This window comes from Physella acuta, unplaced genomic scaffold (assembly GCF_028476545.2).
Source record: "Physella acuta isolate Inbredline_101_S28 unplaced genomic scaffold, ASM2847654v3 ptg000087l, whole genome shotgun sequence".
NCBI lineage: Eukaryota > Metazoa > Mollusca > Gastropoda > Physidae > Physella > Physella acuta.
In genome coordinates, this window is record NW_026731607.1 from 280849 (window position 1) to 425027 (window position 144179).

The following is a 144179-nucleotide window of genomic DNA, read 5'->3' on the forward strand; positions in this document are numbered from 1 at the left end:
GTTTTTCATGTTTATATATCCATACTTTATGATATAAATTTATAAATTTCAGAATATTACCTTATGCTGAAATTATTATTTCAGAGAAATCTTCTCCAAAAAACCAAAATGCAGAAAGTTGATTTGAAAATAGCAGAGGGAGTTTTCCAATGTTTTCAAACGAACACGGAAAATTTTAGCGACTTTACAGTCAGAGTTGGTGACACCAAGTTCAACTGTCACAAGTTTGTTCTTGGTTCTTGCTCTAGTTTTTTTGAGTCTCAATTGAGGAAAAATACGAGAGAGAAATCTGAGTCAAGCTGTACCATACAGGGCATTTCTCCACAGACATTTTGCTTAATACTGGATGTCGTGTATAAGGGAGAGAATGTCTTAAATAAAGGAAACATGCTTAGTTTGTGGCATGCTTCGAATCAGTTGCAGATTCAGTTCCTTACAGAGGCATGCGAACTTTTCATTAAACAAAATATCACAACACAAAACTACTGAGAAATTTATCAAACCGCAAATAGTTTGGAATCATCAGCAGTGCTTACAGAGGTTAGGAAAACAATGGTCAAGTCTTACTTTGATATAGTCTCTTCAGCCAGCTTCATGAAGTTATCTTTAGACGACTTGTTGGTGATTCTTCAAACTGACCAATTGGAAACTTGCGCAGACTTTGTTGTTAGTTCGATTTTGAAGTGGGCATATTCACCAGAAAATCTGAAGAAAAATTCTGCAACTGAGTTAACATTAGCCTATCAAGGTGATTATTATTATTCATACTCTCAAATGCAAAACATCGATGGATATGGTGTATATTATCAGGAAGTCCCCCAGCAACCTGTACCAGAGAAGCAACAAGAGGCTGAAATAGAAGAAGATCCAGAAAACGTAAAGTACCGCAGGTCTGTACTTGACCAGCTGCTCAGAGTTGCCCGCCTTAACGAGGTAAGCAATGAATGCCTAACCATGTTAATGAACAATGAAATAATAATTGAAAATAAAAGTGCCATCAAGATGGTAACCAACAAGCTTCAAGTAGGCTTGGGCAACGCTCTGATATAAATCCTTGCTATACTCAGGTGGATTTGTATGGTCAAGTTGACAATCAAACACAAATTGTTTGCAAACACTGTGGCAGATATAAAAATTCTTTTCGGTGGAGTTAAACTCCAAATCAGCGTGTATTTTTCTTGTCTTCTTGTGTGCCAATATATTATTATACACATTAAGCCTGTTTACATTTCAAAATAAATTTTCTAACTATCTTTAATGAAATTTCATGGCTCGTAACTGTAATAAAATAATTTTTGTTTCCAGAAATCTCGTAACTAAGTTTGGAAAATGATACTTCAATTAACAAAACTATCATCTCATTTTTAATGCACTTACTTGATGTTGTGTTTCTATATCTACGCGAATCAGTACATCTTTTAATTCTTTAAAGTGGTTTCTATGTGAGTGCTACATCTATTAAATGTATTTTAAGTGTAGTGTGTTATAATTTACTATTGAAAAAACATGAAATGGACGCAGAGGTTTAATTCGATAGTGTAAACAGAAGGGTCTCAACGGAATACCTGCATTCCAACTTAGCTGACCAGTCAATGAGAACTAAATATTTTATTACTGTCACAACTCTTATAGTCAAAAAATAAATGCGTTCGTTTAGTTAAATTTTTAACTTGAATGTTTTGGCCAAATATTGTTTGCCCGATACATTGGAAAACTGAGGAAATATTGGAATACTGAAAGTTCTTAAAGTTTAAGAAATAACTCTCTGTAGGTTAGTAAAATTGTAATTTTATAATATGTGGTCACTTTGAATGTTGTGTTTTGTGTTTCTCTTCGATGTAAACAGTTACAATTTACAAAAATATTAACTTTATTGTTAAACACTTAAATATTGAATAAAATGGAGAACATGTTAAATTATGCAATCTAAAATACATTTGCGCTTATTTCTTTTGAAATTTGCTAATTTGTTTTTAGTACTGTATTTTAATTTTTAAGAATACAAATTGATGCATTAAAAAAATTGTGATTAAAAACTCAATTCTACCAATCAATATGTTTTCTCTTTTTTTTTAAATTCCTTCGATGTATCTGAATATTACGTTATAGCTTTTTTTTGCTCTCTTGACGAACTTAACGACAGTTCTAATTTTTTTAATTTGAAGCAGGTAACACTGAAACACTAATTTCGATTATTGATGATTGTTTTTGTTGTGTATACATTTAATAAATGTGACAGGTATTTGGCACAATAGGTTTGTGTGAGGTTATAGTAAAAAGTAAAGAATCCATTTTAGATCTAGCGATCTATTGGGCTGATAGAGTTCATATTTTACTTGAAGGGAAGCTGTGGTGAGCACTATACCTAGCCGCCTTATACTCTCCCTAACATGAGTTTAGTAACCCATCAGAACTCGCCGACGTTCTACTAGCTTGTACCCGGATTCAAACTTGAGTCTTTTATGTTAGCAGGCAAGCACTCTACCGCTGTATGGTTAGAATGGTACCACGTTAAGCCTGTCATAAGAAAGGTTAATAGCCTTGTGCAGTTGTTTTGGTTAAGGGTAATGTCTCCATTGTATAGTTAACGAGGAGCAATCAATCCGGAGCTATGAACACATTTTGTATGGTGAACATGCTAGTATATTTAGCATTAATTCTAACGGTCACAATACCAAATTTTGAAAAATGCGAAAAAAAATATTCCTATTGTTTTTTTTTATGCTACAAAAAACTAGCCCAATGACTTTATTGAGTTAGCAAAAGAAGGATCAATGTTAGTTTTTGGTTTTGAGACCTCCACAAACGTTTTTTTTTTAAAGATTGCCCTCGTTGCCATGGCAAAGTTTTTTTTCGTTGATGCTAGCAGATATTTTCCTTTAAATACCGTAACATAGAAATACACAAATAATTAAATAAGGCGTATGAATTAAGAAGTTTTGTTTTTACATAAGCCTACTTAACATTTGCCAAGAGTAAAAAGCTGGTAAGAGTAATTAATCTATAATAAAATTTACATTTGAGATAAGCGGATGAAATAGGATTGTTTTCATATTCAGTTTAAGAAGACATTTTATTTTATTTTAAACTAGACATGCAAAATGTGATTGACCACTTCATGCAATATTTTATCTAACCCTATGTTTTTACAGTGTTGTTAATTTAGCCTCGCTTGGTTTACCCTGTGCTAATGCACGAGTGATACAATATCAGTGTTATACAAAATAAATACAAAATACAACATAAAAAACTTTTTGTGTTTAATAATACGTTTTATCTTAAATTGATAGGATCAACTAATCTAGCCAATTTGCACCAAACAAAAGATAAATTAATTACAAAAAACTAACCAGCGGCATAGGTTGGAATGCATATTTTATAAGTCGCTTCTTATATTCAGTTACATTGCAACTGACTGAAATAGAATTTCAAAATTGTTTCAAAATGTGATATACTTACTTGAGTAAAATTTGCTTACTAAAAGCGAATCACTAACACGGCTGTATATTGTGTGTCTTATATAACCAGAACAATAAGCTACATTTTTTTGACAGCTGGATGAATATACAAAACGAGCCGGCCCGCGGCATAACATACGCCGCTATTTAGTTGTTGTTTTTTCTACTTTTCAGTAATTCATATTTGTGAATTCGACAGTACCAACGCTGCCACTGAAAATATTTCTTTAAAACACTATAAGTAGCTCGTTAAGGACCATACCCCCCCTTCCTTCCACCCTCCTACGTTTAAAATCGTTGGCTCTGCTTGTAAACATTTAGAGTGAACACAGCTCACTAAAACCATGTAGGGGTGGGGAGGTAGGGAGCGCGTTTGCAGCTTGTTTTCTAGCGACTCCCAGAAGAGAATTATATATATAGATGTTTAACAGTTCACTTATACATAAGAAACGGCAATAATATTGCATATATATTCTTTGAAGTAAGTAAAGTTCCCTTTACAAACCTGACAGTCTATAGGGCAATTGAAGTAGAGTTCACTTGTTTCTGTGACCTTGGCATATGAAGAGATAGTGTGGTCAGCACTATGCCCAGCCGGCTTTAAGGTGAGTTAGAGTTGGGTGGCCTCAGGGACGGTCTACTGACTTGAACCCGGATTCGAACTCGAGACTTACGGCTTAGCAGTCCAGCTCTCTCCCGCTAGACCACTCCATCCCCTATATTTTCTTTGGACCACGTTCATTTTTTTTCTTGATATATTTTGAAAGGATTAAAATATCAAGAAATAAATCACAGGAAGTATCTTTACGACAGTCCCACGTTGACCACTGGGCCACGATATAGAAATAAAATGTACGATCTTCACACTACCATATTCACAATCAACACGCGTTTATACGCTGCCTTGAAACCATTCGTGACTTATGTGTGTCGTGATGTCAAGGAACCCACCCAATAGAAATATCAGGATACAGATGTGTGTTATATCGCTCGGGCGCACTTTATTTCTACGCCGTGCTGTCCAGCTCTCATATTTGATTTTTCGTCAGCTGCTAATTCAATCATTATCACTGGAAAAAATCTTATCATGTATCAAATGAGTCGGGCGTGTGTCTTGACTTTCGCCGAACCCTTGAGGCGGCTCACGGAAACACCCGAATACAGACAAAGAAACACTGATCTATCTAGAGCAGGGGTTCTCAACCCCGTGCCCGCGGGCGCCATGGCGCCCGCCGAACGATTCGTATGTGCCCGCCTCTCACTATTCGACAGAGACAGAATTTTTTTCATAAACATTATTGAAAGGTTGAAGGGGATGGAAATCGAAGCTTTAAGGGGGGGGGGGGGTGCAAATCGAAAGTTTGAGTGTTTGAGGGGGAGCGCAAATCGAAAGTTTGAGAGGGGGGGGGGTACAAATCGAAAGTTTTGTCCCCGGGTGACGGGAAGGGTCGCTACGCCTCTGGAAGGAGTTTGTCGATTTAAAATAGGTGGTGCCCGCCACCCTACCGATATTTTAGAATGTGCTCTAGAGTAAAAAAAGGTTGGGAACCCCTGATCTAGAGTCTAAATCATACGACCAAACATCGGAAATTTCCAATGATGCACATTTCAGCTTGGGTGCAGAAATAAGAGGATCGTATTTGTTTTCACTACAGACAAAAACAAAAATAACGATTCATCAACTTCTGTAATTAAAGTAACTTGCATTTTAAGCTTTATACACCAACGATGGTGCCGCAACCGACTGCCTCTTGGCGCAGTAAGTATTTAATACAATAAGATTTTCTGTAAACCGTGTAGATCTAAGTAGTTCAGGGATGAACGACACAAAATGTCTCCATAAAAACAACAACATTGATCAATGGCATCTGCATGATTGCAGTGAGTAACCAGTTGACCAGTTACCTCCGGCAGCTGTCTTGTTCGTTGTCTTACAAGAGCAGATAAAAAATGAAGAGGGCAATGAAGTAATCACTAATGTGTTTGGTCCCTTTGTGAACATGATATGTATGGTTATAACAAAGAAACGGCATGGCACATATAACAATACTGCGAGTCACGGTGGCAGTTGGGTGTAGACAGGCAAGGCAAAGACGTCATTGGATAGAGGACATAAAAAAAAAGGTTTGGGCTGTCACTTATAGAACAACTTAGAGCAGTAGAGGGCTGAAAAGTTGGCCGAGAATTATGAGAAAATCAACTGTTGTGTTGTAGCGACCCCATTGGTTAAATGACGATTGCTTTTTTTGGATTGGGGGTCATCCATAAATGACGTCACGCTTTTTTGGACGATTTTTACCTCCCCCCCTCCCCTCCGTCACTCGTCATCACAAAAAGCCAGACCCCCCAAAAATGACGTCACACCTCAACCTACAATCCCCCTCAAAATTGCAGTTGAATTTTTTTTAAACATCGATATTTTTCTAAAATCTTGTTTAAACTATTCCAATTTATTAAAACAGTTATCTAAAACGCGCAATAACGTCTAAAATTCGTTTTCTAACATTGCTTTTTTTAAATGCAAAAATGTGACGTCGCAACATCTGAACCTCCCCCTCATCACACATCCTCACAAAATTACCGACCCCCCTCCATCCTACGAGTGTGACGTCTTTTATGGATGGCCCCTTGATTGAACTAGGTTTAGGACTCTAGCAAGGGTTAAATTTGATCTACGGTTAGGGCTATGTTTTGGGTTAGCTTAGAAAACTAGGTTACTTTTCGGGGTGACAGGACAAAATATCTCAGACAAAATATCTCAGACAAAATATCTCACGGACAAATGATTTCAAGGACAAATGATCTCACGGACAAAAGATACCAGGACAAAACATATCAGCACAAATGATATTTTGTCTGAGATGTTTTGTCTGAGATCATTTGTCATGGAACCTTTTTTAGGGCTAGTATTTAAGTTACCTATAGAACTAGTGATTAATACCATGTAGGATAAGAATATTGACATTGTGTTTATTGATCTTTGGGGTTATAGTAAGATGGTAATAACTCGGTTTATCTTATATATCTCTAACTACAAATTGTGTTTAATGACCTAAACTTACTTTATCTTATCTCACCTGACCTTCCCATCATCGCTGTTAACAGTAAAAGTAAATAACTGAAATTTAACAGGGTAATCCCCTCTTTTTTTAAACAAACAAAATAAAAGTATTTACTAATACTAATTAAACTACTTTTGTTTCATGTGTTTACTGTTAATTACTTATTTATTTAAGTTTAATGTGTTTACTATTTAATTAATTATGCCTATAGCGCTGCTAGATAATCATTGCATTTACAGCAAACAATGAAGCGGGAGTGAATAGTAAGTGTAAGGGTTACTATGCAGGAAATTATTGTATTCTAATTTTTCACGCACGCACGCACGCACGCACGCACACACACACACATGCACGCACGCACGCACACGCGCACACACACACACATGCACGCACAAACAAACACACACACACACGCATGCATAGTTCAGGTCACTTACATTTATTTGTGATAAAATTACTGCTTAAAAATTTCGCTGCGACATGATAGTTTCAACACCACACAGGAGTTTACACATTTTACACACATATTCTCAACCTCTTTGTGATGTTTTGCCAATACAAACCAGTGAATGCAATGATGTCACATAACTCTATAGATTAAGCCAGGGGTTCCCAACCCCGTGCCCGCGCGCGCCATGGCGCCCGCCGAATGATTCGTATGTGCCCGCCTCTCACTATTCGACAGAGACAGAATTTTTTTCATAAACATTATTGAAAGGTTGAAGGGGATGGAAATCGGAAGTTTGAGGGGGGGGGGGGGGTGTGCAAAATCGAAAATTTGAGGGGGGGGGGGGGTGCAAATCGAAAGTTTTGTCCCCGGGTGACGGGAAGGGTCGCTACGAGTTTGTCGATTTAAAATAGGTGGTGCCCGCCACCTTCCGATATTTTAGAATGTGCTCTAGTGTAAAAAAAGGTTGGGAACCCCTGGATTAAGCTAGGCAACGGTTACACCAATTCCTACATTTCTACCATTTATAAGCGCTACCCGAAACGCAAATGTCCGGGCTACCACCAGTGTTTCTTCCAGACTTTTTTCTCCTCCGGGGAGGGTGGGGGGCACTTAATTTTATCGGGGGAGCGCACAACATTTTGCTGGGAAGGGGGGGGGGGGGTGACACTGGTAAAAGTATGTTTTCTATATAAATTCCATTTCGTTCTGGGGGGGGGGGGGGTGTAGACTTTCTTCGGGGGGAGGGGGTGGGGATGGGCTGCCATTTCGCGAAAGTGCTCTAGTAAAACCCATATTATATAAAATCAGGGTTTCACATCTTTCATACAATATACTCTGTATCATTTTCTTTATCTTTCCTTGTGGATTTCATTCCAGCGTCTATTCATCGATGCTAAACGTCATTTTTGATGTTACGCGTATTTCGAACCACTTCTGTTTTGTCATTACTTTCTCCAGTGGCAAAGATAAGGGATTTTAATCTGGCCAACGTGGGCGGCGTGGTCAAAATGTAGAGCGTTTAGCTGCTAGCCCGAAGGTTTCGAGTTCAGATCTTGTGTCTATAAGACGTCCATGGGTCCACCCAATTACGTTGGAGAAAGAAAATGCGACTTGGCGCAGTACTGACTACACCATCCCTTCATATGCGGTGGTCAAGAAACATTTAGTTCACTTCATCTGCCCGGTGGAAAGTTAGATCTAAAAAGGAATCTTTAATTTTTTAATGTGCACTTTTAACTTCAGTTCTATATATAAATATTTATATTTACTTTTAAAATTCCCTTTTTCTTTTAGGAAACCCATATCTACAACCCGTCATGTCTCCATCTGTTTTTGCCGAAAGCTTTGATGTCAAAACGGCCAAGGAAATTTTCAATTGTTTTCAAAACAACATGGAAAACTGCACAGATTTTACAGTCGACGTTGGTGGCAACAAGTTCAACTGTCACAAGTTTGTCCTAAGTTCCTGCTCTGGTTTCTTTGAGGCTCTCATGAGGACAGATATGAGAGAAAAATTTGAATCAAGTTGTAAGCTGCATGATATCTCTCCGGAAATATTTGGCCTGATACTGGATGTTATATATAACGCAAAGACTGTTTTAACAGAAGAAAACATGCTTGAAATGTGGCACGCGTCCGTTCAACTGCAGATCAAATTTTTAATATCGGCTTGTGAGAGCTTTGTGAAAGAAAATTTAACCTTGCACAACTATTGGAAAATTTACAAAGAAGCTAAACTGCTGGATGCTAATGAAGTTATAAAAAAAGTAAAACAGTTAATGGTGGCTAATTGTGAGAAAATTGTCAAATCTGACGTCTTAATGCAGCTTTCCTTAGAGGAATTAATGCCCATTTTAATGAACAATTCCTTCCCTGGGGCTGATTCTCTCGTAGGCTCGGTTTTAAAATGGACATGCGCAGACGACTCGTATCTTGATGACGTCACCCCATTTGACGAGATCGACCCAACACTTCGCCGATCATACCTCGGTCTCTTGCTTGCTTTAATTCCCCTCAAAAATACTACCGAAGCCTGTCTGACCAAACTTAAGAACAACAAACATGTCATAGAAAATACAGGTGCCATAACTCTTGTGAGCCTGGTTGCTATCCCGTGCGATAGTGCCACAAAAACGAAAACCACGAAAGTGAATTCCAATTTCACACAGCCGAGTGCATCTCAGCATCCTATCAAGTATGACGCCTCGGAAAGGATCGCTAATTCGAGGCCTTCACACTCGGCGCACGAAGTTCACGACAGAACGGACCAAAGCTCTGATTCAGAAAGTGACATGGGTAACCTTGATTGGGATATTCTTCTGTCTTCATTATGTACAGTTTTATTTTTTCTATTAAGCTTTGCTTGCATTCTATTTTTATTTCGGTATCAACTTTTATTCTAGTCAACAGCCGGATAACAGCGACGTTTCATGGAAACATTTGAGCAGTGCTAAATTAACCGAGCCAGTCTATGTCTAATTCCGTACCCACTTCTCCTTCCCCTAAACAATCATGTAAAACAATGAAACCGCTATTAAACTGGATTAATTAACAATCGACTAAATTACCCCTCTTATTGCATTAAATTGACTATTTAAAATCTAGCTCGATAACTCCGATTTTCCTTTAAAGAATTAAAAAAACAACAAAACCCATTGCATAATCGGAAATACATTTATTTATTTTAGAAAAAAATAATGAAAATTCAGAAATTATACATTGTTTCATTTAATTCAGTTCATTGCCTTATAGATTTTGATAATTTCATTCACATTTTTAAAGCCAGACAGTGAAATAAGCGGCCATGTTTTTAATCAGTCGTGTGAGGCTAAAAAGATTTATATTTATACTAGAATACCCGTCATCCGTTGGATAACTGTGGGTTTCGGGGGTCATCCATCAAAAAACATCACGTCTGTCACTCAGAGGCATAGCGACCCTTCCCGGCGCCCGGGGACAAAGTTTTCGATTTGAACCCCCCCCCCCTCAAACTTTTGATGTGCACCCCCCCCCACTCAAACTTTTGATTTGAACCCCCCTCAACCTATCAATTTATTTTTCCAAACCATTTTGGCGCCCCAACATATGTCCCCCCCCCCCTCCCCCCCTCGACCTCTCCACCCCCCCTTCCCCCCCCCCGCCTCCCCTCCCCACCCCCCGCCTCCCCTCCCCACCCCCCCGCCTCCCCTCCCCTACCGTCCCCCCCCCTCCTCGGGACGCTACTGCAGTGTCACTTATCGTCACAAAAAACAGACCCCACATTCAAATATATGTTTTTTATCTTTTAAAAACACCGAAAACACCGATTTCGGACTATCCCTTCATAAACTGACGTCACAGGTGACCTACTCAACTCTACTTCACCTGCCCAGTGTCCTGCCAAGTCTCAGACAACATGTTTTTATCGTTTAAAAAACAATTCCAGCCGAGCATGTATCTGACCACACTATCCTTTCATATGCTTAGGACAAAGAAACAGATGAACTCTACTTCACCTGCCCTGTATCTTGCCAAGTTCAGATAGGCAACGTTATCATTCACATCTAAAAAAAAAATTAAAAAAAAAATTTCATTGACATATTGGTCTAGAACCCGTGCCTCCTGCATGAGAGCTGACTACGCTACCATTTTAGCTATTTACTCGTGACGTCACAAGTGAATTTTTATACTATACTATGTGTCTCCTTATGCAACTTGATTTACGCGTATAGATTCTAGATCTAGATCTAAAAATAAGTCTAGTAGTACTAACTTTCAAATTAAATTTTATCTTAAATAAGCCAAACAAAGATTTATATAAAATAATTAAGGCCTGAAATAGATTCTAGATGTAGAATTTACATTGAATCTAGTGACCTACATCTAGGCTAGATCTAGATCTAGGCTAGATTCATAAATTTCCTTCGATAGCTGATCTTTAGATCTAGAGAAATTTATCGTAAAACTAAATGAAAAAGACAGTTGAAAATTGATATAAGTGTTGGAACGTAATAAATACAGCAAACGGACGTATTGTTAAAGTTATGACCGACAGAAAATTAGATTTAGAACGCGTTAAACTTTTGAATGGGAACACAATTTTCTTCAATAGACGCCGCCATTTTATTGTACTAAAGAGTAAACAAAAACCTGTGACGTCACTATTCCCACAAAGTTTAGTCAAGGTTTTAACATTTTAAAAAAAAATGGGTTATTCTGCGTAGGAATAAATCAATAAATTAATTAACGTCTTTAAATAAATTTGTGATCAACAGTCTGTCTGCATTAAAAAATTATTCTCTACCTGCATACCATTTTACAGCTTTCCAGATAGAGTCGAACATATCACAATTTTCGATCAGGCAAACAAATAAATATTCAAACATGTAAACAAAGTTGACTTTTAGTAGTATATAGATGTTCAGCACAGTACCATTTATGTAAAAGACATATACAATATATTTAAACAATGCTCTTGTCAGATTCCGATACAAGTTAATTAACACAGAAGGGAACAGATTTGTGCGTGACTTACATCTTCTAACCTCTGCTAGCAAAGATCTTCTCATTCAATGTGAATCTCTACACAGGAAAAAGTGTACATAAGTATGGCGAGTTAATCGTTGAACATTTTTTTGCCTTAGCCACCGGCATATATATATAAACAAGGGAGAGAAACGCTGCTTTACTTATACATACAATATGATGGTTACCTTATATAAGAACTTTTCTTTTATGGTAAATATTTTACACTACAAAACTTAACATGGAGATAATAAAAATGCAAGAATGCTCATAAAAAATGAAACCTTCTTTTTGTTCGTTCATACTTTTAGTTGTTTGATGTCCTTTTCAAAATTAAATCTGTGAAATTATAAATGTAATAAATATGTTGGAAATGGAATAAGAACGTTAACTCCAATCAATTAACCCAGTTCACATTACTACATTAGCGATCCATTAAGCAGATGAAGTAGAGCTCATGTTTTTTGACCTCCGTAAGGGATGGTGTGGTTAGCACTTTGCTCAACTGCATTTACTTTCCCTAACATGAGTTAGGTACCCATCAGAGCTGGGTGGACTCAGGGACGTTCTACTGACTTCGACCCGGATTTGTACTAGAGACTTTCGGGTTAGCAGCCTAGCTGCTTCTAATTAATTAAGACATTGTCCCTAAATGCTGACCAACTATCTCTTCATATTGTGCTGTGGTTACATAATAAGATAAACTCTACTTTACCTATCTCTTCATATTGTGCTGTGGTCAAAGAAACAGATACACTCTACTTCACCTATCTTTTCATATTGTGCTGAGGTCTCATACATAGGTCAACACTACTTCACCTATCCTTTTATATTGTGCCGTGGTAATAGAAACAGATAAACTCTACTTCACCTGTCCTTTTATATTGTGCTGAGATTACAGAAACAGATGAAATCTACTTCACCTATTTTTCATATTGTGCTGAGGTCTCATACATAGGTCAACACTACTTCACCTATCCTTTTATATTGTGCTGAGGACACAGAAACAGATGAACTCTACTTCACCTATCCTTTTATATTATGCTGAAGCCACATAAACAGATGAACACTACTTCACCTATCCTTTTATATTATGCTGAGGCGACAGAAACAGAAGAACTCTGCTTCACCTATCCTTTTATATTATCCTGAGGCCACAGAAACAGATGAATTCTACTTCACCTATCCTTTTATATTATGCTGAGGTCACATAAACAGATGAACACTACTTCACCTATCCTTTTGTATTATGCTGATGCCACAGAAAGAGATGAACTCTACTTCACCTATCCTTTTATATTATGCTGAGGCCACAGAAACAGATGAACTCTACTTCACCTATCCTTTTATATTATGCTGAGTCCACAGAAACAGATGAACTCTACTTCACCTATCCTTTTATATTATGCAGAGGTCACATAAACAGATGAACACTACTTCGCCTATACTTTTGTATTATGCTGAGGCCACAGAAACAGATGAACTCTACTTCACCTATCCTTTTATATTGTGCTGAGGTCACACAAACAGATGAACTCTACTTAATCTGCCTCCCGGAATGACACGTTGGAAAATAAACTTTAAATTAGTTAAAACAAAGCAAAAATAATACAATGTCTATTTTCATGTTGAAAATTTTCTTCCTTTCCCGTGTCATCGGGAATTCCCAAAACCGCGTCCATAATTTCAGTGCAATCGGAGATCACTTTGGTGCAATCGGAGATGAACGCGTTTGTTTTTAACCTTGACGACAAAGATAGAGGTAGTATATTCTTATATTTTCTTCAAATAATTTATCTTTACAACTTTACGTAACACTATTGGATCTGTAACATATCGCTACTCTTCACAATAAGTAATTGTTAATGTTTTTATTAAGAAGTTACGGAATTAGTGAGTGTTATTCAGCATGAAATGACTAAAACATTATTACTAGACCAATAGTAATAGCCAACGACATTCATCGTTGTTTGGTTGCTGAGTCGACCAGTTATTACAGACCTAGATCTAGATTTTAGATCTACAAACTATGTCTAGTCACAATGGACAAACAACGTGTTTTAATTGTACATTAGATCTTCTGACAGCTGCACATTAGTAAAAAAATATTACGCTTAAAGCTAGTTTACACATATATTAAAACATGTTATGTAATAGACATAGATCTAGTTCTAGGTCTAGTATGTGATACACATTTGAACTCAATGATCGTATGGGGTCCAGATCTATGATTCGCCCACACACCCATACGCAATGCACATGAAGGAAAAACTGCGAGATTACAAGAAGTAGGAACATATGCTACTAGATCTGATAATGATTCCCAACCTCGTCTACATACCATTGTAAAATTATCTATGATACATCATGACATGGCTAATCCAGTCTTTCTTTATTCTTTACATATTTTTAATTGTAATGTTGAAAGGGATTTACTCCATCACAATTTACTATTACGTGTCAACATGTTATGCGTGTTATGACCCGTTGACACGGATTGCGGGATAGTTGTTTGATTTGGAAGTTGTCTCTCCTAGATAGGATGCTGTCCAGAGCTATCGAGACTCAATTGCAAGGGAGTTAAAAATCCATTTTTAAATACTGCTTCAAAATTAATAAATTACTTACCAATATCTTCCCACGATTCAGGCCGCTAATTTATAATAGGGCAAATGTTTTTCAGTCTTTATTCTCCGGGATGGGGGGGGGGGGGAGTGGGGATGGTGTGGCACTTGAAATTTACGGGGAGGGGGGTGGGAGCAGACTAAATTTTACGGGAGGGGGCACTAGTAAAAGTATATATTTTCTATATAAATTCTATTTCATTCGGGGGAGGGGGAGGTAGGCTTTCCGATGCCTGAAAGAAACTTTGAGCAGGGCGATGGTAAAGTGTACTAGGAAACAATCGTACCGAAGGAATATTGCTGACCCAGGCGATATTAAATGCACCACTAAACTCATCAAAAGATCAATTGTCATCTGTGGAGACAAGAAAACAATATTTTACTCCCAGCAAGGAGGTTGAAGTTGAAGCTGTTCAGCAGTAGGTCACAGATCCGAATTCCCTCATTTTACATGTGGTGGTCTCCTACATTTCCCACGATTCAGGCCGCTAATTTATAATAGGGCAAGTGTTTCTTTCAGTCTTTATTCTCTGGGATGGGGGGGGGGTGAGTGGGGGGGATGGGGTGGCACTTGAAATTTACGGGGAGGGGGGGGGGGGTGGGAGCAGACTAAATTTTACGGGAGGGGGCACTAGTAAAAGTATATATTTTCTATATAAATTCTATTTCATCCGGGGGAGGGGGGTAGACTTTCCGATGCCTGAAAGAAACTTTGAACAGGGCGATGGTAAAGTGTACTAGGAAACAATCGTCCGAAAGAATATTGCTGACCCAGGCGATATTAAATGCACCACTAAACTCATCATATGAAAAGATCACATTTCATCTTTGAAGACAAGAAAACAATGTTTTATACCCAGCAAGGAGGTTGAACTTGAAGCTGTTCAGCAGAAGGTCACAGATCTGGATTCCCTCATTTTACATGTAGGGGTCTCCTTCATTAAAACGCGGGATAGGGTCGGAGTGGTCGAGTAGGTAAAGCTCATGGTTCATAACCGAAAAGTCTCGAGTTCAAACCATCGGGCAGATGAGGCTTGTTAACGGGGGACAGCGACTCTTCTAGGAGAGACAACTCAATAATCAAATAAATTCTGCTTTGTAATTTGCTTTTGGACAGACAAAGATTATGAATGCAAATCCAAAAAGAAAAGCAGTCTGAAATCGGAGTCAATGGCGCATAACCTGTTAACACTAAATACTTAATTGTGTTAAGTAGAATTAAGAACGAAGAAGCAGAAACGTGGGACAATAAAAAATCCAAGTGCAAACTTTGTCATCTCCAATATTTCACTCATGCCATTATATAATCCTGTGATACATCATTTCATGGACTATGTAGTCTTTCTAAATCACAATTTAAATTTAATATTTTTACACACGAGCAGAACAATTTCAATTTTTACTAGTGACAAATGTGTGTTGGGCGATAACCAATCAAAATTTATAATAAAGCGTGTGAGTTTACTCATGTGTTGCGAAAAGCGTTAGCTTGCTGTGCTGAATACTGTTCTTGATAAAAAGATTGTTCGTTTTTTTTTCTTTTCATTTACTTGTGCAGGTGTTTCCAATAAAATAAGTAAGTAAGTAAAGTTCCCTTTCAAACCTGACGGTCTATGGGGCAAGTGAAGTAGAGTTCACTTGTTTCTGCGACTTCGGCATATAAAGAGATAGTGTGGTCAGTACTATGCCCAGCCGCCTTTACTTACCATAACGTGAGTTAGGTACCCATCAGAGCTGGGTGGACTCAGGGACGGTCTACTGAATTGAACCCGGATTCGAACTCGAGAATTACGGGTTATGAGCAGTTCAGCTCTCTTCCGCTAGTCCACTCCAATAACATAGCAATGTCTATAATTTGACCTTTCTGTTTGCTCGACGTTAGTCGTTGACTAAGAAGGTAGATAACTTCGAAATTTTAGTCTTAAAATGTTAGTGTCCATTTGATTCCTACACATCTTTTCATAAGCCATGACTCATCAGTAAACACATCAGTGGGGAGAGCAAATATTATTGGTTTACTTTATTTTAATGGATTCTCATTATTTGACATTGTGTATCACTGGCAAATATAATTGGTTTACTTTATTTTAATGGATTCTCATTTTTTGATATTGTGTATGACTGGCAAATATCATTGGTTCACTTAACCTGAATGGATTCTCATTATTTGATATTGTGTATCCCTGGCAAATATCATTGGTTCACTTAACCTGAATGGATTCTCATTATTTGATATTGTATATTCCTGGCAAATATCATTGGTTCACTTAACCTGAATGGATTCTCATTATTTGATATTGTATATTCCTGGCAAATATCATTGGTTCACTTAACCTGAATAGATTCTCATTATTTGATATTGTATATTCCTGGCAAATATCATTGGTTCACTTAACTTGAATGGATTCTCATTATTTGATATTGTGTATCCCTGGCAAATATCATTGGTTCACTTAACCTGAATGGATTCTCATTATTCGACATTGTGTATCACTGGCGTTCTGGGTTGTGACTTTGTTTTCCGATCATCATTTCCCGTTAGTGCCCAAGACACAGAGGAAGTAGAGTTCATCTGCTTCAGAGACACGGCATATGAGCGGATAGTGTGGTCAGCACTATGCCCAGCCGCCTTTATCTCCCTAACGTGAGTTAAGTACCCATCAGAGCTGGGTAGACTCATGGACGTTCCACTGATTCGAACGCTGATCGAACTCGAGACTCTCGGGTTAGCAGTATATTTCTCTACCGCTAGGCCACGCCTTACCATATAAGCGATATAAGGTTATCCAAACATTTTTAATATTGTATTATGTTTCTACAATTTTCTAGTCCATGGAAAAATATACACAATATAGAGCTCCAATTTTATGCTTTGCTTTATGATATTTCTAGATGTTGCAGTACAATCTGTGCAGAACTCGACTTTTCTAAAAAATAGTATGCATTAGTTTAGTATAAATAGAAATGATACTTTGCAATTAATTGTGTAGTTTTATTTGGCGTTTATTTGGTAGTTTATATAATGGAAAGCTTTGTTTTTTTTAATCTTGAGGTAGTATTTTAGAATCATATAATAATTATAATTACACAAAGAAAATGATAAACATTTCTGCCGTTTGGTATGGGCTTAATTTATGAACTCAAGATTTCTGCTTTATAGCAGTATAGCTTTGATGTCTTTCGAAAACTTCAGTGTTCTTTTTGTTTCGGTTACGAATAGAGATTTTATATTTTATATTAACTTTTAAAAGTTTTTTTTTCTTTCAGAAAACCAACAGCTATATCCGCCATGTTTCCATCTGCGAGTGCCTCTCTAGATTATGATGATAGGTCCCTTGACGTCCCAATGGCCAAGGAGGTTTTTAAATGCTTGAGAAACAACATGGCTAACTGTACTGACTACACAGTCCATGTTGGCGGCACCAAGTTCAACTGTCACAAGTTTGTCTTAAGTTCCTGCTCTGGTTACTTTGACGCTCTTATAAAGACAGATGTAAGTGAAAAAAAATCGGAATCAAGCTGTACCATAGAGGGCATCGCGCCAGAAATATTTGGTCTGATACTTGATGTGATTTATAAAGGGAAGCATGTTTTAACAGAAGAAAACATGCTTGAACTGTGGCACGCGTCCTCTCAACTGCAGATGCAATTTTTAGTTTCGGCTTGCGAGAAATTCGTGAAAGAAAACATCACGTTGCAAAACTACTGGATAATTTATCAACAAGCTAAACTCTTGGACTCGTGTGTAATTATTAAAAAAGTCAGAAAGTTAATGGTGAATAATTTCCCGAGGATTGTCGAGTCGAAAGTTTTCATGCAACTTTCGTTGGACGACATAATACACTTGTTGACGAAGAATTCGTTCGAAAGAACCTCGCTTGTCGTGAACGCAGTTTTAAAATGGACTTGTTCAGATGACTCGTATCTTACGACTGAAGCAGATACAGATAGCAGAGGGCTGGGTACCAGTAAGGCAGATAGTGACGCTGTCAAAGAAAAATCTGGAAAGGATGATCTAAGAACAACTGACGGGATCAACCCCACACTTCGTCGATCATACCTCGGTCTCTTGCTGGCTTTAATTCCTCTCAAAGATGCGACGGAGTCATGCCTGATCAAACTTACGAACAACAAACACGTCATGGAAAATACAGGTGCCATAACTCTTGTAAGGCAGCTGGGTGCTAAAGCACTGGGTGGTAGAAAATCACCTGGTCTTTCAAAACGCTTCAAGTCAAATTCATACTCCGAGAATTCCAGTTCATCGGATGAAGCCAAAAGAATCAGAAAAAGAAGACTCAGAAAATACTGTAAAATACATTCACATTCGAGCAAATCAAGCGAGTCGGACGAGCCTTACTTAATGAACGATCCTTACTTAATGGACGATCCTCAGCCCACGATATTCGATCGATTTTTGTTTGCTCTTTATGTCGTCTTGGGCGTCTTGGCCTTCATCTTTGCAATCTTGGTCTTGCAATTGCTACTCTACTAGATTATACGTGACGACTTTGTCATCTCTAGGATGATTCGCCACTCCCTTGGCAAACGCAAATAATAAAAAAAAAAAAAACACTGCATGCAAATCGACCGAGCCATTTAAAAACTTACACCGCTATTACATTTATTATTTAGTATGTAACTTTTTACTGCTTTCAATGTCCTTTATAACATAGATACAAGATTTTTTTTTTGAAAACCATAATTTTGATTTTCAATGCTGTAATGAGTTATAAACAGGCTATGTAATTGAGTACTAATTTATAGACCACTTGTGACTAAACTATTTTAACGTTCGGTTACATTTATATAAAAAAGTACCAATCGATTTCAATGAAATGGAACATCTTTACCTGGAAAGACAAACATAGTGAGATTGTAGAACTAAGCCTTTTGCCATACAGTTGGTAATTAATTACGTTATTACGTAATTTGTAAAGCAATAATGTACACCTTTTTTTTTTTAAAACAATGAAGTTGAGCAGTTAGGCGTCATTTTCATAGAATTCTAACACTGACTTAAAGAATGTATAAAAACTTTGTTAAATATGGTATTCTTAGATATCTTTAAAAGACCAGTTAACGCAAGAAGAAAGCGAATGTATGTAACTGTGATACAGACCATCTGATGTATGCTTGCAAGGCCTAGGTAACATATAATGTTTACTTACACAGAAGTAAGGGTGTATGTGTACGTGTATCATAAAAAACCCGTGGTCAGGGATTACTACATAATGGTTAAAGAATATAAACTCATGAGAGTAATAATGAGTTATCTATTAATACTATATATATTTATATTTAATTCTTTAAGTAACATTTAATTCTATAAAATAACATACATGATTCATCCTATAAATACCATTTTAATTTCAAGATTTTTTTTTTAGATAAATGAGAGGATATGATAGTTTTTATAAATTTTTATACGGACGTTCTATTTATGATAGATTATTTACATTTTAAACATTGCATCATGCTAATAAAGATGTGAGACTTATCATGAAAAATTAACACAGTTTTTAATTTTGTGTTGTAAAATTCTGTGAAATGTTGTATGTTACAAATATATTGCAAGTATTATATACCTCAAATTTAACAAAAGTTCCGGTGAACACTTGTTGAGAAAGGCAGTACTAAAACACAATACTGGTAAATTTAACATATGCTAATGCATGAAATAAGTTGTTTAGAAATTCTATCGGCAAAGTTTTTGATCAGTGTTTCCAGACTTTATTTTCTCCGGGGGGTGGGGGGAGAGGGGGGGGGGGGCGGACACAATTTACGTATATAAGAAACAACGAAAATATCATAGATACATAAGCGGATTGTCAAACAAATCTAAAACTTATGTCGTTTTTTAAATTTAGCTGTGATTTTCAAAGCTTCAAAATTCCATACACAATAATTGACTAATTGGACATATATAAACAATGTTAAAATGTTTTGTGGAAAGCATTACACACACACACACACACATACACACACACACGCACGCACACGCACACACGCACGCACCCACACCCACACAAACACGCATGTACGCACACGCACACACACACACACACGCACACAAGCATGCATGCACATGCGAATTTCTGGTAAATTTACGCAAGTTAAATTATTGACGGAAAATTGTTTTCCATCTCCATGTTGTAATGAAATGATTAGTTGTAGATTTCCTAACAAAAAACGTTGCATGAAACTAACCTTTTTAGGCGCTAAAAGCCCATACAAAATTAAACATTTACAAATAAAAGATACATAATTAGTTGTAGGCCTAAATGTATTATTGCTTAAGCTATAGCCATGTAAAAATAATACATAAAAAGTACGAACATCTTTGTCCCAATGTAATTATTTTCCAAATAATTATCATTTTTTTGAAAATCGCTGAATATAGTATAAAAAACATTCAGTTATAATTTGATTGAATTGTTGCAAGAGTCAAAAAGCTCATTAGAGGCATAATATTCTCTGAATAAATGAAACAAAAGGCTGAAAATACTCCAGGATTTTGTTTGTTAAATAATCAACAATGTTTGATGCATAATTTTAATTTTTTTACACAAAACATACTGACAAGGCTATATGTTCCAACATTGGTAGGATCAGGATTTACGTTTTTTTAATAACAAAATTATTAAAATCATTTTTTAGCTTTTAAATAAATAAACAAAAAATATTTTTTACGCTTAAAACAACAAAAAACGCCGTGGGAGATATAGGCCTACAATACAAAATATAATTTCATATGTAACTAAATATTAAGCTTAAGGCAGAATACCTTTTCTACCAACATTTTGTTTGACGCTTCATCTGTTTTCTAGCAAGTTACTAACTTTAGAAAAAAATAATAACAAAATGTAACTGATCTAACACCGCGATAAAGTGGTTATTTATAAGCTAATCTGATTTTTTATTTACAATGTCAGACTAAAAATATCTTAAATTCCAACACACTGCTTACATATTATTTCATGCCATGACAATGTTAGTTTGTTAAGCAATGTACTTAAACGGTCTAATATTTGAAGATTAGTTTCGAATTTGTAGGATTTGATCTTCGTGTTTTCAAATGCTAACGTTAATGGACACCTTAGGCCTGAAGGAAGTTTTTGTGAAGACTTATTTAAAATTGGTGTCGTTTTAATTTTTAACTCTATGATCTTTCTGTTACAGTCGAGCTAGCATTGTGTCCAAACAATAACATAATTACCTCCTTATATTAGTAAATTTAAATAAAGAACTCTTTGAAGATGCAATTTAACAAAAAATAGAAATATTCAAATTCCAATTTATTTACTTACGAGCCGACCCGCGGCATATCATACGCCGCTATTTAATTGTTTTATTTTCTACTTTTCAGTAATTCATAATTTGTGAATTCGACAGTAGGCCTACCTATGCTGCCACTGAAAATATTTGCTTTAAAACACTATCAGTAGGTCGTTAAGGACGATACTACACCCACCCTCATTTCCCCCAACCCCAACCCCAACCACTACCCTACACCCCCCCCCCCCCCGTGAAAGCAGCCTCCTCTTAGTTACCTCCCCTAAGTTTAAAATCGTTTCTAACTAAATTATCTGCCCATAATAGCTGTCACTAAACCCGGCTCCACGAATGTAAACATTTAGCGTGAACCACAGCTCACCAGACCATGTAGGGGTGGGTTGGTAGGGAGCGCGCTCACAGCTTGTTTTCTAGCGTCTCCAAGAAGAGAATTATATATATATATATATATATATATATATATATATATATATATATATATATATATATATATATATATATATATAGATAGATATTATTGGTGAACGTACAGGGTGTGGTAGAATTGGGTAGGTGAAGAGAGGTTAGGTTCACCTAGGAAAGTGATAAGAAAGTTTTGGAAAGTTTAGGTGAATTTACGTATCTACAGTTTATGTTAGGTAATGTTAGATCAGACGCTCAATAAGGCGATGTAAGTTTTTTGAAGTGAGGTTGGACAAGACAGAGATAACCTTTGACCTTAAGACGATTAGCATAGTCTATGAAAACTCTAGAGATTGACAGTCTCTTCTAAGATCAGTGCACCATCGCATGTCTCCTGGTGTAGAGTTTCTTACACCCGTATTAAAGGTAAGTTATCTTGTGTCTACCCAGTTTCTTCCAGGCATCTGTTCGGGGGGGGGGGGGGCTTTGCCCCATCGAAAAAATTCTACCGCCTCCCCCCCCCCCCCCCGAACGAAATGAAATTTATATAATTTATACAGAAAAATAAAAATGTAACAGTGTCCGCCCCTCCGAATAAAGTCTACCGCCCCCCACCCCCTCCCCCCCCCGAAAATTTCAAGTGCCCCCCCGGAGAAAAAAGTCTGGAAGAAACACTGTGTCTACCTAGTGAGTTCAGTTTTGTTATTCCTATTCAGCTGTGTTTAGTTTGCTGTACTATACGGTAAATATTGGACCATTTTAGCAAAAGGATATGGTTTAGTTATTGTAGTTATGTTTGTTCGCTACACACCCCACAGCAAGCCAATATTTCTACTCTACACAATCATAATGAGCTGCGCTTGAAGAAGTTTGTAACAAGGTAATACCCTAGCGTCGGGAATTCCCAATGCGTCTAGGCTTGGTTTTGTAAGTGTTGGTGCGATCATAGTTGAACACAACTGTTGTTATTGCTGACGGCAAACTAAAAGGTAATGTTTTTTTTAGAATCTATAAAATTATATTAGTTAACCTTCTTAGATTTGTATTCTAAAGGTAGAACAGTAAAATATTTCCATTCGGCACAGTAAGATTTTAATTTAAATGCCTTTTACGGATATGGGTATACAGTAAACAGGTTGTGTATTTCATAACAAAATCTAACAAACGACCAATACACACTAGCTAACATTGGCTAACAAATACTAACAACATATTTGCTAAAAGAACTGCTGGAAATAGAAGCATAATGGCGAAAATCAGTGACGCTGTAAAGGGGATTTTGATAACAACGGCGCGAAAAGTTGCGAAAATTAAATATATATATTTATCAGCGATGTCGGTACACTATGAAAGGAAAGTAGATACATGAACCGAAAAACGACTCAGAGAAAAATGCCAAATTAAATTGAGACAAAACAGGCAAAATGATCGTTTACAAAACAGGCAAAATGATCGCTTACAAAACAGGCAAAATGATCGTTTACAAAACAGGCAAAATGATCATTGACAAAAGTGGCAAAATGACCGTTGACAAAACAGGCAAAATGATCGTTTACAAAACAGGCAAAATGATCATTGACAAAACAGGCAAAGTGATCGTTGACAAAACAGACAAAATGATCATTGACAAAACAGGCAAAATGATCGTTGATAAAACAGGCAAAATGATCGTTGACAAAACAGGCAAAATGATCATTGACAAAACAGGCAAAATGATCATTGACAAAACAGGCAAAATGATCGTTGACAAAACAGGCAAAATCAACAGTGACAAAACAGGAAAAATGATCGTTGACAAAACAGGCAAAATAATCATTGACAAAACAGGCAAAATGATCTTTGACAAAACAGGCAAAATTACCGTTGAAAAAACAGGCAAAATGATCGTTGACAAAACTGGCAAAATGACCGTTGACAAAACAGACAAAATGATCGTTGACAAAACAGGCAAAATGATCATTGACAAAACAGGCAAAATGATCATTGACAAAACAGGCAAAATGATAATTGACAAAACAGGCTAAATGACCTTTGACAAAACAGGCAAAATGACCTTTGACAAAACAGACAAAATGACCGTTGACAAAACAGGCAAAATAATCATTGACAAAACAGGCAAAATGATCTTTGACAAAACAGGCAAAATGGCCGTTGACAAAACAGGCAAAATGATCGTTAACAAAACTGGCAAAATGACCGTTGACAAAACAGGCAAAATGATCGTTGACAAAACAGACAAAATGACCGTTGACAAAACAGGCAAAATGATCGTTGACAAAACAGGCAAAATGACCGTTGACAAAACAGGCAAATTGACCGTTGACAAAACAGGCAAAATGATAGTTGACAAAACAGGCAAAATGACCGTTGACAAAACAGGCAAAATGATCGTTGACAAAACAGGCAAAATGACTGTTGACAAAACAGGCAAAATGATAGTTGAGAAAACAGGCAAAATGATAGTTGAGAAAACATGCAAATATGATAATTGACAAAACAGGCAAAATGACCGTTGATAAAACAGGCAAAATGATCATTGACAAAACAGGCAAAATGATCATTGACAAAACAGGCAAAATGATAATTGACAAAACAGGCAAAATGACCTTTGACAAAACAGACAAAATGACCGTTGACAAAACAGGCAAAATGATCGTTGACAAAACAGGCAAAATGACCGTTGACAAAACAGGCAAAATAATCATTGTCAAAACAGGCAAAATGACCTTTGACAAAACAGACAAAATGACCGTTGACAAAACAGGCAAAATGATCGTTGACAAAACAGGCAAAATGACCGTTGACAAAACAGGCAAAATGAATGTCGTAAAAGTAAAAGTACGCCTGAGTTAGTTCATCAGACCCAACAACAACAAATAATGAAAATACTAAGATAGATATGCGTTACATTTACGTCAAGGTGATTACTAAATACACATAGATACATATGCATTACATTTACGTTAAGGTGATTACCAAATACACTTAGATACATATGCATTACATTTACGTTAAGGTGATTACCAAATACACTTAGATACATATGCATTACATTTACGTTAAGGTGATTACCAAATACACTTAGATACATATGCATTACATTTACGTTAAGGTGATTACCAAATACACTTAGATACATATGCATTACATTTACGTCAAGGTGATTACCAAATACACATAGATACATATGCATTACATTTAAGTCAAGGTAATTAACAAAAATACAAAGATAAATATGCATTACATCTAAGTCAAAGTGATTATCTTAAATTAAAAGATACATATGCATTACATCTAAATCCGGGGAATCGCCAAAATACGCTCAGGACTTTATATTTGACTTCACTGAAGCGATCGAATAACCAAGCTCACAGTAGATGTATGTCTCAAGTAGCTGCGGATCTACACAACCTTATATGTGGTTTCAAAATATTACTGCGACTAGAAAAGCAAAAAAGACGGGATATCAAAACGTCGAGTAGATAATAATGATATTCTAGAAAAGAAATAATTCTAGTGTGCAACATAGCAAAACCTACGATCCAACTCCTAGAACAAAAATCTTTCTTTGTTGTCCACAATTCCTAAACACGAAACTCCAGCTTATATAATTACAGGTTTAATATAGACACAGCTATCATGCGAATAGTTTTGCTCATTTTTACTAAATATCACACATAGATAAGCTAATATAATATAGCTATCTATATAATTCTCTTCTTGGAACCGCTAGAAAAAACCAAGCTGTAAGCGCGCCTAGCAGTCCCCTCTCTTCCTCTCTAGGCATATCGTTACAACCCCCATCCCCACATGGTCTGGTGATCTGTGGTTCACGCTAAATGTTTACAATCGTAGAGCCGAGTTTAGTGACGGCTATTAGGGACAGATAATATAGTTTGAAACGATTTTAAACTTACGGGAGGTAACTAAGAGGAGGCTGCTATCACTGGTGGGGGGGGGGGGGGGGGGTTATCGTTCTTAACGACCTACTGATAGTGTTTTAAAGCAAATATTTTCAGTGGCAGCATTGGTACTGTCGGATTCACAAATTATGAATTACTGAAATGTAGAAATAAAACAACTAAATAGCGGCATATGATACGCCGCGGGTCGGCTCGTACTAATAGAAACTCTAATTCTAGTTAAATTTAAACGAAATGATAGACTCAAATACTTCTGCTTAAAGTATTACTTCTAAAAAAAATAAGTTTGCCTTTAAGTTCCTAAAATAAAATTTGTTTAATAAACCAAAATTCGCATTTTTTTTTCTTCTTCTTCGTCCTTGATTTTAGCGTTGGAAAAGATCCCCTCCAACACAATAATGTATACGTGTCAACTGGTTATGCGCCATTGATGCAATTGACTCCGATTTTAGCCTACTTTTCTTTATGGATTTTCTTCCATAGCCTTTGTCCAACCAAGAACAAAATACAAGGCAGCAGTTGTTTAATTTTGGAGTTGTCTCTCCTAGAAGAGTGGCTGTCCCCAGCTAACGAGCCTATTCTGCCCAAGGGTTCAAACTCGAGACATTTCGGTTAAGCAACCATGAGCGTTAACGCCTCCACCACGCCGATCTATCTTTACTACAATGAATATATTTAAATTCTTATTTAATTTTTCCCCCAGAAAACCACCATCTACAGCCATGAATTATTCCACCTGTGTGTCCCTATTTGACGGGGTCGACTTTCACGTAGCTAAGGAAGTTTTCCAATGTTTCCAAAACAACATGGGAAAATTCACAGACTTTACCGTCAACGTTGGCGACACCAAGTTCAACTGTCACAAGTTTGTCCTAAGTTCCTGCTCTGGTTTCTTTGAGGCTCTTATAACAGATATGAGAGAAAAATCTGAATCAAGCTGTACCATAGAGGGCATCTCGCCAGAAATATTTGGCCTTATACTAGAAGTCATCTATAAGGGGAAACATACTCTAAATGAAGGAAACATGTTTAAAATGTGGCACGCATCCAAACAACTGCAGATCAAATTTTTAGTTTCATTATGTGAAAACGTCGTGAAGGAGAGAGTAAATTTACAAAACTACTGGCAAATATTTACTGATGCTAAGCTGCTGGATTCATGTGACGTCATGGCTAGAGTAAAAGAATTTATGGTGATCATTTTTTCAAAGTTTGTAGAATCAAGCGTCTTCATTGAGCTTTCTTTGGACGATTTAAAATACATTTTAACTGACAATAATCGGTATGTTAAAACCGATTTAGTCGTGCAGGCCATTTTGAAATGGACATTTTCAAATGACTCTCTTCTCACAAATGAGCCAAATAAAGATATCACAGCGCCATGCACAGCTGAGGCGGAAAACGATCCTCGAGATGGAAATACAAACAATACTACAAAGGACACGGGTGACTTACCACTCCGAAGATCATACCTTGGTCAGTTACTTGCATTAGTCCCTCTCAAGGAAACAAGCAATGCCTGCCTGGCTAAGCTAATGAACAACCGATTCGTCATGGAGGATTTAGATGCCATAGCTCTTGTAAACAAGATCGCTGCTACAAGATTTGATGCCACAGAAAAAGAGAATGTGCATCAGGGCAAAAAAGTGATTTTTAAAGACTTGAAAGTGACTTCACTTTTATCACTATCAAGCTCTAGCGATGAATTAGACTCTATGACCAAAAACCAACTTAACTCTTGGTCTAGATCTAATACAAAAGAACAACCTCTAGGAAAAAAGGTCGCTGCCACAAGAATTGATAAAATGAAAAAAAAGAAGATTTTTCTTGACAAAAAAGGCAACAAAATAATGTTCAAAGACTTGAAAGTGCATCCCCTTTTAATACAATCCGACTCGGATGATGACGCTGACCCCATCACAAAAAGAAGACGGTACAACCCGCCGAAATCTTATGCAACGAGAAATGCACAGCCTCTAGTAGACAAGTTCGCTGCTACAAATTTTGGTGCCACGGAAACATTGTTTACACATCAAGACACATTTATGAATGCAAACAAAATCATTTCAAAAGACATAACATCGAATTTTTCTGATGTGTTTTGTCACGCGACAATAATATTACCCAGCTCTGCTTCTAAATCTGATAAAATGAAAAAAGACCAGTCCAGCTCAGCTGGTGGACTTGATCGAACCGCGGCTAGAAGAGTTACACCATTAGGCAGATATAGCAACTATAGATTTCTGTATTTCCTGCTCCTTGTATCTACTTGTACTTTTCTCTGTTTCTTTTTAATAACATTGATAATCTGTTAAATTATTCTATTAACATTCTTATGTATAACACATCTGTCTATTTATAACCATAAACAAGGGTTTATATGGCTTAAATCAATTGATCTGTGAAGAACTGCAAATCACAACTATAACATTCTTAATCACCAATCTCATTGTCTCGAAGCATTCATCATTTAAAAAAAAAGTATACTTAATTATTTCCTGTTTTTTTTAAAACTGCAACATTGATTTATGTTTAAGTTAACATATGCATTTTTGATGAGCACATGTAACCAGCGACAGGTCGGATATTTCAGGGTCTAAATTGAGCTGAGGTCTGTTTAAAATACTCACTTGACCTATGCATTTACGTCGATTCAGCTAATTCTCTTTTAGTTTCGTTGTATTTGTGAAACGTAAATGTGTAATAATCTACCAGTATAGGCTATTAAATACATTTAGTAGCAAGAATAGCCTTTCTTTTAATTGAGAATAGCCTTTGTTTGTTTAAAGCACCAGCACTGATTGAAATAAGCAATTATTTGGATAATGTACAAGTACGAGTTGATTAACAAAGTAGTGTGCACATTTTGACTGGGCTTTTTACCATCGAGTGTATTCTAGTATGGATCAGAAAATATCAGATATAATTTGTCAATGCTGAGAATGTATATACACATGAGGTCGATCCACAAAAAGTGGATGCTGTAACATTCAAAACTTGGTGCTCAAACATTTTATATTGTTTTATTATTACAAAAATTTATCTTATTACTTTATATAAACATAACATGAAGATTAAATAAAGGTGATCATTGTAACAAAGTTTTAAAATACTGTTTGATCTTTTAGTTGTGTTGTTAACATGCCGAAAATTTTCAAATCGTGAAGGGCATAGATTCATTTAATATAAACCACTGTATTAATTAGTCTATTGTGTTCATAGAAAATTAGTAGGTTTGAAGATATTTCCTTCTTAGATTTCTGACTTTTTGATAAAACTTTTTTAGCTTTTCTTATTTAAACGAGACTATAGCAGCCGTTTATTCCATTACAATTTGGGCGTGGTTTGTCATTGTCTATGTCATAATTAAACGGCCTAATCAGTAGCTACGGGTTCGGTCCAACGTTCATATGTAGAATCCATCTGGGACTCTGAAGCTCAGTATGGCCAGTTCTATGCACAGCCGACGTAGTTACCCCGAAACTTGAGTCAGATATCAATCCAAGTTGGCAGAACTCAAGTCAGACATACAGATTCTATACTGAGTTTCGATAACAAAACTTTAGTTTCATGTTTTCTAAAAAAAAACAAAAATAAAATAAAATAAATTAAATAGGTGTTTTCCTAATTTAATTCTTAAAACTTCAAAGTGTGTTCGTAATCAGCAACCGAAGTGTTTTTTTTTTGAGGCCTTATGAAATTACAATTCGTAACGCCACAAATAATTCTGTCAGGCTGACGAATTTCTAGCGACGGATACGCAAAGGTCACCTACTATTGCCAATAGAGTAACAGCAGTAGGTATATAGCATACGAAACATGCGCAAAATCTTAGTCTAAATTATTTTTATAAAAAAAAAAACTCGAAAAGTCTATATAACATGTTCAACGGAAAAAAAGTGTCTCATTACGCCTCAAGTTATTTAGGAATATTGTTATTGAAAGCTAAATTAAAAATTATTACTTTTTTTTTGGATAAACATTTTGTTTTGTTTGAGAATTGGATATTTGAGTTTCTGCTTTAAAATGTTCATTTAAAAAAAAACAACCTCAGAACTTAAGAGAGTTTTGTTATACTCAAATATATAGAGCTATAGTGTTTCGACCTTACGACAATTCGTCGTTCACTACCACAAGTATTGAGATGTGCAGTGTCTTGTACTATCAGTGAAATATTACGTGTCTATTGTTGTAGATTCACGGGTTCCTGCATTGCAACTGTGAAGTTTAATTCTTTTGTGGGGACCGAAGGAACTTGAAGTTTTTGAGAAAGGATAATGTCGTCAGTACTATGCCCAGCCGCCTTTACTTTGCCAAACGTAAGTTAGGTACCAATCAGAGCTGGGTGGTTTCAAGGGCGTACTACTGATTTGAACCCGGATTTGAATCTAAGACTTTGGGGCTAGAAGTCTAGCTTTCTACCACTAGGCCACGCCGTTACATATAGAACACTATACTCCTCACGATAGAGCAGTAGTGTTTTCCTAAATAGCAATAGTGTTTGACTTAACACTCTATAGCGATAGTGATTGAGTAAACCCTATTGAGTAGTAGTGTTTGACTCCACTCTATAGAGCAGTAGTGTTTAAATAAAACCTATAAAGCAGTAGTGTGACTCCACTCTATAGAGCAGTAGTGTTTGACTCCACTCTAAAGAGCAGTAGTGTTTGACTCCACTCTATAGAGCAGTAGTGTTTGACTCCACACTATAAAGCAGTAGTGTTTGACTCCACTCTATAGAGCAGTAGTGTTTGACTCCAATCTATAGAGCAGTAGTGTTTGACTCCACTCTATAGAGCAGTAGTGTTTGACTCCACTCTATAGAGCAGTAGTGTTTGACTCCACTCTATAGAGCAGTAGTGTTTGACTCCACTCTATAGAGCAGTAGTGTTTGACTCCACACTATAAAGCAGTAGTGTTTGACTCCACTCCATAGAGCAGTAGTGTTTGACTAAACCCTAAATAGCAGTGGTTTCAAAACAAATGCCACATATTGTTACATGATTGTCCTTAAGGAAGATGTGAAAGATTTAGCCATCTGTGTAAGTGTGGTTATATCTTAGTGTTTTATAATGCAAATGTTATCAACAAATCAGGTTTGAAGGTTGGTTTGTAATTCAGCACTTAACCGTTGGGCCACGCCTTCGCATGCTTACCATACAGTAAATAAATTGTACAAAGTTAGCAAAAAATGTTTGTCATTGAGTCATTGTAGACCCGTTTGTTACATGACAATGTGAGCACGTATTCGACGTTCTACACACTTTTAGCTGTGTTTTAATAAGAATGTCGTAATATAATAATACTCTATCATCGGGGATTCCCAAATTCGGCATTCGTTGTTTTAGTGCAATCGCAGTTGAACGTGACTATTTTGTTATCAATGGCGGCAAACTAAAAACTAATGTCACCTGTATACTTAATTTAAGGGGGCAGGTACACCCAGAATTATTGAAAAATCGTTTTTTTCGAATACTGTTGTATGGTGAATGTTATTTTATTCAGAATCCATTTCTCTATCCGTCTGTATGCATTAATTTGACCTGAGTGAAGTAGTTTTTTAGTTATTAGCTTCCGAAGTGGGTAGGGGTAGTCCGTCAGAATGTAAAAAAATGGGGAAAATGTCGGACGGCAAGCCTTTTACAACACTCGGAAACGAACGATATAATAATAAATATAAACAATAAACACTCCCTTTACTATTAGAATAATTAGCTACTCCCTATTTCAAAATAGATCTACTTCCTATTTAATATTTTTATTATTTTATACTTGGAATAATGACACATTTCGCGGTTGAGGTATTAAAATTTACTAAAACTAAACTAATATAGAAAGTGAGTTTTCTAAGTATAAAAGATTGTTATATGCAATCTACAGCTAGTGAAACTAGAAAAAGACATAGATTATGTTTATTTAAAATAAAACAGACTACCTTGCTGAGTAATAAAAATACATAAATAAAAATAAAAGTTTGTTTACATTTGGTAACCAGGTGGACACACCCACAAAGTCAAAACAAAAAATATAATATACATTGATGCAGACTCAAGATTCTACTAAATAGAATGATACATAGGAAAAGTACTTCTCAATGGTGATTCTGAATAAAACAAAACTAAATATTAAAGTCAACCATCTGGAAAATTATGTTGATAATGTGATAATAAATTAGTATAGACAGCAATTCTCTGAGAAACTATTTCATCACACTTGTGTGTCATTGATGTAACTGTTTCTTAGAAATGAAAGAAAGGGGCTAGCCAGTTCATGCATATTTAATTGTAATAATACAAAATGAAACAGATAATCTGGTTGTTTCTAAGCTTATCCTCTCAGCTGTTGGTTTTTTTTTTTAAATATTGTGAACAGATGAACTGCATTTGTGACGCAAAGCTGAGGCGCGGAAAGGTCAGATTAGTTTTTTGCCTTATAATGGACTTGCATAAAGTAAAAACACCAATGCCAATGGTCATACCATATAGAACACATTATTACCTCCTTACAGAAGTCATTGAAGCTATAAGACCAGTCTGCAGAAGTCCTTGCTAAGACATAGGAGGTAGCAAAGTGACTCAATAGCTACACCCAAACCCAGAATGAGTCACTCAGCAACATGATAGGGAAGTAATTCCAAAAGAAAAGGAATCATTCTGTAATAATTGGAGACTTCTATAGCAATGGCAGAAGCTATATTTAGTTATGGAACACTATTCTGATGGTTTGCTGAGGGTGATAGACAAACATCCAGGATAACTCTGTTGGAATTCTGCAAAACCGCAGATGTGTCGTATGTTACAAAAAAACAAAAAAACAGACATTTTGGGCTTTCAAGACTCTTTGTCAGGTCAGAAAGCACTAGGAATTAGGTGCTGAGGAGAAAGAATCTGAAAAACAGTGCTATCCTTACTAAGCTGGAGTGTATTGGCTGTTTTCATGGAAGAAAATCAACTTTTTTTAGTATACGAAAAGTTTGCGAAAAACGACATGTTTGCAAATTGTCTTCCAGTTATTTTCCACAATTATTGTTCGATTGTGATAAAACTTTGCACACACATTCCCTGATGTAGTGGCTATGGTATGAACCAAAATCTTTTACCTAGGTGTTATACTTTTTTAGATATGTAGGGCTATGTTCTGCTGTTTTCTCAAAATTTTAGCACATTTTTCAAATTTGTGTCATGGACAAACCATAATGGTTAGTAACATGAGACTGGTTCATACCATAGCCATACATGTCTTTTAGATGCATTGAAAGTGTTACAGCTGTGTACTTGATACTTTGGTTTAAATTAGTTCTACAGTTGGGGTCATTTTTTATATATCGCGGATGACTTACATTTTAAAATTATTTTTAAAAAAAATCTTTACTTCATAGATAAACTTATTTCCTTACATTTGCCATATAATAGATTATGTAAGCTATACTGGTACCAAATTTGGCAACTGTAAGTCTAATAGTTTTTTTTTGGTAAATTGTTTAGTAAGGTAACCATGTTCTGGGTGTATCTGCCCCCTTAACTTGTTTTTAAACTTTGTATAAAGAAGGTACAGGTATAAAATATTACAAATATTCACAGAAAAGAATAAATCATTTTGTTAATAGAATATGAGTAAAAAATGTGTGTCGGTTAAGCATGGACTTAAATGTTTATATCAATGGTATTCTAAAGTTCTAAAGCATTAAATTAATGATAATAGACCCAACACGGAATAGTATTGAATTTTTAAATGCTTATACAAGATAAAGCGGGTGTGATCTCCCGGAAAATGTCTTGTAAGGGCTAGAATTAGGGTTAGGTTAGGCTTAGACTGTGTCTATGATTCGGGTTTGGTTGCGTTTAGTTCTAGACTGACGTAAAGTACAGCAACTATTCCTAGGTTTGTGTCTTACTAATATATTAGCATTTAAAATAGACAATATACATACATAGACTATATACATATATATATATATATATATATATATATATACATATATATATATATATATATATATATATATATATATATATATATATATATATATATATATATATATATATATATATATATGTATATATATATATATATATATATATATATATATATATATATATATATATATATATATATGGTAATCTGTCGCTTTAGGTACGTAAAATCGGCCGAGGCTAGTAATGTGAAAAGAAAGTGCTTCATTAAACTTTAGTAATTATTTCACATTTTAAGGAAGATTTATGTTTTAAAAGTTACAAAAATGCTTCAAAGTTTCATTCATGTAGCTGTTTTTAAACAATTGTATTAAAACTTTTCAGTTAAAAATAAAGACTAGCGATGTTTTCATCAGATGCAATAAGGCTCGTTTACTTCAGCAGCCATCTCGTTTAAGTTTTTTTTTGGTAAACTTAAAGCGAGAGATTCAGGGGAAGCCACTCTAATTTACAAATGACCGCTTTTTATATAGCAAATCTTGCTCGCAAACACTGCTGTTCATTTCTGTCCTATATTGATATATTTAGCCATTGATTTTGGTATATTATTCAATTATCTATAATATTCGACACAAATATATAACAATATACTTTTATTAAAGCTTAAACGATGAGGCAACTTTTTCAGACATAAATAGCCTCGGCCGTTTTTACGTACCTAAAACAATAGATTTCCATGTATATATATATATATATATATATATATATATATATATATATATATATATATATATATATATATATATATATATATATATATATATATAATCTAGCTCTTAAAAATCTTGGCGTGATAATGCCTAATTGTTTCCTTCACATTTAAAATTCTTATTTTTTGTTTTCAGAATTCTAACATCCACAGTCGCCATGTTTAAATCGAAACAAATATCTGTTAATAGCGGCCTTGACTTTCGCGTAGTTAGACAAGTTTTCACGTGTTTGCGAGACAATAAGGACAATTTTACTGATTTTACAGTCAACATTGGCGACTTCCAGTTCAACTGTCACAAGTTTGTCCTAAGTTCCTGCTCTGGTTTCTTTGAGGCTCTCATGAGGACAGATATGAGAGAAAAATCTGAATCAAGTTGTACCATAGAAGGCATATCACCAGATATATTTGGATTCATACTGGATTTTATCTATGAAGGGAGAAATGTTCTAAATGACGATAATATCCTTGCCATATGGCATGCTTCAAACCAACTGCAGATAACATTTTTATTTTTATTATGTGAACACTTTGTCAAAGAGAGAGTAAATTTACAAAACTACAGTGATATACTTATAACTGCTCAACTGTTGGACTCTTTAGATGTTATAGATAGAGTTAGATTGTTTATGGTGAATAATTATCAGGAGATTTTAGAATCAGACGCCTTCGTTCAACTCTCTTTTGACGATTTTAAATACATTTTAAATCACTGTAAGTACCAGTATTATAGAACCGATTTTTTGGTGCAATCGGTTTTAAAATGGACATGTTCAGATGACGACTATCTCACAGATGAGCCGAAAAAATGTTCCAGCATGATTCACTCGCCAGAGACAGAAACTGATTCACTAAAATTAAAATGTAGAAAGGTGAACTCTACAACTGATGAAAGGGGGGATTTACCGTTTCGAAGATCATACCTTGGTCAATTACTTGCATTAATTTCTCTCCAGAGAGCAAACAACGAGTGTCTAGCCAAACTTATGAAGAATAAATTTGTCATGGAAAATGTATATGCCAGGACTATTGTCAACAAGATCGCTGCCACAAGTTTTGGTCCCATAAAATTACGTATCACAAAACTTGGTACCACAAAATCAGAAACGATTATTCAAGACGCCATATCAATTTCACATTCATCAGAATCAGGCTCCGAGGATGAATCCGATGAAACAACAGAAACAATATCTATATCAGATTCTGTAATCCCAGATTCCCTTCAGAGCCAAGCCAATGGTCATGATCAAAGTACGATCCACCGTTTTAGTGAATTCCGCGATTTTATTTCAGAAAGGTCTCAACATTTCCTAGACTTTATGATACCTTTAATAGTTTTGTATTCATGTTTATTAGTGTCGATTAACCTACTCATTGGGGACTTTATATAACATGTGCACATAACAACAACAAACACACCCTCATCTTAAAACAATCGATCTGTTACTACAAGCATATGGAAACCACCAGAGCTGCCATTCAATACAATTACATTCAATACCACCTGTCTCAATTACGCCAACGTTTTGATTTAACTACATTATCGATTTTGATTGAAGCACTGAACGTATGCATTCGTTTTTTGGTATTTTGGTATTTTGTTTAATCAGAGCTAGGTCGAGGATCAGTGTTAAATTTAACCCAAGGCCATTTAAAGCACACACACTTTTACGTAAATGACCAAAAAAACGTTTGAATTTCTTTATTTTAGCTATATTATACAAATTGTTTCGTTAAATTTCTTATAAAAAAACAACAACTAATTGTGTCGTATTCTGCTGTAATAGATTAACATCAAGTTTAGCCGCAAAATATTGTGTTTGTTTCTTTAGAAATGATTGCAATATGTAACTTAAAAATTCCATAAAAACGTTTGAATAAAAAGCTTTTATGTAATAATGCACTAATAACACTCTACTTATTAAATAATTATAAAGAAAAGCGTGGGCCACTGAATTATCTATTGGATGCTTTACTAATATTTTGGAAGAGACCCACGCTTTACTTTATGGTTATTCAAATAGTAGAGTATTATTATATATTTAAATAAAATGATTATTTTTCTACATTTAATTGCATAATTCAAACACACTATATACTTATGCAATGGCAATGTTAGTTTAGCTATGCAGTTGAAGACCCATCTTTAAAGATTACTTAACAATAGATTTGTATGAATTATTAAGCTTGTTCAGTGTGGTTTAGTCTGAGCGTTTTAAAATGCTGCCGTATGATCTGAAGATTCTGCCATCCGGTGTTATAGCCTTGTCGTGGTTTGGCTGCTTGTGTATCCTGACCACCCCCAGAGCTATACCAGCGGGAGTGTAAACTCCTGGTAGGTTCAACCAAGCTGGGAAGGTCTGCGCGAGTGGGGATCAGACCAAAGCTAACACCCTGGTCCTCCAGGTTGGGGGTTGAAACATAAAGCTAGCAACCTTATCTCATAAAAAAATATACCGCTACAGAAACTGCAAGTACAAAAATCCAACACCAACTTGGTCGAGGAAGTTCCTCTCTAGAAGAGCACATGATGCCTACTAGTGAAAGCCTAACGGAAGAAGAAGAGGCGAAAACAGCTGGGCTCACATGGGCACAGATTAGGGGAGCAGCCCAAAACCGAGTCCGCTGGAGATGTGTGGTTGGAGCCTTTTGCTCCCCAGGGGCCACAAAGGATTGATGATGATGATGATGATGATGATGTAAAGATTGGATTTTTTGTGATAACTTCCATTCTCATTGGGTTAGTTTTAATTTTAATCATTTTATGACGAGGAGTCGCACAACCGGAAAAGCAGTTGACAGAGGCAGGACTGTCATGGGGGACTCACAAGAAAATTGCGGTGACCGACACAAGTGGAGGGAGCTTTCTGTGGGGGACCCATGTGTCTTTGGCCAAAAAATAAGTTGATGATGAGTTTAAGATTGTTTTAGTTTACGGTGAATGCAATGGTTAGCTAACAGTGTATTCAAACAGGAACATATTTAGAACTTCATATAAAACATTGGGAAAAAAAACCCACTTAAAAACACATTTGTTTTTGTTCAAATAGGGATATGCCTATAAAATGTAAAACGATTTACTTTCCTTGTTGTGCACATGGAGGGTACGGATTTACACAACCGCTGGAGATGTATGGTTGCAGCCTTTTACTCCCCAGGGGCCACAAAGGATTGATGATGATGATGATGATGATGATGATGATGATAATGATGTAAAGATTGGATTTTTTGTGATAACTTCCATTCATTTTGAATTGGGTTAGTTTTAGTTTTAATCATTTTATGACGAGGAGTCGCAAAACCGGGAAAGCAGTTGACAAAGACAGGACTGTCATGGGGGACTCACAAGAAAATTGCGGTGACCGACACAAGTGGAGGGAGCTTTCTGTGGGGGACCCATGTGTCTTTGGCCAAAAAATAAGTTGATGATGAGTTTAAGATTGTTTTAGTTTACGGTGAATGCAATGGTTAGCTAACAGTGTATTCAAACAGGAACATATTTAGAACTTCATATAAAACATTGGGAAAAAAAAACCCCACAAACACATTTGTTTTTGTTCAAATAGGGATATGCCTATAAAATTTAAAACGATTTACTTTCCTTGTTGTGCACATGGAGGGTACGGATCTACACAACCTAACGTGATTTTAAAATATTACTGCAACTAGAAAAAAAAGTACATGAGACAAATTGGGATATCAAATAGATAGAACAGGTAAATAATGATATTCTTGAAAACAAATTCTAGTGTGCCACAGGCAAAACCAGCTATCCAACTGCTAGAAAAAAAATCATTGTTTGATTGACCACAATTATTGAAAACAAAAACTCTCAAAATACCCGAACCCCCCCCCCCCCCCATAAAATAAAATACAGCACTTAAAACTTCAGGTTTAATATAGACATAGCTACCTTGCGAATAGTTTTGCTCATTCTACTAAAGATCACACATAGATATGCTAATATAATACTAGTAAAGACTCTAATTCTTGTTAAAGTTAAAACATACGCTAAATCTTAGTCTACAATTTTGGATCCCAAAAATTCGAGACGTCTGTATAAGAAGTTCAAGGAAAAAAATTAGTCTGTTTACGCCTCTAGTTATTCAGGACAAGCGTTATTGAAAACTAAATTTAAAATTATTACCCTCTTTTTTTTGATAAACATTTTCCTTTGTTATAAGATTGGTCATTCGAGTTTCTCCTTTAAAATGTTCATTTTTTAAAACTCAAACCTTAAGAGTTTGTTGTTATACTCAACCATATAGAGCAATAGTGTTTCAACCATATGACGATTTGTATAGAGATGGGCAGTGTCTTGTAACATCAGTGAACTATTTCGTGTCTATTGTTGTAGATTTACGGGTTCCTGCATTGCAACTGTGAAGTTTAATTCCTTTTTGACGACCGAAGTTACTTGTATTTTGTTATTCTTTTCCCCCTGCAATATATTTTTGTACTATCATCTTCTATTTCCATTCGTGCCCAAGACACACGGTATAGATCAAGTAGAGTTCATCTATGCTCAGCCGACTTTGCTTTACTAAACGTGAGTTAGGTACCCAACAGAGCCAGGTGGTTTTAGGGACGTTCTCCTGACTTGAATCCGGATTTAAATCTGAGACATTGGGGTTAGAAGTCTAGCTCTCTACTACTAGGACACGCCGTTCCTTATAGAGCAGTAGTGTTTCCGTAAAGAGCAGTTGTGTTTTCCTAAATAGCAATAGTGTTCGACTAGGCACTCTATAGCGATAGTGATTGAGTAAACCCTACAGAGCAGTAGTGTTTGACTCCACTCTATAGAGCAGTAGTGTTTGACTCCACTCTATAGAGCAGTAGTTTTTGACTCCACTCTATAGAGCAGTAGTTTTTGACTCCACTCTATAGAACTGTAGTGTTTGACTCCACTATATAGAGCAGTAGTGTTTGACTCCACTCTATAGAGCAGTAGTTTTTGACTCCACTCTATAGAGCAGTAGTGTTTGACTCCAATATATAAAGCAATAGTGTTTGACTCCACTCTATAGATCAGTAGTGTTTGACTCCACTCCATAGAGCAGTAGTGTTTGACTCCACTGTTTAGAGCAGTAGTGTTTGACTCCACTCCATAGAGCAGTAGTGTTTGACTCCACTGTTTAGAGCAGTAGTGTTTCCACTCCATAGTGCAGTAGTGTTTCACTCCACTCCATAGAGCAGTAGTGTTTGACTCCACTCTAAAGAGCAGTAGTGTTTGACTAAACCCTAAATAGCAGGGGTTTCAAAACAAATGCCACCCTCCGTTTTATGATTGTCCTTAAGGAAGATGTGTAGGATTTATCCATCTGTGTAAGTGTGGTTATATCTTAGTGTTTTATAATGCAAATGTCATCAACAAATCAGGTTTGAAGGTTGGTTTGTAATTCAGGTCACAACCGCTGATCCACGCCTTCGCATTTTGCTTACCATACAGTAAATAAATTGTACAAAGTTAGCAAAAAATGTTGTCATTGAGTCATGGTAGATCTGTTTGTTACACGACTATGTGAGCACGTATTCGACGTTCTACACACTTTTAGCTGTGTTTTAATAAGGCCTTAATCTAATAATACTCTATCATCGGGGATTCCCATTTTCAGCGTTCTTTGTTTTAGTGTAATCACAGTTGAACGCGCCCTTTTTTGTTATCAATGGCGGCAAACTAAAAACTAATGTCACCTGTATACTTAATGTATCTTGTTTTTGAACTTTGTATAAAGAAGGTACAGGTATGAAATATTACAAATATTCACAGAAAAGAATAAATAAATCATTTTGTTAATAGAATATGAGTAAAAAATGTGTGTCGTTAAGCATGGACTTAAATTTTTTATATCAATGGTATTCTAAATTTTTTCATGAGAATGTCGTAGAAAAAATAATTGCGTACTAAATGAACTCAAAGTAGAAATAGCTGAAACCGTTTTCAAGTTATCTTGTGCCCAATTGAATAAAGTATCACTTTCTCTTATAATAAAGATTTCACAAATCCTTAGATATTTACGCATGATTTATTTTACAATGATTTACTTAAATTTGAAATTTCGTTCACTTAACTAAAACAGTTATGAAGTAATTAGCCATTGAGAAACCGGAGTTAGAGTAAGTACAACTTCCGATTACAAAAAGTCGTTCAAAGATTGATAGGAAACTATATACTATATTATATATATATATATATATATATATATATACTAGCCGTCCCGGCCAGGCCCTGCTCTGGCTTCTGTGAAAAACCTTTCTGTTAAAGACCATTACCTGTGTGTTTAGTAATCATCATAAACCCGGCATTGCCCACCCAAACCACAACCAACCAAAAACAACAAAACGCAAACATAACGCTAACACAATTACAAATACAAACGAAAACAAAAACTTAACAACAAACACAACCACACCCACAAACACCAATACAAACACAAAGAAAAAAACAAACAAAAAAGCAAACGAAAACAAAAACCTAACAACAAACCCAACCACAAACACCAATACCAACAAAAAAAAAATCAACGAAAAAAGCAAACGAAAACAAACCAAATCCAAACGCAAAACCAACCAAAAACACAAATACAAACCCAAACAAAAAAAAACACAAACAAAAACGAAAAAAGAAAGAACAAAAACGAACCAAATTAAAACGCAACCACTAACGCAAACCCACCTAAACACAAAGAAAACACTAACGCGAACATAAACGCCCGGGGCGGAATCACCTGTTTTAGCTTAATGAACGACTATAGTACCCCAACTTATTCACAGTCTTTTGCACTCACTTAAACGAACGCGCCTGTTTCAATTTAATAAACAATTTTAATACTCCAAGCTTATCCGTAAAATACCTACAACATTTGCACTTGATCAATCCCCGCTAATTATGTAATTATTTTTTTTCCCAACACCAAAACAAAGTAATTAAAAAGTAAATTATTTTCACGGAATGCAATGGTTTTTTATAAAGGGAAGTAATTGTGTTTTTCCTAATTTATCAAAGGGAAGTAAGTGCTATAGGACTAAATAAAGACATAATTAGAATTTTTGTAAAAGATGATATTTTTTTTAAAACTTGTGTTTAATGAACATGCCGACAATTATTACTATAATTTGAAAAATGAAAATTATTTCCCAACACTTTCAATGGTAATTTTTTAGCTCATAAATTTAGACAAATGCGCACGATAATTTTTCTAACACTTAAAATCGTACAATTCCAACGACATACAAATGCATTACATACAGAACTGAGCTTTATATATTAGATATATATATATATATATATATATATATATATATATATATATATATATATATATATTTGATATATATATATAATCTAGCTCTAAAAAAATCTTGGCGTGATAATGCCTAATTGTTTTCTGATTTAGTAGTCTTCACATTTAAAATTCTTATTTTTTGTTTTCAGAATTCTAACATCCACAGTCGCCATGTTTAATCCGAAACAAAATTCTGTACATAGCAACCTTGATTTTGTCGTAGTTACAGAAGTTTACAAGTGTTTGCGAGGCAATAAGGACAATTTTACTGACTTTACAGTCAACATTGGCGACTTCCAGTTCAACTGTCACAAATTTGTCTTAAGTTCCTGCTCTGGTTTCTTTGAGGCTCTCATGAGGACAGATATGAGAGAAAAATCTGAATCAAGTTGTACCATAGAGGGTATCTCACCAGAAATATTTGGACTCATACTGGATTTCATCTATGAAGGGAGAAATGTTCTAAATGACGATAATATCCTTGCCATATGGCATGCTTCAAACCAACTGCAGATAACATTTTTAGTTTTATTATGTGAACACTTTGTAAAAGAGAGAGTAAATTTACAAAACTACTGGGATATACTTTTAACTGCTCAGCTGTTGGACTCTTTAGATGTTATAAATAGAGTTAGACTGTTTATGGTGAAGAATGTTCAGAAGATTTTAGAATCAGACGCCTTCGTTCAACTCTCGTTTGACGATTTTAAATACATTTTAAACCACTGTAGGTACCAGTATTATAGAACCGATTTTTTCGTGCAATCTGTTTTAAAATGGACATGTTCAGATGACGACTATCTCACAGATGAGCCGAAGAAATGTTCCAGCATGATTCACTCGCCAGAGACAGGAACTGATTCACTAAAATTAAAATGTAGAAAGGTGAACTCTACAACTGATGAACGGGGGGATTTAACGTCCAGAAGATCATACCTTGGTCAATTACTTGCATTAATTTCTCTCCAGAGAACGAGCAACGAGTGCCTAGCCAAACTTATGAACAATAAATTTGTCATCCAAAATGTACAAGCCATGACTATTGTCAACAAGATCGCTGCCACACGATTTGGTCCCACAAAATTTGGTCCCACAAAATTTGGTCCCACTAAACTTGGTACCACAAAATTTGGTGCCACAAAATCAGAAACGATTATTCAACCTTCCACATCAATTTCACATTCATCAGAATCAAGCTCCGAGGATGAATCCGATGAAACCCCAGGAAGCACATCTATATCAGATTACAATTTTAATGTAATCAGAGATTTGTTTCAGAGCCTCACCAATAGTCATGATCAACCTACGATCCAACATTCTAATCGATCCAGTGATTTGTTTTCAGAAAATTGTCTAATTTTCGTTTTAAACATATGTATGGTAGTTTGCTTTGCATGTGCATTAGTGTTGCTTTATCTACTCATTTGTGAAATTATGTAACATGTCTGAACTATAAACACACCCTCATCTAAAAACAATCGATCTGTTACTACAAGCACAAGGTAATCACAAGTGCTGCCATTCAACACAATTACATTCAATACCACCTGTCTCAATTACGCCAACGTTTTGATTTAACTACATTATCGATTTTGATTGTAGCACTGAACGTATGCATACGTTGTTTGTATTTTGTTTAATTAGAGGTAGGCCGTTGTTCAGTGTAAATTTTATCTCGAGGCCATTTTGAAACACACACATTTTAACAGTGCCTTTACTTAAGTGGAAACAAAGCAACTTTTGATTTTATTTATTTTAGCTCTTTTATACAAATTGTTTCGATTAATTTCTTAAAAAAAAACAACAACTAATTGTGTCGTATTCTGCTGTACTAGATTAACATCAAGTTTAGCCGCAAATCATTGTGTTTGTTTCTTTAGAACTGATTGCAATTTGTAATTTCAAAATTGCATAATAAACGTTTTAATAAAAAGCGTTTATGTAATAATGCCCAAAAAAGTAGAAACGCAATGATTTTCTTTCAATATATAATAACACTTTACTAACTAAATGACTATAAAGAAAATCACGGGTCACGATATTATCTATTGGATACATTTACTACTGATTTGGAAGAGAGCACGCATTTCTTTATATTTATTCAAATAGTAGAGTATTTTTATATATTGAAAGAAAATAATTAATTTTCTACATTTAAGTGCTTTATTCAAGCAAACGGTATCCTTATATACCATGACAATGTTAGTTTAATTTTGCAGTTTAGAACCTTGAAGATTAATTAAAAACAGATTTGTGGGATTTATTAAGCTGGGTCCGTGTGGCTTAGTCTTAGACGGAGGGTGTAGTAGGTTAGGTTCAGATCGTTAAGGATAAACAAGTTTAGGTGAGTTATGTTTTGGTGAATTTAGGTACGTTAAGTTCAGGTAAGGTAACTTTATGTGATCAGAGATTAGTTAGGCGTTGTTAAATAAGGATAGGCTTAACAAGACTGAGATGCAAACTTTGACCTTACAATGATTTATCTTGGACCAGTAATCATCCTCTTTCTGTTTGTGTCCAAGACACATGGGACAGCAGAAGAAGAGTTTGTCTGTTTCAATGACCTCGACATACAAGGTGATATGGTGGTCAGCACTATGTATTTATTAGGTACCTATCAGAGATGGGTGGACTCAATGACGTCCTACTGTACCGGATTTGAAATCGAGATTTTCGAGTTAGCAGTCTCGCTCACTACTGCTAGGCCAAGCCTAAAGATGGGCATTGTCTTGTAAGATCAGTACACTATTGCGTTTCTCCAGGCGTAGAATTATGTATACCGGCATTGCAGATGCGAAGTTAAATTGTTTTGTAGCGACCCAAGTAAGTTAAATTGTTTAGGGGAGACCCAGTATAACTTAAATTGTTTAGTGGAGACCCAGTATAAGTTAAATTGTTTAGAGGAGACCCAAGTAAGATAACTTGTTTAGTGGAGACCCAGAATAAGTTAAATTGTTTAGTGGATACACAGTATAAGTTAAATTGTTAAGTAGCGACCCACGTAAGTTAAATTGTTCAAAGGAGACCCAGTATAAGTAAAATTGTTTAGTGGAGACCCAGTATAAGTTAAATTGTTTAGTGGAGACCCAAGTAAGTTAAGTTTTTTCCTTCTTATTCGACTGTAGACCTATTTAGTTTGACGTGCTATACTTTAAATAAATGTAACAAAACGGAGTGGTTCACTTTTGTAGATCTGCTTGTAACACGCAGGCATGCAAAATCTATACACCTAGATTTAAGCTTTAAGAACGTTTTAATCTAAGAATACCCTATAACCGGGAATTCCCACCGTTTTATGTTTTTGGTGCAATCATAATTGTTGGTGTCGGTAACAAACAACACTAAAATTGAAAGTCAGTTTAGACTCTATGTCTAGATACTTTAATTTATTTTCTGTACTTTGTATGAGAAAAGTAGAACTATTACTATTGCTCACAGAAAGAAACAAATATTTTTAAAATAGAATTTGACTAAAAAGCGTGTGTTGTACCTTATGAGCTTATACAATTTTATCTAGATCTACATTCTACATCCTTAATTTAATGGACCCCACGGTAAAAAGTCTCAAATGTCCTATTAAATATTTTAATAATCGGTTTAGGTTTTATTACAACAAATTTGGTTATAAAAATCGAGAAATTTTTTTCGTTTTAAACTAAATATTTGACGTATATGACTATTAAGAAATTTGGGTAACTAAACAAAATTATAAAAAGCCGAAATAATTTGCAACTTTATCATCAAGGATGCTTTAAATAGTACATTTCTGAATGTGTATTTTATTACAAAAACTATCAAACTCCCCACTATCCGCGAGCTAACACACTAACATATTTACAAGAAAACTGCGGAAAACATCAGTGAAATGCCGAAACTCAATAGCGCCGCATAGCAGTTGTATTAGTAATAAACCGGGAGTGATCTCCCCTAAAAATTTCTCGAATATTCTTGTAAAAAACAACAGGGGATGGGAACTCGGGATATAGTTATGATTTTTTATCCATTTAAATACTAAACTTTTTATAATAGAATAGAATCTCATAGAAAAAAGAATTGCCAAGCGAACGCCGAATAAAGATGTGTAAAATAGTGCGGAATATTATTAGTACTTTATAAATTCAAATGCGTTTTTTGAGAAATCGGAAATAGTGAAAATAACTAGGCCTACTTCTGGTGAACGGAAATTACTTCAAATTTGAAGAAGGCAGAAAATTAGATCTTGTACTTACTTGTGAAATTTCATTCATCTATCTGAAATAGTACTCAAGCTATAGGCTTTTAAAAAAATCAAAGTAGAAAAAGTTCCACATCCGGTTATCGGAAATTGCTCAAAAGTTGATACGGATCTACGATTTTGATATTATACTTATGTATGAAACCTAGCTGTAACGGTACTCAAGTTATCGTGTTTACACACACACACACACATACACACACACACACAGAGACATACGGACAAGATTGCAAAACTATGTGTTTCCGACTCAGGGAGGTGTAAAACGTCGAGATTTGTAAAAATCTCTATTTTTTTGCACGATTACAATACTTTCTCTATTGGGCTTGTAAGACTAAGTTGTTAAAGTAGCTTACCAAGTTCTTGCTCCGGTAGTTGCCAGCTAGCGTTTTTTTTTTCAAACCAATTGTGAATATTTTTTTTAAGTTATAAAATCTACTTTCGCTTTTGGAATCAAAACAAACTCCGACGATGAGTTGTTTTAAGTAAATTAATTTTAACATAACACACACACACACACAAATATATTATATTTTATATAGATAGATCTAGAATACACATGTTTTTTGACGTAGGACTAGACCCTGTATAATAATAATAATTTTTTAAAATAAAATATGAGATTTATAAAAGATTTCAACCGTAAATCAAGCCTAAATTTAATTATTAAGTATAGCCTAGATCTAGAGTCTAGATTTCTAGATCTCGATCTATGACTAAAAAAAGTCCTCTTGAAAATTCCGACGTAGACAGTAACATACGACATACAGGATTTTTTTTTATTTATAGACTCTAGAGTAGTCTAGATTCTAGATCTAATTTCTTTTATTTTACAGTGTAGTTGATTGTAGACTTAAGAATTAGGAATTAATTACTAAATTAGGCCTATTAAATAGGCTACTTACTTTAAGACAAGTAGACTAGAATATTTTCAATATCAATCAGTGGCGTGGTCGGGAGTTACCCGGTGCGGCACTTAATGGTGTCACCTCCCAGAGGCGTAGCGACCATTCCCGGGGACAAACTTTCAGTTTTCGATTTGCACCTCCCCCTCCAACTTTCGATTTGTACCTTTTAGAAGACTATTTAACACTCGAATTAATCACTAAATTAAGTGGAATTATCATTTTATTTTGTATATATTGCTATTTTTGCATTGGTGTCACCCCCTAAGTGGTGACACCCGGTCAGGTCCGCATCCCCCGCCCCATATCGATCTCACTACACCTCTGACATAAATTTATATAGAATCTAGATTATTCTAGGTCTAGTGGAGTTGAGTGTAGTCTTGTTATAGATTAGAACTTAAGAACTCGATCTAGAGTAGTGAACTGTAGTAATTTAGATCTAGAATCTAGTAATGTAAATTATGCAGTAATTGTAGATCTAGAATCTAGACACAAACTAGATTCTTCTAGATTTAGAATCTAGATTCTTCGAAATTTATTATTATTATTATTAGGCCTATTTGTTCATTTATATTATCAGATAATTGTGGTAAATAAAAGTCAACACATCTAGACTAACAAAATACCATGCATTTAAAATATATTATGACTTAGAGAAAGTTTGGTGAAATGGAAATTTAATTTATTGATGATGTGTAACTTATTTGTATTATTCCTTTGGAACTGATAGTAATAAAAAGTTAATGAAATTACAGAGTTTCATCCAATTAATGTTTCTAAAGCCTTGCATGAACTTAATTTAAATATATTTAGCTGCCCAATGAATTTTCCGGAATTGGCTTGTCGTTTGACTGATGGTAACAAAGAGAATCACCCAGGATCTTTGCTGATAAGAAAATCTGAAGACGTACCTTATTCTTCTATACCTAAATGTGATTTGTCTAATGAAAATATTAATTAAGTGACCACTGCCAAAGATATTTTACTATTATTTCATACATCATCTTCTGAAATGTTGTTTTCTATCTCTAAACCTTTCACAATTTCTTCAAGAGATATTTTAACATCTTTACCTACTTCCCACAGTTCTTATGTTCAAAATTTGCAATGTTCTGAGAAACAAAGTAATAATAAATTTGTACCCTGTGTTTAGTTTCAGCTCCATTAAAATGTAATAAATCAAACAATTTCAAAACTAAATGTTTCTTATCCCATATGAACGTATTCTGTTTTATTTAAGAAAAATCACCTTTAAAAAAATTTAATGTTTGGATGTCAATAAAACATAAGGACATGGACTAGTTTGTGGGTAAGCTTTTATACTTAATGTACAATGAAGATTCAGTTTTGATGTCAATATAGTTGCTTCTGAAAGAATTAAACTATAAACAATAGCATTTATGTAAATATCTCAATGGCAGTTCAGTATACTCATCATTGATTTCAAACAACAAAACAGAACTACTTTTTAAAATTGAAAAAAAAAATTAAAAGAATTTCATTAATGAATGTTTTTTAATTACTTAAAACAGAAGATGCATGAATACAGCATTACAAAGTATATAATTTATATGTGTAGAATTGTAGATAGATGATAGCTAGATCTAGATTCTAGATAGATCTAGATTCTAGATCTAGATTCCATCTCTAGTCTAGTCTAGAGTCTAGATCTAGACTAGTAGATATCTGATCTAGATCTAGATTCGATTAAGATTAAGTTGTAGGCTGAGTGAGAGTGAGAGTCATCATTTCCCTAATATTTTATCTAGATTTAATTACTAAAATACTAGACTAGATCTAGATCTAATGAATTCTAATTCATGAACTTACTCTTAGAACTAGACTAGATTAAAGCAATGTAGAGATCTAGATCTAGATATCGAGAGTCTCGTTTCAAAGACTGAGTAGAGTCAGAGTAATGTCCCCTAGCCTTGGACAAACTATCAACAAAGAAATAAAATCAATAGTATATTGAATATACTTACCGCCAAAAAACTTTTATATTCAGAAATGCATACACATGTATTTGTTCCCATCCATATTGTTATGTCTGACCTCCGACAGCCAGTCAGGAGCGGACACCCCAGGTTCGATTGGTATCGTACCGATAGAAGACGTTGTAACGGAATCTCAACAACTTGCCGTGAGCTCGTTAATGCAGTCTAGGCGTAAATCACGACAAATCAAAGAGACTCACACGACTTAAACTATGAATACCTTTTTAATTTATGTACAAGATAATGACACTAGGTAAGATCAAAATGTACAGATTCTCAGTGTAATATAAATAAACTCAACTCCAACTTACAGTTTGAGAAAAATCACAATATCACAGCTGTGGCTTAGTATATTATACACCGATAAATCATTATTTCACAAAACTGACTGGCATCATAATAACCACAACAAAAAACCAGGAAGAGACAATTTGCCTCTACAACAATAGAAATCCTTATACAGGTTAAACTATCACCGATAGTCAAAAAGGTGTAATAATATACCAGAACACAAATTCAGTAAACTACAACTAGTCACATAATTCCTTATACAAAAGGTGAAAATAATGTCACATAATGACAATACTCAAAATATGGCACACCTAACCACTGGCACACCTCTCCGGCCCAAAGTCAATATGGCTGCCCCTGGACATGAAAATCCCGAGATTAAATAACATTCAATAATAGGGGAAGTAACTCAAAAGGTTTATGACTATTGGTTGAGGGTCAGTCAAGGATCCTCACGGTCGCAAGACCATTGGTTGAGTTTCTGCCAGGGATTAAACTTACAATCACATGATGTGACAGCGTTCAGTTGACCGGGTTGTACCAGTGAACTGACAATTCTCCCAAGGACAAATACATAACTCAGGAGATTAAATATACATAAAGCCAAACAGACCTAAGTAGGTCACAATATGAACAAAACAGCGTTGAAAGTTTTTACAATTGTTGTATTTCTGGAACGTTTGATGATTTTTAAATCTTGAAGCGGGGCCTACTAACAAATAGCCGCCATGTTTTTTGTTATCAATGGGAATCCCGTTCACAACAATTGATTTAGTTCGAAAACTTTTATCTCTCCCTGGCTAACCACACATGAATTAACGCGAGAGAGAACGATAAACTTACAAGCCCAATAGTTCCTACTTCGTATATACGAGAAAGTAAAAAACAGCGGTAAAAGCTAAGAGAAGGAGATAAAAGATAGTTTTCAGCGATATCGCGACACGCGAGAGTCTATACGTCAAGTCAATGTTGTAAGACGAAGACAACGTAGAGAAAACATGCCACAATTAAATAAATTTTACCATGAGAGGCAAAATTTTGTCATAACAGGCATGGTAAGGGGTGGAAGCAGGCGTTGTAACTGAAATAGCAATGTAAACAGAAAGTGATATTTCAACGCCAAGGGTAGACAAAGTTACAGAATATAGTCCAAGTAAAGACAGAACAGTCAGAACCCAACGGGATCCGAACCTACCATTCCACACGGCACCAAATAGCCTCGCCCTCCATGCATCAAGTCAGACGTGTAACCGATTCTGCCAATCAGCTCTACAAAAATAAAGCTTTCATGGCAGAGCACAATCACAACCTATGCACGGAAGACGCGGGCTGGCGTGACCTTTAAACCGCGAATGGGTCTGACCGCTAGCCTCATAAACACAACAAGGACCATTATTCGACCACACAGGCGACAAAAGTATAGGGACGACGATACAGACAAATAGTAGCTTCCTTAAATGGGTATAGTGTAAACATGGTAAGGGGTGGAAGCAGGCGTTGTAAATGATTCGCCAATAACAAACTGTACGGCTGAGGAAATGCTTCACATCCATCTACACCTCGCTGTTTTTCGAGTTGACAATCTATCAAGTAAATAACTTTTAATCACTCATCAAAATGGCGTCTTTTATTTATTCTGGTTCTGTTTGTTAAATACAACAAAGCCAGTTATAGCATTTTACACACCTTGTGCTGTACTGAAACAAGTTTGCACGGTAATAATACCATTCGGGGATTCCCAATACAGCGAATTTATGTTTCGGTGCAATCATATTTGACCGTGTTCGTTGTTATCACTGGCTACACAACGAAAGGTAATATTTATTTCGCTTAAATTTAGTTGCTTTCAGAAGTTTGTATAAGACGTTGGAGCAAATATCAGGGTGATGTCGAAGGTCACAAATGTCTGCTAGCTACAATATCTGAGCAAGTGGTAATTGGCATCCGACCACATTGTTTTATAGATGTTTTGATGTATATTTTGGTCTTGGTCTAAGCTTTGTCAGAAAGAATGGATAACCCAGCTAAAATTCGGTTTGATTAAAATGATTAAAATTATTTAAAATAACGTTTGTAATTTCAGCTTATCTCATTAAAACAAAAAGCATTTAAAAATTAAAGTTTTATACAAATTCAATTTTGAGTTTCGCTACAGTCTCAATCGTTTGCTCTTTAACCTTACATTTTAAGTTTTAACTTACACATTCTCATAATGCGTTAAAGATCATTAAAAATATAGGCTTTTGCTAAGAAAAAAAACAACAAACAGGAAACTAATGTCGTTTTAGTGTTTAACTAATATTCTTGTCCAGCTTCAAAAACAGTCACACATGCTGTTGTTGTATGTACCATAGATATACAGTTAATTTAAGTCTCTAAACCACAATTATTTTACATTTTAACTTTGCCTATTTAATATACTAATTATGCTATTTAATATAGTTAAATACAATGAAAACATTCAAAACTCTATTCTTTCCCCATACAGCAAACATCCAACACAGAAATGTCTTATCCCGAGCATAAGGTCGACAACATACACGTAGCTACGGAAGTTTTCAAATGTTTTGAAAAACACAAGGACAATTTTACTGACTTTACCGTCAACGTTGGTGACACCAAGTTCAACTGTCACAAGTTTGTCTTAAGTTCCTGCTCTGGTTTCTTTGAGGCCCTCATGAGGACAGGCATGAGAGAAAAATCTGAATCAAGCTGTACCATAGAGGGGATCTCCCCAGAAATATTTGGTCTCATACTTGATGTTATTTACAAAGGGTCGGAAGTTTTAGACGAGGAAAACATGCTTGAAATGTGGCACGCATCCAATCAACTGCAGATCAAATTTTTGGTTGTGGATTGTGAAAACTTCGCGAAGGAGAGAGTAAATTTACAAAACTACTGGGAAATATTTACCGATGCCAAGCTGCTGGATGCTATTGACGTCACAACTAGAGTAAAAGAGTTTATGATGAACAATTTTTCGGATATTTTAGAATCAAACGTCTTCATGCAACTTTCTTTGGATGACTTAAAATTCATTTTAAACCACAATAACTTCTTGTTCGAAACCGATTTTTCCGTGCAGTCAGTTTTAAAATGGACATGTTCAGATGATTCCTATCTCGCGGCTACACCAAACAAATGTTTAAGCACGACAGATATGGTCAAGACAATATTTGATCGGCTAAAACCGTCGTGTAACGCGGTTGACGTGTTGACATTGGACCAGGACAACATCACACTCCGCAGGTCACACCTTGGTGAGCTGCTGACCGTACTTCCTCTCCAAGACACAACTAACGCGTGTCTGGCTAAACTTATGAACAACCGATTTGTCTTGTCAAATTTCGATGCCATAACTCTTGTGAACCAGATAGCCGCTACAAGATTCGATGCCGGAGAAACGAAAAGTTTCAACGAAAAAACAAACAAAAACCAGACTTTTACAAATGGCTTTATATTCAACTCAGATTCGACGCAATCTACAGAAAACAAACCTTCTAAAACTACACGCGATCGTGTAGGAAGATATTGCCTCTATGGAGCTGTACTTGTGATGGCATGTATGGTGGCGATTGTCATTTATATGATTATCACGTCTGTTTTTCCTACCAGCTGTGTGTTTTTACAACGGTCTGCAGTCGAATACAGCCAAAAAATCATTCCACAATAGAACAATTGTTTTTTTTTTACAGAACTGCTAATTACTTCAGTGCCATTCTTCACCACCATTGGTCCCATTGCGTCAGTTCATTACAAAAAATGTGTTGGTGTGTTTCGTTGAATAGGTAACAAACGTCTGCACCATAAGCTTTCATTATAGGTTGACATTCATATTTAAACATAAATACATTTATTTTTAAGAAACATCGTTGATTTAAACAATCAAACCCATTGAACTATGCATTTTCTTATAACATATAATTTAAGTACACGTTGATTTACAAAGAAGTCGAGACATTCTGACTGATCTATATCATTACATGTATAAGTGAAAGTTGATCTTTATCATCAACTGTATGATTGCATAACTCATATAACATCAAATATAAATCAACATCGAAGAGTACGTGTATGTGTATGAGATGTAATATCGAACACATGTATACTGGGAATATATGGCTTTCGGTTTTTTCTTAATAATGCTTTATTTTGTATGAATAATTAACTAATAAACATGTTTCAAAAAATGTTAACTTTTTTATTCATATTAAGAATGTAGTTAACGACCTATCTTGAAAAAATCACCTACAAATAGATTAGTAGGATTTATTAAGCTGAGCTAGTTTCTTTAAATTTATAAAAAGTTAACGTTATGAGCACCTCAGGTCTAAAGGTTGGAGTTTTAGATTTATTTTAGTTAACAATTGATGCAATAGTTTGCTCGTAATGAGTTCAAAAGTTAACACAATTACTGCATGCTATATGTATATTGAAATAGAAAAACAAAACACTTTAAAATATTTAATTGTTTTTAAAATTGGTATATGCGTGTTAATATCTCAAATTTATTTACTTTAATTGTTAGTAAACAGTAGCGGTTGCGGTAGGGTAGTGTAGATTAGGAGAGGTTGGGTTAAGTAAGGTAAGTATAATAAAGTTTAGGTCTGGTGAGGTTAAGTGAGTATGCTCTAGTTAGGTCATGTAACGTTATCAGAGGTGAGGTGAGGTTGGATAAGACTAAGGCATGACCTTTGATCCCACGACAACTTGTAGATTATCACAACTATAGAGATAGCTAGTCAGATCAGTGTACAATTGAGTGCCTCAGAGTGTCTTTGATTGTACATGTACGATTCCCAGAAAAATGCGCAATCGGAAAACTGCGCAAACAGAAAAATGCACAAAAGCAAACCAATGATACTAGTACACTTTAATTGTTTCATACTTCGTTGAAATATGTTTTATTATGCTAAAATTTACACGTAGTCACTTTTTGTTAATGTCTATTAATGTTCGATTTAAGTGCCATTGCGCACTTTTTTTGTGGGCACTTTTCCCGTTGCACATCGTTCCAGTCACCTACATTTTAAAAAAAATTAAGTTTCATTTAGATATTACTATTCAGATAAATTTCGTTTTTCATACTACACTGTAAATGAATAGTGCCCATTTAGTGAATGGATGTTGTTTAGTAATTGCAGTTGTGCTTGTTTATTACACAAAAACACGAAGTGTTGTATTCAACTTGAGCTATAGTGTAAGACGGTCGGAGTCTAATAATATTCTAAAATCGGTAATTCCCAATAAAGCGCCTGTGTTTTCGGTGCAATCTTAGTTGAACATAAGTATTGTTATTTCTGGCGGTAAACTAAAAACGAATGTCATTTAAGATTCAAAATGCTACGTGAAAGGTAGAATTATAAGATATTTCCATTGTACACTCAAAGGGACAAATAATTTTGTTTAAAAGATTTGAAAAACGTGTGCCATTTATAAAAATCATAATAATAATTGATAATAGATGTCTAGAGACCTAAATCTATCCTTAAGACTTAAGTTACTGGGCTTATTCGTCTCGAATGCCAAATCAAATACTTTAACAATCAAGTATTATTACAACATCGTGCTTCAAACAGTGTAATCGATTATTTTTATGTTGACCAAAGATTTGATGAATTTGAATTTTTAGTGTTTTCTGTAACTGAACTAAATAAACCGGGAGTGATCTCCCCTAAACTTTCTCGAATATTCTTATATAAAACAACAGGGGGTGGGAACTCGGGATATAGATATGATTTTTAATCCATTTTAAATACATAAACTTTTTAAAATAAAATAGAATCTCATAGAAAAAAGTATTGCACACCAAGCGAACGCCGAATAAAGATGTTAATAATAGTGCGCAATATTATTAGTACTTTTTAAATTTAGATGCATTTTTGAGAAATCGGAAATAGCGTAAATTAGTACTTCCCGTCAACGGAAATTACCAAAATTTAACAGAAGGTAGAGAATTAGATCTTTTACTTACATGTGAAATTTCATTTATCTATCCTAAATAGTACTCAAGTTATAGGCTTTTGAAAAATTCAAAGTAGAAAAAGTACCACTTCCGGTTATCGGAAATCGCTCAAAAGTTGATACGGATCTACGATTTTGATAAAATACTTATATATGAAATTTCATCAACCTAGCTGTAACGGTACTCAAGTTATCGTGTTTACACACGGACAGACAGACACACAGACACACACACACACAGACATACGGACAAGATTGCAAAATTATGTTTTTCCGTATCAGTGAGGGGTAAAACGTCGAGATTTGTAAAAATCTCGATTTTTTTTTTTTTTGCATGATTACAATACTTTCTCTATACTTCGTATATACGAGAAAGTAAAAACAGATATATAAAAAACAATTTGATTTTTCCTTATCGTCGCTTAGGAATGAATTCATTATAAAAGACATCTTGTTGCTTTATAGGGTAGTATACATTATAAGGAAGCGCCAAACTTGTACAAAGAATTTATAATATTATAATAATATTATTAGCAGTAGCAGACGCGAAACATTAAAACTAATTGACCCAGAAGTTAATATACTTAATTAAAAAATAATTAAAATATGAGTAGATTTATTTCGGAAAGTACTTTATTTAAGGAAACTTATTCCTACATATAGATCTATCACGTTCTCTGCATTTGCAACTTTTATATTACAGATTCTGTAAAATTATTTTTCTAATTTTTTTTCAGACTTTCGTTTTTTTAGCGCAGTTATAAAGACTTACTTGACTTAGTCCTCTTTGCTTCTTATGGAGCATAGGGCCTCCACCCAGTAGCGTAGCGAGGGGGGGCGGGGGGGGGGACATATGTCCCCGGGCGCCGACCTTAGGGGGGGGCGCCAAATTGAAAGTTTGAGGGGGGGGGTGCAAATGAAAAGTGCGAGGGGGGGGTGCAAATCGAACATTTGCTCCCAAGGGGGCGCCAAATTGAAAGTATGTCCCCGGGCGCCGGGAAGGGTCGCTACGCCTCTGCCTCCACCATTTCCTTCCATTTCTTCCAATCCTCGGCTATTAATTTTGACATTTCCCAAGACATAAAGGGAATATCATAAAGTTATAAAGGGAATATCATAATAACATGATTTTTTTATTCATGTCAACAACAATAATCGGAGATATCTATCTCATTTGTATCCATTTTACTTATAGGCTTTGATTAAAACAAGTAATTAAAAAAAGTCTAGTGACAATTTTAGCGCAATTTCCTTGTGTTATCTAAAAATAGCTCTGTCGTAGCGTAAATCAAGAGCAGGGTTAGTAAAACCATTGGTTAGTTAATAAAACGTTTTTTATTAATTTTTTTTTCAGTATTTTACATGTTTTATTGATCGTGATGGCGAAGCTATTGAACGTGATGACGCTTGTGGTGTGGTTGCATAAAATGCCTACTAATTCGGTCCAAATTTTAATTAATTCAAAAAAATTGTTGTGACCAAACGAAAGAATATTTTTGAAAACTTTCTTCGGCAATATTAGTAGTATATTAGGTCACTTTTGGGTCGTTTTTTTGGCGGAGCAGGATGTGGGGAGGAGCAATGGCATATAGTAAAATACTCGGGAGCAGGATGTGGAGGCGGGACAATGACATATAGCAAAATACTCCCAGCCTGGCGCATCGGGATGTGGAGGGTGGGTGAGCAGGATGCGCAGGCGGGACAACGACATATAGTAAAATACTACGACAACTGGCGTTGGCGGAGCAGGAGGGTGGCGCAGCCTGGGACAATGAGATATAGTAAAATACTCACCCGCCTGGGTGAGCCTGGCGCAGAGGCTGGGTGAGGGTGGGTGCAGCCTGGGACAATGAGATATAGTAAAATACTCCCCCACCCTAGGGTGGCGGAGCAGGAGGGGTGACGTAATCTCCGTTGACCTTGTGACGTAATCAGTGACATTATGACGTAATCACCGACCTTGTGACGTAATCATTGACCTAGTTACGTAATTTTAATGCGTTTTTTAATTAGTTTAATTTTTATTAACGAGTTACGTAATTGGATTTTAATTTTTTGTTTATTTTAAATTTTAATTTTGTAATTTTTATTAACTAGTTACGTAATTTTAATGAGTTTTTTAATTAGTTTGAATATAATTTTTAAATTTTAATTAATTTTTATAATTAGTTTGAATTTAACTACTTTGTTTACTTTTTAATTATTTTTATTTTGTTTTTTAAATTTTATAGTTGTTTATTTATTTTGTTTTGTAATTTGTATTAACGAGTTACGTAATTGGATTATTTGTTTACTTTTTAATTATTTTTATTTTGTTTATTTTTAATTTTATTTTATTTTATAATTAGTTAAATTATTATTAACTAGTTACGTAATTTGATTTTAATTACTTTTGTTTATTTATTTATTTGATATATTTCTTTTCTTTGATGTATGGTATTTAAAATAAAAGACACTGTTTATTTGATTGTATATATGTTTAATAGTAAACCAATAGGGGTGTTGGTGGATGAGAGGGGGAGTAATGATGGGGTTTGAGGGTAGGGGTGCGTTAGCGTGTACTTTGTGAATAACATACATTAACCAGACATGTAACACCTGTTACATATCGACCGCCCGCGAAGTTTTCTCGGCGCTGCCCGTTTTAATGGGAATGTATTGATCGTACCCACTGGGCCATCACAGCATGATGTTCCACCTAATTAAATTTTTGTTATGCTTCACCGAGTTTCCCCCGCTCGGTTTGAAAGGTCATGGTAATTAACGACGTACATTAAGTGGCTTTCCGCGAAGTACGTAGGTCATTATGCAACGGCTGTGTAATATCGATCGCATCCACTGACCATCACACCTAATTAAATTGGTCACGCATCGTAAGTGTAGCGATATCGGTAACTATTCGCTTATAGCGAGGTCAGCGAAAACCGATCGATTTGTCAGCTCCGTGAAGCCCTTAGGTAACAGCTGGTGCTGTAATTAGTCACGGCTCTCGGCTTTTCTCATTAGATTACAGCTGTCCATGAACTATGTTCACATATCGTACGCCCGGTCATTCTTTGATCAAATTAAAAATTTTTGTTTCCACATGTCCTACGAACCGTCCCTTGCTATGTATGAAAGATTAATGGTTGTAACTATTCGCTTATAGCGAGGGTCAACGAAAACAAAATATATTTAAGGGTCGGAATTTTCTTTCAACCACCGTTAAATCAGGTTTTGAGACGAAACGAAGTCTCGGTAGGTTCATGCTTTTTAATGGGCGACAGGGGCGACTTAGTGCGTTGGTACGTAAGGTATGCGGGGGGGTAGACATGTTTTTTTTTTTTTTTTTTACAAGTCTGGAAAAGTAATTAAGTTTTTTATGACCGTTCCGATTTTCTTTTGATCTGACCACCATTTAACCACCCTGAGCCAGATAAATTTAACAAATGTTCAGAACATAGTCGCTTATAGTAACATGGGTGAGGGGTGTAAGCAGGTGGGTGACGGTGTGAACAGGTGGGTGAAGGGGGAAATATTAACAAATGTTCAATACATACTCGCTTATAGTAACATGGGTGAGGGGTGTAAGCAGACGGGGGACGGTGTGAACAGGTGGGTGAAGGGTGAAAGGTGGGTGAAGGTGGAGAAGGTGGGTGAAGGGGGGAACACGAGTAGGAGTAAAGGATATATAGTAAAAGACTCTACCACCTGAGTGAGGTGGGTGAGGAGGCGGATTTTAATTTTAATTTTTTATTTTATTTTTTCAGCATCTGTTAACTTTAAGGTTCTATAACTCTATATATTTAAATACATTTTTTTTATTCAAACGAGTTTACTTTTCCTAATGTAAGTACAGGTAAAGAGGGATTTCCTATAGATCTGTAATGAAGTAGGCCTTGTTGACTATGACTGGTTGTCCAGGTGTTGACATGATACACTTTTTTGAGATACACGTACACACACACACACACACACACACACACACACACACACACGCGCGCGCGCGCGCGCGAAATTCATACTAGGTCGGTAAAGGCGGAGAGAACTTATAGGTATACATTATCATGGCGACAACAAAAGCGACCCTTATTTTATTAACATGAAAGCGTGTTTTTCCAAAAAAAAATTTTTATTTTCACCACTCAATGTATTTTCTTTTTCTATATCTTACATTGTCATCTTAATTTTTGATCACCTTAGTAAAAATTTGTTTAAGATTATAAACTTCGAGTTTTAAAAAACAACAACGTTATAGTACGTCGTGTCAAATGACACACCGTTTAAAATGTCTACATTTAAAGTTCACCAATATAATGACGTAAAAACTAAATATGATATGACGTTAGCATACATATCATACAATCTAATCACTCTAAAGTACAAATCAATAATTTTTATTGATTAAGGGGCTGGATGAGGTATTTTTATCACTATTCGCCTTTCCCCTTCCCTTTGTCCGCAACCCCTTTCTCCTTCTCCCATCCCTAACCTCAATACCAACCGATAGATACACAGACCGTAACACTACCCATTCTATTCCATTTAAGAGACAAAGAACTCGGACCATGGATGTTTAGGAGTTGGATGCGGCAGAGTTTACACTAGGGACGGAGGTGTTTTGATTACAATAAAAAATTGTAATTAGACATAACGTCTTATGTATAAGTAAACTTTCTTAAAAATTAAAGAAGTTCAAGTCAAAAAGAAGTTTGATGAAAACTGTAATACTAAAGCGAACATGGGAAGGTAATCTGCTTGAGGTTAAACATCGCCATGTTTTCAAATATCGCGATGCAAGTCACGTTCTCTCCCCTCTTACTTAGTAATCGCCTCCTCTACCCATTGTTTACAAGACTCTTACAAAGAAAAAATATCCCACCCCTCTACTTGAGACATAAACTACAAAAGTGTATTGTGCCTTGTCGTCACATGAAACAAAAATGGTGGCGTCTAATGTTGTTAACCCTTGTCTTCCTAAATTATTTTTAACTTGTTAAAGAAATTGACTGTTTAGTTAAGGATTCTGACGCGCAATTTTTTTTTCACAAGGGACGATACTCGTGGCTGTAAACAAGTCTGTTCTAATTTTAGAACAGTTGTCTTTCCTCTCGTTTCTCTATTAGGGAAGACATGTGGGGAAGACACGCGACACGTCTTTTAAAATGTAAACAAACGTGCACAAGGTGCACTTAAAATAAACCCCGCTGTGAAAATGGCAACGGCCTGGTGACACTTTTTGGAAAACACGCTTTCATGTTAATAAAATAAGGGTCGCTTTTGTTGTCGCCATGATAATGTATACCTATAAGTTCTCTCCGCCTTTACCGACCTAGTATGAATTTCGCGCGCGCGCGCGTGTGTGTGTGTGTGTGTGTGTGTGTGTGTGTGTGTGTGTGTGTGTGTGTGTACGTGTATCTCAAAAAAGTGTATCATGTCAACACCTGGACAACCAGTCATAGTCAACAAGGCCTACTTCATTACAGATCTATAGCAAAACCCCCTTTAACTGTACTTACATTAGGAAAAGTAAACTCGTTTGAATAAATAAATGTATTTAAATATATAGAGTTATAGAACCTTAAAGTTAACAGATGCTGAAAAAATAAAATAAAAAATTAAAATTAAAATCCGCCTCCTCACCCACCTCACTCAGGTGGTAGAGTCTTTTACTATATATCCTTTACTCCTACTCGTGTTCCCCCCTTTACCCACCTTCTCCACCTTCACCCACCTTTCACCCTTCACCCACCTGTTCACACCGTCACCCGTCTGCTTACACCCCTCACCCATGTTACTATAAGCGAGTATGTATTGAACATTTGTTAATATTTCCCCCTTCACCCTCCTGTTCACACCGTCACCCGCCTGCTTACACCCCTCACCCATGTTACTATAAGCGACTATGTTCTGAACATTTGTTAAATTTATCTGGCTCAGGGTGGTTAAATGGTGGTCAGATCAAAAGAAAATCGGAACGGTCATAAAAAACTTAATTACTTTTCCAGACTTGTAAAAAAAAAAAAAAAAAAACATGTCTACCCCCCCGCATACCTTACGTACCAACGCACTAAGTCGCCCCTGTCGCCCATTAAAAAGCATGAACCTACCGAGACTTCGTTTCGTCTCAAAACCTGATTTAACGGTGGTTGAAAGAAAATTCCGACCCTTAAATATATTTTGTTTTCGTTGACCCTCGCTATAAGCGAATAGTTACAACCATTAATCTTTCATACATAGCAAGGGACGGTTCGTAGGACATGTGGAAACAAAAATTTTTAATTTGATCAAAGAATGACCGGGCGTACGATATGTGAACATAGTTCATGGACAGCTGTAATCTAATGAAAAAAAGCCGAGAGCCGTGACTAATTACAGCACCAGCTGTTACCTAAGGGCTTCACGGAGCTGACAAATCGATCGGTTTTCGCTGACCTCGCTATAAGCGAATAGTTACCGATATCGCTACACTTACGATGCGTGACCAATTTAATTAGGTGTGATGGTCAGTGGATGCGATCGATATTACACAGCTGTTGCATAATGACCTACGTACTTCGCGGAAAGCCACTTAATGTACGTCGTTAATTACCATGACCTTTCAAACCGAGCGGGGGAAACTCGGTGAAGCATAACAAAAATTTAATTAGGTGGAACATCATGCTGTGATGGCCCAGTGGGTACGATCAATACATTCCCATTAAAACGGGCAGCGCCGAGAAAACTTCGCGGGCGGTCGATATGTAACAGGTGTTACATGTCTGGTTAATGTATGTTATTCACAAAGTACACGCTAACGCACCCCTACCCTCAAACCCCATCATTACTCCCCCTCTCATCCACCAACACCCCTATTGGTTTACTATTAAACATATATACAATCAAATAAACAGTGTCTTTTATTTTAAATACCATACATCAAAGAAAAGAAATATATCAAATAAATAAATAAACAAAAGTAATTAAAATCAAATTACGTAACTAGTTAATAATAATTTAACTAATTATAAAATAAAATAAAATTAAAAATAAACAAAATAAAAATAATTAAAAAGTAAACAAATAATCCAATTACGTAACTCGTTAATACAAATTACAAAACAAAATAAATAAACAACTATAAAATTTAAAAAACAAAATAAAAATAATTAAAAAGTAAACAAAGTAGTTAAATTCAAACTAATTATAAAAATTAATTAAAATTTAAAAATTATATTCAAACTAATTAAAAAACTCATTAAAATTACGTAACTAGTTAATAAAAATTACAAAATTAAAATTTAAAATAAACAAAAAATTAAAATCCAATTACGTAACTCGTTAATAAAAATTAAACTAATTAAAAAACGCATTAAAATTACGTAACTAGGTCAATGATTACGTCACAAGGTCGGTGATTACGTCATAATGTCACTGATTACGTCACAAGGTCAACGGAGATTACGTCACCCCTCCTGCTCCGCCACCCTAGGGTGGGGGAGTATTTTACTATATCTCATTGTCCCAGGCTGCACCCACCCTCACCCAGCCTCTGCGCCAGGCTCACCCAGGCGGGTGAGTATTTTACTATATCTCATTGTCCCAGGCTGCGCCACCCTCCTGCTCCGCCAACGCCAGTTGTCGTAGTATTTTACTATATGTCGTTGTCCCGCCTGCGCATCCTGCTCACCCACCCTCCACATCCCGATGCGCCAGGCTGGGAGTATTTTGCTATATGTCATTGTCCCGCCTCCACATCCTGCTCCCGAGTATTTTACTATATGTCATTGCTCCTCCCCACATCCTGCTCCGCCAAAAAAACGACCCAAAAGTGACCTAATATACTACTAATATTGTTCTAAATTATGGCAGGAATCGATTGGTACATGTTTCAAGTCGCTAATTGGTCTGGTTGCCGAGATATGGGCCAAAAACTGCATTTTTTTCGAGGTTTTTTGGCTTTTCCGGGAAATTGATGAAAGAAACCCGGAATTTTTATGGCCTATGTTCATCCTCGTAACTTGCTTAACATAATTGCTTTTGGAACTAGTCCTCGATATTGCTTCGTTGAGGAGGAGATACGACTTAAAGCTGCGGACACACATCCATCCATCCATTCATCCATCCATCCATTCCCAGAAAAGACGAGTTAATAAACGCAATTCTCCAGAATGGAAATTGCGCTAAAAATAGAACACACAAAAAAAAAAATCAGACTCCGTATGATTGACTTAAATAAATGAATAGTACTACTAGATCATATACAAATTTCACGCCATACGAAAAGTGGAAATCGACACGTATAATATATATATAATATACATATATCTTTATATATATACATATATATATATATATATATATATATATATATATATATATATATATATATATATATATATAGACGTTTTGTATTAGATCTATGTATAAGTAAACCATCTCAAATGAATGAAAGTTGGCTACAAGTAAGAAAGAAGTATTACTATTGTTAAGCTGTATCAGTCCTCACAAGCCGATGATGAAAACTGTAAAACTAAAGCGAACATGCACGGCCAATAGACGCTGTAAATTACATGTCTGAGGCGAAAAAAATAAAATAAAAAAAAAAGAAATTAAAAAAAAAGTACCTTTGGAGGATTCTTACTCACCCCCACCCTCCCCCCATTCACCCCAACACCAACTTCGATTCGCAACATGAGTCGGAAATACATAGTTTTGCAATCTTGTCCGTATGTCTGTGTGTGTATGTGTGTCTGTGTGTCTGTGTGTGTCTGTAAACACGATAACTTGAGTACCATTACAGCTGGGTTGATGAAATTTCATATATAGATATTATATCAACTTTGTAGATCCGTGTCAACTTTTGAGCGATTTCCGATAAACGAAAGTGGAACTTTTTCTACTTTCAATTTTTTTAAAAGCCTATAACTTGAATACTATTTCAGATAGCTAAAGGAAATTTCACATATAAGTGAAAGATCTAATTCTCTGCCTTTCCGTTGACCAGAAGTAGTAATTTTCACTTTTTTCGATTTCTCAAAAAAAAAAAAAGCGTGTGAATTTAAAAAGTACTAATAATGTTCCGCACTATTATACACATCTTTATTCGGCGTTCGCTTGGTGCGCAATTCTTTTTTTTATGAGATTCTGTTTTAAAAAGTTTAAGTATTTAAAATGGATTAAAAATCATAACTATATCCCGAGTTCCCATCCCCTGTTGTTTTATATAAGAATATTCGAGAACGACTAGGGGAGATCACTCCCGGTTTATTTTTTGCACAAAATGTGATGAAAACTATGTAAATAACTATTTTTCTGACTATTCTACTATGTATATAATTATGTCACCAACGACATTCGTTTACAAACAAATGTTTGACTTTAATTGTTTTAATTGAAAATAGAAGTAAAAATGTTTGGGACTTAACTTTTAAGCTAAATTACACCGAATGATAGTCGCAAATACTTCAGTTTTAGAAATAAAAAATAATTAAAAAAAACAACTAAACTTGTATTTAAGTATTATTATATATCATTATATAACTACAGCGAACACATTAAAATTGAAAATTGTGTTTCTTTTCTCCGACTTAGTATTCTTAGCAATAGCAAAAACATTTTTATAATTCCTTGTTTTTCTGTTTTCAGAAATCTAAATTCTACTCCACAACCAGCCATGTTTTTGTTCGATCGTCATTCTGTAGTTGACTATCATAAGGACGACGCCCTACACGTAGCTAAGGAAGTCTGCAGATGTTTCGATGAAAACAAGGACAACTACACAGACTTTACCGTCAACGTTGGCAACACCAAGTTCAACTGCCACAAATTTGTCTTAAGTTCCTGCTCTGGTTTCTTTGAGGCTCTCATGAGGACAGATAAGAGATCAAAATCAGAATCAAGCTGTACCATACATGGAATAACGCCAGAAATATTTGGTCTTATACTCGATGTTTTTTATAAAGGGAAGCATGTTTTAACTGAAGAAAACATGGTTGAAATGTGGCACGCGTCTACTCTACTGGAAATCACATTTTTAATTTCGGATTGTGAAATATTTGTGAAAAGGAGAATAAACTTACAAAACTACTGGCAAATATTTATTGAAGCTAAGCTGTTGGATTCTTTCGTCGTTTTGAAGAAAACTAAAGAGTTTATGGTGGATAATTTTCAGAAGATTGCTGAATCAGACGTCTTGATGCAACTTTCTTTTGACGATTTAAAATATATTTTAAAACACGATTGGTGTTTTAGAACTGATTGTGTCGTGCAGGCAGTTTTGAAATGGACTTGCTCAGATGACTCTCATCTGACTAGTTCTTCTAATAAATGCATCAGCGCTTCACAAGGGAAAGAGATTGCTGCTACCTTTGACCAGGATAACATAACACTCCGCAGGTCATACCTTGGTCAGTTGTTTGCTCGATTTCCACTGAAACACACTTCCACGGAGTGCCTGATCAAACTTTTGAACAATAAATTTGTCTTGGCAAATTTTGTTGCTATAACTCAAATAACCAGGGTAGCATCTATTAGAGAAGTCGCCACAAAAACCAAAATTCTGAACGTAAAATCCAAAACGGTGGTTCAACGTTTTAAGACAGCTCATGGATTTCTATTTTCCATACTTGTTCTGCACATTTTAATTTTCTATTTTGGTTTTCAGTCCTGCTAAAGTGTTAAATTAACCTACTAACTGTGCTGTTTATAATACAACACGTTTCTCTGCCGCCTACCACAAACTACCCCCCACCCTAAACCTATCGATATTTAAAAATGCTACCTTGCAATTACTTTCTGAATCACAAGTATACTTAGCTCTAAACATTTGATTTTATATTTAAAAACCAATAATTTAATTGTTTTTCTTTTTTGGAAACTACAACGTAGAATTTTTTATAGTAAACATGTACAAACGTAGTGGTATTTGGAACCACTCATAAGTATTTCTCAAGCTAAGTTGTCTAGCGGCACAGTTAAAATACAAACTTGACGAAGGCCTTTACAGTAATAAACATCTATACATTCACAGAAAAACGCATACATAAACCAAACAATTGACCATTTTCATATTATTCAATCAAGTTTACGGCCAAACATTTGTACATTTGTTTCATGAAATTTGTAAACCGATTATTTAATAAGCTATCATAGTTAGTCAATCAATCAAGTTTCGCCATAAAAGATTAGTATTTGTTTTTTAAGTGCTATAGAGCTGAAAGTACTGATTTAAAAGATATATAAAACGAAATGAAATAAGCGTATCGGATATAACGATTTGATAAACACATTGTGTGATCTACATCACTGAATGTATGTTTGTGTGTGATCTACATCATTGACTGTATGCTTGAGTGTGGTCTACATCATTGACTGTATACTTGAGTGTGATCTACATCATAGACTATATATTTGAGTGTGATCTACATCATTGACTGTATGCTTCAGTGTGATCTACATCATTGACTGTATGCTTGAATGTGATCTACATCATTGACTGTATGTTTGTGTGTGATCTACATCATTGACTGTATGCTTGAGTTTGATCTACCTTGTGACTATATGCTTGAGTGTGGTCTACATCATCGACTGTATGCTTGAGTGTGATCTACATCATTGACTGTATGCTTCAGTTTGATCTACATCATTGACTGTATGCTTCAATGTAATCTACATCATTGACTGTATGCTTCAGTGTGATCTAAATCATTGACTCTATACTTGAGTGAGATCTACATCATTGACTGTATGCTTAAGTGTGATCTACATCATAGACTGTATTCTTGAGTGAGATCTACATTATTGACTGTATGTTTGTACGACTCACATAACATCGCGTGTAAACTGACAATAAAAAACTTTGTATTACCATGTTGTGTTTCATGATGTGTTTTACCTAAAATTTTTTTCACAGATCACATAATACATAATACAACACTGAATCATAGATTATAACTAAAAAGTTATTATTGACACAAAAATCTCATCACTGTATTAGTTATATTTCTAAAAACTTATAACGTTTTAAACAAAATTCATAAGCCGGAATTAAAATTCGAGGAAATCATTTTCTAGCAGTGAATCATGAACAAACAAGGCACGTACAATTATAATGTATAAAATCATTAACAAGTTAATTTAAATAATTAATCAGAATATTTTTCTTATTTATATTTCCTTCTTAGATTACTGACGTTTGGAGTAAAACTTGGTTTTTCGTTTAAAATGTATCGTTAGCTTGAAATCTGCGATAGTTAAGCACTTACTATCTATTTTAAAAAGTAGTCAAATCAGAATACAAAGTTTCGAACATGACAGTCCGCACAGCAGTTGAAGTAGAGTTTATGTTTTCTGAAACATCGGCATAAAAAGAGATAACATGTTTAGCATCATGCCTAATCGCTTTTTCCTTTTCCCTAACGTGAATTGTGTACCGATCAGAGCAGGATGTCCCTAGGAATTCAACCCAGAATACGAACTCAAGACATTTTGGTCAACATTTGTACGCTCTAGAGTCCGACCACGCCGATTCCTATTAACAATATCTTACATGCATTTTATCATTTTATCATTATAGTCGTTTAATATTAATGGTTAAATAGATACCCAATTAGATAACAAAAATTATAAAATTGTTTCTGTGTGTTATCATCAAACCCACTGACTAGCGTTGTTGGTAAAATGTAAATAAAGCGGGAGTGATCTCCCCTGAACTTTTTAATACTTCTTAAGTAACACTGTGGGTTGGGACGGCACTTTCAGTTCAATAGGGGCGACAGAATTATAGAAGTTTGCAGGGCGCTACCGATTAGGTGAACAAGGCGCTCGCCTAGGGCGCTATCCATAGGGGTGCTCACAAATTTTTAATCGCCTTTACTAAAAGTACCTATTAATTCATAACTTTGATTATATTATTATATAGACAAAATTGTAGTTATCTACAGGGTAAATTATCAATTTTGCCCCAATTATCCATATATATTTTAATTCGCGTTGGTGCAAATGCGCCCCCACCTCTCTCATTTTGAAAGGTCGGGGCGCTTTTTACCAGTCACTGTCCTTGAATGTAAAACACGTGCAACATTTTAATTTTTTTTAATAGGGCTTATTAATCTCGTTTTATCTCTATAAGTTTTAGAAGAGTTTCGAATGGTGTATGAATATATTTTTAAAATCTCATTAAAATTTGGTGCAATCGGAAATGAGCGTGTTTGTTTTTATCAATGGCGACATAAGACAAAATTGAAATTAACTGATCAATTTCAATTATTTTAATTATTAAGCGTTATTTAAGTAAGTGTTGATAATACAACTAAGTATAATGAGTGTGCTTTTTATTATAAAAAACAAACAGTGACTCGTAAAATATAATTAAAAATCGCAAGATGGTTGAAATAATTATTAATGTATAGATCTTTATAATACAAACAAAAATTACAAAGTGGTTTGTACAAGTAGATTTTTCTGATTGTCATGAAATTTATAAATAAATTAACTACACCTCAATCAATAAGAAATAACAAAGTGATATTTTAAAAACGATTGTTGACAAATTAGAAAAGTTAATGAAGTTGATTATTTTTTTAGTAGACATTTCTACTTACATGTACACATATTTACATAAGACAAACTATGGTTGGCTATTTATTACTCAGAAACCTTTTTTTTGCGTATTTTTTATCATCGTATCTTTTTGTAAATATTATTTTTCTTCTCTTAAATTTTAATATGACCTGGTTATGGCTAGTATGTTTAGTTTGTATTAGATAATCGTGCCGAGAGCTGAATATTGTTTCGGTTTGTTTAAATAAAAAAAAATCTAAATTATTACTAATACCATAAAATTTAGTGAATTCAAAAGTCATACAATTTCATTCAGAACATTTTATATTCACTTCTGTTTAAAATATGACACAGGATTATCACATTTATTAATCACTCCACTAAGAATTATCTCGTTTGATAGTATAGCCTTTAGAAGCGTAACGTGCATAGTTCAAAGACATCGTATAAATCCCAAGGAAATGGAATTCTAAGAATATATCAGTTATTGGAAAATCAAAAGTTTGCGTTTTGTTAACGGATTAGACAATTTAAAATCCATCGTTCCTCTGTGGAATTTGATTGCCTACTCGAGATTCGCAAGTTAATATTCCCATAATATATATTAGTCTATCACCATCATCTTTTCCCGTTCGTGCCCATGGGGCAGATGAAGTCGAGTTCATCTGATTCTGTGACCTCGGCATATGAAGAGATAGTGTGGTCAGCACTATGCCCAGCCGCCTTTACTTACCCTAACGTGAGTTAGGTACCCATCAGAACTAGGTGGACTCAAGGCATCTTACTTACTTAAACCTGGATTGAACTCGAAACTTCCGCGTTTGCACTCTAGCTCTCTACCGCCATCCCAATTTTCGATCCATACTGTAAATAAATTGTAACCATTTAGCAAATAAACCGGGAGTGATCTCCCCTAAACTTTCTCGAATATTCTTATATTAAATAACAGGGGATGGGAACTCGGGCTATAGACATGATTTTTAATGGCTGCGGCTATTCGTACTTTACTACAAATAGCCCTATGAAGGCTATTCGTACTCTGACCAATCAGCGTGAGGCAATGTTTCTGTGATTTTTCATGTTGTGTAGATCGAGAACTAACTATTTTTCAGAACTAACCTTATCACTAACCTTAAACCTAACCCTAATACCTAACCCTATGCCTAACCCTAACCCTAACCCTAACCCTAACCCTAACCCTAACCATAACCATAACCCTAACCCTAACCCTAACCCAGAGGCGTATCCAGGATTTCGTTGTAGGGGGAGCGAAATGAGCAAAAAAAAGGCGCCGAATCTTTTACGCGTTCTATATACGTGTATTATATATATATATATATATATATATATATATATATATATATATATATATATATATATATATATATATATATATATATAATTACTAGCTGTATGTCATTACTTCGCTATGATGTAAAATAAATTGAAAATAGCACTCTGAAGAAATAAGAAAAAACACACAATGTAGGCAGACAAAACAAAAATGGTAACAATCTAAACAAAAACAAACAAACAAAATCTACACACACTGCAACCAAAAACAATGAACGTAACACAATCTGTTTTGTAATTCTTATAAACAAATTTCTTACATAATAATTCTTGGGAAATTATTTAAGACAAGTGAAATAGGGGAAATAATCACTCTCTTAATATAAATATGTATATATCTACACATTTAATTATAAATGTCATAACAAATAAATAATTACTTTAGACTATAATCAAATTGATTAACACGATTCGTGTTTACAAAATGTTTTTGTCTATAATCATAATTTAATATATCGTCATCATAAATGCTAAAGTATTACAGCATAATGAAAGTTTTTAAAATCAGAGTTGGTATAAAACCACGCTTTTCGATTACATAAAAAACATTCGGAATAAAAGCCTACATTTAACCAAATATCGGTCTTTTAGTTCAGATCATATATTTTTAAACAACTACTGCTTCTTTGTGTTCTTTAAAGATCATTTTTAACATAGTGATAGCTATGGGTTGATCACTGTATTGATCACACACCTTTTTACTGGTAATTGCAAAAACAATATTCACAGAGTTTTACGTTTAAAAAGCTAATTTTTTTTGGCGGCATGGTACTTTGGTACATCACTACGCGTTTTTCTACATGTACTTAACAGATCAGTTCGGGGTGGGTTTGGGGGGAGGGGTGGGTTCAACTTCATTCACCACTGTCCGGTCACTTTAGGTCAATTATCCAACCCAGTGTATACCTAGGTGTGACATTAATGTCGCTCTACACAATTGTGGTGGTGAGGTGTGTGTGTGGCGGGGGGGGGGGAGATAACCAACTCAGAGTGAACATAGAGTCAGTTTTTAGATGACTGTTCTAAACATACATATATATTACACAAATATATATTACAGAAATAGATTTAAATAAATAGCAGTGGTATTACGACAATATTTTTTTTACAGAGTGGTCCATGGGGGAGGTGGGGTTGTAACTGCTTCATATAATTTGTAATCGTAATCACTATCGCCCAAACTGTAAGAATACTACTATGTCATGGTGATGACGTTGTTGACCTTGTCTAAATTTCCCCACCACTACGCAGTTTGCTCATCAGTAAATTTAAATAGAGGTGCCACATCAGTTGTATTTGTTTCTGTATTGTAATTTTTTAAAAATTAATCACACGATTCAAACTGTATATATAAAGTAATTATGTGTGAAGTTTTATGTATAACATTTTATAATTTAATTATTCGTAAGCAAATACATTATACTTAACACCCCTCTTGCCAAGTGGTACTACCCGTAGAGGTTTTTTAAACATTGCAATGCATCGTAATGGTTATTTTTAGAATGGCAAACTGATGCAGCTGTTAATACGTGTTGTAAACGTAGACACTACTACTACTAGACTAGTACAATAATGCTTAATTGCTGCATGAAAAGAAATCTTGTGATTTACATATATGTGCCGACCAAAAAAAAAATTTTAAACTTTGAGTTTAAAAAGTTTTCAAAAAGGCGCCACTTTGCTGAAAATGGCCAGAGGGGGAGCGGCCGCTCCCCCTGCTCCCCCCCTGCGTACGCTACTGCCCTAACCCTAAACCTATGCCTAACCCTAAGGCTTAACCCTAATCCTTAAGTTAAATTTAAAAAAAAAAGAAAAAAACAAGAAAACAAGAAACACATAGTCAAAGGGACCAGAACCCACGCCTCGAAAACAAACTAACTAATGCACAACCACTTCGACCACCGGAACAGTTACAACCAGCTTCAAAATTGGAATGTCATACACAAGTTAATAAAAATGATAAATGTGATTGGTCGGCTAAAAATAGCGAAGTACGAATAGCCTTCTGAGGGCTATTTGTAGTAAACTACCAATAGACACTCTCTTTTTAATCCATTTTAAATACTTAAAGTTTTAAAAATAGAATAAAATCTCGTAGACAAATTAATTGCACACCAAGTGAACGCCAAATAAAAAAGCGCATAATAGTGCGCAATATTATTAGTACTTTTAAAATTTACATTAGTTTTTTGAGAAATCGGAAGTAGCGTAAATTACTACTTCCGGTCAACGGAAATCACTCAAAATTTAACAGAAGGTAGAGAATTAGATCTTTTACTTAAATGTGAAATTTCATTTATCTATCTGAATAGTACTCAAGTTAGAGGCTTTTGAAAAATTCAAAGTAGGAAAAGTACCACTTCCGGTTATCGGAAATCGCTCAAAAGTTGATACGGATCTACGATTTTGATAAAATACTTATGTATGAAATTTCATCAACCTAGCTGTAACGGTACTCAAGTTATCGTGTTTACACACGGACACACACACAGACAGACGGACAAGATTGCAAAATTCTGTTTTTCCGTATTTTTTTTTTCCACGATTACAATACTTTCTCTATACTTCGTATATACGAGTGTAACACATATGGTTACCAGCCAAGGGGGATAACAAATGAAGTTTTGATTCATTGAGTTGCGGCCCCTGTGGGGCTGTGGCCCTGTGGACGTAGTTGTTTTTTCCGTGCTTTTGTGAACGAAATTACTTGTGTTCCATGTCATGTGACATGGGACTGTGGGTAGTTTCGTGCCTAGCCGTGTCAGTCACACGCAAGGCTGCTGTCTGTGGACACGGTGACCAAAGTGTAGACCTAATGAAGGTAGTTATATAAATTACGAGAAAAATGGCCCGTTGAGGAAGGGTACAACGGGCGCTAGGCTGATAGTGCTGTCTCTTTTCTCTAAACTAAAACCAACCCACCCCCCCCCGCCACACCACCCCCACCCCACCCCCCACCCCCACACACCACCCCCACCCCCACCCCCACACCCCCACCCCCACTCCCACCCCTCACCCCCACACACCACCCCCTCCACACACCGCCCCCCCCACCCCCCACCCCCCCCCCCCAAAAAAACATGTCTACCGTCCCATTCAACGAAATATAATTATATACTTTTTCCAGTGTCCGCCCCCTCCCCGAAAATTCTACCCCCGCCCCCGAAAATTTCAAGTACCCCCACCCCTCTCCGGGGAGGAAAAAGTCTGAAAGAAACACTGAAACCAACCCCCCACCCCCCCCACCCCCACACACCACCCCCCACACACACCCCCCCCCCCCCCCCCCCCAAAAAAAAAAAAAAAAAACATGTCTACCGTCCCATTGCAAGAAAACCACTTTTTAGATTAGACACATTAATTAGGTGGTAATTTTATTATAGAGTATCGATGAGGAAATTTCTTTTGAGTTGGGGAGGGGGGGGGGCTCAGACGTTCTTACGCGGGGGGTGGGGCTTCGCCCCTACCCGAAGAATTGTATGCAAGAAACTCTTCACGCAAACCATTTAGATTAGACAACATTTCCTTTTTTTCAATGTTTACGCGACAATCAATGACGTCATTACATTACTGTGTGCACTCTCTGGTTTGAGATTATGTTCTACTCTACGCTAAATGTGTCGACGTCATATTTCGTTTTTCGAATTACTGTGCATGTTTTTAAATTGCTTGTGTTTTCTCTAGAGCGTTCTTGTCAGACAGAGCGTTCTTGACAGACAGCGAAACTATTATTATAGATGTTTGTTAAAATACTTATTTGTGTATTCCTGCTAGTGTTGCATGTGCACACTAGTTAGGGTGAGTATTAATATAAGTATTTATTTGTAGTACTACTTATTGGTACTTGTTGGCAGTACTGTGTACTGGCCGAAACATATTTTATCGTGGTGTTGTCATGAATGTAACTTTTTATTTACATTTGTTTTAGGGCTACAGTTGTTTTTTCTTCTTGGCTAGTTTGTTTTGTACTACTGTGTTGCATCGCCGTCATGGCTCGATGCTGTAAATAAAGCGAGTACTGGACAACAACTGTCGGTGTCGGTGTGTACTTAATCTCAGGGTCAGCCCGTCTTAACCACAACACCTCAGTGGGTAAAAGCATCCCCACTGAGTGAGGGTTACACGAGAAAGTTAAAATGTTGCCGTTTAGTCATTGACGATCTGTTTGTTACACTCAACTATGTTAGTATGTGCGTTCTATACACCTTGAGCTGTGCTTTAAATGATGTCGTAATCTAATAATAACATTACTTCGGGGATTCCCAATACAGCGTTCTTTGAGTTTTGGTGCAACCGTAGTTGAACATGTTGTTGTTGTCGCTGAAGACTAACAATGAATGTCATCTACATACTTGAATTTATGTGTTTTCTGAACTTTGTTTAAAACAGGTAGATTTATAAGATATTACATATGCGCACAAAAACAAAACGAATAAACCATTTTGTTAATTAATAAGTAGGGTTTGATTAAAAAAGCATGTGTCGCTTAGTGTGAATTTAGAATTTTTAGATCTAGATATAGATTCTAGATCTAGATTCTAGATCGAGTCTAGATCTACTTATTTAAGTGTAAAGTCTCGAATGTTGCATTAAATATTTTAAAAAAAACCTGCGTACGATGTTAATTGTTATTACAAAAAAATGTGGTTCTAAAGTTGTAATTGTTTGTTTTTGTCGGATTTTACTCCAGATTTGACAAATTTGGCTTTTTTAAAAATATTTTTCGTAGATAAAGAAAATTTAAAAAGGCAAAAGCAACTTGGACTTTCACATAGTAGTGAAGACATAAACAAACTAACCCTGCTGCTAAAATAAGCTATCATACATTTAAATTACAAGGAAATACTGCACTTGCGCAGTGACATTTTTTAAAATATAGTATTAATAATAGCAGTAGCAGACGCTATACTTAATAACGCATTGACCGGGAAGTAATTATTTTGATTTAAAAATAATTTGGCCAAGTTTACAATAGAAACATTTTCCTGAATGTTTCACATTCTTTTCATAATTTGCAACGTTTCTTGTATTAATTATTAACATATTGCATTTTTTATTCTTTCCAGGTTTAAGTTTAAGAAAAAAAATCGGCTGTTATGAAGAAAAAATTAACAAAAACACATATTTGTTTGGGTATAAATATCAACATTAAGCATCGGAGACATTGAACTCAGTCAGTCAGTCGTCTCCATTTTCTTCTACACTTTGTTTAAATAATGTATAGCTAACTATAAAATATTTTTCTCACACACAAGATGACATCAAATGGTATTCAAGTCTACGACACAACTGTTTGTGTAATTCCTTTTAGAGAGTACCAAACGCCTACTAAACGCGAGTTACCACAAATGCATAATCTTAATAAAGCAGTAGAGCGACCTTATATAAAAAAACAAAAACAAATTAACAACATGTATAACAAGATTTTAAATGCACTGAAAATAAAGAAAGAAAAACTCAATTGTTTCTTAAATAAAACCTTTTGTTTCGCATGAGAAGTCCTAAATATTTTTTTAATTTCTCGGTTTTTTTCCTCAGAAATCCAACATAAATAGCTACCATGTTTCTTTCCGATCGTTTTTCTGTAGCTGACTATCACAAAGACGAAGACTTGCACGTAGCTGAGGAAGTCTGCAGATGTTTTGATAAAAACAAGGACAACTTCACAGACTTTACGGTGAACGTTGGCAACACCAAGTTCAACTGCCACAAGTTTGTCCTAAGTTCCTGCTCTGGTTTCTTTGAGGCTCTCATGAGGACAGATATGAGAGAAAAATCTGAATCAAGCTGTACCATAGAGGGCATCTCACCAGAAATATTTGGTCTGATACTCGATTCTATTTATAAAGGAAAGGATGTTTTAGACATGGAAAACATGCTTGACATGTGGCACGCATCAAACCAACTGCAGATCAAATTTTTAGTTTCATTATGTCAAAAGTTCGTGAAGGAGAGAGTAAATTTACAAAACTACTGGGATATATTTACTGATGCCAAGCTGCTGGATTCTATTGACGTCATAGCTAAAGTAAAAGAGTTTATGGTGAACAATTTTGAGAAAATTGTTGAAACAAACGACTTCATGCTACTTTCTTTTGACGATTTGAGATACATTTTAATTCACAATTGGTCCACTTCAGCCGATATTATCGTAGAGTCAATTTTAAAATGGACAAATGTAGATGACTTTTACCTTCTACATGAGCCAAAATATTTTATCAAAGCGCCAAACACTGAGTCAAATAATTGCCATCTAAAGTCACTTAGTAGAAAAGGAAACATTTCGAAAAGTGACCAGTTTATGGAAGCATCATACCTCCTTGCACGGTTACTTGTATATGTTCCTCTCGAGGGAGCAAGCGACGAATGTTTAAACAAACTTATGAACAACAAATTTGTCTTGGCAATTGATTATTCCATAACTCGTGTAAACAGGATCGTTGCTTCAAGATTTACTCTAGAAAAAATTAAAACCGAACAAAATGCTTGTAAAAGACGTGAAATCGAATTCGGTTTTGCCACAAGCAAGTTATAAAGATGATTTGGATTATATCACACAAAAACTACTTAAATTTCCATAAACGACATATGCCATGACAGAAGAACATCCTCTGGTATACAAGGTCGCTGCTGCAAGATTTAGTGAGACAGAAACAAACGAATATAATTTTGACACATTAATCAAGAGAAACAAAATGTTTTTAAATCCGAAATTATATTTGCACACATCAAGATCTGAGGATACATTTCTTTTTTCCCCCGAATTCTACCTTACTCAGCTTTTATTTCTAACAAAATAAAAAAAGAGCAACCGAAATCAGTTGATGGACATTATCAAACTGCAGTCAAACTTGTAAAATCAGTCGGCAGACTTACTCTCAGTGGATTGGAATTCGGATGTTTTTGTTTACTAGGCCTTGTGATCGCTTATTTAGTTAATTGTTTAATTTTAAAGGTGACTATTAATGTAACCTACCAACAGTGCAATTTATAGTTTAACTGTCTGCTGACAACCACACTATACACACCATTCACAACAACCACAACAACCAAAACACCAACAACAACCACAATAACCACAAAAACTACAACTACAACAACCACAATAACCATAAAATCCACAAAAACCGCAATAATTACAAGAACCACAGTAACCACAACAACCACAACAGCCACAATAACAACTACAATCACCCCAACTACAACAACCATAACAACCACAACAACCACAACCACAACAACCACAACAACCATAAAAAACACAACCACCAGAACGGCCAAAACTATCACAAAAACCAAAACAACAACAACGACCACAACAGAAACATCCCCGTCACCTAAAACAATCTATCGTTCATACCCACATCTTACTATTACTGCATATTGAAACACCAGTATCTTTAGCCCTAAAGATAGGTGACAACATATTAAGACATTTGTTCCCCATTTTTAAAAACTTTACTATGGATTTTCATTGTTTAATTTAACATAGCATGTTTGGTGGTAATTTATTGTTCAATCATAGCTAGATTGATTCGTTGTAAGTTTGACTTTAGTTCTATTTTTTAAGTACACGCTTAACTGATGCATTTATGCTGCCGGAAAAGCAACCCATTTTGATTGTATTAGGCCTACTTGATTCAGCTGCTCATTTTAATACAGTTTCGTTTATATGTATACATAGAACTGTGTAATAAGCTGCCATTTTAGGATAACAATCACGTGTAGTCGCAAACAATGTCTTTGGTTTTATGATAATAATAGCAGTGATGTAAACAGTAACATAAAAAATGAAAATTGCTATATAGGATAATAGATAATTTTAGAACACGATGTTGAATCAAGAAGTAAACACATTTTAACCAGAAAGTGAACACATTTAAAGAACAAACTGTTCACTTTTAAACAAAGAAGTGAGAACATTTTGACTTTGACCTATCTCATTGACTGTATGCTTGCATGGATCAGAGAACATCGGATATAACTTGGCACTAAAGAGTACGTCTATGTCCAGCAGGAAGATCAACGAAAACATGTATGTTGGGACTATGCAATCTATAATGTTTTTATAAGTATGTTATTTTACTAATTAAATGATAACTTGCAGATAAAAATGCGATCATTATAATAAAGATTTAAGTAAAATAGTTTTTGATACCTTACTTTAATTAATTTGAAATGATATATAGTACTTATAAGCCAACAAATCTAATGCTAATAGATTTTCTTATTTTGAAAATGTGAACATTTTCCAAAGGGCTTCTTCTTCTTCTTCGTTCTTAATTTTAGTGTTTGAAGGGATCCCCCTCCAACACAATTAAGGATACGTGTCAACTGGTTATGCGCCATTCGTTGACTCCGATTTCAACCTGCTTTTCTTTTTGCATTTGCTTCCATAGCCTTTGTCCAACCAAGAACAAACTACAAGGCAGCAGTTGTTTGATTTTGGAGTTGTCTCTCCTAGAAGAGTGGCTGTCCCCAGCTAACGAGCCTCATCTGCCCGAGGGTTCGAACTCGAGACTTTTCGGTTTAGCAGCCTTGAGGAGAGAATGTTTTTGTGTAGTTGTTGTGATTGTATTCGTCGTCGTATTTCCTTCAGCAGAGTAGGTGTGTGTGTTTTTGGAGGGGGGGGGGGGTGTTACTCGTTCCGCAAGTGATAGTTTGCATTATTGTAACACTAGTATGGTAAAAGGTAAAGTTACTCTTTAAAACCGGACGTTCTGCCGGACAGCTGAAGTAGAGTTTACTCTCTTTATTTACACCGGCATTTTAAGAGATAAATCGTTTAGCACTATTCCCTATCTCATTTACTTTACCTAACGCGAATGAAGTACTGAGTGGAACTTAAAAATCTGAGGACTTAAGCCCGGAATACAAACTCAAATAATTAGAGTTAGAAGTCACAAGCTCAAACATCCTACCATGCTATTCCAAGATAACACTATCGTTTTTTTTTTTTAAATTAAGTGTATTTGTTTTTATATTTATGATTCATTGAATATATAATTAGTTTAATAAATATAAATAGTGTTTCTGTGATATCATGGGAAACTAGCAAGTTTGGGACAATTGTGTCAGAACATCTACTATAAACACAAAACATAGGTGAGAGTTAAACAAAACGGGAGTAAACTCCCCTTGAACTTTCTCGTACATTCTTATGTAACAGTGAATTTGGATGACATTTCCAGTAGCATGGATAGATAGAAATATAGATTCTAGAAGTAACATTGGCTACACTTTATGAAAAAATGGTGTAAAACCGGAGGTAGAGTAAGTATCACAAACAAGACACAATATATACATACATATATATATATATAAATATATATATATATATATATATATATATATATATATATATATATATATATATATATATATATATATATATATGTAACTGGGGTAGGCCTAACTACCAGTTACAAATGATAACGAACGAGAAGCCGAGACACAGTGTTGGTCTGATGCAACCGATAACAGGTGGCTTATTGGGTCGGGCTGATAACAACCTCAAAGCCGGCGCGTGCTATTTTGGGAAACGGTATTCAGACGGCCTGTCAACTTTGATGGATAGGACGCAGATGTTATTTTACGGTCTGTACGTTTGAACTACGCAACTGGTGGTCGGAGATCGAGTACAAGTATCGATTACGGAGGAATACAAGTACGGAGACGAGTACGGATACAAGGCATAAATAGGAGGGCACGGCAGGACTCGTTCTCTCTCTTCCCGTTTCAGCGAGCTCTCTTCCATCTTCATCGCTCGCTTAGATCAGTCAGTCTGTGTGACTATGTCAAGTCGGTTATAGAACGGGTTAGCCGTATTGTGTTAAGGAGGATTATAGACATGTGGATTCAGTTATATAAAGCCTAGTGAAGGACTGTTAGGGGTCAGTTGATTCAGACTATTATTGAGAAGCATTCCTGTTGATTTATTGTGTTATTATGAAGCATTTCTTGATTCATGTAATAAAGGATCAATAGCGAACCTGCATCTTGAGTATCTATACTGTGGTCAATGTTGTCTAGAATGAGTGGTTAAACTCGTTAACACGTGGCACTACAGGCAATTAGGTCTCATTACATGTGGCGTTGCGAGCATGGTAACTGTTGGCTCGTTACAATTGGCGTTGTCGGCAGGATAAATGTTCGCTCGTCACAATTGGCGCTGCGAGCAGGGTCACATTTGGCGCTGCGAGTAGCCTAGGTCACATTTGGCGTCGTCGGACAGGATGAATTCAACTAGACTTGCCGTTTAAGGCACCTATAGTCAACCTTGTGCATAACTGTGTTTAGTGTGTGTGTGAATTCGGACATTCAGGAACTGTGAAAATTGAGGAACGAGGAAAAATTTTTCATACACACACGGTAAGAAAGAACTCTTTTTTTTAGTACTTAAGGAAGAAAATGTCTACTCTGGACGAGAAGCAGACCCATATAGTGGTCCTACCCAGAGAGTCCCATATTAACAAATTTTACGGGGACGGAGACCCAACTTTAACCAACAGGTTCAGTGAAGAGGTCAAAGCGGCCTGGGCCTCGAGACATATGTCACCAGAGGAAAGATTAAGACTGCTGATGGGCAGTATAGGTGAAACGGTTAGGGCAGAGGTTAAGTGCCACGATAGGACCGTCCAATCAGATCCAGATAAGGTGCTGGATCTGATTATGGAGACCTTTGGGGAGAGACGGTCGGGAGTGCAACTGCTATCGGGATTCGTGGGCTTAAAGCAGAGAATGGCGGAGAGTGTGATGGAGTACTCACACAGGATGAACAGGGCCTTTGATTTGGTAAAGGGCAAATCACCGGACATTGATGTACGCCTACTGAGGGACCATTTCATCGAGGGGCTAGCAACCCCGATCTTAAGGAGAGAGTTAAAAGAGGAGGTCCACAGAGACCAGCAGTTGACCTTCCTTCAGGTCAGGAACTCAGCGATCCGCAGGTCCGAGGATGAGGACCAATCGAACTGTTCGGTGGATAAAGTCTCTGTGCCTGAACAGAGACAATCCCCACCCACAGGGGCCGACACGATGGAGACCATGATGGCTCAACTGTTGGCCCACCTAGAGAAGGTTGACCAACGCTTGAAGTGGTTGGAAAGCAGGTCAACAGCTGAGAATCAGGAAAAGAACGGGACAAAACAGGGACGGGTTGGACGGCCGCGTCCTGCCAAGCCATCACTCCAATGGACGGCAGACGGTCGACCAATTTGTTTGTCTTGTTCACAACCCGGACATATGGCACGGTACTGTCCGGTGAAACGATCGCCCTCTGTAAGGCAGGTCAAGGCTACAGAGCGGCGAGGTAATGACTTGGTAAACAAAATGACAAAGAAACACAGTAAGGAGAAAAAGAAAGGTAAAACACAACTAATGGAAAAAATGAACTGTGAAATGAACTTGAATGTTGAAAAGTGTCAAGTGAACAATTTGTTGGTAGAGAAAAATGATGATAAGAAGAAAATTGGTAGACTTAATAAAGGAATTCAAAGTCTAACCAGGAAACTGGATAGGAAAAGTTCATGCAAATCAAAAGCACAGGAGAAATGTTCATCTTTAAAGTGTCTGTTATCGGAAGAAGTAAATAAAAATATTAGACAACAGAACAGGGTTGGCAAACTAGAAGGAATGAAAGAGTCTCAAACAAGACTTGAAGAAAAATTATCAGATATTGAAAAAGAACTTCAAATTACAGCAAGGCTGGGATCCATCGAACAGCGATGGGCAGCAGAATTGGCACTCGTTGACCTAGAGAGAAAACATCGCCCGGGGCGGTCCAAGGTCAATGCGGACGCCTTATCAAGGAATCCTTACGAGAGACCGGGTGATGAGGAAGAAACACTGACAGGAATATGTGAGGTCAGAGCGTCAACAGATATCCCTCATGGGGTACAAGTGATGCAAAACGGGCAGACCGGGGTGGAGCACATATCCACAGAGCCCGGACTTATGGACATTGGTGATTTTAGTTGCCTTAATCACAAAGAGATAAGAAATGCCCAGAGAACGGATAGTGGCTTACAACCGCTATTGAAATACGTCCAGGAACAAAAATTCCCAGGAAGAAGGGAAAGAGAACAATTTGGTCGAGAAACAAAGAAAATACTGAGTCAGTGGAACCGTCTCAGTATAAAGGATGGTGTTCTCATGCGGAGAATTCATGACCAAATTGATGGCACAATACACCAGGTGGTGGTGCCGGGACAATTACGAGGAGAAGTGCTAAGGTTGGCACATGACAGGGCAGGACACCAGGGTCAGGACAGAACCCACAAAATATTACGACGGAGGTGTTACTGGCCCAATATGGAAATGGAGGTCAAACGCCATTGTGAGGCTTGTGTGAGGTGTCAGCATGCGAAAATGCCAGTTGTCAAAATGAGACAGCCATCAGGACACCTACTAGCGACAAAACCACTAGAGATTGTGGCTATGGACTTTACGTCGTTGGAGCAATCATCGGATGGGACGGAACATGTGTTGGTAATGACTGATGTATTCACCAAATGGACGGTGGCGGTGCCCACGCGAGATCAGACCGCCAAAACAGTGGCAAAGGTCTTAATAGAACATTGGTTCATCAAATATGGCATACCAAGACAATTACACTCTGACCAAGGAAGGGCTTTCGAGTCAGAAGTAATTAACCAACTGTGCAACCACTACGGGATCAACAAATCTAGAACAACCACATTTAATCCGAAAGGAAACGGACAGTGTGAACGGTTCAACCGCAGCATGCATGATTTGCTGCGTACGCTAGAACCTGAACAGAAAAAACGTTGGCCTGATTTTCTCCCAGAGTTGGTATATCTATACAACTGCACACCACATGCCACAACCGGCTTTTCGCCATTCATGTTGCTGTTCGGACGAGAGGCTCGACTCCCTTTTGATTTGTTCCTAGGAAAAAGGGAGAGTATGACTGGCTCATACACCGCACTGGAATATGTGAATGAACATATGAGAAGAATTAGAGAAATGTACAGGGTAGTACAGGAAAGACTAGAACATGAATCTCGGCGAAGGGAACCGCCGATACAGACGAAGGACCCGCCACTCAAACTGAATGACAGGGTATTACTGCGTAGCCACCCGTTAGGCAGAAACAAAATCCACGATCTCTGGGGACAGGAGATATGGCAAGTCGTGGAGATGCCTAAAGCAGCAGGTGGCCCCTTTAAGATAAGACCCATCGATCACGCCAAACCGGATCGGTGGGCGAATATTGCTCAATTAAAGAAATATTGGAATAGGCAAGAAGAGCAGTTACACACAGAGAAACCCAAGACAATTAGGGAACCGGAAGTTATAACGGAAATTCACATACCCATTCCGGAACCATATCACCATCAACAGAACAACAGCGATACGCAAGGGGAGGATACCGGCAACAATGAGGATCCCGGTCCCTCCAGAAGCAGAGGACAGTAGACCATCAGATAAGTGGTCCGCGGAGAAGTTTAAGGAACAGAAGGAATACGAAATTTTTTGTCAGCAACCATCAATTCTTTCATGGTCGCGCTGGTATGAAAACAGACTGTTCAAAGAGCTATAGAAGTGAACTGGTGAAGGCACCAAATGGAAAGGGTGGATGTGAATTCTAGAACTGTTTTGTGTCTCAGAAAGATGATGTAGACACAGTTGATATGTGAAATAGGTAGAACTGTCAATCGTATACGAATGGAACGTCGTGGACAGTGAGTGGAACAATAGATTTTTTTTTTTTTACGACTGTGCGATTGACTTTGGAGGAGTGCACCTGCCAGGCGTTGTTTGTGGTTGAAAACACACAAAAAAAGCAGGGGTGGATGTAACTGGGGTAGGCCTAACTACCAGTTACAAATGATAACGAACGAGAAGCCGAGACACAGTGTTGGTCTGATGCAACCGATAACAGGTGGCTTATTGGGTCGGGCTGATAACAACCTCAAAGCCGGCGCGTGCTATTTTGGGAAACGGTATTCAGACGGCCTGTCAACTTTGATGGATAGGACGCAGATGTTATTTTACGGTCTGTACGTTTGAACTACGCAACTGGTGGTCGGAGATCGAGTACAAGTATCGATTACGGAGGAATACAAGTACGGAGACGAGTACGGATACAAGGCATAAAATAGGAGGGCACGGCAGGACTCGTTCTCTCTCTTCCCGTTTCAGCGAGCTCTCTTCCATCTTCATCGCTCGCTTAGATCAGTCAGTCTGTGTGACTATGTCAAGTCGGTTATAGAACGGGTTAGCCGTATTGTGTTAAGGAGGATTATAGACATGTGGATTCAGTTATATAAAGCCTAGTGAAGGACTGTTAGGGGTCAGTTGATTCAGACTATTATTGAGAAGCATTCCTGTTGATTTATTGTGTTATTATGAAGCATTTCTTGATTCATGTAATAAAGGATCAATAGCGAACCTGCATCTTGAGTATCTATACTGTGGTCAATGTTGTCTAGAATGAGTGGTTAAACTCGTTAACACGTGGCACTACAGGCAATTAGGTCTCATTACATGTGGCGTTGCGAGCATGGTAACTGTTGGCTCGTTACAATTGGCGTTGTCGGCAGGATAAATGTTCGCTCGTCACAATTGGCGCTGCGAGCAGGGTCACATTTGGCGCTGCGAGTAGCCTAGGTCACATATATATATATATTTATGTATATATATAAATATATATACATACATATATATATATATATATATATATATATATATATATATATATATATATATATATATATATATATATATATATATATGTAAATAAATAAATAAATAAATAAATAAATAAATAAATAAATATATATATATATATATATATATATATATATATATATATATATATATATATATATATATATATATATATATTTTTATATATATATATATATATATATATATATATATATATATATATATATATATATATATATATATATATATATATATATATATATACGGCATTTCATTAACCTTAACAAATAGGCCGTCAAGTTTTTTTTTTTCAAATGTATAATTACAGAAATATGTAAAAACGACACACAACATTTCTAAGACTCAGGTGTGCAGCCCCTAGATTTTTTAGACAATTTGATTTCGATGTTTTTATACGTTTCAAATACATTATCTATACTTCGCATACAATAAAGTAGAATAAAATAACAATGCTTGACACGATGTTTTTTTAAATTAATTATTAAAATAATAGTATGCAAAATATTCGGGTATTCCCGGCGCCGCACATTAAAATTTGGTGCAATCGGAAATGAAAATGTTTGTTTTATGTCTGGCTACTAAGAAATAAGTTAGATAAACCTTTACTGTCCTATACAATGTTTGTAACTATTCAGCATTGTTTAAGTAATTGGTGCTAATAAAACAAAGTAAACTGTGAGTATTTTTCAGCTTACATAATAAAACATGACTTTTACAATACGATGACCAATCTCAAGACGGCTTAATAATTTAGACCTAGACGTAAAGAATATAAATTTTTCTGATTAGCCATAAATCTAGATCTAGATCTAGATCTCCAATTTATAAATAATTTAAATTTAAACATAATAAATAAGAAATAATAATTTGCCATTTTAAATATTAATTTTGATAAATTTGCAAATCTAAAATCTTAAGAATGTGTTAGCTTTAATTAACTTACAGAAATACACATATTTTACTCAACGAATGACAAAATTCATACATTACCTAGTTAAGGCCAGTTTTTTAAATTATTGCGCTGGGACGAAAATAAACCTTATTGTTTTGTCATTCATTTTGTTTTAGTTACCAAATCTATTTCTATTATTTTAATTCTGCTTTGTTAACAGACATACACAGTCCATTTAAGTCCAGGTTTTGATTTCGAATTTACAGGTTCTCCAATTTATGATCCAGTAGCATCTATATATATATATATATATATATATATATATATATATATATATATATATATATATATATATATATATATATATATATATATATATATATATATATTCTTACAGAAATTATGTTTTAATGTTGTTGTAAAATTTTTACGTTTGTGCCAATTACGTAAGAGGAGACCAAAATGAAAATTTAAAACTTTAAATTTAAAAATTTAAAATTTTTGCAGAAAAAGTAAAACATCATCTACAACCGCCATGTATAAAAGTATATCCACCGCTCACAATTACGACGCGCAAATGGGAAAAGAAATCTTTAAATGTTTTGAAAAAAACATGGACATATTTACTGACTTTACAGTCAACGTTGGCGACTTCCAGTTCAGTTGTCACAAGTTTGTCTTAAGTTCCTGCTCTGGTTTCTTTGAGGCTCTCCTGAGGACAGATATGAGAGAAAAATATGAATCAAGCTGTACCATAGAAGGCATCTCACCAGAAATATTTGGTCTTATACTAGATGTTATTTACAAAGGAACTGATGTTTTAGATGAAGAAAACATGGTTGAAATGTGGCATGCATCAAATCAACTGCAGATTGAATTTTTAGTTTCGTCTTGTCAGAAATTCGTAAATGAAAACATAACGTTGCAAAACTACTGGAGCATTTATGAAGCAGCAAAGCTTTTAAATTCGTTTGGTGTATTAACCAAAGTAAAAAAGTTAATCGTGAACAATTATCCAAATGTTGTAGGATCCGACGACTTCATGGAAATTCCTTTCGAAGAGTTCAAAGACCTTTTAAAACACTTTCGTATTGTCGGAGATTTTGTCGTAAATTCAGTTTTAAAATGGGCGTATTCGGATGACTCGTACCTCACACCTGAGCCAGAAAAATGTATCGGTTTATTGCGTGTGGACATTGGACTTCATAATGCACTTTGTAAGAAGGTGGACGTTGGAACAGAAGAAGATGAGAAAATGTCACTTCGTAGGTTGTACCTTGGTCAGCTGTTTTCAGCTATTTCACTCAAAGACATCAGCACCGCGTGCCTGTCCAACCTTTTGAACAACACATTTGTAATAGACAATAAAGACGCCATCACACTGGTGAACAAACAGGCCGCTTCCAGGCTAGAATTCACAAAACCTGCTCTGTTTAAAAATTACAGAACAGCCACTGCCATCAAGACACCTCCCCCACCGGCGAGGAAAGTTTCTGCGAACAAAGAAAACCCGGTGAATCGTGTCTCGCTATACTTTGACATTCCTCTTACGTTTCAATATATTTTAATTCTTTTATTCGCAGCCTTCTTGTTTACCCTTTTGTTATTCTCAGGTTGTTAACAAAAAAAAGTAACCCTAGTACTAAGTACTAGTACATTGTATTATTTTTTTTTAAATATTGAATGTCTCGATACTGTAGCAAACATCAACAAGGGCCAACAAAATTTCTTTGCCTCACCAAAGTTTTGAATTAGACTTCATTCTACTTAAAAATCATTCGATTGGATAAAATGCTTTAATTGATTGAAAAAAATCTTGATGGTTTAATATATAGATTTTCAATGCTTGATTATGTATATACAGGCTTGGTAAAGTCTGATTCCGTCACTTGTGAGTGTTGATAAATGGCTCCGCTTAGAGCTACCGCCACATAAACAATTAACACAATTAATAATGATTGTCATGCTGTCCTTCGTTCTTTACCTGGACACACGAAGTAAATGTGCATGCAGAAATTATATGTTTAATTTCAACACATTTCAGCTCTATGCGTTGTGGTTATTTATTTTATTTCATTAAATGCTTTATACAAGATTGTCTAAAAGCTGAAGTGTTAAAACATATTATTTACACCCGTAAATTATCGACTTTCTAACAATATAAATACTGTGTCAATGAATACTTTAATTTTTGTTTGTTTATAATTTTCAAAATGTAAAACCTTATGTAAAATTCTGAAATTAGATAATTGATAGATATAAAGCAAAACTTGATTGACGTAGAAATGAGCAAATTCATGTGTTATATACCTCATCTAATCTATGCTTGAGTAAATGAAAATCATGACATCAAACATTCACACTGTAAAAATGTGTATTATTATGAGACTTTATATCTCAAATATGTTTGTAGAGACCATCAGATAACGTTTCATGTATCCTAGCTTTGGAGAGAAACAATAATGTGATATAATATATATATATATATATATATATATATATATATATATATATATATATATATATATATATATATATATATATATATTTATATATAAATATATTTCTTTTTCGATTTCTATATCAGCCATATACATATTGTTTTTTAGTCCGTAGTAAAAAAAATTAAAAATGTATTGAAGAGTGTGCTTTGTGATGACTTAATAAAACATTCTGGATTCAGTAAGCAACATTGCATAAACATATTACACGTTTTTATCGTTCTTTGCCTTTTTCATTTAGAATGCTATAAAGTTATACAAGAAATAAAATTTTTAATTTTATCCAGCCGAAAAATGAATGTAAATTTATTTTCACCAAATATATTTCAATCCATGTAGGTCAATGCCGCAAAAAATCTAACAAATGTATATGAAATAAATGCGTTCAATTTATACATGCATTAAATCCAAAGAAAATTATTTTATTAACTAACACCGGCTTTTAGAAAAACAAGGTTGTCTGGTAAATTTAATAATGCAAATGCATGACTTGGACTGTTAATTATTATTATTTCGACTTGTAGTTTTAAAATTATAGAGTGTGATTGTCTAAACGATACATTAGCGCATAATAAACAAGATCCCATTGATTTCCAGCTAAACAAAGCCTTATCTTAAATGACTGTTTTATTCCCTGTAACTGAGGTATTGCTCCTTGATGATTGGTTATGTTTTTTGAATGTTATTTCCCAATCGTACTTAGAGTATTTTCTTTTTTTGGAAATTAAGAGATTTTGTTTTGTTGAAAACTTCTGAAAGAAAGTACTTTTCTGGTTTAATTTTGTGGATTGTAAAATTTTTTGTTTATTTTTTTAAATTTATTTTAATTTTTGTTTTGGCAGCAACAACAACAGTTGGACTTTTGGAGCCATTATTTTTCAGCAACATTTAAATATGTTTTGCTTGCGTCTAGGGATGAAAAACACAATTTTTATATATTTTTCATATTAAGATACCAAGGGCTGTTTCCTCTATCAATTTACTGTGTGATCATTTCTGTTCCAAATATTTTCCCTTAAGATCCCTTTGATACACACGAATAAATATTAACTGTCTTATTAATACGGCTTTAATTTTTACAAATGTAACTATACTCTTATTGCTTGCCATATTTTTATAAATATGTTTAAAAAAATTAATATTATTACATAGACTTTACATGCCCGTTGTGTCAAAACATCCACAACAAACACACATACATCTGTAGATGTAAAACAAAGCGCGAGTGATCTCTCCTAAATTTTCTCGCACATACATATATAAAAGTAAATTAGGATTACACAGTTGCATTGACCAACGGAAATATAGATTTAAGAAATAACAGGCTGCACTGTATAAGTATGTGGTTAAAAACCGGAAGAAGAATAAGCACCACCAACTGGACATGATATATTGTATAAATAGGCTATATATATATACATATATATATATATATATATATATATATATATATATATATATATATATATATATATATATATATATATATATATATATATATATATATATATATATATATATATATATATATATATATATATATATATATATATATATATATATATATATATATATATATATATATTTTTCCGGTTATCGGAAATCGCTATAAAGTTGAAACTGATATACGACTTTGATAAAATACTTATATATGATATTTCCTCAATCTAGCTGTAACGGTACTCAAGTTATCGTGTTTAAAGACACACACACACACACACACACAGAGACACACATACACACACAGAGGCATACGGACAAGATTGCAAAATTATGTTTTTCCGTATCACTGAGGTGTAAAACGTCGAGATTTGTAAAAATCTTGATTTTTCTTTTGCACGATTACAGGACTTTCTCTATTCTTCGTATATTCGAGAAAGTAAAACAAGGCATTTTCCTAATTTAATTCTTAAAACTTCAAAACGTGTTCGTAATAAGCAACTGAAGATTTTTTTAGGCCTCATGAAATTACAATTTGCAACGCCACAAATTATTCTGTCAGGCTGACGAATTCCTAGCGACGGATACGTAAGGGTCACATACATTTACCAATAAAGTAACAGCACAGCACACAACACATCTTAGTCTACTAAATCTTAGTCTACAATATTGATCCAAAAAGCTCGAGACATCTATATAATATTTCAACGGAAAAATGTGTCTAGGACTGAAGTTATTTAGGAAAGCTAAATTTAGAATTATTACCCTCTTCTTGGATAATCATTTTGCTATGTTTGAGGATTGGATATTTGGGTTTCTGCTTTAAAATGTTCATTTAAAAAAACAACCTCAGACCTTAAGAGAGTTTTGTTATACTCAAATATATAGAGCTACAGTGTTTCGAACTTACGAAGATTCGTCGTTCACTACCACAAGTATTGAGATGGGCAGTGTCTTGTACTATCAGTGAACTATTACGTGTCTATTGTTGTAGATTTACGGGTTCTTCATTGTAACTGTGAAGTTTAATTCTTTTGTGGGGACGAAGGAACTTGTATTTTTGTATTCTTATTCACCTGCATTTAGTCTTAAGTACTATTATCTTCTTTTCTAGTTCGTGCCCAAGACTCACAGGAGAGATGATAGTGTTTTTCTGAAGCTCAGCTTATGAAAGGCTAATGTATAGTTTGAGTAAACCCTACAGAGCAGTAGTGTTTGACTCCCCTCTATAGAGCAGTATAGTCTGAGTAAACCCTATTGAGAAGTATAGTTTGAGTAAACCATTAAAAAGCAGTATAGTTTGAGTAAAACCTACAAAGCAGTAGTTTGACCACTCTATAGAGCAGTAGTGTTTAAGTAAACCTTATAGAGCAGTATAGTTTCACTTCACTCTATAAGCAGTAGTGTTTGAATAAATCCTATAGAGCAGTAGTGTTTGACTCCACTCTATAGAGCAGTAGTGTTTGACTCCACTCTATTGAGCAGTAGTGTTTGACTCCACTCTATAAAGCAGTAGTGTTTGACTCCACTCTATAGAGCAGTAGTGTTTGACTCCACTCTATAGAGCAGTAGTGTTTGACTCCACTCTATTGAGCAGTAGTGTTTGACTCCACTCTATAGAGCACTAGTGTTTGACTCCACTCTATAGAGCAGTAGTGTTTGACTCCACTCTATTGAGCAGTAGTGTTTGACTCCACTCTATAAAGCAGTAGGGTTTGACTCCACTCTATAGAGCAGTAGTGTTTGACTCCACTCTATAGATCAGTAGTGTTTGACTCCACTCTATTGAGCAGTAGTGTTTGACTCCACTCTATAAAGCAGTAGTGTTTGACTCCACTCTATTGAGCAGTAGTGTTTGACTCCACTCTATAGAGCAGTAGTGTTTGACTCCACTCTATAGAGCAGTAGTGTTTGACTCCACTCTATAGAGCAGTAGTGTTTGTCTCCACTGTATAGAGCAGTAGTGTTTGACTCCACTATATAGAGCAATAGTGTTTGACTTCACTCTATAGAGCAGTAGTGTTTGACCCCACTCTATAGAGCAGTAACTGCTAAACCCTAAATAGCAGTGGTTTCAAAACGAATGCCACCTACCGTTACATGATTGTCCTTAAGGAAGATGTGTAGGATTTATCCATCTGTGAAAGTGTGGTTCTATCTTAGTGTTTTATAATGTAAATGTTATAAACACATCAGGTTTGAAGGTTGGTTTGTAATTCAGGTCACAACCGCTGATCCACACCGTCGCATTTTGCTTATCATACTGTAAATAAATTGTACCAAGTTAGCAAGAAAAGATTTGTTATTTAGTCATTGTAGACCCGTTTGTATACACAACAATGTGAGCACGTATTCTACGTTCAACACATTTTGAGCTGTGTTTTAATAAGGTCTTAATCTGATAATTCTCTATCATCGGGGATTCCCTATTCAGCGTTCTTTTTTTTAGTGCATTCTCAGTTGAACGTGACTATTTTATTATCAATGGCGGCAAACTAAAAACTAATGTCAACTGTATACTTAATTTATCTTGTTTTTGAACTTTGTATAAAGAAGGTACAAGTATAAAATAGTATAATTTTTCACAGAAATAAATCATTTTGTTAATAGAAATTGAGTTAAAAGTGTGTGTCGTTAAGCATGGACTTACAGTTTTTTTTATATCAATGGTATTCTAAAGCATTAAATTAATGATAATGGACCCAACACGGTATAGCATTGAATTTTTAAATGCATATTCAAGATAAAGCGGGTGTGATCTCCCCGAAAATGTCTTGTATATTCTTCTATAACAGTAGAAGGGAAGTTACTTTAAGTGCAATCAGGATATAAAAATATAGAAAGTTTTGGCAAACCGCAACATTTTTAAAGAGAATCTCGTAGAAAAAATAATTGCGTACTAAACGAACTCAAACTGTGTATATAATAAAGTAGAAATAGCTGAAACAGTTTTCAAGTTATCTAGTGCCCAATTCAATAGAGTAAAATATCACTTTCTCTTACCATAAAGATTTCACAAATCCTTAGATATTTACGCATGATTTAATTTACAATGATTTACTTAAATTTGAAATTTCGTTCACTTAACTAAAACAGTTATGAAGTAACTAGCCATTGAGAAACCGGAGTTAGAGTAAGTACAACTTCCGATTACAAAAAGTCGCTCAAAGATTGATAGGAAACAACAGTTTGACGGGAGAATGACATTACTCCGGAGTTATTACTACCTGTCAATTACCCTCCACCAAGAACGACCTTACCCTAAAGATTAGTGTAAGGACTAGAATTAGGGTTAGGTTAGACTTAGAGATATGTCTATGATTGGGGTTGGGTTTAGTTCTAGACTGACTAATTATAGCCACACTTTCCTAGGTGTGTGTCTTACTCATGTGTTAGCATTTAGTATATATATATATATATATATATATATATATATATATATATATATATATATATATATATATATATATATATATATATATATATATATAATCTAGCTCTTAAAAATCTCGGCGTGATAATGCCTAATTGTTTTCTGACTTAGTAGTCTTCACATTTAAAATTCTTATTTTCTGTTTTCAGAATTCTAACATCAACAGTCGCCATGTTTAATACGAAACAAAATTCTGTACATAGCGACCTTGACTTTCACATAGTTACAGAAGTTTACAAGTGTTTGCGAGACAATAAGGACAATTTTACTGACTTTACAGTCAACATAGGCGACTTCCAGTTCAACTGTCACAAGTTTGTCTTAAGTTCCTGCTCTGGTTTCTTTGAGGCTCTCATGAGGACAGATATGAGAGAAAAATCTGAATCAAGCTGTACCATAGAGGGCATCTCACCGGAAATATTTGGATTCATACTGGATTTTATCTATGAAGGGAGAAATGTTCTAAATGGCGATAATATCCTTGCCATATGGCAGGCTTCAAACCAACTGCAGATTACATTTTTAGTTTTATTATGTGAACACTTTGTAAAAGAGAGAGTAAATTTACAAAACTACAGTGATATACTCATAACTGCTCAGCTGTTGGACTCTTTAGATGTTATAAATAGAGTTAGACTGTTTATGGTGAAGAATTTTCAGAACATTTTAGAATCAGACGCCTTCGTTCAACTCTCTTTTGGCGATTTTAAATACATTTTAAACCACTGTAGGTACCAGTATTATAGAACCGATTTTTTCGTGCAATCAGTTTTAAAATGGACATGTTCAGATGACGACTATCTCACAGATGAGCCGAAGAAATGTTCCAGCATGATTCATTCGCCAGAGACAGGAACTGATTCACTAAAATTAAAATGTAGAAAGGTGAACTCTACAACTGATGAACGGGGGGATTTAACGTCCAGAAGATCATACCTTGGTCAATTATTTGCATTAATTTCTCTCCAGAGAACGAGCAACGAGTGCCTAGCCAAACTTATGAACAATAAATTTGTCATCCAAAATGTACAAGCCATGACTATTGTCAACAAGATCGCTGCCACACGATTTGGTCCCACAAAATTTGGTCCCACAAAATTTGGTCCCACTAAACTTGGTACCACAAAATTTGGTGCCACAAAATCAGAAACGATTATTCAACCTTCCACATCAATTTCACATTCATCAGAATCAAGCTCCGAGGATGAATCCGATGAAACCCCAGGAAGAACATCTATATCAGATTACAATTTTAATGTAATCAGAGATTTGTTTCAGAGCCTCACCAATAGTCATGATCAACCTACGATCCAACATTCTAATCAATCCAGTGATTTGTTTTCAGAAAATTGTCTAATTTTCGTTTTAAACATATGTATGGTAGTTTGCTTTGCATGTGCATTAGTGTTGCTTTATCTACTCATTTGTGAAATTATGTAACATGTCTGAACTATAAACACACCCTCATCTAAAAACAATCGATCTGTTACTACAAGCACAAGGTAATCACAAGTGCTGCCATTCAACACAATTACATTCAATACCACCTGTCTCAATTACGCCAACGTTTTGATTTAACTACATTATCGATTTTGATTGTAGCACTGAACGTATGCATACGTTGTTTGTATTTTGTTTAATTAGAGGTAGGCCGTTGTTCAGTGTAAAATTTATCTCGAGGCCATTTTAAAACACACACATTTTAACAGTGCCTTTACTTAAGTGGAAACAAAGCAACTTTTGATTTTATTTATTTTAGCTCTTTTATACAAATTGTTTCGATTAATTTCTTAAAAAAAACAACAACTAATTGTGTCGTATTCTGCTGTACTAGATTAACATCAAGTTTAGCCGCAAATCATTGTGTTTGTTTCTTTAGAACTGATTGCAATTTGTAATTTCAAAATTGCATAATAAACGTTTTAATAAAAAGCGTTTATGTAATAATGCCCAAAAAAGTAGAAACGCAATGATTTTCTTTCAATATATAATAACACTTTACTAACTAAATGACTATAAAGAAAATCACGGGTCACGATATTATCTATTGGATACATTTACTATTGATTTGGAAGAGAGCACGCATTTCTTTATATTTATTCAAATAGTAGAGTATTTTTATATATTGAAAGAAAATAATTAATTTTCTACATTTAAGTGCTTTATTCAAGCAAACGGTATCCTTATATACCATGACAATGTTAGTTTAATTTTGCAGTTTAGAACCTTGAAGATTAATTAAAAACAGATTTGTGGGATTTATTAAGCTGGGTCCGTGTGGCTTAGTCTTAGACGGAGGGTGTAGTAGGTTAGGTTCAGATCGTTAAGGATAAACAAGTTTAGGTGAGTTATGTTTTGGTGAATTTAGGTACGTTAAGTTCAGGTAAGGTAACTTTATGTGATCAGAGATTAGTTAGGCGTTGTTAAATAAGGATAGGCTTAACAAGACTGAGATGCAAACTTTGACCTTACAATGATTTATCTTGGACCAGTAATCATCCTCTTTCTGTTTGTGTCCAAGACACATGGGACAGCAGAAGAAGAGTTTGTCTGTTTCAATGACCTCGACATACAAGGTGATATGGTGGTCAGCACTATGTATTTATTAGGTACCTATCAGAGATGGGTGGACTCAATGACGTCCTACTGTACCGGATTTGAAATCGAGATTTTCGAGTTAGCAGTCTCGCTCACTACTGCTAGGCCAAGCCTAAAGATGGGCATTGTCTTGTAAGATCAGTACACTATTGCGTTTCTCCAGGCGTAGAATTATGTATACCGGCATTGCAGATGCGAAGTTAAATTGTTTTGTAGCGACCCAAGTAAGTTAAATTGTTTAGGGGAGACCCAGTATAAGTTAAATTATTGTTTAGTGGAGACCCAGTATAACTTAAATTGTTTAGTGGAGACCCAGAATAAGTTAAATTGTTTAGTGGATACACAGTATAAGTTAAATTGTTAAGTAGCGACCCACGTAAGTTAAATTGTTCAAAGGAGACCCAGTATAAGTAAAATTGTTTAGTGGAGACCCAGTATAAGTTAAATTGTTTAGTGGAGACCCAAGTAAGTTAAGTTTTTTCCTTCTTATTCGACTGTAGACCTATTTAGTTTGACGTGCTATACTTTAAATAAATGTAACAAAACGGAGTGGTTCACTTTTGTAGATCTGCTTGTAACACGCAGGCATGCAAAATCTATACACCTAGATTTAAGCTTTAAGAACGTATTAATCTAAGAATACTCTATAACCGGGAATTCCCACCGTTTTATGTTTTTGGTGCAATCATAATTGTTGGTGTCGGTAACAAACATCACTAAAATTGAAAGTCAGTTTAGACTCTATGTCTAGATACTTTAATTTATTTTCTGTACTTTGTATGAGAAAAGTAGAACTATTACTATTGCTCACAGAAAGAAACAAATATTTTTAAAATAGAATTTGACTAAAAAGCGTGTGTTGTACCTTATGAGCTTATACAATTTTATCTAGATCTACATTCTACATCCTTAATTTAATGGACCCCACGGTAAAAAGTCTCAAATGTCCTATTAAATATTTTAATAATCGGTTTAGGTTTTATTACAACAAATTTGGTTATAAAAATCGAGAAATTTTTTTCGTTTTAAACTAAATATTTGACGTATATGACTATTAAGAAATTTGGGTAACTAAACAAAATTATAAAAAGCCGAAATAATTTGCAACTTTATCATCAAGGATGCTTTAAATAGTACATTTCTGAATGTGTATTTTATTACAAAAACTATCAAACTCCCCACTATCCGCGAGCTAACACACTAACATATTTACAAGAAAACTGCGGAAAACATCAGTGAAATGCCGAAACTCAATAGCGCCGCATAGCAGTTGTATTAGTAATAAACCGGGAGTGATCTCCCCTAAAAATTTCTCGAATATTCTTGTAAAAAACAACAGGGGATGGGAACTCGGGATACAGTTATGATTTTTTATCCATTTAAATACTAAACTTTTTATAATAGAATAGAATCTCATAGAAAAAAGAATTGCCAAGCGAACGCCGAATAAAGATGTGTAAAATAGTGCGGAATATTATTAGTACTTTATAAATTCAAATGCGTTTTTTGAGAAATCGGAAATAGTGAAAATAACTAGGCCTACTTCTGGTGAACGGAAATTACTTCAAATTTGAAGAAGGCAGAAAATTAGATCTTGTACTTACTTGTGAAATTTCATTCATCTATCTGAAATAGTACTCAAGCTATAGGCTTTTAAAAAAATCAAAGTAGAAAAAGTTCCACATCCGGTTATCGGAAATTGCTCAAAAGTTGATACGGATCTACGATTTTGATATTATACTTATGTATGAAACCTAGCTGTAACGGTACTCAAGTTATCGTGTTTACACACACACACACATACACACACACACACAGACATACGGACAAGATTGCAAAACTATGTGTTTCCGACTCAGGGAGGTGTAAAACGTCGAGATTTGTAAAAATCTCTATTTTTTTGCACGATTACAATACTTTCTCTATTGGGCTTGTAAGACTAAGTTGTTAAAGTAGCTTACCAAGTTCTTGCTCCGGTAGTTGCCAGCTAGCGTTTTTTTTTTCAAACCAAATGTGAATATTTTTTTTAAGTTATAAAATCTACTTTCGCTTTTGGAATCAAAACAAACTCCGACGATGAGTTGTTTTAAGTAAATTAATTTTAACATAACACACACACACAAATATATTATATTTTATATAGATAGATCTAGAATACACATGTTTTTTGACGTAGGACTAGACCCTGTATAATAATAATAATTTTTTAAAATAAAATATGAGATTTATAAAAGATTTCAACCGTAAATCAAGCCTAAATTTAATTATTAAGTATAGCCTAGATCTAGAGTCTAGATTTCTAGATCTCGATCTATGACTAAAAAAAGTCCTCTTGAAAATTCCGACGTAGACAGTAACATACGACATACAGGATTTTTTTTTATTTATAGACTCTAGAGTAGTCTAGATTCTAGATCTAATTTCTTTTATTTTACAGTGTAGTTGATTGTAGACTTAAGAATTAGGAATTAATTACTAAATTAGGCCTATTAAATAGGCTACTTACTTTAAGACAAGTAGACTAGAATATTTTCAATATCAATCAGTGGCGTGGTCGGGAGTTACCCGGTGCGGCACTTAATGGTGTCACCTCCCAGAGGCGTAGCGACCATTCCCGGGGACAAACTTTCAGTTTTCGATTTGCACCTCCCCCCTCCAACTTTCGATTTGTACCTTTTAGAAGACTATTTAACACTCGAATTAATCACTAAATTAAGTGGAATTATCATTTTATTGTGTATATATTGCTATTTTTGCATTGGTGTCACCCCCTAAGTGGTGACACCCGGTCAGGTCCGCATCCCCCGCCCCATATCGATCTCACTACACCTCTGACATAAATTTATATAGAATCTAGATTATTCTAGGTCTAGTGGAGTTGAGTGTAGTCTTGTTATAGATTAGAACTTAAGAACTCGATCTAGAGTAGTGAACTGTAGTAATTTAGATCTAGAATCTAGTAATGTAAATTATGCAGTAATTGTAGATCTAGAATCTAGACACAAACTAGATTCTTCTAGATTTAGAATCTAGATTCTTCGAAATTTATTATTATTATTATTAGGCCTATTTGTTCATTTATATTATCAGATAATTGTGGTAAATAAAAGTCAACACATCTAGACTAACAAAATACCATGCATTTAAAATATATTATGACTTAGAGAAAGTTTGGTGAAATGGAAATTTAATTTATTGATGATGTGTAACTTATTTGTATTATTTCTTTGGAACTGATAGTAATAAAAAGTTAATGAAATTACAGAGTTTCATCCAATTAATGTTTCTAAAGCCTTGCATGAACTTAATTTAAATATATTTAGCTGCCCAATGAATTTTCCGGAATTGGCTTGTCGTTTGACTGATGGTAACAAAGAGAATCACCCATGATCTTTGCTGATAAGAAAATCTGAAGACGTACCTTATTCTTCTATACCTAAATGTGATTTGTCTAATGAAAATATTAATTAAGTGACCACTGCCAAAGATATTTTACTATTATTTCATACATCATCTTCTGAAATGTTGTTTTCTATCTCTAAACCTTCCACAATTTCTTCAAGAGATATTTTAACATCTTTACCTACTTCCCACAGTTCTTATGTTCAAAATTTGCAATGTTCTGAGAAACAAAGTAATAATAAATTTGTACCCTGTGTTTAGTTTCAGCTCCATTAAAATGTAATAAATCAAACAATTTCAAAACTAAATGTTTCTTATCCCATATGAACGTATTCTGTTTTATTTAAGAAAAATCACCTTTAAAAAAATTTAATGTTTGGATGTCAATAAAACATAAGGACATGGACTAGTTTGTGGGTAAGCTTTTATACTTAATGTACAATGAAGATTCAGTTTTGATGTCAATATAGTTGCTTCTGAAAGAATTAAACTATAAACAATAGCATTTATGTAAATATCTCAATGGCAGTTCAGTATACTCATCATTGATTTCAAACAACAAAACAGAACTACATTTTTAAAATTGAAAAAAAAAATTAAAAGAATTTCATTAATGAATGTTTTTTAATTACTTAAAACAGAAGATGCATGAATACAGCATTACAAAGTATATAATTTATATGTGTAGAATTGTAGATAGATGATAGCTAGATCTAGATTCTAGATAGATCTAGATTCTAGATCTAGATTCCATCTCTAGTCTAGTCTAGAGTCTAGATCTAGACTAGTAGATATCTGATCTAGATCTAGATTCGATTAAGATTAAGTTGTAGGCTGAGTGAGAGTGAGAGTCATCATTTCCCTAATATTTTATCTAGATTTAATTACTAAAATACTAGACTAGATCTAGATCTAATGAATTCTAATTCATGAACTTACTCTTAGAACTAGACTAGATTAAAGCAATGTAGAGATCTAGATCTAGATATCGAGAGTCTCGTTTCAAAGACTGAGTAGAGTCAGAGTAATGTCCCCTAGCCTTGGACAAACTATCAACAAAGAAATAAAATCAATAGTATATTGAATATACTTACCGCCAAAAAACTTTTATATTCAGAAATGCATACACATGTATTTGTTCCCATCCATATTGTTATGTCTGACCTCCGACAGCCAGTCAGGAGCGGACACCCCAGGTTCGATTGGTATCGTACCGATAGAAGACGTTGTAACGGAATCTCAACAACTTGCCGTGAGCTCGTTAATGCAGTCTAGGCGTAAATCACGACAAATCAAAGAGACTCACACGACTTAAACTATGAATACCTTTTTAATTTATGTACAAGATAATGACACTAGGTAAGATCAAAATGTACAGATTCTCAGTGTAATATAAATAAACTCAACTCCAACTTACAGTTTGAGAAAAATCACAATATCACAGCTGTGGCTTAGTATATTATACACCGATAAATCATTATTTCACAAAACTGACTGGCATCATAATAACCACAACAAAAAACCAGGAAGAGACAATTTGCCTCTACAACAATAGAAATCCTTATACAGGTTAAACTATCACCGATAGTCAAAAAGGTGTAATAATATACCAGAACACAAATTCAGTAAACTACAACTAGTCACATAATTCCTTATACAAAAGGTGAAAATAATGTCACATAATGACAATACTCAAAATATGGCACACCTAACCACTGGCACACCTCTCCGGCCCAAAGTCAATATGGCTGCCCCTGGACATGAAAATCCCGAGATTAAATAACATTCAATAATAGGGGAAGTAACTCAAAAGGTTTATGACTATTGGTTGAGGGTCAGTCAAGGATCCTCACGGTCGCAAGACCATTGGTTGAGTTTCTGCCAGGGATTAAACTTACAATCACATGATGTGACAGCGTTCAGTTGACCGGGTTGTACCAGTGAACTGACAATTCTCCCAAGGACAAATACATAACTCAGGAGATTAAATATACATAAAGCCAAACAGACCTAAGTAGGTCACAATATGAACAAAACAGCGTTGAAAGTTTTTACAATTGTTGCATTTCTGGAACGTTTGATGATTTTTAAATCTTGAAGCGGGGCCTACTAACAAATAGCCGCCATGATTTTTGTTATCAATGGGAATCCCGTTCACAACAATTGATTTAGTTCGAAAACTTTTATCTCTCCCTGGCTAACCACACATGAATTAACGCGAGAGAGAACGATAAACTTACAAGCCCAATAGTTCCTACTTCGTATATACGAGAAAGTAAAAAACAGCGGTAAAAGCTAAGAGAAGGAGATAAAAGATAGTTTTCAGCGATATCGTGACACGCGAGAGTCTATACGTCAAGTCAATGTTGTAAGACGAAGACAACGTAGAGAAAACATGCCACAATTAAATAAATTTTACCATGAGAGGCAAAATTTTGTCATAACAGGCATGGTAAGGGGTGGAAGCAGGCGTTGTAACTGAAATAGCAATGTAAACAGAAAGTGATATTTCAACGCCAAGGGTAGACAAAGTTACAGAATATAGTCCAAGTAAAGACAGAACAGTCAGAACCCAACGGGATCCGAACCTACCATTCCACACGGCACCAAATAGCCTCGCCCTCCATGCATCAAGTCAGACGTGTAACCGATTCTGCCAATCAGCTCTACAAAAATAAAGCTTTCATGGCAGAGCACAATCACAACCTATGCACGGAAGACGCGGGCTGGCGTGACCTTTAAACCGCGAATGGGTCTGACCGCTAGCCTCATAAACACAACAAGGACCATTATTCGACCACACAGGCGACAAAAGTATAGGGACGACGATACAGACAAATAGTAGCTTCCTTAAATGGGTATAGTGTAAACATGGTAAGGGGTGGAAGCAGGCGTTGTAAATGATTCGCCAATAACAAACTGTACGGCTGAGGAAATGCTTCACATCCATCTACACCTCGCTGTTTTTCGAGTTGACAATCTATCAAGTAAATAACTTTTAATCACTCATCAAAATGGCGTCTTTTATTTATTGTAGTTCTGTTTGCTAAATACAACAAAGCCAGTCATAGCATTTTACACACCTTGTGCTGTACTGAAACAAGTTTTCACTGTAATAATACCAATCGGGGATTCCCAATACAGCGCCATTATGTTTCGGTGCAATCATCTTTGACCGTGTTCGTTGTTATCACTGGCTACACAACGAAAGGTAATATTTAATTCGCTTAAATTTAGTTGCTTTCAGAAGTTTGTATAAGACGTTGGAGCGATAAGACATCGTGAATGCGTACAGAAACGTTACAATCAATGTGTTAATAAGGGTTTGGTAAAAGCTTGTGTCGTTGAGCATAAAAGCTACGACAAATGTTTCTGTCTAGGAGTCTAGGTTGATTAAACGTTTGCATTAAAATCTGCAGCAAATATCAGGGTGACGTCGAAGGTCAATAGTGCCTGCTAGCTACCATATCTGAGCAAGCGGTAATCGGCATCCGACCACATTGTTTTATAGATGTTTTGATGTATATTTTGGTCTTGGTCTAAGCTTTGTCAGAGAGAATGAATAACCCAGCTAAAATTCGATTTGATTAAAATAATAAAAATTCTCTAAAAAATCTTTGTAATTTCAGCTCATCTCCTTAAAAAAAAATCACTTAAAAATTAAAGTTTCATACAAATTCAATTTTGAGTTTCACTACAATCTTAATCGTTTGCTCCTTAAGCTGACATTTTAAGTGTAAACTTACAAATTCTCATAATACGTTAAAGATCATTAAATATATAGACCTCTGCTAAAAAAACAGACAGGAAACGAATGTCACTTTAGTGTTTAACTCAAATGTTTGTCTAACTTCAAATAACAGTCACACATATTTGCGGTTGTTGTATGTAACCTAGTTAATTTAAGTCTGTAAACTACACTTATTTTACATTTTAACCATGCCTAACTGCAAAGTTGAGTTATTTATTATAGTTAACTACAATGAAAACATTTAAAACTCTATTTTATTCCCCAGACAGCAAACATCCAACACAGAAATGTCTCATCCCGAGCGTAAGGTCGACGGCTTACACGTAGCTACGGAAGTTTTCAAATGTTTTGAAAAACACAAGGACAATTTTACTGATTTTACGGTCAACGTTGGTGACACCAAGTTCAACTGTCACAAGTTTGTCCTAAGTTCCTGCTCTGGTTTCTTTGAGGCTCTCATGAGGACAGATATGAGAGAAAAATCTGAATCAAGCTGTACCACAGAGGGCATCTCCCCAGAAATATTTGGTCTGATACTTGATGTTATTTACAAAGGTACGGAAGTTTTAGACGAAGAAAACATGCTTGAAATGTGGCACGCATCCAATCAACTGCAGATCAAAATTTTGATTGTGGATTGTGAAAATGTCGTGAAGGAGAGAATAAATTTACAAAACTACTGGGAAATATTTACCGATGCCAAGCTGCTGGATTCTATCGACGTTACAACTAGAGTAAAAGAGTTTATGGTGAACAATTTTTCGGAGATTTTAGAATCAAACGTCTTCACGCAACTATCTTTGGATGACTTAAAATTCATTTTAAACCACAATAACTTCTTGTTCGAAGCCGATTTTTCCGTGCAGTCAGTTTTAAAATGGTCATGTTCAGATGATTCCTATCTCGCGGCTACACCAAAGAAATGTTTAAGCACGACAGATATGGTCAAGACAATATTTGATCGGCTAAAACCGTCGTGTAGCGCGGTTGACGTGGTGACATTGGACCAGGACAACATCACACTCCGCAGGTCACACCTCGGTGAGCTGCTGACCGTACTTCCTCTCCAAGACACAACTAACGCGTGCCTGGCTAAACTTATGAACAACAGATTTGTCTTGTCAAATTTCGATGCCATAACTCTTGTGAACCAGATAGCCGCTACAAGATTCGATGCCGGAGAAACGAAAAGTTTCAACGAAAAAACAAACAAAAACCAGACTTTTACAAATGGCTTTATATTCAACTCAGATTCGACGCAATCTACAGACAACGAACTTTCTAAAACTACACACCAACGTGTAGGCAAATATTGCCTCTATGGAGCTGCACTTGTGATTGCCTGTATGATGGCCATTGTTATTTACATGATTATCACGTCTGTTTTTCCTACCAGCTGTGTGTTTTTACAACGGTATGCAGTCAAATACAACCAAAAAATCTTTCCACAATAGAAAAATTGTTTTTTTACAGAACTGCTAATTACTTCAGTGCCATTCTTCACCACCATTGTCCCATTACGTCAGTTCATTGCAAAAAATGTGTTGGTGTGTTTCATTGAATAGGTAACAAACGTCTGCACTATAAGCTTTCATTATAGATTGACAATTATGTGTAAACATAAATACATTTCTTTTTAAGAAACATTCATTTAACAATGAAACCTATTGAAATATGCATTTTCTTATAACATATAATTTAAGTACACGTTGATTTACAAAGAAGTTGAAACATTTTGACTGATCTATATCATTACATGTATAAGTGAAAGTTGATCTATATCATCAACTGTATGATTGCATGACTCATATAACATCAAATATAAATCAAAACCGAAGAGTAAGTGTATGTGTATGAGGTGTATCATCGAACACATGCATGCTGGGAATATATGACATTCGGTTTTTTATATAATGCTTTATTTTGTATGAATAATTTACTAATAAACATGTTTCAAAAAATGTTAACCTTTTGACTCATATTAAGAATGTAGTTTGCGACCTATCTTGAAAAATCAGCTACAAATAAATTTGTAGGTTTTATTAAGCTGAGCTAGTTTCTTTAAATTTATAAAAAGTTAACGTTATGAGCATCTCATGTCTTAAGGTTGGAGCTTTAGTTTTATTTTACTTTAGAATTGATGCAATAGTTTGCTTGTAATGTGTTCAAAAGATAGCACATTTACTGCATGTTATATGTACATTGCAATAGAATAATAAAACACGTATTTTTAGTAAATAAGGATAGGCGTGTTACAATTTTTCAAATTTATTTACTTTAATTGTTAATAAACAGGAACGGTTGCGGTAAGATAGGGTAGATTAGAAGTTAGTAAGGTAAGTAGAATAAAGTTTAGGTCTGGTGAGTTTAAGTGAATATGCTCTAGTTAGGTCATGTAAGGTAAGTATAATAAAGTTTAGGTCTGGTGAGTTTAAGTGAGTATGCTCTAGTTAGGTCATGTAAGGTAAGTATAATAAAGTTTAGGTCTGGTGAGTTTAAGTGAGTATGCTCTAGTTAGGATATGTAAGGTAAGTATAATAAAGTTTAGGTCTGGTGAGTTTAAGTGAGTATGCTCTAGTCAGGTTATGTAACGTTATCAGAGGTGAGGTAGGGTGGGATAAGGCTGGGGCATGACCTTTGATCTCAAGACAACTTGTGGATTATCACAAGTATAGAGTTACACAGCTAGTCTGATCAGTGTAGGCCTACTATTAAGTTTCTCTGCGTGTCTCTGAGTGTACATTCACGGTCCCCAGAAAAAAAAAGAAAACTGCGCAAACAGAAAAATTCACAAATGTAAACCAGTTATTTTAATTCACTTAAATTGTTTCATACTTAGTTAAAATATGTTTTATTAAACTACAATTTACATGTAGTCACTTTTTGTTAATGTCTATATATAAATGCTAGATTTAAGTGAACAAAAATGCCGTTGCGCACTTTTTTTGTACTCAAATTTTTCGTTGCGCATCTTTCCAATCACCAACATTTACATGTTCCTGTATTACAATAGTATAGTTATTATTTTTTTAGCGCAATTTCCATACTGGCAATTGCGTTTAATAATTCGTCATTTCTGGATGGATGGATGGATGGATGGATGGATGGATGGATGGATGGATGGATGGATGGATGTATGTATGTATGGATGTGTGTCCGCAGCTTTAAGTCGTATCTCCTCCTCAAGGAAGCAATATCGAGGACTAGTTCCAAAAGCAAATATGTTAAGCAAGTTCCGATGATGATTGTGGGCCAAAAACATTCCCGGAATTCCTTCCTGGATTTCCCGGAAAAGCCAAAAAACCTCGAAAAAATGCAGTTTTCGCTCCATATCTCGGCAACCAGACCACTTAGCGACTTGAAACATTTACCAATCGATTTCTGCCATAATGTAGACCAATATTGCCGAAGAAAGTTTTCAAAAATATCTTTTCGTTCGGTCACAAAAAATTAATTACGAACAAATAAGTTTATATTTATAGGATGATATTTACTACTTTTTAGCGCAATTTCCTTACAGGAATCGCGATAATTAACTCGTCATTTCTGTATGGATGGATGGAAGGATGTGCGCAGCTTTAAGTCGTATCACCTCCTCAACGAAGCAATATCGAGGACTAGTTCCAAAAGCAAATATGTTAAGCAAGTTCCGAGGATGATTGAGGGCCAAAAAAATTCCCGGAATTCCTTTCTGGATATCCCGGAAAAGCCAAAAAACCTCGAAAAAATGCAGTTTTTGGCTCATATCTCGGCAACCAGACTACTTAGTGACTTGAAACATTTACCAATCGATTCCTGTTATAATTTAGAACAATATTGCCGAAGAAAGTTTTCAAAAATATACTTTTGTTCAGTCAGAAAAAATTAATTAAGAACAAATAAGTTTATATTTATAGGATATTTACTACTATTTTAAACTAGCATTGTGTAGGCCTACTCGTTAAAATAAAACTATTTCCGTTGATATAGGTTAATATAGTTGTCTTTTTGTTTAGCGCAAAAAAAATATCCTTTCGTTCGGTCACAAAAAATTATATTCGACCCAAGTAAATTTTATTTAGATTTTACTATTCAGATATATTTAGTTTTTCGTACTACACTGTAAATGAATAGTGGCCATTTAGTGAATAGATGTTGTTTAGTAATTGAAGTTGTGCTTGTTTATTACACAAAAACACGAAGTGTTGTATTCAACTTGAGCTGTAGTGTAAGACGGTCGTAGTCTAATAATATTCTAATATCGGTAATTCCCAATAAAGCGCCTTTGTTTCCGGTGCAATTATAGTTGAACATAGCTATTGTTATTTCTGGCGGTAAACTAAAAACGAATGTTATTACAAGCTTTTATTTAACTCACTTCCTCTGTCTGTCGTCAGTCTGTCTAGACGGAAACGCAGGAGTGAAAATTCGGACAGTTCTACTTGACCGATACGATTCACAGTTGGCACGTGGGTCAAGACATGAAGACAATGCAATCTGAAACTAAATTTGACTTAATTGGATGCCTAATTAATTTTTTATGAATTAATAAAAATTTGGACCGAATTAGTAGGCATGTCTAGCCAACCACACCACACGCGTCATCACCTTCAATAGCTGCGCCATCACGTAATGGCTGCGTTCAAAAACCATTGCGCGCCTACTGAACGTGATGTTCAGTAGGCGCGCAATGGTTTTTAGTCATGTAACTCTATTGTAAATAAAACATGTAAAGTACTGAAAAAAAAAATTCATAAAAAACGTTTTAATAACAAGCTTTTATGTAACGATGCACTAAAAAGTAGAAAATAAATTATAGACTACTATTTAAATAACTATAAAGAAAAGCGTGGGTGTCTTCCTTAACATTAGTAAAGGTATCCAATAGATACTAAAGTGACCCACGCTTTTCTTTATAGTTATTTAAATAGTAGTCTATAATTTATTTTCTACTTTTTAGTGCATCGTTACATAAAAGCTTGTTATTAAAACGTTTTTTATGAATTTTTTTTTAGATTCGAAATGCTATCTGAAAGGTAAAATTATAAGATATTTCCACTGCACACTCAAAGGGACAAATAATTTTGTTAAGAAGATTTGAGTAAAAAACGTGTGCCATTTATAAAAATCATAATAATAATTGATAATAGATATCTATAGATCTAAATCTATCCTTAAGACTTAAGTTACTGTGCTTATTTGTCTCGAATGCCAAATCAAATACTTTAACAATCAAGTATTATTACAACATTGTGATTTAAACAGTGTAATCGATTATTTTTATGTTGACTAAAGATTTGATGAATTTGAATTTTTAGTGTTTTCTGTAACTGAACTAAAAAAACAGATATGTAAAAAACAATTTGATTTTTTCCTTATCGTCGCGTAATAATGAATTCATTATTAAAGACATCTTATTGCTTTGTAGGGTAGTATAAATTATAAGAAACTGCCTAACTTGCACAAAGAATTTATAATATTATAATATTATTATTAGCAGTAGCAGTAGCAGACGCGAAACATTAAAACAAATTGACCCAGAAGTTAATATACTTAATTAAAAAATAATTAAAATATGAGCAGATTTATTTTGGAAAGTTCTTTATTTCAGGAAACTTATTCCTACTTATAGATCTACCACGTTTTCTGCATTTGCACCTTTTATATTACAGATTCTGTAAAATTATTTTTCTAATTTTTTTTTTCAGACTTTCGTTTTTTAGCACAGTTATAAAGGGAATATCATAATAACATGTTTTTTTTATTCATGTCAACAATAATGATCGAAGATGTCAATGTCATTTGTATCCATTTGACTTATAGGCTTTGATGAAAAAAATAGAACACACAAAAAATAAAATCAGATTTTTTTTTTCATTGTTTAAAAAAAATAATCAGACTCCGTATGATTGACTTAAATAAATGAAAAGTACTACTAGATCATATACAAATTTCACGCCATACGAAAAGTGGAAATCAACACGTATAATATATATATACATATATCTATCTCTCTCTCTCTCTCTCTCTCTCTCTCTCTCTCTCTCTCTCTCTCTCTCTCTATATATATATATATATATATATATATATATTTATATATATATATATATATATATATATAGACGTTTTGTATTAGATCTATTTATAAGTAAACCATCTGAAATGAATGAAAGTTGGCTACAAGTAAGAAAGAAGTATTACTATTGTTAAGCTGTATCAGTCCTCACAAGCCGATGATGAAAACTGTAATACTAAAGCGAACATGCTAGGCAAACTGACGCTGTAAATTACATGTCTGAGGCGGAAAATAAAATAAAAAAAAATAAAAAAAAAGAAATAAAAAAAGTACCTTTGGAGGATTCTTACCCACCCCCACCCTCCCCCCATTCACCCCAACACCAACTTCGATTGACTTGTTATTTTGTGTTTTCCTTTTCATTTTGCATTTTTACTTTCTCGTATATACGAAGTATATAGAAAGTATTGTAATCGTGCAACCTGAGTCGGAAATACATAGTTTTGCAATCTTGTTCGTATGTCCGTGTGTGTATGTGTGTCTGTGTGTCTGTGTGTGTCTGTAAACACGATAACTTGTGTACCATTACAGCTGGGTTGATGAAATTTCATATATAGATATTATATCAACTTTGTAGATCCGTATCAACTTTGAGCGATTTCCGATAAACGAAAGTGGAACTTTTTCTACTTTCAATTTTTTTAAATGCCTATAACTTGAGTACTATTTTAGATAGATAAAGGACATTTCACATATAAGTGAAAGATCTAATTCTCTGCCATCTGTCATATTTTGGGTAATTTCCGTTGACCAGAAGTAGTAATTTTCACTTTTTTCGATTTCTCAAAAAACGCATGTGAATTTATAAAGTACTAATAATATTCCGCACTATTATACACATGTTTATTCGGCGTTCGTTTGGTGCGCAATTCTTTTTTTTATGAGATTCTATTCTATTTTTAAAAGTTTAAGTATTTAAAATGGATTAAAAATCATAACTATATCCCGAGTTCTCATCCCCTGATGTTTTATATAAGAATGTTCGAGAAAGATTAGGGGAGATCACTCCCGATTTATTTAATGCACAAAATGTGATGAAAACTATGTAAATAGCTATTTTTCTGACTATTCTACTATGTATATAATTATGTCACCAACGACGATCGTTTGCAAACAAATGTTTGACTTTAATTGTTTTAATTGAAAATAGAAGTAAACATGTTTGGGACTCAAATTTTAAGCTAAATTACACCGAATGATAGTCGCAAATACTTCAGTTTTAGAAATTAAAAAATATCTAAAAAAATAACTAAACTTGTACTTAAGTATTATTATATATCATTATATAACTACAGCGAACTCATTAAAATTATTTTTTTTCCTTTCTCTTAGTATTCTTAGCAATAGCAAAAACATTTTAATAATTCCTTGTTTTTGTGTTTTCAGAAATCTAAAATCTACTCTACAACCAGCCATGTTTTATTCCTATCATGATTCTGTAGTTGACTATTATAAGGTCGACGCCTTACACGTAGCTAAGGAAGTCTGCAGATGTTTCGATGAAAACAAGGACAACTACACAGACTTTACCGTCAACGTTGGCAACACCAAGTTCAACTGTCACAAGTTTGTCTTAAATTCCTGCTCTAGTTTCTTTGAGGCTCTCCTGAGAACAGATAAGAGATCAAAATCAGAATCAAGTTGTACCATACATGGAATAACGCCAGAAATATTTGGTCTTATACTGGATGTTTTTTATAAAGGGAAGCATGTTTTAACTGAAGAAAACATGGTTGAAATGTGGCACGCGTCTACTCAACTAGAAATCACTTTTTTAATTTCGGATTGTGAAAAATTTGTGAAAAGGAGGATAAACTTACAAAACTACTGGCAAATATTTATTGAAGCTAAGCTGTTGGATTCTTTCGTCGTTTTGAAGAAAACTAAAGAGTTTATGGTGGATAATTTTCAGAAGATTGCTGAATAAGACGTCTTGATGCAACTTTCTTTTGACGATTTAAAATTTATTTTAAAACACGATTGGTGTTTTAGAACTGATTGTGTCGTGCAGGCAGTTTTGAAATGGACTTGTTCAGATGACTCTCATCTGACTAGTTCTTCTGATAAATGCATCAGCGCTTCACATGGGAAAGAGATTGCTGCTACCTTTGACCAGGATAACATAACACTCCGCAGGTCATACCTTGGTCAGTTGTTTGCTCGATTTCCACTGAAACACACTTCCACGGAGTGCCTGATCAAACTTTTGAACAATAAATTTGTCTTGGCAAATTTTGTTGCTATAACTCAAATAACCAGGGTCGCATCTATTAGAGAAGTCGCCACAAAAACCAAAATTCTGAACGTAAAATCCAAAACGGCGGTTCAACGTTTTAAGACAGCTCATGGATTTCTATTTTCCATACTTGTTCTGTACATTTTTATTTTCTATTTTGGTTTTCAGTCCTGCTAAAGTGTTAAATTAACCTACTAACCGTGCTGTTTATAATACAACAAGTTTCTCTGCTGCCTACCACAAACTACCCCCCCCACCCCTAAACCTATCGATATTTAAAAATGCTACCTTGCAATTACTTTCTGAATCACAAGTATACTTAGCTCTAAACATTTGATTTTATATTTAAAAACCAATAATTTAATTGTTTTCCTATTTTGGAAACTACAACGTAAATTTTTTTATAGTAAACATGTATAAACGTAGTGGTATTTGGAACCACTCATAAGTATTTCTTAAGCTTAGTTGACTACCTGCACAGTTAATATACAAACTTGACGAAGGCCTTTACGGTAATAAAACATCTATATATTCACAGAAAAACGCATACATAAACCAAACAATTGACCATTTTCATTTTATTCAATCAAGTTTACGGCCAAACATTTGTACATTTGTTTCATGAAATTTGTAAACATGATTATTTAATAAGCTATCATAGTTAGTCCATCAATCAAGTTTTGCCATAAAAGATTAGTATTTGTTTTTTAAGTGCTATAGAGCCGACATTACTGATTTAAAAGATATATAAAACGAAATGAAAAAAGCGTATATGATATAACGATTTGATAAACAAAGACGTGACACATTTTGAGTGTGATCTACATCATTGAATGTATGTTTGTGTGTTATCTACATCGTTGACTGTATGCTTGAGTTTGATCTACCTTGTGACTGTATGCTTGAGTGTGGTCTACATTATTGACTGTATGCTTGAGTGTGATCTACTTTGTGACTGTGTGCTTGAGTTTGATCTAAATCGTTGACTGTATGCTTGAGTTTGATCTACCTTGTGACTGTATGCTTGAGTTTGATCTACCTTGTGACTGTATGCTTGAGTGTGGTCTACATTATTGACTGTATGTTTGTGTGTTATCTACATCGTTGACTGTATGCTTGAGTTTGATCTACCTTGTGACTGTATGCTTGAGTGTGGTCTACATTATTGACTGTATGCTTGAGTGTGATCTACATCGTTGACTGTATGCTTGAGTTTGATCTACCTTGTGACTGTATGCTTGAGTTTGATCTACCTTGTGACTGTATGCTTGAGTGTGGTCTACATCATTGATTGTATGCTTCAGTTTGATCTACATCATTGACTGTATGCTTCAATGTAATCTACATCATTGACTGTATGCTTCAGTGTGATCTACATCATTGACTCTATACTTGAGTGAGATCTACATCATTGACTGTATGCTTCAGTGTGATCTACATCATAGACTATATTCTTGAGTGAGATCTACATTATTGTCTGTATGTTTGTCAGACTCACATAACATCGCGTGTAAACTGACAATAAAAAACTTTGTATTACCATGTTGTGTTTCATGATGTGTTTTACCTAACTTTTTTTCACAGATCACATAATACATAATACAACACTGAATCATAGATTATAAATAAAAAGTTATTATTGACACAAAAATCTCATCACTGTATTAGTTATATTTCTAAAAACTTATGAAGTTTTAAACAAAATTCATAAGCCGGAATTAAAATTCGAGGAAATCATTTTCTAGCAGTGAATCATGAACAAACAAGGCACGTACATTTATAATGTATAAAATCATTAACAAGTCAATTTAAATAATTAATCAGAATATTTTTCTTATTTTATATTTCCTTCTTAGATTACTGACGTTTGGAGTAAAACTTGGTTTTTCGTTTAAAATGTATCGTTAGCTTGAAATCTGCGATAGTTAAGCACTTGCTATCTATTTTAAAAAGTAGTCAAATCAGAATACAAAGTTTCGAACATGACAGTCCGCACAGCAGTTGAAGTAGAGTTTATGTTTTCTGAAACATCGGCATAAAAAGAAATAACATGTTTAGCATCATGCCCGATCGCTTTTTCCTTTCCCCTAACGTGAATTGTGTACCGATCAGAGCAGGATGTCCCTAGGAATTCAACCCAGAATACGAACAAGACATTTTGGTCAACATTTGTACGCTCTAGAGTCCGACCACGCCGTTTCCTATTAACAATTTCTTACATGCATTTTATCATTTTATCATTATAGTCGTTTAATATTAATGGTTAAATAGATACCCAATTAGATAACAAAAATTATAAAATTGTTTCTGTGTGTTATCATCAAACCCACTGACTAGCGTTGTTACTTCGGTAAAATGTAAATAAAGCGGGAGTGATCTCCCCTAAACTTTTTCATACTTCTTAAGTAACACTGTGGGTTGGGGCGGCACTTTCAGTTCAATAGGGGCGACAGAATTATAGAAGTTTGCAGCGCGCTACCGATTAGGTGAACAAGGCGGTCACCTAGGGCGCTATCCATAGGGGTGCTCACACATTTTTAATCGCCTTTACTAAAAGTACCTATTAATTCATAACTTTGATTATATTATTATATAGACAAAATTGTAGTTATCTAATTCGGCGCACAGGGTAAATTATCAATTTTACCCCAATTATCCATATATATTTTAATTCGCGTTGGTGCAAATGCGCCCCCACCTCTCTCATTTTGAAAGGTCGGGGCGCTTTTTATCAGTCACTGTCCTTGAATGTAAAACACGTGCAACATTTTAATTTTTTTTAATAGGGCTTATTAGTCTCGTTTTATCTCTATAAGTTTTAGAAGAGTTTCGAATGGTGTATGAATATATTTTTAAAATCTCATTAAAATTTGGTGCAATCGGAAATGAGCGTGTTTGTTTTTATCAATGGCGACATAAGACAAAATTGAAATTAACTGATCAATTTCAATTATTTTAATTATTAAGCGTTATTTAAGTAAGTGTTGATAATACAACTAAGTATAATGAGTGTGCTTTTTATTATAAATAACAAACAGTGACTCGTAAAATATAATTAAAAATCGCAAGATGGTTGAAATAATTATCAATGTATAGATCTTTATAATACAAACAAAAATTACAAAGTGGTTTGTACAAGTAGATTTTTCTGATTGTCATGAAATTTATAAATAAATTAACTACACCTCAATCAATAAGAAATAACAAAGTGATATTTTAAAAACGATTGTTGACAAATTAGAAAAGTTAATGAAGTTGATTATTTTTTTAGTAGACATTTCTACTTACATGTACACATATTTACATAAGACAAACTATGGTTGGCTATTTATTACTCAGAAACCTTTTTTTTGCGTATTTTTTATCATCGTATCTTTTTGTAAATATTATTTTTCTTCTCTTAAATTTTAATATGACCTGGTTATGGCTAGTATGTTTAGTTTGTATTACATAATCGTGCCGAGAGCTGAATATTGTTTCGGTTTGTTTAAATAAAAAAAAATCTAAATTATTACTAATACCATAAAATTTAGTGAATTCAAAAGTCATACAATTTCATTCAGAACATTGTATACTCACTTCTCTTTAAAATATGACACAGGATTATTGAATTTATTAATCACTCCACTGAGAATTATCTCGTTTGATAGTATAGCCTTTAGAAGCGTAATGTGCATAGTTCAAAGACATCGTATAAATCACAAGGAAATGGAATTCTAAGAATAAATCAGTTATTGGAAAATCAAAAGTTTGCGTTTTGTTAACGGATTAGACAATTTAAAATCCATCGTTCCTCTGTGGAATTTGATTGCCTACACGAGACCCGCAAGTTAATATTCCCATAATATATATTAGTCTATCACCATCATCTTTTCCCGTTCGTGCCCATGGGGCAGATGAAGTCGAGTTCATCTGTTTCTGTGACCTCGGCATATGAAGAGATTGTGTGGTCAGCACTATGCCCAGCCGCCTTTACTTACCCTAACGTGAGTTAGGTACCCATCAGAACTAGGTGGACTCAAGACATCTTAATGACTTAAACCTGGATTCGAACTCGCGACTTCCGCGTTTGCACTCTAGCTCTCTACCGCCATCCCAATTTTCGATCCATACTGTAAATAAATTGTAACCATTTAGCAAAAAATTTTGCCGTTTAGTCATTGACGATCTGTTTCTTACACACGACTATGTTAGTATGTGCGTTCTAAACACCTTGAGCTGTGCTTTAAATGATGTCGTAATCTAATAATAACATTACTTCGGGGATTCCCAATACAGCGTTCTTTGAGTTTTGGTGCAACTGTAGTTGAACATGTTGTTGTTGTCGCTGAAGATTAACAATGAATGTCATCTATATACTTGAGTTTATTTGTTTTCTGAACTTTGTTTAAAAGAGGTAAATTTATAAGATATTACAAATGCGCACAAAAACGAATAAACCATTTTGTAAATTAATAAGTAGGGTTTGATTAAAAAATCACGTGTCGCTTAGTGTGAATTTAGAAGTTTTAGATCTAGATATAGATCTAGATTCTAGATCGAGTCTAGATCTACTTATTTAGGTGAAAAGTCTCGAACGTTGAGTTAAATTTTTAAAAAACTGCATACGATGTTAAATGTTATCACATAAAATGTGGTCCTATAATTGTAATTGTTTGTTTTTCTCGGATTTTACTCCAGATTTGACAAATTATGCATTTTTAAAACTATTTTTCGTAGATAAAGAAAATTTAAAAAGGCAAAAGTAACTTGGACTTTCACATAGTAGTGAAGACATAAACAAACTAACCCTGCTGCTAAAATAAGCTATCATGCATTTAAATCACAAGGAAATACTGCACTTGCACAGTGAAATTTTTTATGGTATTAATATTAGCAGTAGCAGACGTTATTCTTAATAACACATTGACTGGGAAGTAATTAATTTAATTTTTTAAAAAATTGGCCTAGTTTGCAATAGAAACATATTCCCAAACGTTTCAATTCTTTTCATAATTTGCAACGTTTCTTGTATTAATTATTAACATATTACATTTTTTATTCTTTCCAGGGTTAAGTTTAAGAAAAAAAATCTGCTGTTATGAAGAAAAAATTAACAAAAACATATTTTTTTGGGTATAAATATCAACAATATGGCATCGGAGAAATTGATCTCAGTCAGTCAGTGGTCTCCATTTTCATCTTCGCTTTGTATATATAATGTGTAGCTTAACTATAAAATACTATCCTTCCTCAAAGAGAAGATAAAATCAAATGGTTTTCAGGTCTACGACTAAACTGTTTGTATCACTCATATTAGAGAGTACCAAACGTCTAATAAACGCGAGTTACCACAAATGCACAATCTTAATAAAGTAGTATCGCGACCTTATATATAAAAAAAACAAATATATACAATTTATAAAAAGATTTTAAATGCACTAGAAATAAGAAAGAAAAACTAATTTGCTTTTTTTTAAATAAAACATTTTGTTTCGCATGAGATATCTTAAATATTTTTAAATTTCTCATTTTTTTCCTCAGAAAACCAACATCCATAGCTACCATGTTTCTTTCCGAACGTTTTTCTGTAGCTGCCTATCACAAAGATGATGATTTGCACGTAGCTGAGGAAGTCTGCAGATGTTTTGATAAAAACAAGGAGAACTACACAGACTTTACAGTCAACGTTGGCGACACCAAGTTCAACTGTCACAAGTTTGTCTTAAGTTCCTGCTCTGGTTTCTTTGAAGCTCTCATGAGGACAGATATGAGAGAAAAATCTGAATCAAGCTGTACCATAGAGGGCATCTCACCAGAAATATTTGGTCTGATACTCGATGTTTTTTATAAAGGGAAGGATGTTTTAGACATCGTAAACATGCTTGACATGTGGCATGCATCAAACCAACTGCAGATCAAATTTTTAGTTTCATTATGTCAAAAGTTCGTGAAGGAGAGAGTAAATTTACAAAACTACTGGGAAATATTTACCGATGCCAAGCTGCTGGATTCTATTGACGTCATAGCTAAAGTAAAAGAGTTTATGGTGAACAATTTTGAGAAAATTGTTGAATCAAACGACTTCATGCAACTTTCTTATGACGATTTGACATACATTTTAAATTACAATTGGTCCATTTCAGCCGATATTATCGTAGAGTCAGTTTTAAAATGGGCATATGCAGATGATTTTTACCTTCTACATGAGCCAAAATATTTTATCACAGCACCAAACACTGAGTCAGATAATTGCCAGCTAAAGTCAATTTGTAGAAAAGGAAACATTTCGAAAAGTGACAAGTTTATGGAAGCACGTCGAAGGTCATACCTTGCACCTTTATTTGCATTAGCTCCTCTTGAGAGAGCAAGCAACGAATGTTTGAACAAACTTATGAACAACAAATTTGTCTTGGCGAATGTATATGCCATAACTCGTGTAAACAAGATCGTCGCTTCAAGATTTACTCTAGAAAGAATGTTAAAACTGAACGAAATGCGTGTTAAAGGCGTGAACTCGAATTTGTTTTAGCCACAAGCAAGTTATGATGATGATTTGGATTATATCACACAACTACTACTTAAATTTTCATATACGACAAATGACATGACAGAAGAGCAGTCTCTAGTAAATAAGCTTGCTGCTGCAAGATTTAGTGACACAGAAACAAACGAATATAATTTTGACACATTAATCAAGAGAAACAAAATGTTTTTAAATCCGAAATTATATTTGCACTCATCAAGATCTGAGGATACATTTCTTTTTTCCCCCGAAATTCTACCTTACTCTGCTTTTAGTTCTAGCGAAATAAAAAAAGATCAACCGAAATCAGTTGATGGACATTATCAAACTGCAGTCAAACTTGTAAAATCAGTCGGCAGACTTACTTTCAGTGGATTGGAATTATTGTTTTTTACTTGGTCTTATGATCGCTTTTTTAGTTATTAATTTAATTTTAAAGGTGACTATTACTGTAACCTACCGACAATGCAATTAATGGTATGTCTGTCTGCCTTACAACCACAATATTCACAACATTCACAACAACCACAACAACCACAACACCAACAACAACCACAACAACCACAAAAACTACAACTACAACGACAACAATAACCATAAAATCCAAAAAAAACCGCAATAATTACAAGAACCACAGTAACCACAACAACCACAACAGCCACAGTAACACCTACAATCACCCCAACTACAACAAACATAACAACCATAACAACCACAACCACAACAACCACAACAACCATAACAAGCACAACACCAGAACGGCCCAAACAACAACAACGACCACAACAGAAACATCCCCGTTACCTAAAACTATCCATTGTTATTACCCACATCTTCCTATTACTGCATATTGAAACACCAGCCTCTTTAGCCCTAAAGATCGGTGACAACATATTAAGACATTTTTTCCCATTTTAAAAAACCTTACTATGGATTGTCAATGTTTCATTTAACATAGCATGTTTGGAGTTATTTGTTCAATCATAGCTAGATTGATTCGTTGTAAATTTGACTTTAGTTCCTTTTTTAAGTATACGCATGACTGATGCATTTACGCTGCCGGAAAAACAACCCATTTTGATTGTATTAGGCCTACTTGATTCAGCTGCTCATTTTAATACAGTTTCGTTTATATGTATACATAGAACTGTGTAATAAGCTGCCATTTAAGCATAGCAATCACGTTTAGTCGCAAACAATGTCTTTGGTTTATGATTATACTAGCAGTGATGTAAACAATAACAAAAAAATGAATTGTGCAATATAGGATAACACATAATTTTAGTACACGATGTTGAATCAAGAAGTAAACACATTTTAACCAGAAAGTGAACACATTTAAAGAACAAACTGTTCACTTTTAAACAAAGAAATGAGAACATTTTGACTGACCTATCTCATAGACTATGCTTGCATGGATCAGAGAACATCGGATATAACTTGGCACTGAAAAGTACGTCTATGTCTAGCAGGATGATCAACGAAAACATGTATGTTGTGACTTTGCAATCTTGGTCCAAAATTTGTATAATGTTTTTATAAGTATGTTATTTTACTAATTAAATGATAATTTGCAGAAAACAATGTGATCATCATAATAAAGATTTAAGGAAAATAGTTTTTGATACTTTAATTTATTTTATGAAAGTTTGAAATGATATATAGTACTTATAAGCCAACAACTCTAATGCTAATAGTATTTCTTATTTTGAAAATGTGAACATTGTCCAAAGGGCTTCTTCTTCTTCTTCGTTCTTAATTTTAGTGTTTGAAGGGATCCCCCTCTAACACACTTAAGGATACATGTCAACTGAGGCCATTGAGGCCATTGACTGCGATTTCAGCCTGCTTTTCTTTTTGGATTTGCTTCCATAGCCTTTGTCCAACCAAGAACAAACGACAAGGCAGCAGTTGTTTGATTTTGGAGTTGTCTCTCCTAGAAGAGTGGCTGTCCCCAGCTAACAAGCCTCATCTGCCCGAGGGTTCGAACTCGAGACTTTTCGGTTTAGCAGCCTTGAGGGCATTATATGCATATTTACCATTTACAAAAGGAGAGAATGTTTTTGTGTAGTTGTACTGATTGTATTCGTCGTCGTGTTTCCTTCAGGAGAAGAGGTGTGTGTGTGTGCTTGGGGGGGGGGGAGGTGTTTCTAGTTCCGCAAGTGGTAGTATGCATTATTGTAACACTAGTATTGTAAAACGTAAAGTTACTCTTTCAAACTGGACGTTCTGCCGGACAGCGGAAGTAGAGTTTCCGCGCTTCGTTTACACCGGCATTTAAAGAGATAAATCGTTTAGCACTATTACCCATCTCCTTTACTTTGCCTAACGCGAATGAAGTACTGATTGGAACTTGAAAATCTGAGGACTTAAGCCCGGAATACAAACTCAAATAATTAGAGTTAGAAGTCACAAGCTCAAACATCCAACCATGCTATTCCAAGGTAACACTATCGTTTTTTTTAAATTCAGTGTATTTGTTTTTATATTTATGATTCATTGAATATATAATTAGTTTAATAAATATAAATAGTGTTTCTGTGATATCATGGGAAACTAGAAAGTTTAGGACAATTGTGTCAGAACATCTACTACAAACACAAAACATAGGTGAGAGTTAAAGAAAACGGGAGTAAACTCCCCTTGAACTTTCTCGTACATTCTTATGTAACAGTAGATTTTGAATGACATTTCCAGTAGCATGGATAGATAGAAATATAGATTCTAGAAGTAACATAGGCTACACTTTATGAAAAAAGTGGTGTAAAACCGGAGGTAGAGTAAGTATCACAAACAAGTCACAATATATACATACATATATATATATATATATATATATATATATATATATATATATATATATATATATATATATATGCACCTATATATATATATATATATATGCACCTATATATATATATATATATATATATATATATATATATATATATATATATATATATACATATATATGCACCTATATATATATATATATATATATATATATATATATATATATATATATATATATATATATGCATATATATGCACCTATATATAGATATATATATATATATATATATATATATATATATATATATATATATATATATATATATATATATATATATATATATATATATATATATATATAAATGTATATATATATAAATGTATATATATATATATATATATGTATATATATATATATATATATATATATATATATATATATATGTATGTATATATATATATATATATATATATATATATATATATATATGTATGTATATATATATATATATATATATATATATATATATATATATATATATATATATATATATATATATATATATATATATATATATATATATATATATATATATATATATATATATATATATATATATATATATAAGTGTAAATAAATAAATAAATACATAAATAAATAAATAATTAAATAAATAAATTAATTAATTAATTAATTAATAAGTAAATATATATATATATATATATATATATATATATATATATATATATATATATATATATATATATATATATATACGGCATTTCATTAACCTTAACAAATAGGCCGTCAAGTTTTTTTTTTTCAAATGTATAATTACAGAAAGATGTAAAAACGACACACTACATTTCTAAGACTCAGGTGTGCAGCCCCTAGAGTTTTTAGACAATTTGATTTCGATGTTTTTATTCGTTTCAAATACATTATCTATACTTCGCATACAATAAAGTAGAATAAAATAACAATGCTTGACACGATGTTTTTTTTAAATTAATTATTAAAATAATAGTATGCAAAATATTCGAGTATTCCCGGCGCCGCACATTAAAATTTGGTGCAATCGGAAATGAAAATGTTTGTTTTATGTCTGGCTAGTTAGAAATAAGTTAGATAAACCTATACTGTCCTATACAATTTTTGTAACTATTCAGCATTGTTTAAGTAATTGTTGCTAAAAAACAAATTAAACTGTGAGTATTTTTCAGCTTACATAATAAAACATGACTTTTACAATACGATGACCAATCTCAAGACGGCTTAATAATTTAGACCTAGACGTAAAGAATATAAATTTTTCTGATTAGCCATAAATCTAGATCTAGATCTAGATCTCCAATTTATAAATAATTTAAATTTAAACAGAATAAATAAGAAATAATAATTTGCCATTTTAAATATTAATTTTGATAAACTTGCAAATCTAAAATCTTAAGAATGTGTTAGCTTTAATTAACTTACAGAAATACACATATTTTACTCAACGAATGACATATGTAAGGCAAACTTTGATTAACTTTTTCTTACCAAGGATCTCCTTTCAACGTTATATTGGCCCAACGTTTTTATTTGTAAATATTTATTTCTTATACAAAATTCATACATTACCTAGTTAAGGCCAGTTTTTTAAATTATTGCGCTGGGACGAAAATAAACCTGATTGTTTTTTCAATCATTTTGTTTTAGTTACCAAATCTATTTCTATAATTTTAATTCTGCCTTGATAACAGACATACAAAGTCCATTTAAGTCCAGGTTTTGATTTCGAATTTACAGGTTCTCCAATTTATGATCCATATTTCCAGTATATATATATATATATATATATATATATATATATATATATATATATATATTCTTACAGAAATTATGTTTTAATGTTGTTGTAAAATTTTTACGTTTGTGCCAATGACGTAAGAGGAGACCAAAATGAAAATTTAAAACTTTAAATTTAAAAATTTAAAATTTTTGCAGAAAAAGTAAAACATCATCTACAACCGCCATGTATAAAAGTATATCCACCGCTCACAATTACGACGCGCAAATGGGAAAAGAAATCTTTAAATGTTTTGAAAAAAACATGGACAAATTTACTGACTTTACAGTCAACGTTGGCGACTTCCAGTTTAGTTGTCACAGGTTTGTCTTAAGTTCCTGCTCTGGTTTCTTTGAGGCTCTCATGAGGACAGATATGAGAGAAAAATATGAATCAAGCTGTACCATAGAAGGCATCTCTCCAGAAATATTTGGTCTTATACTAGATGTTATTTACAAAGGAACTGATGTTTTAGACGAAAAAAACATGGTTGAAATGTGGCATGCATCCAATCAACTGCAGATCGAATTTTTAGTTTCGGCTTGTCAGAAATTCGTAAATGAAAACATAACGTTGCAAAACTACTGGAGCATTTATGAAGCAGGAAAGCTTTTAAATTCGTTTGGTGTATTAACCAAAGTAAAAAAGTTCATCGTGAACAACTATCCAAATGTTGTAGGATCCGACGACTTCATGGAAATTCCTTTCGAAGAGTTCAAAGACCTTTTAAAACACTTTCGTATTGTCGGAGATTTCGTCGTTAATTCAGTTTTAAAATGGGCGTATTCAGATGACTCGTACCTCCAACCTGAGCCAGAAAAATTTATCAGTATATTGCGTGTGGATACTGGACTTCATAATGCACTTTGTAAGAAGATGGAAGTTGAAACTGAAGAAGGTGAGAAAATGTCACTTCGTAGGTTGTACCTTGGTCAGCTGTTTTCAGCAATTTCTCTCAAAGACATCAGCACCGCGTGCCTGTCCAAGCTTTTGAACAACACATTTGTAATAGACAATAAAGAAGCCATCACACTGGTGAATAAACATGCCGCGTCCAGGCTGGAACTCACAAAACCAGCTCTGTTTAAAAATTACAGAACAGCCACTGCCATCAAGACACCTCCCACACCGCCGAGGAAAGTTTCTGCGAACAATGAAAACCCGGTGAATCGTGTTTCGCCCTATTTTGACATTCCCCTTAAGTTTCAAAAATTTTTAATTCTTTTACTCGCAGCCTTCTTGTTTACCCTTTTGTTATTCTCAGGTTGTTAACAAAAAAGTAACCCTAGTACTAAGTATCTAGTACATTGTATTATTCTTTTTTTAATATTGAATGCCTCGATACTGTAGCAAACATCAACAAGGGCCAACAAAATTTCTTTGCCTCACCAAAGTTTTGAATTAGACTTCATTCTACTTAAAAATCATTCGATTGGATAAAATGCTTTAATTGATTGAAAAAAATCTTGATGGTTTAATATATAGATTTTCAATGCTTGATTATGTATATACAGGCTTGGTAAAGTCTGATTCCGTCACTTGTGAGTGTTGATAAATGGCTCCGCTTAGAACTACCGCCACATAAACAATTAACACAATTAATAATGATTGTCATGCTGTCCTTCGTTCTTTACCTGGACACACGAAGTAAATGTGCATGCAGAAATTATATGTTTAATTTCAACACATTTCAGCTCTATGCGTTGTGGTTATTTATTTTATTTCATTAAATGCTTTATACAAGATTGTCTAAAAGCTGAAGTGTTAAAACATATTATTTACACCCGTAAATTATCGACTTTCTAACAATATAAATACTGTGTCAATGAATACTTTAATTTTTGTTTGTTTATAATTTTCAAAAATATAAAACCTTATGTAAAATTCTGAAATTAGATAATTGATAGATATAAAGCAAACTTGATTGACGTAGAAATGAGCAAATTCATGTGTTATATACCTCATCTAATCTATGCTTGAGTAAATGAAAATCATGACATCAAACATTCACACTGTAAAAATGTGTATTATTATGAGACTTTATATCTCAAATATGTTTGTAGAGACCATCAGATAACGTTTCATGTATCCTAGCTTTGGAGAGAAACAATAATGTGATATAATATATATATATATATATATATATATATATATATATATATATATATATATATATATATATATATATATATATATATATATATATATAAATATATTTCTTTTTCGATTTCTATATTAGCCATATACATATTGTTTTTTAGTCCGTAGTAAAAAAAATTAAAATTTTATTGAAGAGTGTGCTTTGTGATGACTTAATAAAACATTCTGGATTCAGTAAGCAACATTGCATAAACATATTACACGTTTTTATTGTTCTTTGCCTTTTTCATTTAGAATGCTATAAAGTTATACAAGAAATAAAAATTTTAATTTTATCCAGCCGAAAAATGAATGTAAATTTATTTTCACCAAATATATTTCAATCCATGTAGGTCAATGCCGCAAAAAATTTAACAAATGTATATGAAATAAATGCGTTCAATTTATACATGCATTAAATCCAAAGAAAATTATTTTATTAACTAACACCGGCTTTTAGAAAAACAAGGTTGTCTGGTAAATTTAATAATGCAAAAGCATGACTTGGACTGTTAATTATTATTATTTCGACTTGTAGTTTTAAAATTATAGAGTGTGATTGTCTAAACGATACATTAGCGCATAATAAACAAGATCCCGTTGATTTCGAGCTAAACAAAGCCTTATCTTAAATGACTGTTTTATTTCCTGTAACTGAGGTATTGCTCCTTGATGATTGGTTATGTTTTTTGAATGTTATTTCCCAATCGTACTTAGAGTATTTTCTTTTTTTGGAAATTAAGAGATTTTGTTTTGTTGAAAACTTCTGAAAGAAAGTACTTTTCTGGTTTAATTTTGTGGATTGTAAAAATTTTTGTTTATTTTTTAAAATTTATTTTAATTTTTGTTTTGGCAGCAACCAAAACAGTTGGACTTTTGTAGCCATTATTTTTCAGCAACATTTAAATATGTTTTGCTTGCGTCTAGGGATGAAAAACACAATTTTTATATATTTTTCATATTAAGATACCAAGGGCTGTTTCCTCTATCAATTTACTGTGTGATCATTTCTGTTCCAAATATTTTCCCTTAAGAACCCATTGATACACACGAATAAATATTAACTGTCTTATTAATACGGCTTTAATTTTTACAAATGTAACTATAATCTTATCGCTTGCCATATTTTTATAAATATGTTTAAAAAAATTAATATTATTACATAGACTTTACATGCACGTTGTGTCAAAACATCTACAACAAACGCACATACATCTGTAGATGTAAAACAAAGCGCGCGTGATCTCTCCTAAATTTTCTCGCACATACATATATAAAAGTAAATTAGGATTACACAGTTGCATTGACCAATGGAAATATAGATTTAAGAAAAAACAGGCTGCACTTTATAAGTATGTGGTTAAAAACCGGAAGTAGAATAAGCACCACCAACTGGACATGATATATTTTATAAATAGGCTATATATATATATATACATATATATATATATATATATATATATATATATATATATATATATATATATATATATATATATATATATATATATATATATATATATATATATATATATATCCGGTTATCGGAAATCGCTATAAAGTTGAAACTGATATACGACTTTGATAAAATACTTATATATGATATTTCCTCAACCTAGCTGTAACGGTACTCAAGTTATCGTGTTTACAGACACACACACACACACACACACACACACACAGAGAGAGAGAGACACACATACACACACAGAGGCATACGGACAAGATTGCAAAATTATGTTTTTCCGTATCACTGAGGTGTAAAACGTCGAGATTTGTAAAAATCATGATTTTCTTTTGCACGATTACAGGACTTTCTCTATTCTTCGTATATTCGAGAAAGTAAAACAAGGCATTTTCCTAATTTAATTCTTAAAACTTCAAAACGTGTTCGTAATAAGCAACTGAAGATTTTTTTTAGGCCTCATGAAATTACAATTTGCAACGCCACAAATTATTCTGTCAGGCTGACGAATTCCTAGCGACGGATACGTAAGGGTCACATACATTTACCAATAAAGTAACAGCAGTAGGTATATACAGCACACAACACATCTTAGTCTACTAAATCTTAGTCTACAATATTGATCCAAAAAGCTCGAGACATCTAAATAATATTTCAACGGAAAAATGTGTCTACGCCTCAAGTTATTTAGGAAAGTTAAATTTAGAATTATTACCCTCTTCTTGGATAAACATTTTGCTATGTTTGAGGATTGGATATTTGGGTTTCTGTTTTAAAATGTTCATTTAAAAAAAAAAAAACAACCTCAGAACTTAAGAGTGTTTTGTTATACTCAACCACATAAAGCTATAGTGTTTCGACCTTACGACGATTCGTCGTTCACTACCACAAGTATAGAGATGGGCAGTGTCTTGTACTATCAGTGAACTATTACGTGTCTATTGTTCTAGTTTTACGGGTTCCTGCATTGCAACTGTGAAGTTTAATTCTTTTGTGGGGACCGAAGGAACTTGTTTTTTTTTTTATTCTTATTCTCCTACATTTAGTTTTAAGTACTATCATCATCTTTTCCAGTTCGTGCCCAAGACTCACGGGAGAGATGATAGTGTTTATCTGAAGCTCAGCTTATGAAAGGATAATGTATAGTTTGAGTAAACCCTATAGAGCAGTATAGTTTGAGTAAACCCTACAGAGCAGTAGTGTTTGACTCCCCTCTATAGAGCAGTATAGTTTGAGTAAACCCTATTGAGAAGTACAGTTTGAGTAAACCCTTAAAAAGCAGTATAGTTTGAGTAAAACCTACAGAGCAGTAGTTTGACCACTCTATAGAGCAGTAGTGTTTAAGTAAACCTTATAGAGCAGTATAGTTTTACTTCACTCTATAAGCAGTAGTGTTTGAATAAATCCTATAGGGCAGTAGTGTTTGACTCCAATCTATAGAGCAGTAGTGTTTGACTCCACTCTATAGAGCAGTAGTGTTTGACTTCACTCTATAGAGCAGTAGTGTTTGAATAAATCCTATAGAGCAGTAGAGTTTGACTCCACTCTATAGAGCAGTAGTGTTTGACTTCACCATATAGAGCAGTAGTGTTTGACTCCACTCTATTGAGCAGTAGTGTTTGACTCCACTATATTGAGCAGTAGTGTTTGACTCCAATCTATAGAGCAGTAGTGTTTGACTCCAATCTATAGAGCAGTAGTGTTTGACTAAACCCTATATAGCAGTGGTTCCCAAACAAATGCCACCTACTGTTACACGATTGTCCTTAAGAAAGATGTGTAGGATTTATCCATCTGTGTAAGTGTGGTTCTATCTTAGTGTTTTAAAATGCAAATGTTATCAATAAATCAGGTTTGAAGGTTGATTTGTGATTCAGGTCACAACCGCTGATCCACGCCGTCGCATTTTGCTTACCATACAGTAAATAAATTGTACCAAGTTAGCAAAAAATGTTGTCATTGAGTCATTGTAGACCCGTTTGTATACACGACAATGTGAGCACGTATTCTACGTTCTACACACTTTGAGCTGTGTTTTAATAATAAGGTCTTAATCTAATAATTCTCTATCATCGGGGATTTCCTATTCAGCGTTCTTTGTTTTAGTGCAATCACAGTTGAACGCGCCCTTTTTTGTTATCAATGGCGGCAAACTAAAAACTAATGTCAACTGTATACTTAATTTAACTTGTTTTTGAACTTTGTATAAAGAAGGTACAGGTATAAAATAGTATAATTTTTCCCAGAAATAAATAAATCATTTTGTTAATAGAATTTGAGTAAAAATGTGTGTCGTTAAGCATGGACTTACAATTTTTATATTTGTATTCATTGATATTTTATTATCTTTATGCATTGTCTATTTTCATCATCCTGGCCCTCACAAAGTGGGCTAAAATTGGGCCATTTAAATATTTTCCACATATTTAATAAACACCATGAAGTTATAAAAATTTTAAACAATTCCAACAATCCTTTCCATATTTTTGGTTTCTCTGAAACTCGATTACAATCTTTTATAAATGATGTTGGGATATCCGTCTCTGATTATAACCTAATACGCCGAGACCCATCCTTACACAAAGAAACTGGCCTTTGTCTCTATGTCCACTCCTCTATTCGTTTCAAGTTCAGGAAGGATCTGTCAACGGACAATATAGAATGTATATGGATTGAACTGGAAAAAAGCAAACACCATCCGGCAATTTTAATTTGCTTCCTTTATAGAAATCCCTGCGAAAACATGGATTGGTATGATCGTTTTTGCTCCATGATGGATACCGTTTTATCTACTAACAATGAATATATCATATATATATATATATATATATATATATATATATATATATATATATATATATATATATATATATATATATATATATATATATATATATATATATATATAAAAATCTAGCTGTCAAAAATCTCGGCGTGATAGTGTCTAATTGTTTCCTATATATAGTTTTTTTTGTTTTCAGAATTCTAACATCTACAGCCGCCATGTTTAATTCAAAACGAAGTTCTGTACATAGCGACCTTGACTTTCACGTAGTTAGAGAAGTTTTCACGTGTTTGCGAGGCAATAAGGACAATTTTACTGATTTTACGGTCAACATCGGCGACTTTCAGTTCAACTGTCACCGGATTTTCCTAAGTTCCTGCTCTGGTTTCTTTGAGGCTCTCATGAGGACAGATATGAGAGAAAAATCTGAATCAAGCTGTACCATAGAAGGCATCTCACCAGAAATATTTGGACTCATACTGGATTTCATCTATGAAGGGAGAAATGTTCTAAATGACGATAATATCCTTGCCATATGGCATGCTTCAAACCAACTGCAGATCACATTTTTAGTTGCATTATGTGAAAACTTTGTCCAAGAGAGAGTAAATTTACAAAACTACAGTGATATACTTATAACTGCTCAGCTGTTGGACTCTTTAGATGTTATAACTAGAGTTAGAAGGTTTATGGTTAAGAATTTTCGGAAGATTTTAGAATCAAACGCCTTCGTTCAACTCTCTTTTGACGATTTTAAATACATTTTAAATCACTGTAGATACCAGAATCATAGAACCGATTTTTTCGTGCAATCTGTTTTAAAATGGACATGTTCAGATGACGTCTATCTCACAGACGAGCCGAAGAAATGTTCCAGCATGATTCACTCGCCAGAGACAGTAACTGGTTCACTAAAATTAAAATGTAGAAAGGTGAACTCTACAACTGACGAACGGGGGGATTTACCGCTTCGAAGATCATACATTGGTCAATTACTTGCATTAATTTCTCTCCAGAGAACAAGCAACGAGTGCCTAGCCAAACTTATGAAGAATAAATTTGTTATGGAAAATGTACAAGCCATGACTATTGTCAACAAGATCGCTGCCACAAGATTTGGTCCCAGAAGATTTGGTCCCACAAAATTTGGTCCAACAAAATTTGGTCCCACAAAATTGGGTCCAACAAAATCAGATTCAATTATTCCAGGCTCCACATCAATTTCAAATTTATCAGAATCACGCTCCGGTGATGAATCCGATGAAACAACAGGAAGAAAACCTTTAACCCTTTATTTACGGAATTAGGTTCCGAATGACATTTTATCTTAAACAATGTGTTATCATATTGCTTATGGCACATTTAAAGCATATGTCGAAGGAAATTTTGTTTCATAAATTTTTAAGGGCCCAAACATATATTGGTACTTATAAGTACCGTCAGGAATGTAGGACATTTTTTCCAAAAATTAAAAAATTTACAAAACAGGAAAAAACGATACAACGTATTAACTAATAATATGGCAATCATTATAATATCATTTTTTGTAATTTTCACACATAAATCCAGCACAAAAGTATATTTTGAGAACGATTTTTACTTGATTTTCTATCGGAACATATCTTAGACCTCAAACACAGCAAAAGGTGCCGACGTGTCATGCTCCCTCATTCCTTATTCTTGATACATTCTGTTCTGTCGTCTTTCTGGTGTGGCAACAGTTGCCGGACTGAACCTGCTTTTGCTGGAGGCTTCCAATAGCCATTACAATGACCCGCATAAACAAATATTTTGAAAACGAAATCCTAGTCATTCAGTACACTACTACTTGTAAAGCTAGTATAATTGTAGCCTACTAAAATGTTATGACAAGTCTACACTACATTGTAAAGTTCATAAACAGAAGTGAGCTCAATGTGTTTGGAATAGCCGTAGTGGTCTACTGTTTTGTGTTTACTGATTAAAAATTACAAAACGATCTATACTACATGCATATGTATGGACTATTACTAGTCTACATGTATACATTACATACACGCTAGCTATTGTAGGCAAGAAAGTTTTTGCAACAAATATAACTTACAAATCTTACTTCTAGAACTAGACTTTGGTATACAAATAACGTATACTAAACCAAGTAAACGAGCCTGCAACTGCCACCTCTATTCTTGTTTTTCTTATACTACTAGAAATCTGCAATTATTTACAATATTTCTGAGGAAAATCCTATGCTAACCTTCTTATAAATGCATAAATATATTTTTTTAAAATACATTTCGATAATTAATTATCAAAATAATATTTACGTCACTCCAAATCGAAAATCTGCAATTTTCAAGAAATCCTAAAAAAAATGTCCGTGTGCCCTGACGGTACTTAAAAGTCCACTTGTAAACATCGATCTATTACAAAGACAATTTGATAAAAATTGTAAAACTAGAAGCTAAATACATTGACCTGACTATTAAGGATGCCAATAAAAAATATTCGGTGTTGAAAACTTGAATAATAAGGTAAAACAAAGGGAAATCAGGAACACATGTGAGATATGTACAGAACGATTGTGAACTACCGATACAGGTAGAGATTGAAAGTGGCGCCATACCAGAAATTTTCAAAAAACATAGATCCCTCCACCTACCTGTGACTCGGGGGAGATAATACTATCAATTACATCAATAATTTTTAAAATTCGTCTTAAATTAAAAACAGTACAGGCACTTAATTAAAGTGGTACTTATAAGTACCGTCAGTAGATAAAGGGTTAACATACTCTGAATTTAATCTACTCATAGATTTTGTTTTGCGGAGCCAAGCCAATAGTCATTCAGAAAATTCTCCAGATTTCTTTAATTTTGTGATAGTTTTAGTAATTTTATGTGTACTAGTGGCGGTTTATCTATTCATTTGAGAAATTATGAATCACGTCTAAACAACAAACACACCCTCATCTTAAAACAATCGACCTGTTACTACAAGCATATTGTAATCACCAGAGCTGTCATTCAACACACTTACATTCAAAACTACCTGTCTCAATTACGCCAACGTTTTGATTTAACTACATTATCGATTTTGATTGTAGCACTGAACATATGCATACGTTGTTTGTATTTTGTTTAATTAGAGGTAGGCCGTTGGTCAGTGTAAAATTTATCTCGAGACCATTTTAAAACACACAAATTTTACCAATACCTTTAGGTAAATAAAAAAAAAAAACTTTTGATTTTATTTATTTTAGCTCTTTTATACAATTTGTTTCGTTTATTTTCTTAAAAAAACAACAACTAATTGTGTCGTATTCTGCTGTACTAGATTAACATCAAGTTTAGCCGCAAATCATTGTGTTTGTTTCTTTAGTACTGATTGCAATTTGTAATTTCAAAATTAAATTAAAAAAACGTTTAATAAACAGCTTTTATGTAATTATGCATTAAAAAGCAGAAAATAAGTTTTTTTCTTTCAATATATAATAACACTCTACTAATTTAATGACTATAAAGAAAAGCGCGGGTCATTGTATTATTTTGGAAGAGAGCACGCATTTCTCTATATTTTTTTCAAATAGTAGAGTATTATTATATATTAAAAGAAAATAATTAATTTTCTACATTTAAGTGCATTATTCAAGCACACGGTATCTTTATATACCACTAGGCATACTGCCTAGCTTCGCTTAGGTTTTCAAAAAAAAAAATGAGGAATTGAATGATTAATTAATAGGTGATTGGCTGCTATGTTAAATTCTTAGGGCCTAAATCTATACAGTGGGGTAATTTCATGTCACCCACATATTGATGGAATATTCGCAAAGTTATTACTCACACGGTTATTAGAACTGCAAGGGGTTTCTTAATAGTATCAATCAAATATTATAATAAATTACTTTCGTGATTAATTTTTAAAATTTCAGTACAATCCAAAACTTAATTTATAACAAAATATTTATTTAAAACAATGCTATACATTATGATTTTTGTTTTTTTTTTCTTAAAAAGAGTATACAAAATGTTTAAAAATTATTACATTAAGAAGTTACCTCCCCTGTTCATAGACCAAATGACCAAATCTTGTATAATAAGAATTTCACTCGCGGTCAATTTTAGCCCTCTTAGAGGGTTTTAAGTCTGACCAACAGTTTTTCCATACGGCGTAGTCATCTATAAAGGTGTATACAAAATATTAGCCAGATGTAAAGAGGGTAAGTGCCCTAAAATCCGTTTTGAAATTACCCTCTGTTTTTTCCCATAGAGCTCACATAAAGAGAATTTCACTCGCGGTCACTTTTTAGCCCTCGTCGAGGGCTTTGAGTGTAACCGACAGTTTTCCCTAAAGGTCAAGCCATTGACCTAGGAGCATGCAAAAAATTAGCCAGATATACTGAGCTTAAGTACCCTAAAGTCTGCGTTGAAATGACCCTCTGTTTTTCCCATAAAATACAAAGATTATATAGGGAAGTACAACTGGTCAGTTTTGACCGCTTTACGAAGTTTTCCCAGATATGCCGAGTTTTTTGTGACACCCCTAGGTGTTCTTCTACCACCTCACAAAATATCAAGGGGGGTCGTCGGAGGAAAATTTTTTTCGTAATAGAGCTCATATAAAGAGAATTTCACTCGCGGTCACTTTTTAGCCCTCGTCGAGGGCTTTGAGTGTAACCGACAGTTTTTCCTAAAGGTCAAGCCATTGACCTAGGAGCATGCAAAAAATTAGCCAGATATACTGAGCTTAAGTACCCTAAAGTCTGCGTTGAAATGACCCTCTGTTTTTCCCATAAAATACAAAGGTTATATAGGGAAATACAACTGGTCAGTTTTGACCGCTTTACGAAGTTTTCCCAGATATGCCGAGTTTTTTGTGACACCCCTAAGTGTTCTTCTACCACCTCACAAAATATCAAGGGGGGTCGTCGGAGGAAATTTTTTTTCGTAATAGAGCTCATATAAAGAGAATTTCACTCGCGGTCACTTTTTAGCCCTCGTCGAGGGCTTTGAGTGTAACCGACAGTTTTCCCTAAAGGTCAAGCTATTGACCTAGGAGCATGCAAACAATTAGCCAGATATACTGAGCTTAAGTACCCTAAAGTCTGCGTTGAAATGACCCTCTGTTTTTCCCATAAAATACAAAGATTATATAGGGAAGTACAACTGGTCAGTTTTGACCGCTTTACGAAGTTTTCCCAGATATGCCGAGTTTTTTGTGACACCCCTAGGTGTTCTTCTACCACCTCACAAAATATCAAGGGTGGTCGTCGGAGGAAATTTTTTTTCGTAATAGAGCTCACATAAAGAGAATTTCACTCGCGGTCACTTTTTAGCCCTCGTCGAGAGCTTTGAGTGTAACCGATAGTTTTCCCTAAAGGTCAAGCCATTGACCTAGGAGCATGCAAAAAATTAGCCAGATATACTGAGCTTAAGTACCCTAAAGTCTGCGTTGAAATGACCCTCTGTTTTTCCCATAAAATACAAAGATTATATAGGGAAGTACAACTGGTCAGTTTTGACCGCTTTACGAAGTTTTCCCAGATATGCCGAGTTTTTTGTGACACCCCTAGGTGTTCTTCTACCACCTCACAAAATATCAAGGGGGGTCGTCGGAGGAAAAAAATTTTCGTAATAGAGCTCACATAAAGAGAATTTCACTCGCGGTCACTTTTTAGCCCTCGTCGAGGGCTTTGAGTGTAACCGACAGTTTTCCCTAAAGGTCAAGCTATTGACCTAGGAGCATGCAAACAATTAGCCAGATATACTGAGCTTAAGTACCCTAAAGTCTGCGTTGAAATGACCCTCTGTTTTTCCCATAAAATACAAAGATTATATAGGGAAGTACAACTGGTCAGTTTTGACCGCTTTACGAAGTTTTCCCAGATATGCCGAGTTTTTTGTGACACCCCTAGGTGTTCTTCTACCACCTCACAAAATATCAAGGGGGGTCGTCGGAGGAAATTTTTTTTCGTAATAGAGCTCACATAAAGAGAATTTCACTCGCGGTCACTTTTTAGCCCTCGTCGAGGGCTTTGAGTGTAACCGACAGTTTTCCCTAAAGGTCAAGCCATTGACCTAGGAGCATGCAAAAAATTAGCCAGATATACTGAGCTTAAGTACCCTAAAGTCTGCGTTGAAATGACCCTCTGTTTTTCCCATAAAATACAAAGATTATATAGGGAAATACAACTGGTCAGTTTTGACCACTTTACGAAGTTTTCCCAGATATGCCGAGTTTTTTGTGACACCCCTAGGTGTTCTTCTACCACCTTACAAAATATCAAGGGGGGTCGTCGGAGGAAATTTTTTTTCGTAATATTACCCATATAAGGCGCCGGTCAGTCGAGGTCAGTTTTGACCCCCTGTCCGTAGACTTTACGGCCAACCGTCACCGGCCCTCGTGTTCTATCGCCCCAAGGCACCATCGTGCCAAATTTGACGCGCCTGCGGCGCCAGGAAGTGCCCTATCGGGCACTTGACCACTTTGCTTTATATATATAGATGATAATGTTAGTTTAAATTTGCAGTTTAGAACCTTGAAGATTAATTAAAAACAGATTTGTGGGATTTATTAAGCTGGGACAGTGTGGCTTAGTCTTAGACGGAGGGTGTGGTAGGTTAGGTTCAGATCGTTAAGGATAAACAAGTTTAGGTGAGTTATGTATTGGTGAAATTAGGTGCGTTAAGGTCAGGTAAGGTAACTTTATGTGATCAGAGATTAGTTAGGCGTTGTTGAATAGATAGGCTTAATAAGACTGAGTTGCAAACTTTGACCTTACAATGATTTATCTGCTACCAGTAATCATCATCTTTCCGTTTGTGTCCAAGACACATGGGACAGCAGAAGAAGAGTTTATCTGTTTCAATGACCTCGATGTGTAAGTGGATATGGTGGTCAGCACTGTGTCTTTGTTTCCCTAACGTGAGTTAGGTACCCATTAGAGATGAGTGGACTCAATGACGTCCTACTGATATGAACCGGATTTGAAATCGAGACTTTTGAGTTAGCAGTCTCGCTCACTACTGCTAGGCCAAGCCTAAAGATGGGCATTGTCTTGTAAGATCCGTAAAGTATTGCGTTTCTCCAGGTGTAGAATTATGTATACCGGCATTGCAGATGCGAGATTACATTGTTTAGTAGAGACCCATTATCAGTTAAATTGTTTAATGGAGACCTAGTATAAGTTAAATTGTTTAGTGGAGACCCAGTATAAGTTAAATTGTTTAGTAGAAACCCAAGTAAGTTAAATTGTTTAGTGGCGATCCAAGTAAGTTAAATTGTTTAGTGGAGACCCAGTATCAGTTAAATTGTTGAGTGGAGACCTAGTATAAGTTAAATTGTTTATTGGAGACCCAGTATAAGTTAAATTGTTTAGTGGAGACCCAGTATAAGTTAAATTGTTTAGTAGAAACTCAAGTAAGTTAAATTGTTTAGTGGCGACCCAAGTAAGTTAAATTGTTTAGTGGAGACCCAATAAAGTTAAGCTTTTTCCTTCTTATTCAACTGTATACATATTTAGTTTAAAGTGCTATACTGTAAATAAATGTAACAAAACGGAGTGGTTCAGTTTTGTAGATCTGCTTGTAACACGAAGGCAGCCTAAATCTATACACCTAGATTTAAGCTTTAAGAGGGTATTAATCTAATAATACCCTATAACCGGGGATTCCCAATGTTTTAAGTTGTTGGTGTCGGTGACAAACTAAACTAAAATTGAAAGTCAGTTTAGAATCTAGATCTATATACTTTACTTTATTTTCTGAACATTGTATGAGAAAAGTAGAACTATAACTATTGCTCAAAGAAAGAAACAAATATTTTTTAAATAGAATTTGACTAAAAAGCGTGTGTTGTACCTTATGAGCTTATACAATTTTATCTAGATCTATATTCTACATCCTTAACGTAATGGACGCCACGGTAAAAAGCCTCAAATGACCTATTAAATATTTTAAAAATCGGTTTAGGTTTTATTTTAACAAATTTGGTTATAAAAAGCGAGACTTTTTTTTCGTTTTAAATTTAATATTTGGCGTATATGACTCTTAAGAAATTTCATTAACTAGACAAAATTATAAAAAGGCGAAATAATTTGCAACTTTATCATCAAGGATGCTTTAAATAGTACATTTCTGAATGAGTATTTTATTACAAAACCTATCAATCGCCCAGCTAAACGCGAGCTGGCAAACTAACATTTGCACAAAAAATGCGGCGTGTAATGCCAAATCTCAATATTGCCGTATAGCAGTTGTATTAGAAAAAAAACAGAGGTAAAAGCTAAGAGAAGGAGATAAAAATAGTTTTCAGCGATATCGCGACACGCAAAAGTCTATACGTCTAGCCAATGTTGTAAGACGATGACAACGTAGAGAAAACATGCCACAATTAAATAACTCATAACAGGCAAAATGATTCGCCAATAACAAACTGTACGGCTGAGGAAATGCTTCACATCCATCTACACCTCGCTGTTTTTCGAGTTGACAATCTATCAAGTAAATAACTTTTTATCACTCATCAAAATGGCGTCTTTTTACAAGCTTTTATTTAACTCACTTGCTCTGTCTGTCTTGACGGAAACGCAGGAGTGAAAATTCGGACAGTTCTACTTGACCGACACGATTCAAAGTTGGCACGTGGGTCAAGACATGAAGACAATGCAATCTGAAACTAAATTTGACTTAATTTGATGCCTAATTGATTTTTTATGAATTAATTAAAATTTGGACCGAATTAGTAGGCATGTCTAGCCAACCACACCACACGCGTCATCAATAGCTGCGCCATCACGACCACGTAATGGCTGCGTTCAAAAACCATTGCGCGCCTACTGAACGTGATATTCAGTAATCGCGCAATGGTTTTTAGTCATGTAATTCTATTGTAGATAAAACATGTAAAGTACTGAAAAAAAATTCATAAAAAACGTTTTAATAATAAGCTTTTATGTAATGATGCACTAAAAAGTAGAAAATAAATTATAGACTACTATTTAAATAACTATAGAGAAAAGCGTGGGTGTCTTCCTTAACATTAGTAAAGGTATCCAATAGATACTAAAGTGACCCACGCTTTTCTTTATAGTTATTTAAATAGTAGTCTATAATTTATTTTCTACTTTTTAGTGCATCATTACATAAAAGCTTGTTATTAAAACGTTTTTTATGAATTTTTTTATTTATTGTAGTTCTGTTTGTTAAATACAACAAAGCCAGTCATAGCATTTTACACACCTTGTGTTATACTGAAACAAGTTTGCGCTGTAATAATACCAATCGGGGATTCCCAATACAGCGCCATTATGTTTCGGTGCAATCATATTTGACCGTGTTCGTTGTTATCACTGGCTACACAACGAAAGGTAATATTTATTTCGCTTAAATTTAGTTGCTTGAGAAGTTTGTATAAGAAGTTGGAGCAAATATCAGGGTGATGTCGAAGGTCACTAATGTCTGCTAGCTACAATATCTGAGCAAGTGGTAATTGGCATCCGACCACATTGTTTTATAGATGTTTTGATGTATATTTTGGTCTTGGTCTAAGCTTTGTCAGAAAGAATGGATAAACCAGCTAAAATTCGATTTGATTAAAATGATAAAATTATCTAAAATAACCTTTGTAATTTCAGCTCATCTCATTAAAACAAAAAGCATTTAAAAATTAAAGTTTTATACAAATTCAATTTTGAGTTTCGCTACACTCTCAATCGTTTGCTCTTTAACCTTATATTTTAAGTGTAAACTTACAAATTCTCATAATGCGTTAAAGATTGTTAAACAACAACAAACAGGAAACTAATGTCGTTTTAGTATTTAACTCAAATTCTTGTCCAGCTTCAAAAACAGTCACACATGCTGTTGTTGTATGTACCATAGATATACAGTTAATTTAAGTCTCTAAACCACAATTATTTTACATTTTAACTTTGCCTATTTAATATGCTATTTATGCTATTTAATATTGTTAAATACAGTGAACACATTTTAAAATTCTATTGTTTTCCCAGACAGCAAACATCCAACACAGAAATGTCTCACACCGAGCATAAGGTCGACAACATACACGTAGCTACGGAAGTTTTCAAATGTTTTGAAAAACACAAGGACAATTTTACTGACTTTACCGTCAACGTTGGTGACACCAAGTTCAACTGTCACAAGTTTGTCCTAAGTTCCTGCTCTGGTTTCTTTGAGGCTCTCATGAGGACAGACATGAGAGAAAAATCTGAATCAAGCTGTACCATAGAAGGCATCTCCCCTGAAATATTTGGTCTTATACTGGATGTTATTTACAAAGGGTCGGAAGTTTTAGACGAAGAAAACATGCTTGAAATGTGGCACGCATCCAATCAATTGCAAATCAAATTTTTGGTTGTGGATTGTGAAAACTTCGTGAAGGAGAGAATAAATTTAGCAAACTACTGGGAAATATTTACCGATGCCAAGCTGTTGGATTCTATCGACGTTACAGCTAGAGTAAAAGAGTTTATGGTGAACAATTTTTCGGAGATTTTAGAGTCAAACGTCTTCATGCAACTTTCTTTGGATGACTTAAAATTCATTCTAAACCACAATAACTTCTTGTTCGAAACCGATTTTTCCGTGCAGTCAGTTTTAAAATGGACATGTTCAGATGATTCCTATCTGGCGGCTACACCAAAGAAATGTTTAAGCTCGACAGATATGGTCAAGACAATATTTGATCGGCTAAAACCGTCGTGTAGCGCGGTTGACGTGTTGACATTGGACCAGGACAACATCACACTCCGCAGGTCACACCTTGGTGAGCTGCTGACCGTACTTCCTCTCCAAGACACAACTAACGCTTGCCTGGCTAAACTTATGAACAACAGATTTGTCTTGTCAAATGTCGATGCTATTACTCTTGTGAACCAGATCGCCGCTACAAGATTCGATGCCGGAGAAACGAAAAGTTTCAACAAAAAAACAAACAAAAACCAGACTTTTACAAACGGCTTTATATTCAACTCAGATTTGACGCAGTCTACAGAAAACAAACCTTCTAAAACCACACGCCAACGTGTAGGCAAATGTTGCCTCTATGGAGCTGTACTTGTGATGGCCTGTATGATGGCGATTGTTATTTACATGATTATCACGTCTGTTTTTCCTACCAGCTGTGTGTTTTTACAACGGTCTGCTTTCAAATACAACCAAGAACTCACTCCACAATAGAACATTTTTTTTTAGAACTGCTAATGACCTCTATTACATTCTTCACCGACGGTGTCATTGGTCCCATTACGTCAGTTCATTACAAGAAATGTGTTGGTGTGTTTCGTTGAATAGGTAACAAACGTCTGCACCATATGCTTTCATTATAGGTTGACAATCATGTGTAAACGTAAATACATTTCTTTTTAAGAAACATCATTGATTTAAACAATTAAACCCATTGAAATATTCATTTTCTTATAACATACAATTTAAGTACACATTGATTTACAAAGAAGTCGAGACATTTTGACTGATCTATATCATTACACGTATAAGTGAAAGTTGATCTATATCATCAACTGTATGATTGCATGACTCATATAACATCAAATATAAATCAACACCGAAGAGTAAGTGTATGTGTATGAGGTGTATCATCGAACACATGTATACTGGGAATATATGACATACGTTTTTTTAATAATGCTTTATTGTGTATGAATAATTGACTAATAAACATGTTTCAAAAAATGTTAACCTTTTTACTCATATTAAGAATGTAGTTTACGACGTATCTTGAAAAATCAGCTACAAATAGATTAGTAGGATGTATTAAGTTGAGCTAGTTTCTTTAAATTTATAAAAAGTTAACGTTATGAGCACCTCAGGTCTGAAGGTTGGAATTTTATTTTTATTTTAGTTAACAATTGATGCAATAGTTTGCTCGTAATGTGTTCAAAGGATAATACAATTACTGCATGTTATATGTACATTGCAATAGAAAAACAAAACACTTTGAAATACGACTTTTTAGTGAATAAGGATAGGCGTGTTACATTTTTTTCAAATTTATTTACTTTAATTGTTAGTAAACAGGAACGGTTGCAGTAATATAGTGTAGATTAGGAGAAGTTAGTAAGGTAAGTATAATAAAGTTTAGCTCTAGTGAGTTTAAATGAGTATGCTCTAGTTAGGTTAAGTAAGGTAAGTATAATAAAGTTTAGCTCTGGTGAGTTTAAGTGAGTATGTTCTAGTTAGGTTAAGTAAGGTAATGTGTGATAAAGTTTAGCTCTGGTGAGTTTAAGTGAGTATGTTCTAGTTAGGTTAAGTAAGGTAAGTATGATAAAGTTTAGCTCTGGTGAGTTTAAGTGAGTATACTCTAGTTAGGTTAAGTATGGTAAGTATAATAAAGTTTAGCTCTGGTAAGTTTAAGTGAGTATGCTCTAGTTAGGTTAAGTAAGGTAAGTATAATAAAGTTTAGGTCTGGTGAGTTTAAGTGAGTATGCTTTAGTTAGGTTAAGTTAGGTAAGTATAATAAAGTTTAGCTCTGCTGAGTTTTAGTGAGTATGCTCTAGTTAGGTTAAGTTAGGTAAGTATAATAAAGTTTAGCTCTGCTGAGTTTTAGTGAGTATGCTCTTGGTAGGTTAAGTTAGGTAAGTATAATAAAGTTTAGCTCTGCTGAGTTTTAGTGAGTATGCTCTAGTTAGGTTAAGTAAGGTAAGTATAATCAAGTTTAACTCTGGTGAGTTTAAGTGAGTATTCTCTAGTTAGGTAAAGTAAGGTAAGTATAATAAAGCTTAGCTCTGCTGAGTTTAATTGAGTATGCTCTAGTTAGGTTAAGTAAGGTAAGTATGATAAAGCATAGCTCTGGTGAGTTTAAGTGAGTATGCTCTAGTTATGTTATGTAACGTTATCAGAGGTGAGGTGGGGTGGGATAAGGCCGAGGCATGACTATGATTATCACAAGCATAGAGTTAGACAGCTAGTCTGATCAGTGTACTATTGAGTTTCTCTGAGTGTTTCTAAGTGTACATTAACGGATCCCAGAAAAATACGCTATAGGAAAACTTCGCAAACAGAAAAATTCACAAATGCAAACCAATTATTCTAATACACTTAATTTGTTTCATACTTAGTTGAAATATGTTTTATTAAGCTACAATTTACATGTAATCACTTTATGTTAATGTCTATATATAAATGCTAGATTTAAGTAAACAAAAATGCCGTTGCGCACTTTTTTGCGCTCAAATTTTTCCGTTGCGCATCATTCAAATCACCAACATTTACATGTTCCTGTATTACAATAGTATAGTTATACTTTTTTTTAAAATTCGACCCAAGTAAATTTTATTTAGATATTACTATTCAGATATATTTAGTTTTTCGCACTACACTGTAAATGAATAGTGCCCATTTAGTGAATGAATGTTGTTTAGTAATTGCAGTTGTGCTTGTTTATTACACAAAAACACGAAGTGTTGTATTCAACTTGAACTGTAGTGTAAGACGGTCGTAGTCTAATAATATTCTAACATCGGTAATTCCCAATAAAGTGCCTTTGTTTCCGGTGCAATTGTAGCTGAACATAGCTATTGTTATTTCTGGCGGTAAATTAAAAACGAATGTCATTTTAGATTCAAAATGCTACGTGAAAGGTAGAGTTATAAAATATTTACATTGCACACTCAAAGGGACAAATCAAAAGATTAGAGTAAAAAACTGTTGCGAATCATAAAAAAAAAAATAATAATTCATAATAGATTTCTATAGATCTACCGTTAAGACTTAAATTACTGGGCTTATTTGTATCGAATGCCACATCAAATACTTAAACAGTCGAGTATTATACAACATAGTGGTTCCAACTGTGTAATTGTTTACTTTTTTATCGACCAAAGATTTGACAAATTTGAATTTTAATGTTTTCTTAACTCGTATGAAAGGAATATGTAAAAATTAATTTGATTTTTCCTTGACGTCGCTTAATAATGAACTCATTATCAAAGAGAACTTCCTGCTTTATAGAGTAGCATAAATTATAAGGAAATTCGTAACTTGCACAAAGAAATAAAAATATGATAATATTAATATTAGCAGTTGTAGTAGCAGACGCGAAACATCAAAACACATTGACCCGGAAGTAAAAGTACTTAATTAAAATATAGTTAAAATATGGGCAAGTTTATTTTGGAAAGCTTCTTTATTTACTGAAACGTATTCCTACATACAGGTCTATCACGTTCTCTGCATTTGCAACTTTTATATTACAGATTCTGTAAAATTGTTTTTCTAATTATTTTTAGACTTTCGTTTTTTTTTTGCGCAGCTATAAAGGGAACATCATAATAACATTTTTTTTATTCATGTCAACAATAATGATTGGAGACATCAATCTCATTTGTATTCATTTGACTTATAGGCTTTGATTAAAAAAGTAGAACACACAAAGAATAAAGTCAATTTTTTTTTTCATTGTATAAAATAAAATAATCAGACTCCGTATGATTGACTAATAAAATAAATGAAAAGTAAATAGAAACGGTATGACAATGTCGAGACACTTTGACGGGAAAGTAGATACGTGTAGCGAATATTGTTCGTCAAAGATAACGCAAAATCCAAAAAAAAAACACAAAGATACATATATTTCAAAGTCCAGGGAATCATCTACAGTATATTTGTTGACTCTGCCAAACTTAAAAAATAAGCAGCTACCATTAACTGTAAGTCAGTAATATCTATGAATCTACAAAACCTTATGTGTGATTTTAACAACTCTCTAACGTATGGCTTCAATTAAAAAATCAAAACGTTGAAAGCGAAAAATAAAATAATATCGAACGAATAAATGAGGACGTTAGTGACTAATCACACCAGATCAAACCCAGCAACATTGAAACAACCCGAAGAGAAATTTCTGCTTTATTGTTCACAATCATATAGAAATTCTACGCCATATGAAAAGGGGAAATCGACACGTATATATATATATATATATATATATATATATATATATATATATATATATATATATATATATATATATATATAGATAGATAGATAGATAGCCTATATATATAGCCTATATATATAGCCTATATATATATATATATGTATATATATATAGCCTATATATATATATATATATATATATATATAACCAAAAACCTAGAACTTAAAAGTCTAAGTGTGATGCAGACATAGCTAGGACACAACTCATTTCGTTGAATGTACACAAAATTATCCCAGACATCCAAATATATATATATATAAGTGATAATTTTTATTCGTGATTCAACGTTTAAGCTGAACTACACCAAAAGATAGTCGCAAATACTTCTGTAATAGAAATAAAAACACCTAAGCTTGTATTTGAGGAATTTTATATATTATTATAAAACAACAGCAAACTCATTAAAATTAAAATGTTTGTGTTTTCTCCAGACTTAGTATTCTTAGCAATAGCGAAAACTTTTAAATAATTCATTGTTTTTGTGTTTTCAGAAATCTAAAATATAATCTACAACCAGCCATGTTTTATTCCGTAGCTGACTATCAAAAGGACGACGCCTTACACGTAGCTAAGGAAGTCTGCAGATGTTTTGATGAAAACAAAGATAATTATACCGACTTTACCGTCAACGTTGGCAACACCAAGTTCAACTGTCACAAGTTTGTCTTAAGTTCCTGCTCTGGTTTCTTTGAGGCTCTCATGAGGACAGATAAGAGATCAA

The 144179-nt window shown here is 34.4% G+C and overlaps 13 protein-coding genes across 15 annotated transcripts in view; all 13 read left to right on the forward strand.

Moving 5' to 3' along the window:
* Positions 1 to 5102: 5102 nt before the first annotated feature.
* On the forward strand, positions 5103 to 11739 carry LOC131926873 (kelch-like protein 23). 2 transcript variants are annotated; one of them, XM_059282496.1, is made up of 3 exons: positions 5103 to 5217; positions 8265 to 9266; positions 11432 to 11739. In XM_059282496.1, the coding sequence occupies exons 1-3, from the start codon at positions 5187 to 5189 to the stop codon at positions 11446 to 11448; spliced, it is 1050 nt and encodes a 349-aa protein (XP_059138479.1). In that variant the 5' UTR covers positions 5103 to 5186; the 3' UTR covers positions 11449 to 11739. The 2 variants fall into 2 exon arrangements, with proteins under 2 accessions (XP_059138479.1, XP_059138478.1); XM_059282495.1 differs by lacking the exon at positions 11432 to 11739 and having other exon boundaries at positions 8265 to 9809.
* A 1429-nt stretch (positions 11740 to 13168) lies between these two features.
* On the forward strand, positions 13169 to 19612 carry LOC131927062 (kelch-like protein 40). Its single transcript, XM_059282724.1, has 2 exons — positions 13169 to 13236; positions 17366 to 19612. Exon 2 carries the CDS (start codon positions 17388 to 17390, stop codon positions 18591 to 18593), a length of 1206 nt encoding a protein of 401 aa, XP_059138707.1. The 5' UTR covers positions 13169 to 13236; positions 17366 to 17387; the 3' UTR covers positions 18594 to 19612.
* Positions 19613 to 22741: 3129 nt separating this feature from the next.
* Positions 22742 to 28814, forward strand: LOC131927229 (uncharacterized). The gene is made up of 2 exons (XM_059282993.1): positions 22742 to 22785; positions 26423 to 28814. Exon 2 carries the CDS (start codon positions 26442 to 26444, stop codon positions 28032 to 28034), a length of 1593 nt encoding a protein of 530 aa, XP_059138976.1. The 5' UTR covers positions 22742 to 22785; positions 26423 to 26441; the 3' UTR covers positions 28035 to 28814.
* A 4434-nt stretch (positions 28815 to 33248) lies between these two features.
* LOC131927032 (kelch-like protein 18) lies at positions 33249 to 35972 on the forward strand. Its single transcript, XM_059282691.1, has 2 exons — positions 33249 to 33267; positions 34538 to 35972. The coding sequence occupies exon 2, from the start codon at positions 34560 to 34562 to the stop codon at positions 35790 to 35792; it is 1233 nt and encodes a 410-aa protein (XP_059138674.1). The 5' UTR covers positions 33249 to 33267; positions 34538 to 34559; the 3' UTR covers positions 35793 to 35972.
* Positions 35973 to 40057: 4085 nt separating this feature from the next.
* On the forward strand, positions 40058 to 43535 carry LOC131927328 (kelch-like protein 18). Of its 2 annotated transcripts, none has more exons than XM_059283090.1 (2): positions 40058 to 40139; positions 41837 to 43535. In XM_059283090.1, the coding sequence occupies exon 2, from the start codon at positions 41859 to 41861 to the stop codon at positions 43125 to 43127; it is 1269 nt and encodes a 422-aa protein (XP_059139073.1). In that variant the 5' UTR covers positions 40058 to 40139; positions 41837 to 41858; the 3' UTR covers positions 43128 to 43535. The 2 variants fall into 2 exon arrangements, with proteins under 2 accessions (XP_059139073.1, XP_059139074.1); XM_059283091.1 differs by having other exon boundaries at positions 40073 to 40145.
* Positions 43536 to 50896: 7361 nt separating this feature from the next.
* LOC131927354 (kelch-like protein 40b) lies at positions 50897 to 53273 on the forward strand. Its single transcript, XM_059283092.1, has 2 exons — positions 50897 to 50931; positions 51606 to 53273. The coding sequence occupies exon 2, from the start codon at positions 51624 to 51626 to the stop codon at positions 52788 to 52790; it is 1167 nt and encodes a 388-aa protein (XP_059139075.1). The 5' UTR covers positions 50897 to 50931; positions 51606 to 51623; the 3' UTR covers positions 52791 to 53273.
* Positions 53274 to 64715: 11442 nt separating this feature from the next.
* Positions 64716 to 65714, forward strand: LOC131927136 (kelch-like protein 40). Its single transcript, XM_059282834.1, has 2 exons — positions 64716 to 65606; positions 65706 to 65714. Exons 1-2 carry the CDS (start codon positions 64716 to 64718, stop codon positions 65712 to 65714), a joined length of 900 nt encoding a protein of 299 aa, XP_059138817.1.
* Positions 65715 to 85245: 19531 nt separating this feature from the next.
* On the forward strand, positions 85246 to 87183 carry LOC131927137 (kelch-like protein 24). Its single transcript, XM_059282850.1, has 2 exons — positions 85246 to 85345; positions 86070 to 87183. The coding sequence occupies exon 2, from the start codon at positions 86098 to 86100 to the stop codon at positions 87181 to 87183; it is 1086 nt and encodes a 361-aa protein (XP_059138833.1). The 5' UTR covers positions 85246 to 85345; positions 86070 to 86097.
* A 4806-nt stretch (positions 87184 to 91989) lies between these two features.
* On the forward strand, positions 91990 to 94783 carry LOC131927370 (kelch-like protein 18). The gene is made up of 2 exons (XM_059283094.1): positions 91990 to 92059; positions 93086 to 94783. Exon 2 carries the CDS (start codon positions 93108 to 93110, stop codon positions 94374 to 94376), a length of 1269 nt encoding a protein of 422 aa, XP_059139077.1. The 5' UTR covers positions 91990 to 92059; positions 93086 to 93107; the 3' UTR covers positions 94377 to 94783.
* Positions 94784 to 102111: 7328 nt separating this feature from the next.
* Positions 102112 to 104903, forward strand: LOC131927424 (kelch-like protein 41b). The gene is made up of 2 exons (XM_059283127.1): positions 102112 to 102147; positions 102953 to 104903. Exon 2 carries the CDS (start codon positions 102975 to 102977, stop codon positions 104139 to 104141), a length of 1167 nt encoding a protein of 388 aa, XP_059139110.1. The 5' UTR covers positions 102112 to 102147; positions 102953 to 102974; the 3' UTR covers positions 104142 to 104903.
* Positions 104904 to 115291: 10388 nt separating this feature from the next.
* Positions 115292 to 119034, forward strand: LOC131927435 (kelch-like protein 41). Its single transcript, XM_059283132.1, has 2 exons — positions 115292 to 115374; positions 116502 to 119034. Exon 2 carries the CDS (start codon positions 116524 to 116526, stop codon positions 117487 to 117489), a length of 966 nt encoding a protein of 321 aa, XP_059139115.1. The 5' UTR covers positions 115292 to 115374; positions 116502 to 116523; the 3' UTR covers positions 117490 to 119034.
* An 8809-nt stretch (positions 119035 to 127843) lies between these two features.
* Positions 127844 to 144179, forward strand: part of LOC131927386 (kelch repeat and BTB domain-containing protein 3) — a 32377-nt gene continuing 16041 nt past the window's right edge. Inside the window, exon 1 of the mRNA XM_059283105.1 lies at positions 127844 to 127926. The gene's annotated coding sequence lies outside the window, so the exon portion shown is untranslated. The remainder of the gene's footprint in view (positions 127927 to 144179) is intronic.
* On the forward strand, positions 137808 to 140158 carry LOC131927414 (kelch-like protein 40). The gene is made up of 2 exons (XM_059283115.1): positions 137808 to 137846; positions 138492 to 140158. The coding sequence occupies exon 2, from the start codon at positions 138514 to 138516 to the stop codon at positions 139678 to 139680; it is 1167 nt and encodes a 388-aa protein (XP_059139098.1). The 5' UTR covers positions 137808 to 137846; positions 138492 to 138513; the 3' UTR covers positions 139681 to 140158.

Bases quoted from the DNA above. Each gene is read 5' to 3' on its own strand.
- LOC131926873 (XM_059282495.1), top strand. From the start codon at position 5,187: ATGGTGCCGCAACCGACTGCCTCTTGGCGCA. The intron at 5,218-8,264 runs GTAAGTATTTAA...TTTTTCTTTTAG, and splicing joins ACCGACTGCCTCTTGGCGCA to GAAACCCATATCTACAACCC.
- LOC131927062 (XM_059282724.1), top strand. From the start codon at position 17,388: ATGTTTCCATCTGCGAGTGCCTCTCTAGATTATGATGATAGGTCCCTT.
- LOC131927229 (XM_059282993.1), top strand. From the start codon at position 26,442: ATGAATTATTCCACCTGTGTGTCCCTATTTGACGGGGTCGACTTTCAC.
- LOC131927032 (XM_059282691.1), top strand. From the start codon at position 34,560: ATGTTTAAATCGAAACAAATATCTGTTAATAGCGGCCTTGACTTTCGC.
- LOC131927328 (XM_059283090.1), top strand. From the start codon at position 41,859: ATGTTTAATCCGAAACAAAATTCTGTACATAGCAACCTTGATTTTGTC.
- LOC131927354 (XM_059283092.1), top strand. From the start codon at position 51,624: ATGTCTTATCCCGAGCATAAGGTCGACAACATACACGTAGCTACGGAA.
- LOC131927136 (XM_059282834.1), top strand. From the start codon at position 64,716: ATGTTTTTGTTCGATCGTCATTCTGTAGTTGACTATCATAAGGACGAC.
- LOC131927137 (XM_059282850.1), top strand. From the start codon at position 86,098: ATGTATAAAAGTATATCCACCGCTCACAATTACGACGCGCAAATGGGA.
- LOC131927370 (XM_059283094.1), top strand. From the start codon at position 93,108: ATGTTTAATACGAAACAAAATTCTGTACATAGCGACCTTGACTTTCAC.
- LOC131927424 (XM_059283127.1), top strand. From the start codon at position 102,975: ATGTCTCATCCCGAGCGTAAGGTCGACGGCTTACACGTAGCTACGGAA.
- LOC131927435 (XM_059283132.1), top strand. From the start codon at position 116,524: ATGTTTCTTTCCGAACGTTTTTCTGTAGCTGCCTATCACAAAGATGAT.
- LOC131927414 (XM_059283115.1), top strand. From the start codon at position 138,514: ATGTCTCACACCGAGCATAAGGTCGACAACATACACGTAGCTACGGAA.